Genomic DNA, 134,119 nt, shown 5'->3' on the forward strand with positions numbered 1-134,119 from the left:
AGGCTCTCACCACCCTCACACCGAAGAATTTCCTCCCAATGTCCAACCTCAATCTCCCTCTTCCACTTTTCATACATGCCCCTCATCCCATCCCTCCCTGCCCTTGTCCCAGGCCCCTCCCCAGCTTTCCTGGAGCCCCTTCAGGCACTGGAAGGTGCTCTCAGGTCTCCCTGGAGCCTTCTCTTCTCCAGGCTGAACACCCCAACTCTCCCAGCCTGGCTCCAGAGCAGAGCTGCTCCAGCCCTCCCATCATCTCCGTGGCCTCCTCTGGACTTTCCCCAACAGCTCCGTGTCCTTCCTGTGCTGGGGGCTCCAGAACTGGACCCAGTTCTGCACGAGAGCCAAGTAAAGTGGGACAATCTCCCCTTGACCTGCTGGCCGCGCTGACAGGGGCAGCGCTGAAAGGCCCGTCCCGCAGTCGCGGCTCTGGCCGCAGCCCTGGGCGCTGCCCCGGCGGGGCCCGCGGCTGCTCCGCGGTGGTTCTTGCCCGTTACTGGGTCAATCAGCTGCGGAACCCGGTCCTGCCGGGCTGGCGGGGCCGGTCCCTGCCCGGGCTGGGGCAGCGCGGGGGGATCCTCGGGCGGCCGTCACGTGCGCAGTGCTGACGTCACACACCCCCCCCCGGCTTTCAGCAGTCCCCGCACGCGGGGGGGGGGGGCTCCCGTCCCACGCCTGGCGCTGACGTCACAGGCCCGGCGCTGACGTCACAGCGGCGGGGGCGGTGCTTCCCTCAGACGCGCGGCGCTCGCGCTCAGGGGCGGGGCTGCCGGTGCGTTGGCTCCGCCCCCCTCCCCCTTCCCGCAGCCCCATGGCGGCGGCGCGCGCCGAGTCCCGCCCCGCCGAGGCCAGGAGGGGGCGGAACCGGGACCGGGGGGGCGGGGACTCCGCTCCCAGCTCCGCCTCCAGCTCCGCCTCCAGCTCCGCCTCCAGCGACTCCCTCCGCCCAGCCCCGCCCCCTTCGCCGCGCCGGCCGCGGGCGGCGCGGGGCGGGGCGGGGCGCGCGGCGCGGGGCGGGGCGGGGCGCGGCGCGGGGCGCAGGCGCGGGGCGGACCCGCCGCCACCGGCCCTGACGGTCATGGAGCGGAAAGGTGAGCGCCGGGACCCCCCGTCCCCTCATCCCTCCCGGCCCCCCAGCCCACCGCCCGGCCCCCCCCCCCCCGCCCGCCCCGCCGCCCCCTCAGCCCCTCTGTGCCTCTCTCTCCCGCAGTGCTGGCGCTGCAGGCCCGGAAGAAGCGGACCAAAGCCAAGAAGGACAAGGCCCAGAGGAAGTAAGTGCGGCCCCCCCCCCGGCTCCCCTCAGGCGGCCGCTCCCCCCGCCGGGCCCCGCCGCCCCTTTGTTACCCCCGGGGGGCAAGGGCGGAGGAGCGCGCGGAGCCCTCCGGCCGGGCGGGCTTTGCGCGCCGGTTCAGTTGCAGCCACGTTTGGCGGCTCGGGGCGGCGGGTTTTGCCGGGGCTGGGTTTGGGTGTTTCCTCAGGACTCCCCCGCCGGCCCCCGCCGCGCCTCGGGGCTGAGCAGCCTCTGCCCTCCCTGCTGCTCCCGGCCTGGCCGCCTCCATCCCTCGGGCCCGGGCTGCGCAGGCCTCGGGGGGGGGGGTTTCCAGCCTCCCTTCCCCTCTCTGGAGTCTCCCCTTTGACTCTCCCTCCCCCTGCTTTTTAAATTCCTTTTAGTATTTAACCCTCCCGTAAGGGCGCTGTGATGTGTCCTTGACTTCTTTCCCCAGCTGATGCTCTCCTGTGGCCTCCCTCCCACCCCAGGCCTTTCACAAGTTCTTTATATGTGGTGAACTCTTTTTTGGGTGCAGATGTAAAAAGTTAAAAAGATCTCGAGTAAACACTAAACAGGGACTCCCACCAGTGCTGCTCCTGGATCCCTTTCTAGTGAAGGGTGGTTGTGGGGAACAGTCCATCTTCTCTCCCCCCACACAAGACTAAACTGCACTTAGTGCTGTAAACCCCAGAGCTGGTTCTGTGTGCCTAGTAAAATGCTGCTTATTGGTGGAAAAAACCTGTGGTACCTCAGGAGGTTTTATACTTGCTGGTGCCTGGGGACTAAAGGTATTTAGTAAGCTAGGCTTTGGGGGTGGGAGTTGGAAGGGTTTTTCTTTAGGCCTAGAGTAGTGCTTTCTTAGCCATTTCCTCTGACAAATCATAGGGATTTTAAAAACCATTCTGGTTGCCTCTGACAACAATTCAGTTGTTTTGTGATGGGGCTTCTGAGGAGTGAAAAGCATTAATATGTATCTGAAGGGGCCACAGGAAAGCTGGGGAGGGGCTTGGGACAAGGGCTTGTAGCAATAAGACAAGGGGGAAGGGATTAAAACTGGGAGAGGGAGATTGAGGTTGGAGATGAGGAAGAAATTATGGGCTGTGAGGGGGGTGAGACCCTGGCCCAGGTTGCCCAGGGAAGCTGTGGCTGCCCCATCCCTGGCAGTGTTGAAGGGCAGGTTGGATGGGGCTTGGAGCAGCCTGGGCTGCTGGGAGGTGTCCCTGCCCATGCAGGGGGTTGGATCTAAATTATCTTTAAGTTCCCTTCCAACCCAAACCGTTCTATCTTTAATTAAACTGTTTGGGAGATATGCTTTATGTTTCCATTCTATCTTGTAGATGTGTCTGGTATTTCTTGATGGTGCCATTAGGACAACTTTTGGAGAGCTCTCCTCTTTCTGTCATACCATCTGCATCTTAATTTCTGCACGAATAATCACTTGTTTAATTCTCTATCTGCTGCTTTATTTCTTGTCCAGCTGCACACAAACAATACTGACTCTGCCCAGTAGAGTCCACAGTTGCAGTTGGAAGGACTGTTATTCTCTGTGTAAATCCTGGAGCTGCTGAATGGTAACTTTCAGTGCTGGTATGTCTTTTAAAAAATCCTTTATAACCATGTAGCTAGAACAGGCACTTAGCAGCACTACTGGTTAGCTCTTGATTTTTCTCACTAACCTTGATTTGAGTGGAAAACCATACTAATTTGTAAAATACTGTGTTTATTTTCTTAGACTACATGTTTTCTAGTACAGAAGTTTTATTAGATCCCACCTCAGGAATTTAAGAAACCTGCATGTGTTTTATGCTTTAAGTCATACAACAAAAAGAACCCAGGGTCATCCTCTAACCTCAGGTGCAGTTCCATGACATTTATGCTATTTAAATACAAAGCTGCTCTAGTTAAATCTTCTAAAATAAGCTTAACTGGGTTGTTGCAAGACTTCTATAAATTCTAAACCTGAAACCACACAAGAATGTCCTTTATAAAATCTAATGTTGCTTGGTAGTTGGTTAGATCCCACACATGTAATTTTGTCAATATGAAGGGCAGTAAAAAGTATGAAACAGTTGATTTTAAAAGGTTATGGATGGTTAGTATTAGGAATTATCTTATTATGGGTAAGTATAAAAATGCTAAGAATGTTCTGAAGGGATTTAAGCAGTTCAGAGTATCTTTCACTTCAGAAATGAACTACACCTGCTTTAAGTTTCACTATCAACTCAATGCTTTTAAAACCAGAAAAAAAAGCAACACTTTGAAAGGTTTAATTAATTAAAAATGGAGTACAAAACTGTGTAGTACAAAACTGAAAGGTTATATCTTTTTTTATCATTCAGTAGTTAAAATTGCTGCTATTTGGGTTCAGACAAGAGCAGCCTAAACTAGTTATTTCCAGAAATCCCTTGTAAATACTCATCACAGTTCTGTGTATGTGAATTTTTTTTTTTTTTATGGGAGGGTCACAAAGTTCTTAATTTTCCACAAATTCAGGGTGTTCCTATTTCTTGCCATTCTTTCCATCTTAAAAGTTTTATTTGTTTTCAGTGGAGCAGTGAGTGAGTGTCTTTACAAACTCCTCTGCAGAGAGAGAGCAGGCAAAGCTGCTTGGGAATACCAAGGTGAGGTCCATGTGACTTCCCACTCCAGTAAAACTACCCCAAATCTTCTGGTAATTTGGAAGAATCATTAAACCAGCTGTCTCAAAAATCCTTGCTTAGGAATTTTCTACTTCCATAGCCTGCTCATTGATCCCATCTCTGCCATTGTGGAGTTAGAGGATTCTGGTGGTTCTTTTAGCTTTGCCCAGCTCTTATTTCTGTGAGGATTGAGGAGGAGGAAGGACAAGGGAGGGTGACAGCTCAATGCCTTGGAGGGACAAGGAGCAAGCCTGGGGACAGTGATTGTGAGTTCTGATGTTGACTGCCTCTGGATTGCTTGTGGCCTTGAGGGGGAGCATTTCAATTTCTTCTTATCTCAGTCTTTTCCATCAAAAAGGCAAGGAATTAGAATGAAAATGGCTTTAAACTATATTCAGAAAATGAGAGCCAAGTTCCTGCTTGGCCTTGTCCTTAATATTAAGAATATGTCAGGAAACAGGCACGTTCAAAGCTTTAGTTGCTAATAAAGCACAGGGAGGTTGGTACAGAGGCTCCTCTGCAGTGTCTGGTGCTGCCAAAAGATAGCTTTGTATATGATGTATTAATTTTATCCTTTCGTGAGGTGTGAACATCTCAGGCACTGAGTCAGTTGATTCTCAAAGCCACTCAGAAGTGCCTGTCTTTATAAAACCAAACTTGTAGGTTCACAGGCTTTCTTATTTTCACTCAGACTTTTCATAACTTGGACTGTAATTAAGCCTTACAGACAGCTGGAACTTGGTGGGAGCATTCAAATAGTTGTTTTTGCCTGACTGTTGCAAATGGGGATGATCTTTGCTGTTTGTTTGAAGTGATCTTTGGAGTCTGGCACTGGTAGATTAGGATTAGGAATAACGTTTGCCCTGGTCCTTAGGAAGGTGGAGGAGCTGCACAGGGAAGGAGCTGCTCCCTCTAGGGAAACAGGATTTCTGTGTTCTGCTGTTTCCTGAGCTGTGGTGGGTGGAGATGTCTATGAACATAGGAGGTGGAAGGAATGATGGGTGTCCCAACAGCTCAACCCTTCATCGGCCACGAGGTGGCTGCTTCCTTCTTTGCAGGTCCTGGAGCACAGAGCAGCCACGTGTGGGCAGGCAGGTCCTGTCAGGAAGCAGCACAGGCAACTGAGAGGCTACAAACTTGATTTTTAAAGACCCCAGATGCTGTTTGGAGGGGAAGGTTGCTTTGAGTTAGCCCTGGTGTGGATAAAACATCCATTCCTGGCTGGAATGATGCTAGAACAGGCCATCTATGTGCTGTTGTTTGCAAGAGGTTAATTCCCATGCTGTGGGAATGAGGGAATGTTGTACTGTGAGCTTGTACGTGAGGAAGATGTGGTATATACTTCACAGCTAGGCTTCTGTGTAAAGATACAAGCTTGTGTTTGAACTCAAATACAAATACAGATGTACTTTTCCAATGGGTCTAATAATTTGTAATGGAATTGGACACTTTTGACTGTTAGACCATAATTGCCAGTAAAATATTGTGGCTTTTTTTTTCTGTCTATATTGTATGTTGCAAACCCTTAGAAGCTCAAACTGTTCCCTTTGTCCTAGGAAAAAAATTACTCTTCAAGTTACTATTGAGATTAAGGCCTCAAGTTTAAAAACTAAAAGTCCATTCAGATTCAAAGCAGCTAGAGAAACAGACAAGAAACTGAACAAATAGTTCTCTTACAGCACATTCTCTCTCTGTGAGGGGAGTTGAAGAGATTGTGCCTCAAAGCAGAACATTTTCTTTCTGCAACAGTTACAGCATGTGGCTTGTTCTGGAAAACGTACGTGATCTGAAGTCCTGTCTTCTAATTCTGTATTTAATCCTTTCTTACAGGCTTTACTGAGTGGGAGATATTTTTTCACAGGGCTTTCTGTAGTTCCTCTGGCTTCCTCTACTTCTGGAGGGAGAGCAGTGGCAGAGCTGGGTGGGTACAGTGCTGTTCTCTTGCTTCCTAAATACTCATGCAAGCAAAATTCCATATTTTCAAGAAGCTGGTTTACAATTATGTCAGTTTCTGGCCAGACTGTTGACTTGCACTGAAGCATCACTTATTTCTTCTTCCTCAGTAGAATTGGTATGAAGAGAGATGAGGAGGTTGGTAATTTTTCCATCTATGCACTTTGAGGAGCAGAAGATTCCTGAGAGAGTCTGATGCTTCCCAGTTTATTGCATGTCTTGCTTTTATCACTTTCCTGCTGTTTTGGGGAACCCTGGAGTTCTGACAGCCCTCTCAGCTTCTTGCTCAACTTCCTTATTCAAAACTTTGCCTGGGATCAGGATCTTGGTTTGTTTTCCTCACTTGTCTTTCATAATTAATACCAGGGCTACATCTTCTTTAAGTATTTGAATCTACGTTTAAGGTAGAGTCAGAATGCCTCACCCACAGGATTTTTATTTCACTCAAATATAGAAGTGATTTGTCAGACAATGACAGGACACAGCTGAAGATTTGCTGGTTTCCATGGAAGTCCCTTGGTTTGGAATAGCTGGAATAGCAGACAGTTCTACAAACAGCTTGTTAAGTGCTTGTGAGGGGGAGTGGGTATGGGGAGCAAGAAAGTTGATTGCCTGTGTTATCTGTGCTCTAGTACTGTCCTCATGTGAGATTCATTACTCTCTTCAAACTGTGCTCCACTGATCCATTAAAGACAAGTATGTTATGGTGCTTCTGAGCACATTTTCTCAAAACTAAATGTTAGGCCATCTCCAGTCCTCTGAAGTTCTCCACACTGGCATTCTGGTAGCTCTGGGATGGCTGCCCTGCAGCAGCAAGTATGGTGGATCTGCTGGCAGAAAGTGCCAGTTCTTTATGCAGAGAAACAGGGATGGAGGTGTGAATGAATTGCAATAATCACCAAATAATGTTGGATTATAAGCTTGTGAGTCCCCTACAATCTATGATTTATAATTCCCCCAAGTCCCCTGAACTACATAAACGTTTCTTGAGCTGAAAGGTAAAGTGTATATAAGCAGGAAAGTACTTGTGTATTTTCAGACTGAAATTCATCCTGAAAGTTTGAATCTGAACACTTGCTGTTTATTGCACACGAGGTTTGCCAGCAGATCTGCATGGAAGTGTGTTGGAGGCTGGCACGAGAAGCAGTCATTCCAACTAGATGTGCCTTAACATGATCTTGGAATTGGAGGCACTCTAAGGAGTAGTAATGAGATGCAGTCTGGCAAGCATACTTCCCTTAAAGAGACATTGTCTTGATGCACGGGTGTGAAAATAGGAGAGAGATTTTAAATCCTGGCTTTTCACCATGCCATATAGAGCTTTTTTTTTCCCCCCTCTTCCCCAAAAGAAAAAGAATCCTGGAGAGCACTTGCAGTGAGGTGTGTGGTGGGTGTACAGCCCTGGGAATTGCTGGCTAGATGGTGAAGGTGGAGAGCAACACTTCTTCAGCAAGTCTAGGGGTGTGTTACTGCCCTCTTATCTGCATCTCCTACTGTATGAGTTGGATTCGTCATGAGTGTTAGGAATTCTGTTTGGGGATGTTTCAGGGGTGTAATTTGAGCTCCCAAATAGGGAATGACAACATTTATAAGGATTGTGCTGCTGGCAGCTTAAAAGTCATTTAGGAAAGCAGTTGTCTTTGGTTTCCTACAGACGGGTGTCAGCTCTGCAAATAACAGGGGACTGGCAAGATGAGAGGAGGGGGAGGAAGGAGAGGATGGCTTTTGTTTGCACACATAGAAGGGTGATAGGTGGGACAAAAGGGGTTTGGATTAAGTGTATTCTACCTTCCTTGCTTGAGGGTGGAAGGGATCTGCTTTTGCGTCTGTTCAAAGCAGGTACACAGTAGCATGGACAGTATTTCTGCTGTTTTGGGGAAAAGTACTGATTTGCTGTACAAAACAGTTTTGAGGCAGTTGCAAATAGAAATGAACACCTCTCTTCAAGCCTTTTATGAGAGTTGTTGAGGTGGAGAAAGCAAGTTTTGAGTGTTGATAGTGAAGTTGCATGTGGAGACTTGGCTGCTGTGATGGCTCAACTAGTAATTGAGCAGCAAAGGAACCCAGTGCTGGTGCCACAGCACAAAGGTCTCTGCTGTTCTTTCCCACCCTCTGTGCTAACGGGCATGGCTCTGGCCTCCCATCCTCTCATCCTCCTGATCCTCTTGGATCTATCTCAGTGCAAATCTGTAAGAACACACATTGTGCCATCGAGCCTTCTTAATAATGTCATGCCTTATTTTTAGTGTGTGGACCAAACAAGTGACTCTGTGGGAAACTGGCAAGAGAATGCAGATGTTTGGTTTTTTTTCCAAACTCCTTGAACACCTTTGGCAGGAACAAGTGAGCAACTGAAATCTTGGTTCCTGCAGATCATTGCTACTGTCCCTGCTATGCATTGCAGAGGTGAGCAGAGTTGTCAGGTGATATGTTTAATGAACCTGGAGCAAAATCTTGTCTACAGTGGAAAACTTGGCATGTTGCTAGCACCTCTTCTCATATCAAGAGGTTTGGCAAAGCTGAACTGTTCAAAGTGAGCTTTGAAGGTGAAAACAATCTAGCTACACAATCACATTCACCCATCTGGGTTGAAAACTGGAAAGCTGGCTTCGTAGTGTCTCTCACTAATCAACAGAAAACAAACCCAATCTAACTCATTACTTGCTCTGTCACGTTGTTGCTGACTTGTTTCCCCTGTCACTTACATAAACCAGCAGGATAAACAGGCACAGGAAATGGCTGGTAATTTTTCTACATGGTTGGAGGAGGATGTTCAGTGCCTGCTGCTGTGAAAAATACTCAGTTCACCTTTTTAGGGAAGATTTGACTCTTCCTCCTGCTTTTTTTTTTGTTGTTGTTACTTTTGAGCAGAAAGGATAAGTTTTTCTTGCAACTCTGGATGGGGAGGCTTGGAATTACTTCAGAAAATTCATTTTTACTTTGAACTCCCTTTCTCTCCTGCTCTGGCATTTCTGTATCAAAAGGGTTGGACTTGCAGCAATTACCACGATCCTTGTCTTCACCCCAGCTTTGAATCCAGTGGCCGATTGAATAGGCAAATAAAACCGGCTTGTTCAGCGAGATGAAACAAAGTATCTGACTGAATTTCTAATTTCATTAGAGGGAAGCTTGTGAGAAGGGGGAACATCAAGAGAAGGAGATGAATCTGTTTGTGCTCAACCCCTACCAGGACTGAATTTGCAAGGGGAGCAGCCCCCAGCCTTGCTGCCAGGCCCTGTACCTGCAATGCAGTGCTGTGCAGTTGCAGCTAGGTGGTGGAGGCAAATCCCTCTTCTCCCTCACTCTTGCACAAAGCTTTGCTGCTTTCCAGAAGAACCAGCCCCTCCGATGTCCCCCTGCTTCCTCAGCACTCTGGCTTCTCATTTTTAATGGCTCTTTCGAAAACGATTGGGCTGCCTTCAGGAATTTCTTTTTCAATGGGAGGCCGTGCTTCATGCAGGTAGGATACCTTCTTTTTTATCTCATGAATTTGCAGTTCTTGAGGCATTCCTGAGAATTAGGACTTTTGGGAGGGTCTCTAGGTATGAATTCACATTAATTCCATAAAAGATCTAGCACTGCTGTTTCACAGAGTTTTCCTGAAGTGAAATATTGATGCATAGTTGTAGAGAGACCCTGTAAATCCAGTTAATTCTGGTGATTGATTAGCACATTGAGAGAGCAAAAGTGAAAGGTGATCAACGTGTTTTTAAGTAGCACAGAGGTAGCACAGAGGTGGCCATTAAAAAAGCACCCTAGAACACTTGATTTTTTAAAAATGTGTAAACTAGTAACCATTTTTCATAGGCTTTTAATATATTTTTATCTGCATTTTGCTGTATTGTTAACAGCTGTCATCTTTAAATACCTTCTGCTTTTGCAGCCTTTTGTGCCTTTTAGAGTACTGGTTGTGAGCAAAGCAGACAGATGAGGGTTGTGGTTTTGTGAAGCAGTTTTTCTTTGGTATTGGTACATTTTCTGCACTGATTAAGTCTGTCTTAATCCCTATCTGCAGCTGACATGGTCACTCTGGGGGCAGAAGGTGGTGGGATGTAATAACATCTGATGAATTTTCGCAGGAAGGCAAAAGAATAAGATGTGTTTTGGAGGTGATTTTGTCAAGGAAATAGCACAGTAGAAATGTCTGTGACATGAATACAGCTCTGTATCTGTATCATGGATGATAACATCCAAGTGAAGTGCTTTTAGTTCTTCCCCAGGACAGACTCAGCTGCAGACCACAGGGTGTGTCAGGTACGAGGTTGTCAGCAGCAGGATTCGTCAGCCCCTTCTTAGGAGGGGTGCAGAAAGCTCTCCAGATAATGGGCTTTAGTGCTTCCAGTGACTTCTTCCTTGATGCATGAAATTACTATTATTGAGAAGCAGTGGGGCTGCAGAATGGCATGATGTTTCTGTCTGCATCAGTGGTTCTTAAGATGAATTTTCTTTTGAATCTCTTCTAATCCCTTACATCTTTCTTGCACAGTTGCAAAAGTGAAATCTTGAAACAGCATTGGAGGGAATTACACTTCACTCTTTATACTATGGGTGTGGCTGCTGGCCTTAAATTCTCTTTTCTGTGCACAATTCTGTGTCCTGGTTCTCCATACCCTGTCTATAGGATTTGCTATGTATGAGCACCCAATCTCCCCTTGAGTCATTCTCTCCCCGGCCCTTTCTTGCCTTTGCTGCCTGCTCTAATTTGGGGTTAGTCTATGATTTGTAGCTCAGTTGTCCTCAGAGGAACGTACCATTTCTAAAGCAGCTTTTTGACCTCCAAGACTTCTTTTTCCCCTCCCAGTTTTCTTCCTACCCCCAACTTGTAATTCTGCAGCTCATGAGAGGGGGAGAAATCTAAATACTAAAGATCTTGGGGCTGGATCAAGGAACAGGGTTGTTAATAAATGTCTCATTAGCCTGGTAGCAGTGGAAGGGACTGTCTGGCAGCCTTGGTTTATGGTTTAAGACCACTAATATGTATTGCTTATCTGTTCCTGAATTAAAAAAACAGCAAAACTTACTAACTGTGACAACAGACTGAAAGTAAACGTCAGATGGTTTGGTTGTGCCTGGGGTGACCTTTGTAGCTTCTCTTTGCTTTAATGAACCTCAGTTCCCAATTATAAATGGCTGCAAGTTCAGTCATGATCAGATTGAAAGGGTGATTTCTTCCTTTTCACACCCCATAGGTATTTAAGATGGCTGTAGCTTTAATGTGTAGTCATGTATGTAATGTGTGAAGTCTCAGCAGAGTGTGTGTGGAGTAAGTAAATGCTGATAATTCATTCTGCTGTACAACTACTCAAAACAGAAATACAGAATTTGTCCCATGGATTAAGACTGGTTGGTATGACCATGATACGATGCAGGGGACCCCAGCTTGGTTCACAGCTATAAGAACTGCATCTGAAATCCCACATGTGTTGGCACAGCCAGTGGCTGTCTCAGCAGCTACTCCTCCTTTGAGCAAAATGAGTTGGATTTGGGATGGGGTGGTGGAGGCCTCAGTTTCATCTGCTGCTTCTCTGGAACAATAGTTGCAATCCAAAAAACTTCCGTTAATTCACACGGGCAGGGAAGCTCATTGGAAGGAATGTTATCTCGTGCCTGTACCTCAGTGCTGTAAATAAATTTGTTGCCCTCCTCTCTTTGGACAACTCCAGCTTTTTTAAATATCTTGTGCTTCTAAGAAAAGAGAGCTTAATGTTAACATCCTGCAGTTGTTTGCCATTAAATCTTGCCAGTGCAAATGGGGTATAGACAAATTCATGCTTTCTGCAAAAGGTTATTGAAGGTTAAACTCTGTAGACATTTAACCATTCTCTGTCATGCTTTTAAAGTAAAGAACTCACCTGTTTTTAAGGTTGTAATTTCCTGAGGTGTTTGGATGTAAGCAGCATGTTGCCCTGAAGGAGGAGTTGGGGCCCTGGGAAGATAGCAAAATGTTGAGCTCAGGGAATTCAAACAGAGCTGAAATCCATCAGAGCACTGAGGTGGCCTTTGCCAAGGTGATCTTCACCAGCTAGAACTTAGAGTAGCACATTTGGTGAAAAGTGAAACAGACAAAGTTCACGTTTTTATTTTTGAATGTGGGAGTGAAACAAAAATACCACCTTGGCATTTCAATGCCTCTGCAACCACCAGCTCTCAGAAGGGTTTACAGAACATCTGCTCTGTGTGCTCCCACTCTCCGTAGTTCAGACAACTAAGAAACTAGACCTTTGGTGGAGTGGCAAACTAGAACAGGAGAACCTAGGGCATTATTAGGAATTTTAGAGTTCTAAAATGTTAGAAGGATTGTTAAATGTTCATTTAATCTTGAAGGTGAAAGGGACAAAGGGCACATAACTGGTTTGATTTTTTTTCTAAAGGTGTAAGAATTCATGTTAGCTTTAAAAATAATATTCATCAACATTTAAATCTTCAGGTTTTATATCTTAAAATATAAATTAGCTTTAGAAAAGTCCTCACTGAATGAAAGGCTTGAAAAGGTGTTCAAAGGCACTGACATCTTTGTGGGATGACTAAGCTTTTAACTCACTGTCTTGTCTGGGCTTTCATTTGTTCCACCACAAAAGTGAATCTGGGGCATTACGTTTCTCAGTAGTGTATGAAAATGTGAGTCTATCTGCTCTTACACTAGCTTAGGAATAAAAGCATTTCAATATGGAAATCTTTTTTTCTGAAGGCTGAATGTTGCATCTCCTCCATGATGAGCAGTCCCTGGTGGGAAATGGAAGCTGCTGGGCTGGAGAGTAACATGTGTGAGACATGCAGTGTGTTCTCTTTCAGACCCGACAACCAGCACCGGGGCCCTGCTGCTCATTCAGAGAATGATCTTCCAGAGCAGGAGGAAGAAATCCTGGGATCAGATGATGATGAACAAGAGGATCCAAATGATTACTGCAAAGGTGAGATCTTGCCAGGTGCAAGGATTTTCAGTGTAATCCAATTCCTTCCATTCACCATCTGCTGTAGAGAATTAAAATAAACTCCATCTTACTTCAAGTATTATTTGGAACAGCAGGATGATAATAACATTTTTCAAACTAACCTGAAATGAAGAAACTATTCTCCAAGGTTCCCTCTGTTGTCAGTCAAGATTGGAGATAGAGAGCATGTGTTTAAAGCCAGAGGGCTTTAGAAATTGGTAAAACCAAGTAGGCATTTCATTTCTTTTTTGATTGTCATCAGAAAAAGGACACTTGCAAGTCCTTCAAATCAATTTCAATTTCTTCACTGTTTTCTTTTGAAGATCATCATCTTTGCATCCATTCTTCAGATAACTTAGTCTCTGTAAATATAGTCTTCCACTGTTTCTCTGAGTGGAAGCTAAACACAGAGGAAATGGAAGTACCACAGCATGTAATTGAATGTCAAAAGGGTCAGGCTGGTTTTTAATATAGCAAATATTTAAAAAAAAAAAAAAAAGGCAGAACATTGATCCTACTGATTGAATTGACAATTAGTTGAAGCTTGATTGTGTACCCTGAGGTCCAAGCAGTTTGTAAGACTGCTTCTCCAATACTATTTATTGTATATTTTGAATAAGACAGGGGAAAAGGCATCTAAGAAATGCCATCTAAGTGTATAAAAAGATGCTAAGTAGAAATAGCACAGGGAGCTTGAATTGCAGTGTTTCTTACACTTCAAGGCTTTGCTTCAAAGCATTTATGTGACTTTTAGCTTGTTACCCAAGTATTTGTGGGATTTAGTTTGTTGTAAAACAAGTGGGAAGAAGAAAACCATTGTGTGAACTAGTGATGGGTGCAGCTGTCACTGTTGGAGCTGGAATCTTGAAGGGAAGAAAAGGGATTTCAGCTGCTTTGAGCTACTGGAGTAACGGATGGCAATTCTGTGTCCTGTGTGTGAACCAGTCAGTCAAGAGAGATGGATCTTCCTGGCAGTGCATGCCTTCTCATTCCACGTAGCTGCCCTTCAGCACTTGTGTGATCTCTTGTTCCCCCTGTTTTTAGGTGGTTATCACCTGGTGAAGATAGGAGATCTCTTCAATGGACGATACCACGTCATTCGGAAGCTGGGATGGGGCCACTTCTCCACCGTGTGGCTGGCTTGGGACATCCAGTAAGTCCTTCTGTTCAAGCTGGTGTTCCTGGAGGGAATGCACAGCATTGCACAAACATGCTCAGAAAGCATCTTTAGTTTTAGATCAAAACACAAATCAAAGCTGTCTACCTCCTGACACAGAAGCTTCTGTTGGTATTTTACATGCCCAGTGTGTGGGAGGGAGTTAACAGGACAAGCCATGGATGTGGAAAGAGGGCTCTTGTGTTCAGCAATCTCTGACCTATTATGTCGTTTTGTGATTAATTACTAACATGAATATTTTATAAAAAGAGACCCAAAGACTTATCTTCACGAGTGATTAAACCTTTTCTTTTTATGATGCCTTCAATAAGTAGCTCTCATGTGCAGCAGAATTGGGCTAATCCTGGAGAATAAGTTCTTCATATGGCCGTTAACAGTCTCCAATTTACTTGTGTCTTCATAGAGGGAGGAGATTTGTGGCAATGAAGGTGGTGAAGAGTGCAGAGCACTACACAGAAACAGCACTGGATGAAATCAAGTTGTTAAAATCGGTGAGTGCCTGAGAGTAGAGTTCAATTTTTAATTCATTTTGGGGAGTTCACATTAGTCACGTGCTTGATATTCCTGGATCTGGAATTCTGATAGGAACCTAACAGTAGTGCAGTAGATCTGACTTCAGAATATGTTCCTGCCTGGTAATTAGTTCAAGGAACACAAAATGAATCCTCTTTTTCTCTGCAGGTCCGCAACAGCGATCCGAATGATCCAAGTAAAGAGAGAGTTGTTCAGTTATTAGATGACTTCAAGATTTCAGGAGTTAATGGTTCTCGTATCCTTTTGTGGAAGAGAGAGTGGTGGCAGTTCACTGGGTAGCTGTGAGAGATGCCCAGGTATCCCTCTCACTGCCCAAGGACACCAAGATGTAGAAACATCTGCCTCAAAACTGCCTGCAGAGCTTGGAGCTGGAATGGTCATTCAGCCTGACAGTGTCTGCAGTGGTGGAGGTGGCACTGCTGCTTCATGCAGGTGGCACTGCTGAGTCACTCATTCTTTTAGCAGGTCAAGTGGGGCTGGATGGTTTAGTGTCTGAGGTGGCTTTGTGGTAAGAGAGCCCATCTATTTCAACCCCTCAATCTTGCAAGCAGCCTGGTAATAACTTCTTATTTAAAGAAAACAGTACCAAGTGTTATCATTGGTAATTAAAAATAACAAAGACGTGTAGTGTGGAACTTGATAATAATCATAGAATGGTTTGGGTTGGAAGGGACCTTCAAGATCACCCAGTCCCAACCCCCTGCATGGGCAGGGACACCTCCCACCAGCCCAGGTTGCTCCAAGCCCCATCCAACCTGCCCTTCAACACTGCCAGGGATGGGGCAGCCACAGCTTCCCTGGGCAACCTGGGCCAGGCTCTCACCACCCTCACAGCAAATAATTTCTTCTTAATGTCTAAACAATAATAAGGTGGTTTTCTAGTTACAGAAGCATCTTACCTTGGACTTGGATCAGCATTGTCAGGTGGATTGCTCTGAAAATCCTCTGTAGTTCTGTGAACAATCTTTTAATAGGCAGTGATTTCTGGCAAGTCCTAGTCGTGCACCCTCAAAATTTGAAAATTGGACTTTAGTGCATGTTTCTGCTTTGTGGTACTTTGAATTTTATTTCAGTGAGAATTACTAGGCTGCTTGGAAAATCAAGCTGTAGGTTATAAATGTCCTAACACTTTTAGAAGTTAAAGGAAATATATTTATTACAGGGCTACTAACTTTTTTCTGGTACCTAGCACCTACTAAATGTTGACTTGACGTTGTATGTCTTTTCTCCTGTGAAACACTTGCATGCTTTCTGCCAGAGCAGAAGAAAAGCAGCCTAATGAAATCCTAGAAGTTTGGCTTCTACAGCAAGGGCACAATACAGAACATGCCACTGGAGTAACTACTGTTGGGATCTTACAGACAAAATCCAGATAATGTAAATATTTCTGAAGTCCAGACTTGTTAAAAGTTTGTTTTGCTGGTGAAGAGGCAAGGGAAGGTGGAAAAAGCAATGTAATTATTCTGAAGATGACTTATGAAATGGAAATTTCATTATCTTTTCAGGCAATGCTGGTACAGAGAGAACTGGCATTGAGTTTTGCCTGGGGCAAGAGCCTGTGCTGTTCCAAAATGTACATTGTTGGCTTGAAGCTGCCTCAGTAGTGGCAGGAAACACTAATCCATGTGCTTGTGTAATTGGCTTCCACCCAAACCTGGAGTCCATAGTCCCAACCATCCCTTTGTGGTTTAGGTTTTGGATAACAACCCTGGTGTGTAGGATAGGATGGTGCTGGTAAGGAAGGCAGGTTCTCTAAGCTGTGTCAAAAGGATGAGTTTTCTTGAACATAAAACTTAACTGGTGTGGATTTCTTTGGATCCTCAGTCCTGGGAATTCAGGGTTCCTTGGATTAGGAAGTCCCATCTTTTTCCTTGACTGAATCCCAGATATCTGTATGGTGTTTGAAGTTCTAGGACATCATCTCCTGAAGTGGATCATCAAGTCAAATTATCAAGGGCTTCCACTTCCTTGTGTCAAAAAGATCATCAAACAGGTAAGTTTGAGTGTCTCATGCAACAAAATCATTCTTGGGTTAATATTTCATTTCTCTACTGCAAGAACTTCCTGCTACAGATGCTTATTTTCTGACACAGCATGGTGGGAGGTTGGCTTTGCTTTTAACCTTCTTCTGCCCTGATATTCCTTGTAAGTTCAAGTGTTTCTTTTGTTAAACCTCTGCCACAGAAGTACAGTGCTTAATGATGGGAAGAGTGAGAGAACCTGTTCTTCCTACTGGATGGTTGCCTAAGCAGCAACATCTTTCTACATGTGAGGTGGAGGGGAGGAGGAAAGAATTATTGTAGAGTATTAAGATTAGTTTTTCAACTCTGGTAAGTTGGACTTGGTGATCTTGAAGGTGTTTTCCAACTAAAACAAGTCTGTCATTCTAAGGTAAGTTAGGAGGCTGAAGAATCATAAAATCATAGAGTGGTGAAGGTTGGAAGGGACCTTCAAGATCAGCAGGTTCCAACCTCCCTGCATGGGCAGGGACACCTCCCACCAGCCCAGGCTGCTCCAAGCCCCACCCAACCTGCCCTTCAACACTGCCAGGGATGGGGCAGCCACAGCTTCCCTGGGCAATCTGGGGCAGCACCTTAAGACCCTCATGGTGAAGAATTTCTTCCTGATGTCTAACCTAGATCTCCACTCTTTCAGTTGAAAACCATCAACCTTTGTCCTATCACTTTTAAATTCATAGCAAAAATCTTCATGGAAATCTGTATTTTCTGGAATGGAGCAGTATCCACTGACCACATGAGCTCTTACCAGCAATATTCTCACACACACAAGTCCTTTAGGCTCCTTGGTTGACCTAGGCAATTTTGCCTTTTCACTCCACCTTCAAATCTGCTCCTTCTTTGTTTTTTTTCTAAAGGTTGGTTTCCTTCTCTCCTGCCTGCAGGTTCTTCAGGGTCTGGATTATTTGCACACCAAGTGTCGAATCATTCATACAGATATTAAACCTGAGAACATTCTCCTGTGTGTCAATGACCAGTACATCCGCAGACTGGCTGCAGAAGCAACAGAGTGGCAGAGATCTGGGGCTCCCCCACCATCTGGCTCTGCAGGTGCTGTTTTGTTTTTTTTTTTCCCCTGAAAATTGGTGCTTTTTTTCCTCCCCACCCTCCTAAATCATAACTAATCTCACAAAGGAGAACTTCCTAGTTGAGTACGGTGGAACAATGATGCAAGGAAGCTCTGGAAAGCCAACTGTGAACTGAAGTTAGTCATAAGTTGTAACTCAAAGGTGATCAGGAGGCAGTTGTTTGTTTAAGAGAAATGGAGGGAGGGTACATGCATGTTGGCACCTGCTTCTCACCCAGCTCATCTGGCACAGATGAAGTGGTAGGGCAGTTAGACTTGTGGAGCACACCCTGAGTCAATACCAGTGCACTCAGAGTAGTGCTGGAGTGAAGATGTGATCAGGAACTTCTCACATTTTCCTCAAATTTTGATTTCCTCTCATTTTGTGATGCTGGAGATCCACTTCATGAAGGTTTCCACAAGATTATTTACCTGTTGTCAGTGGCAGAAGTCATCAAAACAGAAACAGCTTCATCTGAGAGCAAAGTTTCCCTGAGGAGCAATTCCTCCTTGAAATATCCATCTGTACCAGAGTGTAGTTTCCAAGAACTACTGCAGTATGTGTTGGAGCTCTCTGTCAGTCAGAATCTTACAACACCAACATTGAGCTGAGCCCATCCTAGTGTATCTTAGCTCAGGGAAGTTCCCATAACTGGTATTTTAATGTTTAGGTTTACATTTTCTTTTCAGCAAGATGCATAATACATGCAGTCAATGAAGCTGCATGACAGGAAGTGTGAGTCTTTTGATATCAGTCAGGCAAGTCTGGTATCCAGAATCTTAATTATGCATGTACTCATTTAATGTTTTTCTGTTTGTTTGGGTTTTAATTCTTGCTGCACTTTTGCAGAGAAATGAGCCTTCTAAATAACATTTGCTGATACCTTGAAAATGCTGTTACCAAACCACATAGGGAAAGTATTATCTTAAGATAAGAATGCAATTGCAGGTTTTGACTGTAAACATACTAATTTACTCCTCTTCCTTTCCCTTTCAGTGAGCACTGCACCACAGCCAAAACCAGTAAGTGTAATGGCTTTTGTGTCTAAATACCCATCTGCTTACAGTGTTTATTGTTTCATAATGCAGTCAGCATGAAGGGAAAGCAACCTTCTGTCAGAAGGAAAAGTGTGATTTGTTTGTCACAGGCACCAGATTCAGTGATGTCTGAGAGATGCAATTAGTATTAGCTCATTTATTACCAAACAAGCAGAGGTTTTGGTGGTCTCAAGGTGTGTTGTGAAGGTGACTGTGGAGTCTGAGATTCCTTATTTGGAGAATACTCGGGTCAGAAATGAGCCATAGACAACTGCTCCAAACCCCTTCATATCTGCTTTTGATTTGGGAGAACTGTCTCCAGAGTTCCCATCCCAGCAATAAAATGAAATAAAACTTGTCACATTTCAGATGTATCGAAATGCCAAGTCCAGTTTTTCTGCTTGCTTCTGTGTAGGCTGACAAAATGTCCAAGAATAAGAAAAAGAAGTTGAAAAAGAAGCAGAAACGTCAGGCTGAGCTGTTAGAGAAGAGAATGCAAGAGATAGAGGAGATGGAGAAGGAAGCCAGCCCTGGGCAGACACAGCCTGAAGAGGAGGAAGAAGCTCAGAACCCGCTGGAAATGCTCATCAAAGTTATTCCACCAGAGGAAAGTGTGATGAAAAAGACAGGTATGGACCTAAAATCTTGCTGAAGTAGCTCAGTGTTGTCCTTTCACTTGTGCTGGCATGAGTAGGGTGAGGACCCTTGGGAGAGGTGGCCATTGCCATTTAACCCACGTGCGTGGCAAGTGCTGGGAAACTTCCAGTTACAAACTGGATTCATGAATGATTGTGTTCATTTACATCCTGAGAATTCCCTCCTGAACGAGCTTCAGCTCTTCCTCCTTTAGACATGGTGCTGTTTTCTCCTCCCTCCAGCTGAAGCCGTCGTCCCAGAGCAATCCATCCTCATGGAGAGCAGCGTGGAAAAATGCGTCACGGAAATAAATCACAACGGGGTGATACAAATGACGGACTTCCCAGACTCCAGCAACCAAGGGTCTGTGAGACTCGAGGATGATCTCCACAATGCCAATGACTGTGGCCATCACCCTCACACGCAGACGAAGGAGAACTTCCATGGCTGTGGTTACAGCCAGCGCAACGGCGACTCGGAGAACGGGCCTCAGGAAGCCATGTCGGACTCGTTCGTGCCCTTAGTTTCAGAAGATTCCATGGTGTGTCAGCCCGTGTCCAACGAGGAGCAGCCATTCAGTGAGCAGGGGATCAACCATTTGCAGGAAAGCATCCGGACGGATACACCTTCAGAGGATGAGAATGAGAATAACAGCCCGTCAGACAACAAAGGTACAGGAGGAACCTCGTGGTTGAGGGCCCCTCACTTCAAGAAAGACGTTGGGTTGCTTGAGTAAGATCAGAGAAGGGCAACAACCAGGGGTGCTGGAGGACAAGTCCTGTGAGGAGAGGCTGAGGGAATTGGGAACTGTTTAGTTTTGAGGAGGCTGAGGGGAGATCTCCTTGTGCTCTTCAACTCCCTGAAAGGAGGTTGTAGGGAAGTGGGTGGTGGCCTCTGGGGTACATAACGATAAGACCAGGGGAAGTGGCCAGAAGTTGCACCAGGGGAGGTTTAGACTAGAGATGAGGAGAAATTTGTTTCCTGCAAGAGTAGTGAGGCCCTGGCCCAGGCTGCCCAGGCAGGTGGTGGAGTCAACATCCCTGGAGGGATTTACAGACTGTGTAGATGAGACACTTCAGGACTTGCTCTAGTGGGAGGGGTGGGGTGTGGTGAGGGTTGACAGTTGGACAGGGTGATCTTAGAGGTCTTCTCCAGCTGTGACAGTTCTGTGATGCTGTGAACCCTGTGAGAAAGGCTTCCTTTCTTCTTGTTCTGGGGGAGCTTGAGAGAATTAATAGAAACTTCAGTTTTGTAGGGTGAAGTGATCAGCACCACCTGTTTGAGCCTTTTCCTCCTGGGAGCAATGAACCTGACTGGCCCACTCAGAGGCATTTGCTGTTTGTAGCTTCCAGTTGTAGCTGCACCTTAGTTTTGGTTATTGAATGCATAAGTATTCCTACTTCTGAAAAGTACTTTTACATCTGTTTTTCAGTATAGGAACATTTCCTCCTTCCTGTCAGGTGTTCACTCTGTGGTTTTCATTTCTAGTTAGAAATGTAAGTCTACAAATTGTCCCTGACTGTTACATTATGGGATGAGAACTGCTCAGGATGTTCTGATAGCTTTGTTCTTACAGTTGCAGCACAGATAACTGCTCTCAGTTACTTGAGATAAATGTTTTCCCAGAACTGGAAACAAAGCTTATACAGCATAGGAAAAAAAAACACTCTTTAATGCTTTTGTTTAAATAGGATTTGTTTTAGGGGGTTGAAAATAAGCCTTGTGGGTTTAGGAGAACATTAGACACCCAATTGCATGCAGGAGTTTAAGCACATGCCAGGTGTGTGTATTTTTAAAACTTGAATACACTGATAAAACTGTCTTTTTTTGCATCTTGGAGTCAAGGTCAGGTGAAGGATATCTTCTGGAGAAGGAGAGAGAAATGAACATTTGTATTTCATTTAAAAAAAAAAAATCTGTAGCATTTTCTTGGCATTTGTGTGGCTGAGAAGTAACAAGTGAAATTTCAAGATTGTGAAACTTGAATTGCACTGAGTTGGATAACCCTGCTAGACTACTGGGTGTAACTGGCTTCTCTCAGCTCTCTCCCAAATGGCTTTAGAGCTCCAGCTGGATTTAATTTAGTGACTTCATGTTTTTGCTCTCCCCTGTGTCAATGGAGTTTGTCCCAATATATATTTCAGTCCTTGTCTGTGTTGCAGCAGGGAGTGATGGGTATGGCAAAAAGATGCTCTAATATGTAGACTGTCCTTCTTCAAAGATTTAGGAAGACTTAAGGGTTGAGAGGCTTGTTTTGTTTCTGACAGTGCCCTTATTTTAAAAGCCTGTCTAGATACAGACAGACTTCTAAAGGGTGTGCTGGGAAACAGTCCCTCTTGCATGTGCTTTTCCTTCTGCTTGGGTCCTCATGGTGGTAGTTCTGGTGTTCACTGATGTTGAACAGTTCTGATCCATAAACAAAACCCTTCCTGGGGAGGGAGAGGGCTGGAGGATTTGGATGGCAAATGGTGACACTGTCCATCCATGTAGCTTTAATCATCTGTTTTATGTGTTGCCTCTAGGAAAATCAGCTGCTGGGAATTTCCTTCTTAATCCTCTTGAGCCCAAGAATGCAGATAAGCTCAAAGTGAAGATTGCTGACCTAGGGAATGCCTGCTGGGTGGTAAGTTCACCATCTTCTCACATGGACACATATTTCAACCTGCTAATTCATTCACAGTATACCAAGATAGAAAAGAAGCTGTCAAATAGATTCTGTCTTAAACCTGCTTGTGTGGGGACAGTTTGAAAATGTTAAGGAAAAAAGGAGGGGGGAGCAGGGACACAAAGAAATGGTCTCCTAAGGTAGGATCTCAGCCTGCCTCTGTAGTCATGAGGTTGCTGTGAACAGTGTCACCTAGAATGTGTAGGAATCTGCATATGTGCAGCTTCTGAAGGAGTCTGCAGCTCTCCTGGAGAATGAGAGAGTTGCAAAGAATTGCTCTGATGTGCTGGTTCTGTGGTTTCTTGGCTTGTCAAACCGTTTTGGTGGATTCATGAGCAGATGAAAGAGACTCATAAATAGTTTTATTCTTTGATGGCTGCACTGTGCTGCTTTTGACATTTCAAATAGAAGAAAGGTCTATTTTACTTGGCTTCTGAGAAGGCAAAATACTTCAGATCTCTTCATACTCTTGTGGGAGAGAGTTACAAACTCAGAACTGCACATCAGGCTGCAGGGCCATCTCTTCCTTTGGTGTTTATCTGCTTCAAGGTGGCTGAATCCTTGGCTTGTCATGAAGGGGTAGGAGAGGTTGCAGCTTCAGAAACAGTCTTTCCTTATTCTATATGTGTGAGTTGCTTTCCCCTAAATTACTGGACTCTTTTTACTGGAGGAGTGTCTCATGTAGAGCATTTAAACAATACTTGTAGGGATTTAATAAACAATTCTTGTAGGAATTTAAGAAACTATTTAATAAGAATGTAAAATTCCAATGAAATGTAAAGGGAATGAGCTTTGATCTGCTCTGGCCTTTCAGGTTGTTGATTCTCCTCTTTTTAAAACAGTCTCCTCTTAACTGTTTAGTAAAACATTCCTTCTGTTTAGCACAAGCACTTCACTGAAGACATCCAGACCAGGCAGTACCGATCCCTGGAGGTGTTGATAGGCTCAGGGTACAACACCCCTGCTGACATCTGGAGCACAGCCTGTATGGTGAGTGGTGTCACCCATGGGGACTTCAGACTGTTCCTCTGGAGCAGTCGTGTGTGCTGTGCACTCTGAACTGCAGAGTCACTAGCCAGGCCTGGCAAAAAAAACCCCTCAGAGGTGTTCAGCCAACTTCCAGACTTGCTGAATACCATGTTTCCATACCAAAGGTGTTTATTTTTTTGCCATCTGTGGCTTTCCTTTGAAAAATGGGTTTTGTTGTCCAGCACCAACAGACCTCAAATCTTCTTGTACTTTGTCATCGTGCTGTGTCAGAAAGGAGACAAGTGTGCAATTCTGAAGGCACAGTCTTTATATAAAAAGCCTTTCTGCTGCATCCAGCCCTGTTTCACACACATCTTCAATATAAGTTGATAGTTTTAACACATGCATCCTCTGCATGTTTGGGATAATTTTATAATCCTGAGTAATGCTGAGAGGAGGCTGAAGCTTTTCCTCTAATAGCTGGCAAATGTAGAATATGCTGATTTAAAAATATAAAATCAGTCTAGTCAGTTACACCATGTGCCTCTTTGGTGTCTCAGTTCTGTGTTTTCTGCAAATCAAAGCTTGGGGGTTATTTTTTAGGCTCAGGAAGGAGTGAGTGAAGTCATTTTTGCTGTCTTGGAAAACAAGCTGAGATATTTTTTTTCATGAGTGTGGTAAACCAGACTGGAGCAGGGCCATGTTGTCTCTTAGAATGTGTGGACAAAACTATGTAGTGGTTCCTCTGAGTGCCTAATTTAATAGTGAGACTGCAGCAGTCCATAAAAACTAAAAATACAGAAGGTCAGAGGAGCTGTTTTGAGTAAAAGTGACTCCATGAAGGGTAGATGTGTCATGGGGTTTAGGAGTGGTGAGCTGAAATGAATGCAAATATTCTTCTCATTTAAAACATGTTTTTGTATCTACAGACTAATCTGCAGAGATGAACTGTTTGAAAAAATGTGGGTTTAATCACCTGAAATTTGGAGGGAGGGGAGAATTTTGGTGAAAGAAGAGGGAAGTGTGTGAAGTGCCTTGAATTTGTTCAGTTTCACATCCTGCTGCATTATGCTGTGATCCAGGACTCCTCATAGCTCTGCCTGTGACTTTTCTGTTTTTAATGAAGTCATCAAAATGTTGCAGAGTAATTGCACATCTCAAGATGCTAATGGCAGGCTAGAGCTTTACAGGTTCATTCTTCCTACCATTTAGCTTCTGGCCCATAGAGATATGCAGAGTCAACCCTGCAGCACATCTAGCAGGGTGTGAAGTGCATTAAAAGTGATTTAATGTCTTCATTTCTGTTTGTTTAGGCCTTTGAGTTAGCAACAGGAGACTATCTGTTTGAGCCTCATTCTGGAGAGGATTACTCACGAGATGAAGGTGTGTTTGAGTCTTTCCTTTTTAAAATGGGACATGAAATGCAATGGATGCTTCCTCAGAACAAGCCTTCCCTTAACAGTGCAAATGCTCCTTGCAAAAAGATGATTTCCCCAGCTCAGCACCAACTGTATTTGAGCCTCTGCACTAAAACACTGTGCAAAACAAGTCCATGTTCTTGTTCTGGTGTTCCCCATTCCTCTTACTGCTGGATTCTCAAACTGATCATGCTTTAAATTTCCCTTTCCCTCCCCCTTGGCCCTTACTCTAATCTCATTTAAGGCAGATCTCAATTTTTAACACAATGTCTTTGTTCTTATTGAGAACACAAGGGGAAATGGATTAAAACTGGAGGAGGGAAGATTTAGGTGAGACATGAGGAGGAAATTCTTGGCTGTGAGGGTGGTGAGACCCTGGCCCAGGTTGCCCAGGGAAGCTGTGGCTGCCCCATCCCTGGCAGTGTTGAAGGGCAGGTTGGATGGGGCTTGGAGCAGCCTGGGCTGGTGGGAGGTGTCCCTGCCCATGCAGAGGGGTTGAAACTGGATGATCTTGAAGATCTTGTGTGGATATGTCTCATTGGTGACTTTTTCCTTTTGAAATACTGCAGATCACATTGCATTGATCATAGAACTTCTGGGGAAAATCCCTCGCAAGCTCATTTTGGCAGGAAAATATTCCAAGGAGTTTTTCACCAAAAAAGGTAAAAGGCAACAAAGCAAGTGTCACTTTTCTCCTCATCCCCTGCTCCAAATGCACAAGAATGCCTTGCTGTAAATACCAATTAACAACAGATGCCAGCAGAGATGCCTCTCTTAAGTCTTCCCTTTGTTTTATGAAAGGCTTTCTCAGTAAAACTGCAGCTGGTTTTAGGGCTTTCTTGTCTAACTGCTAAAAGTATCTTACCCTAATACTTGACATCTTGGTGGAGATCAAATGCAGCAGGTAGAAAGACAGTGCTGTGGATACTTCTGGAGATGATGTGGCTTTATTTAGCTCCTCTTTGTCAACTTAGATGTGTTGACTCACCTTTTATGTCTTATCTAGACAACTTTGATCACTTTCTAGCATGCCAGTCACCTCAACACTGCCCTGTCTCCTGAGCCATGTTGTTCAGGACCCATTTTGCCATTATCATAAAGTACCCTGGCAATGTATTGAGTCTCAAGAAGGAGTTCTTGACCTAGTTTAATACTTTTTTTTTTTTTCTGTAGAACAAACCCTTTTCTGTTTAGTAGTGTATTTCTTTTTCAAACAGTGATGTCTGTGTTCCAAAGTCAACAGCACAGTGTTCATCTGTCATGTCAACTGGTACAAGTGGTGATTTAATGAAGCTAAATAATCTTTGCTGATATTGGATCAGAAATAGGAGGGGAAAAAAGAAGCCTTCTAGGAATGTACTTCCTAGAGCAGTCTTCAGAAGCAGATAAAGGAGGGATTTTAGTATCATTCATTTCTTCCCTCAGCACCCCCTACCATGTTGGACTCCATGTGCCCAACTCTTGGGAGCAGTTTGTGAATTCAGTTTGTCTTGTCAAATGGTTCAACCTATTTTATTCAGCTTTCCCACGTCTTGCACTCAAACCTTCCTGTCTTCTCTTTCCAGGTGATCTGAAGCACATCACCAAACTGAAGCCCTGGGGCCTTTTTGAAGTCTTGGTGGAAAAATACGAGTGGTCCCAAGATGAGGCAGCTGCATTCACAGACTTCTTGTTACCAATGTTGGAGCTGATCCCAGAGAAACGAGCCACAGCAGCAGAGTGTCTCAGGCACCCCTGGCTTAACTCCTAGAGCCTTCAACCCAAGGCCACAGCACGACCCTCTGGTTTACAGCTACATGCTGCCCCTTCCCAGACCCATTATTTTTCCCCCCACCCCCACCTTCTTCATTTCCAATGTGAAGTTCTTCCTTCAAGGCTTCCAAGATTTTAGATAAATCTAACCTGTTCTGCTGAGTTTGCTTGTGTGACTTGATGGGGCCTCTCCTCAGCCAGTGGGTGTCATCTGTGTTCTTGCCTTGATTTGGGCTTCACCAAAGACTGACTAGAAAATGAAGCTTATTTTCTGAGTCTCCTCACTGTTAATCACCGTGTGCTACAGATATCAGCTCAGCTGGGCTCAGATAATGCTCCCTTAGCTAAATTTCAGCTCTCTTTTCTTCATGAGGGGGGTGTGAAGATCCAAATGCCTCCTTATCTCACTGACTCAGGAGTCAGATTCCCACTGTTCTTCCAATGGGCTGAGAAGTAACGTGGCACCAAGGTGGTGTTAGTTCCTTGTAGAGCAAAGCCTTCCAGATCCTCCATCCTTTTCTAGGTGTCTACTGTATTCTTTGCTTTCCAGTCACATAACTTTAGTTCTAGCTGCTTAAATCCTTTCAGAAAAAGCTATTTAAAGCTAGGTTTTAGTCTCCTTGATTTCTTCCTCCAAAGTGCCCTTTCCCTTTTTCCTCCCTCTGCCCAGGTAGAATAGTTTCTGACCTCGGGGACGTTTTCTACTCCGATGCCTGTGACTTAAAAGGTGACAAAATAAGCAAAAGCTGGCACAGACTCAAGGCCCACCCTTCAGCACACAGATGGGTGCACCCTCAGGCTGCAGCCTTGTTGAAGGCAACTCTATGTCCTTCCTAGTGAGCTGTGTAAGGTGGGTTTTTAGCTTCTCATCCCTTACCAGCCCTTTTTTTTTTTGGCCTTGCCAGAGGCAGTTGCTGTATCCAGCAGAGATTTGCTTTCATGGATGCAGCCCACCCTGCCTCTTCATTTTTTGACCACTTTTTTCCCAAGAAAAGGGTGGCAGCCTCTGTGTCACAGCCATGCTATGGCCCTTCACTTTCAGAATCAACACTTGAAGGCCCAGTGGAAAGCTTGTTTTTTTCTTCCCTTTACCTTGCTTCAGGTGCTGACTTTCAGAAGTAACTTCCCAGGATGGGGCTGCCTTTTCTTTTCTGGGCTATTAGCACAAGGAGAGCTAGAAAAGTGGGAGAGAACTGACTTTTCCACATAGATACTGGATTAGAAGCAGTTTCTAGAGTTACCCCAAGTAAAAATGTTCTGTGAGGTTTCTATATAAATGTCTTGGAGGGAGTTGGATAGAAGGAATAAATGGGTTGGTTAATTTTAATTAAAAATTAAATCACTGTGGAGTTGGGTAGTTTTATGATGGCTTCTTCTAGACTTGCCTGGTACAGATTCAGTGTATCCTACTCTGCTCTACAGCAAGATTTTGGCAGCATTGAGACTTCAGAGGCACTTCCTTACCCTGGACCAAAACAGGCCTTTGGATTCATGGTGGCTCTCAGAGGATAGAACTTGCTGGAGGCCACAGAGATGCTAATTATTTTGCTAAAGCTGCCAAGACCACAGTTGTGTGTCACTTCTGTATGTGTGTTTGGAAATCCTGGTCCATAAGGATCCTTCATTCAGAAACCTTGGTGTCATTTAATCCACTTGACTAAGAGTTTCTCCAGCCCAGTGCCTGGTTGGGCTGATGAATGCAAGTCATGCTGCATGTTGTGTAGGGGTAGATCAGGTTCTCTATGCATATAGTCTGAAATGAGAGGAAGGTAACATACCAAAAAGAGTTTAAAACTGCTGATTTGACTTTTTCCCTCCCCCTTTCACATGGAGTTTTCCAGTGACCTGTCACTTTCATATCTGTTCCAGGACATCAGGTAGGGTTCCAAAATACCTGCTGTCAACATACTGTGAAGATAACACCTGCAGGGCAAACATTTCTCTTGTCTTGAGAGCTCCCCTGGTCCTGTGCACTTGAGACTGGCTGATGAAAGAACTTAAGGGGTCTGTGCACTTCTGACAGCTCCTCCCCATCCTTCCCTCTGCCACCCTTGCCTGGAGGAGGTTTATTTTGCCCTGCCAGCCAAGGCTGGAGCAGCTTGTGAGTTGAAGGTCCCCAGAAGGAGCTGTCAGGATTCAGTCTTGTCCCGTCTGCTCGTTCACTTGGGGTTTGTTAAATTTCCACATTGCTGTAAAGTGCTCACACTAAAGGATTTGTACTTGCTGTGTCAGTCTGAAACCTGAAGGAAAATACATTTTTATTCTTTCTACTTGGGGTGCTTTGTCTTTTTTTTCTCCTGTGAAAGCAACACAATAAACAGATTCTTTAATAACTGAGCCCTATTCCTCATATGTTCCCTCTTGAAGTCTGTTCTTTGAGCTAGTGACCCAGTGATTGAGTTTTCTTGGCTAGTGGGCACTTAAGTTTTGTTTTCCAGAATGAGACAAAGGTAGATGGTGCAGGTGGAGATTTTATTGCTGGTTTTGTGATCATCTTTAAAAGGGAGAGAAGAGTAGTCAAGAGCAGGACAGCTCTGCTGGAGTTTTTCCTTTATAAAATGTTCTTCCTCCACAAATCTGACACCATCCCTGAATGTGTTTAAAAGTCCTAGTGGTGCCTGGGGATATGGAGGAGGGGTGAACATGGTAGAGTAGGGTTAAAGGTTGGGCTGGATGATCTTACCATCTTCTGGCAAACCTTGAAGGGAGGTGGAACTCACCACCAGTGAAGAGACTTTTGCCTCCAGTTCCTTTTTTCTTGGGAAGTTGAATTTTCCAAAATCAGCTTTTTTTTCCTTCCCCATAATTATTCTTTCTACCACTTCCTTTTGATGGGGCCTGTTTTCCCTGAGTAGAACTCAAGGCTTCAATTTCTTCTGCCTTTTCTCAGTTGATTTTCTTTTGCATATGAATCAAAAGTTTCTAATGACACATTTTGATCTTTCATAGGATCATGGAACGGTTTGGGTTGGAAGGGACCTTAAAGAATATCAAGTCTCAACCCCCCTGCATGGCAGGGACACCTCCCACCAGCCCAGGCTGCTCCAAGCCCCATCCAACCTGCCCTTCAACACTGCCAGGGATGGGGCAGCCACAGCTTCCCTGGGCAACCTGGGCCAGGCTCTCACCACCCTCACACCAAAGAATTTCCTCCTCATGTCCAACCTCAACCTCCCTCTTCCAGTTTTCATCCATCCCCCTTATTCCATCCCTCCCTGCCCTTGTCCCAAGCCCCTCCCCAGCTTTCCTGGAGCCCCTTCAGGCCCTGGAAGGTGCTCTAAGGTCTCCCTGGAGCCTTCTCTTCTCCAGGCTGAACACCCCAACTCTATCAGCCTATCTTCTTTAGGAGCTTCTCTACCATTATCTGCTGCTAAGCCTCATTTTCCTCTTAAGAGGAATGTAATCAGGTGTGTGTGATGCCAGAGCAGGTTCCTTCCTTCAACCCCTTCCTAATGGCTTCTTGTGATCACAAAATGATAAAGTTCTCAATTCTTAGAGAAGGAGGAGGGGTAGAACTGCCACCTTGGACTTCCAGAGGGCAAGCTTTAACTTGTTCAGTAGCCTGATTGTCACAATCCCTTGGGAATTGCTTCTGAAGGGCACAGGAGTCCAGGAAGGTTGGATGCTCTTCAGGAAGGTGCAGGAGCAGGTCATCCCTGTGAGCTGCAAGGGGAGCTGGTGGCACAGGAGACCAGCCTGGTTGAACAGGGAGCTTTGGGTGGCACTAGGGGAGAAAAAGAGAATCTGTGGCTTTGGAGGAAGGGGCAGGCCATTCCCAACAAGATGATTCCATCCCATATATGTCCTTTTCAGTATAAATTCAGGGATCACAGAGTCAACTGTCTTCCCTTCTCTTCCCTCCATGACCAGCATCCAGGGATGACTCCCATCTATCCCTGTCCCTTGAACCCTAGACCCATGAGTTCCTCACCCTTGTATCTCTCCCCTCAGCTCCTGTCTGCTCTGCTGACAATCCAGGACCCTTTTGGGATTGCCCTGGCTCAGGGAGTACACTGGGAGCTGCTGGGGGTGGGAGGAGGTGATGGAGGAGAACAGGTCTTATGAGGAGAGGCTGAAGGAGCTGGGGCTGTTCAGCCTGGAGAAGAGGAGGCTGAGGGGAGACCTCATTGCTCTCTCCAACTACCTGAAAGGAGGTTGTGGTGAGGTGGGTGTTGGTATCTCCTCCTCAGTGACCAGCGATGGGACAAGAGGAAAGGGTGTCAAGTTGCACCAGGGGAGGTTCAGATTGGATGTTGGGAACAATTTCATCACTGAAGAGTGGTGAGGCCTTGGAACAGGCTGCTCAGGGAGTTGGTGGAGGCACCATCCCTGGAGGTGTTAAATAAACAGGTTGATGTGGTGCTGCAAGAGATGGCTTAGTGGTCCCAGGGGTGTAGGGTTGACAGCTGGGACTTGAGGATCTTGAAGACCTTTTCCAACCTAGATGATTCTATGATCTCTCTGCTGTCTGCCCTAGCAAAGAGTCTTAAAACCTTCCCAAAGACTTTTTGTAGTAGGAGGCATGAAACAGGAAGGTGCTTGTTGGAACTGAAGTGAATTGGCTGCTCCAGGAACCAATGAATCACAACAAGGACAAATGGAAATGGTCAAACAGGCTCATTTGGGGTTCTGAGCAGGTTAAGAGCTGGGGGGGCTGATGTGCTGCTTTGTCCTCTGCAGAAACAGACTGTGCTGGAGCTGCTGCAGGTGGGAGTTGGATGTGATGAGAAATGATGGCTAAACTGGGTTCATTATGGGGTGCAGGGAGCTGATGCTGACTGGCACTGTCCCCTGCAGCTGGTGGGTGCTGTCACAGGCCTGCAGGTGGGTTCCTCCCCCCCCCCCCCCCCCACCTAGAAAAGTGCCCTTTTGCAAAGGTTGGGTTTGGTTCTTGCTGCCCTGAGTGGGAAGCTGATCCATGGCTCTGCTAGGAATTGGCTGTGTCATTTCTTCATGTACAAGGGCAACCTGGGACATGGCAGAGGACTTCCCCTGCCACAAGGAGACCAGCACAGGATCCAACCCCCTGTTTTTTAGGATTATTCAGAAGGAATTTCCATAAAAGATGGTGTACAAACCCCAAGAAGCAGCAAAATCCCATCCCTCCCCTCATCCACAGCTTTGCTGATGGACTGGAAAAAAACCCAACCAACCCAACCTATGTCCAGTTGGAGCTCTTCCCATAAATCAACTCCATCAGAGCTGAGAGCCACTAGTGGCCCCATAGGTGAGAAGAACAGTTGTAGAAAATCCACAGATGGTGGTAAGTTTAAAGCTTCTGGAAAAGTCACTTTCAAGAAAAGTGCTGATGGAAGAAGAGTTCCAGGTGCCCCTGGAAAGAGAAAGAAAAGGTCAGTTGCTGCCAAATGGAGCATGACTTCAGATTTGAAGGTGTATTTTTAGTCACTCAGCAAGGATTGATGTTCTCCTGGTTTACAGGAGGCAAAGCAAAGACTCTTTCCCATTTAACCACAATTAAAACCAAATCTATAGCATCAAAATCTCCCTGGTTATCATCAGCCCTTTAGTAATCCTCAAAATACACCAGCAGAATTCTGTCTGCTGGGAGGAAATGGTGAAAATGGTGTAGGCCTCTCTTACCTGGTGGTCAGCTCTGTCAGTCACCCTCTTCTGTGAAATGAAAAAGATAATTACTGTGTTAATGAAGTGTAGGAATAGCAAGGAAGGTGCAGGTGAGACCACACCTGCAGCAGGTGCTGTGGCAGCTCTGTTGCTTCCCAGTGAAGGAAACCACCATCCTCCCAAGTAGTCACAGAATCCCAGACTGGTCTGGATTGGAAGGGACCTTAAAGCTCATGTAGTTCCAACCCCCTGCATGGGCAGGGACACCTCCCACCAGCCCAGGCTGCTCCAAGCCCCATCCAACCTGCCCTTCAACACTGCCAGGGATGGGGCAGCCACAGCTTCCCTGGGCAACCTGGGCCAGGGTCTCACCACCCTCACAGCACAGAATTCCCTCCTCATCTCCAACCTCAGTCTCCCAATTCATTATATATAATGACACCATATATAATTACAGAAGAGCAGCAATCATTTTTCACCCTGGAAAGGCTCTGCAGCAGGACAGGGGCTTGGAGCTCAGCCCCAGCCACCTTTACCTTTACTTTCTGCTTTAAAATCGGAGGGGAGGAGGTTGTCCTGCCGGTTCCCCAGCACGAAGGCCAGGAAGGAGAGGATGAGGGCGTCGAGGATGCCGATGATGCAGAGGATGTACGCCCAGCGCACGGTGCAGGCCCCCAGGGTGTACTTGTCCGTCTTGTCCCCGCACAGACGCCTCACCTCGCCCGAGTCCCAGCCGTCGGGGTAGATGAGGCAGCCGATCATCAGCCCGGTGGCTGCGGGGAGAGGGGAGAGGGGCCGGGAGGTCGGGGCTGCCCCTGCAGGAGCGGGGCAGCGCTGCACCCACCGCGGGCAGAGAGACACGGAGGGACAAGCTCAGCAGGGTTCAGTGCTCACCTGCCCTGCGGTCACCCAGAGAATCCCAGAATGGTTTGTGTTGGAGGGACCTTCAAGATCATCCAGTCCCAAACCCCCTGCACGGGCAGGGACACCTCCCAGCAGCCCAGGCTGCTCCAAGCCCCATCCAACCTGCCCTTCAACACTGCCAGGGATGGGGCAGACACAGCTTCCCTGGGCAGCCTGGGCCAGGGTCTCCCCACCCTCACAGCCCAGAATTCCCAATATCTCAATCTCCCTTTTCCAGTTTTCATCCATCCCCCCTTGTCCCACCCCTCCCAAGCCCCTCTCCAGCTTTCCTGCACGGGTCCTGCTGCAGCCACCCCCCTGCAGCCAGGGAGCAGCAGGATCCAGCAGGTTGCTCCCACCAAGGACACGCTGCAGCAGCAGCTCCATCCCCACGTTGCCCAGGCAACGTCTCTCCTGCCTCTCCACACATCCCTGCTGCAAAGAAATATTTTCTCTGCATGAAACCAGGGTGGGTTTAGCCTGCGTGAGGTGGAGGACCTTGTCCCTGCCTGGTGTGCAGCAGCTCTGCTTGAGCAGCTGTGGTGGTTCCACCTCTTTGCCTGGCCCCAGCACATGGACCATCTCCTGCAGGGCCCTCAGCCTGTTGTCCTTCTGGCTTTGCCATGGGAGGTGCAACAAACCCAGCACCAGCTGCTGGAGGGACAGTTTCTGCCAAGCTCCTCATATTCCAAAAGCTCAGAACTGCTTTTTTTTTTTTTTTTCCCCCCCCACCTGCCCAGAGAAATGGTTGAATTTGCTGGATGAGGGTGAGGGAGTTGGGGAGGGAGAAGAGCTGAGCTCATCTGCAAAGCTTTGGGATGAGATGAATGGAGACTCTGCATCCTCCACTGTTATCCTGGTGCAAAGCATGGAAGTAAATGGTCCTTGATTTCTTTTTGTGCAGCTGTGAGGCCCCCCCCCAGGCTCCTCTCATGCCATGGGGGGAGCTCTGGACAAGCAGAACTTCACCCTCGTGGATGTCCTTCTGCAGCAGTGAGATATTCCTGCCCCATACTGCTGCTTTTTCTCTGTCACTGGGTGCTCAATAAGCCAGAAAACATTTTTTGGGGTGGTTGCCTCCCACTTTGCTGATGGTTTTTTTAACCTTGGTTTGAGGACAGGAGAGCAGCCAGGCCTGGGTCTGCAGAGAGCATTTCTCTTCATTAAGAAGCAGCTGGTGTCTCCTGTATTTAATTACTCTTCTGTGTAGCTCACAGAGAGGAGGGGCAGAGAGAAACTGGGGAAGCTGGAAGGAAATCGATTCTCCTGCGAAAACGCACCTGGTGAGGAGCAAAGGTCAGAGAATGGACCTGTTTGTGCCTGCCCCCTTTTTTTTAAATAACTCCCAGAAATGCAGCAGCACCTGCTTGAAAGCTCCCGTGAGCCTGGGCTCTGTCTGGGGAAGAGGAACTGGGCTGTCAGGGATAAATTGGGCTTGTCCGTGTGGCTGGAGCTGCCTGTGTTGACTTTCTCTCCCCATCCAGGGCAAAAATGTCCATCAAAAGCCCCAAATAGGACAGCAAAGCCTTGCCCTGCCCCTCAGGAGGCTGAGCGGCCCCAAGCCTCTTATCTAAAGCTTTGCTGCTTTAGCCAGGAACTGAAGCAACCCTGGTGCCATCCTCCCACGGGGTGTCAGCCCGGGTGTCCCTGTCGTGGGGGCACCCAGGGACAGGGGGGTGGGTGGGGGGGGGCTGTGGCTGGTCCTGGTATGAATGATTCAGGAGCTGCAAAGGGGCTGGGTTGGGTTTCAGCTGGGGCTGGGAAGGCAGGAGCTGGGTTACCCGGTGTCTCGGGTGTCTGGTTGCCCTGGGGGAGGGATGGGGAAGGATGAAGATCCACAGGGATGAGCGGAAGGATGTGAGGATGAGCAGAAAAGTAGGGAAACGTAGGTGATGGTACCAAGTCAGTGCCCTCCTCCTGCTCCCCCTCCCTGGTACGTCTCCCCCCCAGGCTCCAGGTGGTGCCGTGGGCACCAAATAACCCGGCAAACCTCAGCATCTCCCTGCTGAATTCCCACGGGATCCTTGCACAGCAGGGACGGATGCTCTGAAGCCAGGACCTCACTGCTCCGTGGGGCAGAGCAGGAGCCACCCTGCTGGGTGATGGCCAGAGGGGATTCCCTCAGGTAAGTGGGGACAGACTGGTTTGTTGGGGATTTAGCAGCAGCACAAGGAGAGGAGCATCAACCACGTGCAATGAGTCTGCTGGGCCTCAGCTGCTCTGACATTGACTGCCAATTCCCCACTGGTAACCAGTAAGGAGGAGCAAATGGAGCATGGAGGTTATGCTGGGGTCATTTTCCTGCCCAGCACCCCCACTGGCAGAGTCAAGGTGGGGACAGGGAGAGAAAAGCAGCTCTGCCTTGGACCATCAGAAGCCCCCAGTCCCCCCCCCCGAGCATCACCTGCTGCCAGCTGCATCCAGGCACAGACTTTATAGACGGTGGCTGCGTTGCAGAAGAAGAAGAGGCTGAAGCAGAGGATGGTGCCGATGATGAGGAAGGTGGAGATGCCGACGAAGAACATGGCCGTTTTGAAGGCGCTGGAGGGGATGGTGCCGAAGTCGAGGGGGCTGCCCTTGCAGATGAGCTCTCCCGTCAGGGCGTTGCCGATGCAGTAGGAGAAGAGGCCGAAGTAGCCAGCCTGGGGGGTGTCGATGCTGTCCCCGATCCAGTAAGGCTGGATGAAGGTCACCACCATCAGGATGGAGAAGCAGAGGGTGAAAAGGGCCCAGAGCACCCCCATGGCCCGAGCGTTCCTCACGTAGTTGGTGTGATAGATCCGGGCCGCCTCTTGCGCCGGCAGCAGCTTGGTCATGGTGGGGGCAGCGGGACAGACACCGGGACCGGCACAGACACCGGGACCGGCACAGACACCGGCACCGCCACCGGGACCGGCACAGACACCGGCACCGCCACCGGCCCCCCCGGCGCCGCCCGCCCCGCCCCGCGGGAGGCTCCGGCAGCGGCTGCACCGCCCCGGGGGGCGGCGGCGCGACCACCCGCCCCTTCCCCCGCTCCGAGGAGCCGGGGAGGACCCGGGAGGAGCCCGAGAGACCCTCCCCGCCCCCAGCCGGGTGGGTCGGCAGGAGCCGGGCGGCAGGTCGGGGGGTGCGGCGTGGGTGAGACTTGAGACCCCGAGATGGGATCCAGGGATGGGGGTCCCAGAACGTGCCCTGTGTCCCCAGGATCTTCACTCGGGATGAGCCCTGGGATCCCGAGATGATAGCCCGGGATCAGCCCTCTGTCCGCGGGCTGCGGCCGCAGAACGCACCCTGGAATCCCGGGCTGAGCTCCCGGGATGAGCCCTTAGGATGAGCTCCTGGGACGTGCCCTGCAGGACCCTGCACCTGGAGGGTGTGCCCTGTGTCCCTGGGAAATGCCCCTGGCGTCACCCCATGCCCCCGGGATGCACTCTGTATCCCCAGGATGTGCCCTGGGGTGTCCCCCATATCCCCGGGATGCTGTGTGCCCATCCTTTGGGTCTCGGGATGTGCCGTGCATCCCTGGATGTGTCTCAGGATGTGCCACATGCCCCAGGATGGTTGTTGGGATGCTCCCCAGGATGTCTCTTGCCCCCCTCAGTGTGTTTCCCAGGATCGATCCAGGCTCTGCTGTTTGCTCCAGGACATGTCCCAAACGCTGTGTCCCCTCTGCTGCTTCCCTCTGCCCTCCCAGCTGGTGTCACCAGGGTCTTCCCTCCCTGGAGGAGGGTGTATGGGGTGCTGCATCATTGGGGTGGGGGGCTGCAGGTCCCTCGACCCCCCCTGTCAGCTCCAGGGGTAGCTGAGGCTGCAGGCAGGGAGGGGACTGTCCCCTCAGCCCCACAACAGGAAGGGCAAGGGCTCCTGTGGCAGGGCCCGGTCTTTGCCCAGCTCTCATGTCCTGCTGACCATGGAGCCTGCCCCGATGTGCTGCAGGCACTGCCATCCACCTCGGGACCTTTCTCCAGGAGCCACATCTGCCTCACATCCCGAGGGACAGCAGCATGCTGCTCAGCTCCCACCGCAGGGCCCAGATGCCACATGCCAGCCTGACAACCACCCCAGGGGCCACCAAAGGCCAGGGCTGCCCTGGTGTTAATCATTGCCCAGAGCAGCAGGGCCAAGACGGGCCTGAAAAGCTGCTCCATTCCCAGGGCTGTTTTCCTTTCATCCTACACAACCCCCAAGCAGCAAAACACGGAGCAAACACCCGTCAGGCTGCAGTGGGTGGCCCACAATGGGGACCTTGGTGGCCTCTGGAGCACCAAGCGAGGCTGGCAGGGGGGTGGGCTCAGTCCTGCCACACTTTGGGCTTTCTTGAGCAGGTTTCTTGGTGTCTGTGATCATAACGTTGGAGCGATGGAGGATCTGGGCGTGGGCACCTCAGGGGTGGGCACCTTCCTACAGAGCAGAGCTCCTGCCGTGGTTTGCCCATGAACCCATCAACAGCACCAGCAAGGAGAGAGTCCTGGAGAGCCCCAGCTCCTGGGAAGTCAGGGTGCAGGAGAGGAGAGAGGGCTGGCAATCCCTCCCCAGGGAACTGCCATGACTTTGGGATTGCTTCGCCCAAAGGAGCTGCCAAGGGGCAGGTTGGCATCGCCGGGGCCGGATGGTCGCCCGGGGACAGGGTCAGATGTCCCTGTCGTGGCATCACCTGGCAGCATGGATGTCACCTGTGCCATGGGTACAGCTGTCGCAGGCCCTGCCCCAGTGCCACGGGTTGGGGTGTGATAGGAGCAGCTGCATCAGCTGATGGAGACGCTGGCTATAAAGCACCTCCTGGGCCCGCAGCACAGCCCCTAACCAGCCCACCATGGCCACCATCCTGCCCCTCCGCCTGCTCCTGGCCCTGCTGCTGCTGCTGCCCCCGGCCCTGCCCGCGCCCCACGAGCGAGGGCTCATCTTCAACTTGGTGAGAGGGACAGGGGACGCTGAGCCTGTCCCCAAACACGGCCAGGGGACACCTCGATGGGGTGTGCAGGGGAGGTTGGAGGGGTCTGTGGTGCATGGGGGACCCCCAGGGTGAGGGAGGCAGCCACAGAGAGCAAAACTCATTGTGGGTGGGGAAACTGAGGCGGGTGGGGAGGGTGTGCTGGGTTTTTCAGGGTTGTGAGGGATCTCAGAGTCCAGCACTCGGAAGCACACGGAAGCCTGTAAGTGGGATTGCAGCTCTCAGCTGCCTGTGCTGGTGAGGACCCTCTTCCTGGGGGGCTCACAGGGAGGGGGGACACTCCCCCTGCAGTGTCTCAGCCACGCTCCCCTGTGCCCAGCAGAAACCAGCACTTCAGGGGCTCCTATTTTGGGTCAGACCAAGGAAACGCTGCGGGGTGGGAGGCTCAAGCTGAGCCCCGGCTGAAAGGGGCTGGCTGGCACCCACCCAAACCCTCCCAGCCCGTGGCTGGGGGGAATGTGAAGGGGGGGACAGAGATGGCCCTGGTGCTGACGCCCTCCCTGGTGCTGCAGGACATCGGGGAGCTGTGCCTGCAGAGCGCCCAGTGCAAGAGCGGGTGCTGCCACCGCAACAGCGGCCTCAGCCTGGCCCGCTGCGCGCCCAGGGCAGCCGAGTTCCAGGAGTGCTCCCCAAAGGTAAGGGTTCCCCTCTGCCTGGGGACACACACACACACACACACACAGGGTCATGTCCCCCACACTGCAGTGTGCCTTGGTCCCCCCCAGAGCCTCTATGGGGTTTACTACAAGTGTCCCTGCGAGAACGGCTTGACCTGCGACGCCGATAAGAGCATCGTGGGCTCCATCACCAACAGCAACTTCGGCCTCTGCAAGGATCCCCTGAGCTCAGACAAGTCCCGGTGAAGGAAGAGATCCCCCCCAAGACCTCCATCCTACCCCTGCCACCCTCTTTTCCCCCTCCCCAGGGATGCCCAGACCTGCCCACGCTGCCCTGGCTGCAGGGGGGAAGGTCTGAGTAAAGAGCATCTCCTGTCAAGCTGATGCTTCCACTCGACGTGTCCCTCTGGTCAAAAAGCTGTGGGGACACGGTGGCTTCACCGAAAAGTGCACATGGTATGGAATTGTCTAAGAGGGGTGAGCTCTGCTCAGGGGGAGCATCAGCAGGGGGGGGTGCAGGGAGGGGAAGATGCAGCAGCCCCCAGAGCTGCAGGAGCTGCTTGGCTCGTGTCCCACTCGGGTCATTTCCCTCTGTGGTTGCTCTGGGTGGAAATGTCCCCCAGGAAAGGTTTGTGGTTGGAGAGGTGGGACTGGAAGTGGTGGGTGCTGGAGGTTGAGTCTGCACTGATGCTCTGGATGACCCTGACCTGCTGCTCCTCCTCAGAGTGGGTGGACACGGCTGGGAGGTGGTCGGTGGGGTGGGGACCCTCCCCAGAAAGGACCTCGAAGGGGCAGTGGTTGTCCTCGAGCTGTGGGGACCTCTCATCTGGCACCTCCAGCTCGTAGAGCAGCTTCTCCAGCTGTGAGGTGTGCTGGAGCTTCGGGAACTCGCCAGCGGGGGAGGACCCTGGAGAGGCTGGCACCACCCCAGGACACGGACTGGGGATACTGGGAGCTCACCCGGGGCTTTGCATCCTTGCCATGGGCAGGACGCGGCCACCACCCGGGCTCCCACCGTGCCGGGACCAGCAGAGGGCACCCGCCGCGTTCCCGCCGCCTGGGACCCCCCCCCTCCCCAGCTCTAGGGACCCCCCCTCCCAGCAGGGACCCCCCAACCCCAGGGGCAGCTCAGCCTTGGGGGGGGGGAGGGTAGAACTCTGAAATGCACCCAGCCCTGACACCCCTTGAGCTCAGCTTTGGGGGGGGTCACCCTCTGTGTGGAGTGGGGGAGGACACACTAATGGGGGACACACACACACACAGCGTGGGCCAACCCTTGGTGCATAGAATGAGGATTTCGGGGTGTCCCACTTTTGGGGGTAACCCCCATTTTTGGGTTGTCCCCATGTCGGCAGGAGCAGAGTGTGGCAGTGGAGAGGTGGGAAGGGGGGGGATGATTGTGCTGGGGGGAGGGAAACACACATACATACATGAACAAACACCCCCCCCCCGCCCCCCCCCGCATCTCAGCCCTATATTTCCTGGTGCAGCAGAGGCTTTATTTTGGCAGCCCCCGGGGCTGGTAAATATTGGCTTAAACCGAAAACCAGACGCTTGACTCACGGCGTCTTAACAAACACAGGAAGGGGCCCCCGGTGTCTGCGGGGTGCTGCCTGCCCTGGGCCCCCCCCCCACCCCCGGCCCCCCCCTCCAGGGTTGGGGGGCACCCCGAGCTGGGTTGTGGGTGGGTGAGTACGAACAGGGCATCCTTGTGGGGTAAATTTTGCTGCAATGAGATCCCTGACCCGGGGGGGTGCAGCCCCTCGTGTGTCCCCCCCGCACCAGCTCCAAAGGACCCCCCCCTCCTTCCCCCCCTTGTTGGGGACCTTCACGCTGGGTGATGTTGCGGTGCAAGCATTGTGGTGGGGGTCACCCCAACTCCCCCCGCCCCCCAGTCTCACCCCATCACTTTGCACAGCAGCTCTGCAACCCTGGTGTGTGTGTGTCCCTCCCCCCCCGCCTTGGAGCTGGGGGGAGGACACACACACACGGGGATTTACCCACCCCCCCCCACCTCGAGACCTCAATTCACCTTATGGTGCAAATATTAGGGTGCCCCTTCCTCCCCTCCCCGGCTTTGCACAGGGTGCCCCCCCCCCGTCTAAAAACCAACCAGCAGCACGAAACCAAAAGAACACCGCAAGACGGGGCGGGGGGGGGAGCACACCCCAATCTCACCCTCCTCCCCCCATCACCAGCCTCACCCCTCACTTTTTACCCCCATCCCCACCTGCTCACCCACGGGGGGTGCTCCCAGGGCCCCCCCGCTTTGCCCTGGGGGGGCTGTGTGGAAGGTTTTTCCGCCCCCCCCGCTGTGTCCCCCCCCCCCTGCAGGGGCTGTTTTTACCAGGAGGGTACAGCGTGTCCTCGCACAGCCGCGCTCCCTCTCCCCAACCCCCCCGCTCCCTCCCTCTCTCTCTCCCCCCCCCTTTCCGCCAACCCTCGGCCTTCACCTCTTCTCCTCCCGCTGCTTTTAACCCTTTTTTTAAACAAACGGCGCCTTTTTTTTTGCTCCTTTTTTGTTGTTGTTGTTTCCCTTCTCAATCTTTCTGCGAAGATGCTGCTGAAGCTCCTCTGTCCATCCCGGGGGGGGGTCTTTGCATCCCCACTTTACTCCCCCCCCACACCCCCCAAATGCCATCATGAGCTGCGGCTGCAAAGGTGTGTGTGTGGGGGGGGGTCTCCAGGGGGGTGCCCACCCCATGCGCATCCTGACAGACCACCCCCCCCCCCCCAGCAAAGACCCCCACCCCACAAACTGGGAGCACCCCCACCTCCCCTCAGCTCTGCAAAAAAAACTCCCAGGAAAAGTGGGGGGCCAGGATTGGGGGGTGGGGGGGGGTTGATCCTGCAGCTTTTGCCCTGTGGGCACGGGGGGGCTGTCAGCCCCGAGGTGGGGGGGATCAAATGCTTCTTTGGGGGGACTGAGTTGCCCCCGACCCCCGTGGAGGCGGCAGCCCTTTAGCACCCTGAGGGTGGTGACATTTGGGGGCCCCCTGTACCCCAGGCACAGAATGACACCAACCCCCCCTCATTAGCTACAGAGTGGGGTCATGCAGGGGCCCGATCCTGCGGGGGGGGGGTTGTCAGGGGGTCTCATGAGGTCTGGGTTCAGGGGTGCTGGGGATGTGTGAGCTTGGCAGGGAGGCTTGTGCCATGGGGTGTTTAGGGGGTGCCCCAGAGGTGTTTTGGGGTGCTCGTGCAATTGGGGGGGGGGGGGGGGTCGAGCAGTGGTCCCATCTCGGGGTGCCTCTCAGCCAGGGTGGGTTGTGGCTGGAGGTGGCCCCAGTGTTTGCCAAGCAGGAGCCCCAGGGATGCAGCCCAGCCCGGAGGGGGGGGGGGGGTTCCACAGCCCGGCAGGGGTGGGGGGACCCCAAATCCCTGGGGAAGATGCCCCACTGTGCCCCCACTACCCTGTGCCGACGTGGGACACCTCAACCTGCACCCACGGCAGGTTCAAGCCGTGGGGCACAAGGGGGTGCAGGACCCCCCTCCACCCCCCACCCCCTTTCTCCTGCAACCCCCAGGTGGGTTTTCCTAAATCCGGGCCGGGTTTGCACCACCCTGGGGTGATGGTTCGGGGATGGAGCCGGCGAGGAACCGCCCTGAGGGCTCTGGCTGGTGGAGAAGAACCTTTCTAGCAACCACCCAAAAAAACCCAACAAAAATCAACATTAAAAAAAAAAAATCAAAACCCGAATTCATGGAAAGCTCCGGTTTGTCTCCTCTTGCCAAAACCAATTGTTGCAGATTTTTCCCCGGCCTCTCCGGCTCTGCCACCGCATGGGAGGGAGGGATCAATGTCGGACGCATCTCCTGCTTTCCCCCCCCCAAATTTTCCCCCGGGAGTTGGATGAGGTGAAGGACCCGGTGAGAGGGCAGGGACCAGCTCCAAGGAGCCCCAAAAGCTGGCGTGGGGGTCCCCGTCCCCCCTCTGCCTCTTTGGGGCTGGGAGCAAGGCCAGGGATGGGGTCCCTTGAGGATGCTCCCCCAGCCCAGAGCAACCCAGGGCTGAGGACTGGGCAGCTCAGGACAGTAGTGGAGGATACGATGGGGGCACGGGGATGCAAAGGTGGCTCTGGGGGACATCCAGGCACCCCGTGCACCTCCATGAACCCCCCCTGATGTTTCCCAGCAGGACGTGAGTGGAAAAATCCCCTGGCTGAATTTTTGCTACTGGAGGAATTGATTATGGGGGGTGGGGAGGGCAAGGAGGGGCTCGGGGCTGGGTGCTTGGGGGGGGGGGGGGGGGTGTCTCCCCCCAGCTGCGATCCCCCTCACTGGGTATTTTTAGCATTAAATTCCCCAAAATGCTGGTGAATGGTCTGGGGCATCACGGGGTGGAGGGGGTGAAGGCGGGGAAGATATTAGAGGGAAGATATTGAGGGGTGCTGGGGGTTTTGGGGGGGGCATGGGCAGGATGCTGGGAAGATTATGGTGGGAACGCTGGGGGGGGAAGGGAAATAAGGGGGGATGCTGGGGACCAGGCTGGGGGTTGATGCCAGGGGCTGATGCTGGGGGGGGGGACGACATTAGGGAGGGGGTGACACCGGTGGCCACGCCATCCAGCAGGGACCAAGCTGTGGGGGGGGACGGGGAGCATCCGCTCCGAGGGTCTTACCAGCGGCAAGGAGGGGGGGTCCCGGAGGCAGAGGGCTCCCCCCCAATCCACAGACAGCACCCCCAGGCAGCCACCAGCCCCTGCCTCAGGTAGCCCCCCCCAGGTAATCCCCACACATGTAGCCCCCCCCCCCCCAGGTAACCCCCCTGGTAATCCCCACCCAGGCAGTCCCCCCAGGTAACCCCCCCTAGTAATCCCCACCCAGGTAGCTCACCCAGGTAACCCCCACCCAGGCAATCCCCCCAGGTACCCTCCCCCAGGTAATACCAACCCAGGTAACCCCCCCAGGCAATCCCCCCAGGTACCCTCCCCCAGGTAACTCCCCCTCAGGTAGCCCACCCAGGTAACCCCCCGCCTGGCAATCCCCCCCCCTCCCAGGTAATACCAACCCAGGTAACCCCTCCAGGTAACCCCTCCAGGTAATCCCCACCCAGGTAACCCCCCAGATACCCCACCCCCCAGCCTTGTCCGTTCCCCCCCCCCAGCCCCCGGGCCCCCCTCCCGCCCCCCCCCCTCCCGGTGCTGAGTCAGGCTGTTCCCGGCGCTCCCGCTGCCGGGACATCGCGTCCCCAACGCCGGGCGCCTGGCACCGCGCCCGCCGCCCGCCCCGGCCGGCCCCCCCGGCCACGGCAGAGTTTGGGGGGTTGGATATGGGGGGGGGGGGGGGGGAAGGTTGGTGGTGCCAAGCCCCGCCAGCTGCAGGGGGAGGGTATTTTTGAGGGGCGAAGGATTTGGGGGGGGATACGCAAGAGTCGTTGGAGTTGAGAGTCACCCTTGTGCGATGTCCCCGCCCGGTGCGATGATGTCCCCTGCCGGGTGTCCCCCCCCAACCCCACTGCTCCCCAGACACCCCACCACACTCGTCCACCTTGGATCTGCCCAGGGTGGTGGTTTTGGGTTTTTTTTTTTTGGGGGGGGGATGCAGATCCCCTCCAGCAGGAGCATCCCCTCCTGGCTGAGCATCCCTGGGGGTGCTTCACCCTTCCACACACACCCCCCCCCCCCCCCCAAACTCAGCCTGACACCCCATCCCGGTGGGGCTGGCGGGGAGCCCCGGCCGCCCCCGGCAGAGGTTGGTACAGTTCGTTACGTCCAGACCGGAATGTACTTTGTGTTAGAAGTGGCCTCAGGCCAGGACGGCAAAGCCCGGACTTTATTTATCCTCCTCACTCCGGCCTCGCTGCATCCTGCGGGGCTGGGGGGGCTTCAGACCCTGCCCACCTCTCCCCCCAACCCCCCCCCACCCCCCCCATTGCTCACCTCCAATTTTTTTTCGGGGGGGGGCAGGGATTTTTTTTTTTTCTTTTTCTCCCCCTTTTCCCTCTGTGGGAGGGGAAATAATCCGGAAAATAAAGAATAATATTTGTGTCCTTCCAGCCGGTGGAAGGTTTCCGGGTGTCTGGGAGGGAGATGGGGACTCAGGAAGGGATCCAGGAGCCCCCGGCTGGGGGTGCCCCCACCTGGGTACAGGAGGGGAGGGTTGTTTGGGTTTGTTGGGTTTTTTTTTTCCAGTGGAGACTGGTGTTTGGATTGCAACCTGGAAATGTATGGATTGGGAATGCACGGGGGGAAAGGGCCAAGCCTGGACACGCTGGTGGGGACAGGGCAGGATCAGGTCTGTGATGGAGCTGGGGCTCCCCTGGGGTGCCCCCCCTCTCTGTGTGCTGGGGGTGCCTCACCCCCCTGTGCCGGTAAAAATCCATTGCAGGAGCTGTCAGTGCAAGGAAGGTGGGGGGGGGGGTCACAGCTAGAGGGGGAGATCCCCCCGGGCTGGATCTGACCACTTGCCACCAGCCAAGCCCGTGAGGACACCCCACACCCCTCCACTGGGAAGATTATTTGGGGGGGGGGTGTGTTTCAGGCAGAAAGCAGCTCGAGGGCTTCTTTGCACCCCCAGGATCAGGCAGCTCCACACCGAGTGGGGGTGGTCTTGCCCTGCTGCCACCCCCCTCTATGTGTCGTCCCCCCCCCCTTGGTGTGTCCCCCCCCCAGTGTCCCCTTGTCCCCACAGCCCGTCCCTGCCGGCGCAGCTGCACCTTGGGCAGCGAGGACGCCGTGTCCTCCTGCGCTGCCTGTTGTGCAACACCCGGGGCCTCCCGTAAACACCCGGCACCGGGTGACAAAACCAGGCCCCGGAGGGGCTCACGTGCCCCCGGGGGTGGAGGCCACAGCATGGCCGGGATGCAAAGAAAGCCACTTTGCTCCCCCAAAACTGAAGCCGTGGAGGGAAGGATGGATTCGCTTCCCTCGGGAGGTGGGAGCATCTCACACGGGTCCCGGGGGGATGGGTTGACACCCATGGATTGACACCCATGGATTGACACCCCTATCCTGACACCCGGAGCCATCGATTTGTGCCACCAACAGGTGGAAGGAAACAGGCAGAAAACCCATTTCCTTGGCTCTCCAACACCCTGGAGAGATTCGCTGATGTGGCTTTGAGATGTGAAGCCAGGGCAGGGGGTGGGCTCTCCTCCCCGTGCTCTTGGGGCAGATTAATGCTGGTTATTTTTAGCAGAAGACAAGGATGAATAAAAATATCCCCTCTTTTAGTTTAATTTTTTCTTTCTTCCTTTTTTTTTTTTTTTTTCTTTTAATTCTTTTTTTTATTTTTACTCAGGAACTGCTGCTTTCTCATCACTCCAGGTGCCCAGGGGTCAGTGTGAGGGAGGACAGCACCAGGGGAGGGTCTCCTCGGTTCCAATTGGGGGTTCCCCCCTCCACACACGCACACACAGACACCCCATCTTTTTGGGGCCACAAGGTGGGACACATGCAACCAGCTGGATGGTGACAGGGAACAAGCAGTGCCCCTGGCAGCAGCCCTGAAGCCAAGCAGGATTATTTCTGGAGCAGATTTCCTCCAGGTTGTGTTACAGGGATGGGGGGGATGGGGCAGACCCCAGCACCGGGGGCAGGGGGGGTAAGGGGAGGGGGTCAGACATCCCCCCACCCAAGAAAGTGGAGCAAGCTGGGGGTTCTGGTGCTGGTATCGTGGTGGTTTGGAAAGTGTCTTTTTAAAAACCAAACCAAACCTCCAAGTGCTTTCTTCCCATCTATTTTCCTTTTATTTTTCTATGAAAAACAACCCAAATCTACAATATTTGTGGTGCAAAGGCAAAGCAGGCTGGACCCTCCCCCGCTGCTGCCACTGTCCCCAGGGGATTTTTCAGGGGGTTATCTAAGGGGCCTGCACAAAATGAAGCTGCTGGGTTTCCTGATACTGGAAACCCTCAATATTTCTTTGTTAAACAGAAATTTAAAGCTCTCAGAGGCCGGGCAGGAAACATTTAAAACCAAAATGCGAGAAATCACTCGGGTTATTTTAGAGAGGGGAAAAATAAAAAAGGTGGTGAAAATAAACCTTTTGTTTGCTTTTTTGTCTAAAATGGGCTGTCATTTTTAAATTCTGGGGTCCCAATGAGTGCCATGGGTGGCTCAATTACAGCTGGGATAATCCACCCGGGCATCAAACCTGTGAGTAATCAGCACCCATCAGGGCAGCCCTGCCTCCCACCCAGCCCTGGGGGGGGTTTACTGGGAATTGGGGTGCAGGCTGGGAGCAGCAACACCAACCTGGGGAAAACAAAGGCTTGATAGCAAAATATTGGGAGACACCACATTTTAAATCTGCCCCGTTATCCAACCTCCTCCTCCCCCCCCCCCCCCAACTTCTTTTTTTGCCCTGTGACTGGCTGAAGGTGCAGGAGCAGTAATCAGGTGTTTAATTGCAAATGTGTGTTATTTCTCATCTCGGGGAGCCGGGGCGGGGGGGGGGCAGTGTGTGTATTTTGAGACAGCTCTTAACAAAAAATCTTTCCTCTTTTGTACAGAACGGGAACGTTTCTCGTGTCCCAGGGGCCGGCGTGTCCTCCAAACCCCGTCCCCGGCTGCGGGAGGTTGTTACTCGCTTTCTAGTGTGATGTTTCTCTTAAAAAAAACCCCGAGGAGGCGGCACGGGGTTGGGGGGTACCCATGGGGGGGGGGGGGGTTGTTATACAGGGTTGGGGGTACGCGTGGGGTATTGCATGGGGTTGGGGACCCCCCCACAGAGCATTGGGCGGGGGGTACCCATGGGGTGTTGCAAAGGGGTGGGGCACCTCCGGGACATGGCATTTGGGGCTGGTTGGTCCCCTGGGGCTGGGGTGGCCTTGGAGGGGGTGGAGGAAAGTGGGCCCCCCCCCCCCCAATTGCTCAGGGCTGGGGGAACCTTGAGAGCGCTGCGTGGGGCCGAGGTGACCTTGGAGCACCGCGTGGAGCTGACCCTCGCCCCCCCCCCCACCCGGGGGCGTTGTTACAGGGCGGGGAGCTCCCTCTGGGGCATTGCACGGGGCTGAGGACCACCCGGACCACCCCCCGGGGCACTGTGCGGAGCCAGGGACTCCCCCAGGGAGCTGAACGGGGCTGGGGAGCACACCCCCCCCCTCCCGAGAGTTGAAGGGGTCCAGGAGCCCCCCGGGAGATGGCAGGAGGCTGCGGAGCCCCCCGGGACCCCCCGGCTCCCGCCCGGCTTGGTTGCCCCCGGCAAGTGCGCGGGGTGGGCGGGGCCTGCCGGCAGGGGGCGGGGGAAGAGGGCGCTGATTTGCATACCGCGGCCACTCTAACCAATGAAAAGGCGTCTCGGGGGCGCTTCGGCGAGACGGGCAGGCGGAAGAGCCAATGGGGAGCGAGCGGGAGGGCGGGGCGTAGGTGGCCGGGGGGGGGGACTCTGCCGGCGCGGGAGCGCGGAGCCACTCGGAGGCGGGCGGCGGCGGAGCGCGGGCAGGTGGGACCTGGGGGGGCACGGGGGGCCCTCGGGGGAACAGGGGGGCCCTGGGAGGAACAGGAGAAGCCTGGGGGAGCCGGGGGGCGGGAGGGACCCTGGCGGGGCCAGGGGGGGCAGGAGGGTCCCTGGGTGAGTGGGGAGGGGGGGGGTCCCTGGGGCACGGGACCCCTGCGTGGGGCGGTTCTGTGTGGGGTTTGAGGGTGGGGGTCCCTGTGTGGGACTGGGGTGTCCCTGTGTGGGACTGGGGTGTCCCTGTGTGGGACTGGAGGGTGCTGGAGGGCCCTGCGTGGGTTGGGGGACCCTGCGTGGAGGTGGGAGGCCTCTGCGTGGGGCTGGGGGTGTCTGCGTGGGGCTGGGGGCCTGGGGTGCCCTGCGTGGTTCTGTGAGCAGTTTGTGTGGGGCTGGAGGCGGGGGGGGGTGGGGGTGTGTCTGTGTGAGGCCGGAGAAGTACCGTTCATCTGGGGGGGGGGGGGGATAACGTGGGGCAGTGCGGGGTTGGGGAGGGGGCGCGCGTGGGGCTGGTGGACCCTGCGTGGGGTGGGGGGGGTGGGGAGGGGCCTTGGGGTCCTGCGTGGGGCTGGGGAGTCGTGGGGAAGGGAGATGGTGCCCCTGCTGCTGCTGCGAGGAAAGGGTGGGGGTCCCTACCCTACAGACCCCCCCCCCCCAGTGCAGGGGATGTCCGGGAAGAGTCAATTCAGCTGCGTCCCAGCGCTGGGAGGTGGGAACAGGGGCCGAGGTGGCTTCGGTAGGACGAGGTGACACTATTTGTGCCAGCGGGGACGCTGCTGGAGGGAGGGGTTTTTCCTTTTTCCCCACTTTCCCTCCCAAAAACGAGCTCCTGGGCTCAGCTATAACGTTTCCTCTGATGCCACCTACCAACCAACCAGCCAACCATCCCCTCTAGGGTGTGTGCACAAACAGTTTTATCGGCAGGAGCTGGAAGGGGTTGCATAAGGTAAATGTGAATTTGGATTTATTTTTAAAAAAAAAAAAAAAAGCTTCAGCTATTTTTCCTTCTTCTCTGAGCCCAAAAGCTCTTCCAGACTTCCAGTTTTTTCCAGTGCCCGTTGGGGTGAGCTTGCTTTTGTTGGGAAAGATTATTTTCTGTGATGAGGTGTGAGAGCTTGTGGGGGTGATGAACGTCCTCGGTGGTTTCCAGCTAAGGTTCCAAAGCTGCAGCTGTGTTTTTATCCTGGAAAATAAACCCCACACAACACACCAAAAAAACCCCACAACAAAACCTTAAAAAAAAAAAAAAGAAAAAAAAAAAAGAAAAAAAAACACCCAACCCCCAGGAGCTGCTAGTTGAGGGTTTAAAAGTTGGAATTGAAATGATGTCTCTTCATCGTGAGTTATTAAACTGTTTGAAGGTGGATTTGGGATGTTGGTGGGGGCATCGAAGCCAGCCTGGAAACTGGGATGAAAATTGGAAAAGGAAAAGTTGAAAGCACAAGTTGCTGTTTCCTTTCAAATGCAGGGAAGCTGCACATCTCCCATGTCCCTCCTGCCTCCTTCCCTGTCCCACAAAGGGCTGGGGGGCAAGGAAATCCTTAAATCCATCCTGCCAAGCCTATATCAGGCTTTTTTGGGGCTGTTTTCCTGGAGGTGGGATGGGTGTGGGTTGGGTGGTGACTCTGTGCTTGGAGATGTTCAGGTTTTATTCCCAACCTGTTACCTCAGAGATGGGACAAACTGCTGGGGGAGGACACAGAAATGTCACTGGGGGGGTTAAGCAGGAATGTGGGGCTGGGAAGGACGAACTTTCCAGTGGGGCTGGGAGTTTTGTAACCCAGAAGTGGGATGCTGGGGTCCTTTGTCTGGGGGCTGGTGTCCTCGTTGGGATGTTGGGGTCCCTCAGCTGGGTGCTGGGGTCCCTCCAATGGGATGCTGGGTGTCCTTGGTGTGGATGCTGGGGTTCCTTGGTGGGGTCCTGGGGTCCTTTGGCTGAATCCTGGGGTCCCTCAGTAGGACACTGGTGTCCCTTGGTGAGATGCTGGTCCTTGTCCCCAGATGGGTGGTGACAACAACCTGTGCTCATTTGAGGGGGGGGGGGACAGGACATGCTGGTGGAGCAAGGGGTTGCCAGAGACTTCTTGGGAGGGTTTGGGGTGATGAATCAGGAGGGGCTCGTGCTGGACAAAGTCTGTGATGGGAAGAACCCCCTATTTCTGTGGGGTTGGTGGAGATGTTACAGATTCTGCTGAAACTGGCCAGGAGGGGTGTGATGGCTCCTGGGCTCTCTGGTGGTTCTGGGCTTGGAAAATGGAGCAGGGCCAGTGCTGGGGGCAGCTCGTGCAGTTATTTTTCTTAATTAAAACCCAGAAACAAGCACAAGCAAATCATCCCAGCTTCCCCAGGCTGTGTTTGCTCAGCACGCTCCTGGATTATGTTGAGGTCCTTTTCCCAGCACTGTTAGAAACAAGCCAGAAAATAAGGGCAGTTCCTGAGTGGAAACCAAGCTGTGTCCTTCAGGAACATCACTGCTGGGTAATTAGGTGGGTTTTAATTACTGGTTTGCAGAAGAAGGAAGTTTGCTGTAAGGCTGGAGGTGCTCAGGACAGGACCCCCCAGCTCTGTCTGTGTTGGCTCAGTGGGAAAAGTATTTTATAAAGTATTTGGAGAATTTTCACTCGTATTTTTTTGTACCATTTTCTATTTGATTTTATGTTCACACTTGGTTACATATATTTATATAAGGCTGTTGCAGCCCCTTGTTTCAGTTATTTATGTTTTTATACTGTTTTATATTTGATTTTATATTCACACTCAGTTAAATATATTTATACAAAGTTATTACCAGCCCCTTCATTCAGTTATTTTTACTTTTATACTATTTTATATTTGATTTTATGCTCACACTCAACTCTATATATTTATAGAGTTGTTATCAGCCCCTTGATTCAGTTATTTACATTTTTATACTATTTTTTATTTTATATTCACACTCAGTTATATGTATTTATACCAAGCTCTTATCAGCCCCTGGATTCAGTTGTTTATATTATTTATGCTATTTCATATTTAATTTTATATTCACACTCAACTATATATATTTATACAAGACTGTTGCAGCCCCTTGGTTCTCTTTATTTACATTTTTATACTATTTCATATTTAATTTTATAGTCACACTCAACTTTATATATTTATATAAAATTCTTACCAGCCCCTTGATTCAGTTATTTACATTTTTATACTATTTTGTATTTGATTTTATATTCACACTCAACTATATATATTTATACAAAGCTGTTGCAGCCCCTTGATTCAGTTATTTATGTTATTTATGCTATTTTATATTTAATTTTATCTTCACACTCAACTATATACATTTATATAAAGCTCTTGCAGCCCCTTGGTGCAGTTATTTATATTTTTATGGTATTTTATATTGGATTTTATCTTCACACTCCACGATATCTGTTGATATCAAGTTCTTGCAGCCCCTGGAGGGAGCTGCAGAGTTCCCCCTGCTCCCGTGCATATCCCAGGGGAATGAAAAATCACCCAGCAAAGGTGGTTTTATTTCCATGCTGTTCATTATTGGGAGTTAAAAAAAAAAAAGCAGCCACGAGTGCCCCAGTGTATGAGTTGTTGGTGTAACTTGTGTGTCGTGGAGCCAACGAGATTGTTCTGTCATCTGTAACTGGTGGGAAGAAGGATTTGGGATTTTGGGGGGAAAAATGAGGAAAACAGGAAGGAAAAAAAAGCAAGGGTCGGCAGTTGGGGGGGTTGTGGAAGATGAAGGGGTTCAATGAAATCATCATCTGCAGCCACATCCCCTGGTCAGGAGTAGAAACGTCGCTCTTAGAAATTCAGCCTCTTAGAAAAAGCTCTGCTCCAAGAAATCCCAGTTTGGCCCGGGAACAGACTGGTGTTTCACAACATGCCGGGAAACTGCCGTTTGCCCTGGATTATTTGGCATTTATGGAGCATCAGGGCACACGTGGCTGCGAAACAAGACAAAAAACAAACCCAGAAAGGTCTTGGGTGTCGGGTTATTTCTCGGCGCGCGGCAGCGGAGGAAGCCAAGGAGGGGATCCCCCCCCCAAGCCCCTCCCTTGGAATTTGGCACCCGGGGCACTCAAGATGCTGCCAAAAGGGAATAAAGGTTTAAAATCCAACATTTCCACTCCTGGAGCTGGAATTGAGGGTCACCAAGGCTGGGAGTTTATTGGCAAAACCCCTTGATCTAAAAGCCATGAGAGGCTTTTAGAAATGAAAAAAAAAAAAAAAGAATAATCAGAAATGCAGTAAATCAATGTTTAATTGTAGGGTTTACGCTGGAGAAAAGGCTAAATTAGAACAGAATTGGCAAACGAGGCATTTCTTGTTTATTCCTATTTTGTATTTATTTTAGTTCCCCCCAGTCTGTCTCTTAAAATTGAATTTTCTCTGCGTTGGCTTCACCGCTGCCCAGGAAGATGATGTTCCTGGCTGCCTGTGGTGGGGTCAAACTTCACCAGGATGTTCTGGACAGGGAGTAGAACCTCACGCTGAATAATCAGAGGTGGAATATTTCCTTCCAGTGTCCCAAAAATCCCTGGCTGGGTTTGTTCTGGGTTGTTTTCACCCAGGGAAAAGACACGAGGAAAGGCGCCTGCTCATTTTCGATGGCAAAAAAAACCAGCCCCAACTAACCCAGTTAGAGGGAGCCAAGGAGTGGGCAGTGGGATGTCAAGTATTTCTTGCTTGTTAAAGATGGTTTATATAACCTGTTTGGTTATAGTATTGTGGGTTGCTGGGTGTTGTTGTGTTTTTTTTTTTTGTCCCCTTTTTCAGTTACATAATCCTGATTTATGAAAGCATTAGGAAATTGTGTTCCCTGCTGGTGGGTGAGCAGCTCTAGGGAACAGCCTCGGAACCTGTGGGGATGCTGCACTCAGCCCCTCTGCCAGCTGCCTCCTGAGAAGCTCAGGAAGGTGTGGAGCAGCTATTTGTAGACATTGTTGTTATTATTTTTAAATTATTATACTATCACATACATATATATTATATCACGTATTTTTGCCATCACCCAAGGCCCCTCCGGCAGCAGGATGGGTGCAGGCTGGTACCTCTCCCTGCCATTGGAAAGCAGATTATTTCACTGCTGGCTCCAACATTCCTGTTTTTTCCAGGATTTTTGGGATGTGTAGCTTGTGGCAGAGGCTCATGGTGATTTTTGTGGTGGGAGCAGCTGAAATCCTTGCTGGGCTGGGGATGGTTTTGGAGCCAGGTGGGATAGGAGCCACAGAGCATCGTTGTGTAAAGCCCTCACCCACATCCCTGGCATCTTCTCCCCTTGGAAGAGCCACAGTCCATAAATGTTTATGGGCTTTTCCTCCTCTGGTGTCTTTTGGAATAAAGAAGGGGAAAAAAAGAATATATTGCTTGGGTTTTCTTTGCCCATTACACATGAAACTGGAGGGCAAGTACCCACAAAGGAGGGGATGGACCACAGGCTGCCAGTGGGATGTTCACAAGAGGGTCAAGTCCAAAGAATTTCTTATCCTTTGGAGTAGGAATTTGGAAGAAATCCCTTCTTTTCTCTTTTATCCTTTCTTTTAATCTTGTTTTGAAGCAACCTGGAAGAAACACCAAGCAAGCAGAGCCTCACTGGTGCCTGGCTAGATAACCAGGGAAAGAACCAGATGACTTTTAATGGGTTGATGTTGTAAATGGAGGGGAAAAAAAAAAAAACAACCAACACAAAACAAACAACTTTCTGAAAGTCTTTTGGCTGTTGCTGCTGAGGGTGCCCTCTTCCAGCTCCCGAGGGATGCAGACAGGCTGAACCCATCTTGTTTTCTGTTGAAATATTTATTCTGGCAGGGAGCAGCCAGCCATCCTGCTCACTTGCTCCTCTCTCTCTGCAGCTGAAACTTGAGGGCAGCCTCTTCTTCAACGTAGATTAATTCAAATAAAATTAAAATAAAAATGAGTTTTGATTTGGATCTCAGCTCCAACCACTTCAGAAGCTTAAAAATATTAGCTAGGCAAAAGGATGAAGCAAGTGTGACTGAGGACATTCTGTTTTATTTAACTTAGCCACATGCACTAGTTTCCTTTTCTGCCTTTGTTGTTCTCTTAATTGCTTAAAAACCTCCTTTTGCTGCTGTAACACCAAGATCCTCCAGTCCTTGGAGGTGGCTTGATGATCTGGACTTGGTGATCTCAAAGGTCTTTTCCAGCCTTGGTGATTCTGTAATTGGGATAAAGGTGTTGGCATCACTCTGTCCCCTGCTGGGAAGGGGTGTGAGGCTGTGGGGTGGATGGCACCAGGATGCTCAGGAGGATGCTGAGGATGAGCAGGAGGATGCAGAGAGTGCTTGGGATCCTTAGGAGAACTCAGGGGGATGCTGAGGATACTTGGGATCCTCAGGGGGATGCTGAGCATGAGCAAGAGGATGCAGGGGATGCTCAGGGAGATGCAGAGGATGCAGGGGATACTCAGGAGGATGCAGGGGATACTGGGGGGGATGCTGAGGATGAGCAGGAGGATGCAGGGGATGATCGTGGGGTTGCAGGGAATGCTTGGCAGATACTGGGGATGCTCAGGGAGATGCAGGAGTTGATCAGGGAGATTCAGGGAATGCTCAAGGGATGCAGAGTATGCTCTGGGGGATGAAGGGAATACCTGGGATGCTCAGGGGGACACAGGGAATGTTCAGGGGGATGCAGGGGATACTCAGGTGATGCTCAGGGGTACCAGGCTCTGCATGGACAGAAGGGGTTAAGCCTGGAGCTGTGACCAGCATGGATAAAGGAGCCCAGGGAGTTGGCTTCAGTTCCCAGGGGGTCCCAGTTCACCCTGGGTGTGATGGAGGCTCCTCAGGGTGGTTAGAGCAGCTCTGGTTGCATTTTGGTTTGAATAAAAGTTGCCATAACTGGCCCCCCAGGCTGTCAGCTGCTTGCACAACCTGCACTCCAGGATGTAAATCAGTCTGTCTGAGTTTCTTTCAGTTAGTGATAAATTTATGACTTCCCCGTTTATTTTCATGGGGGGTGGTGGGGGTGGTGGTGGAAAGTCAAGTAGCCAGAATTAAAAAACAAAACAAACAACCCAAAAAGGTACTTCTAAATTCAAGCTGAGTGTGTGAAATGACACTCACTGTTTGGGTGCATCCTGATGTGTTGGGTTGGAGCTGAGGATTATGTGGAGCTGCCTTCTTGGGTTTAAGAAGGTTGGTTTATATTCAAAATTCCAATTTTAATTTACTGTCTACTCAGATGGTGTCTCTCTGCTCCTCAGGCTGGTGCTGCAGGTGGCTTAAAACAACCTTGTCCAGGGAAAACTGCCACTCTGGTTCTTCCCTCCCCTGCTGCCTGGTTGGGTGTTGGCTCCATAAGGTGTTTTACTAGGAAAAAGAAGTTGTTGTGATCCAGGGGGAAGTGAAACCACAGTGGGATGGTGGAGAGAGCCCAGCTGCTGTGCTAATTGGGGTGTTCTTCGTTAGCTGTTGGCATGTGCTGGGGATGGAGCTGTATCCCTGTCCCTGCTGCTGCCCAGCTCGAGGGGCTGGGGCTTGGGGGTGATATATGGGGGGATGCCAGTTGGGATTTGGGGTGATGCTCATCAGAGTTTGGGGTAATACTGGCCCAAGATTGGTGTGATGCTCATCAGGATTTGGGGTGATGCTCATCAGGATTTGGGGTGATGCTCACCAGGGTTTGGGGTGATGCTGGCTAGGATTTGGGGTGATGTTCACCAGGATTTGGAGTGATACTGGCCAGGATTTGGGCCCCACGTACCACCCACCCCTTCCGTGCATTTAGATTCCTGGTTTTTCAGCCTGACCTTTGCATTTCAAAGCAACTCCCTCGTGTTGCAATCCCAGGCTTTTTAGGGCTGTTGTTGCGTGGAAGTGAAAGCTCTTTGTGTTAAGTGGGTCTTAAAAAAACAAAGCCCAAAGCAGTCAGCTCTTTTTTTTTTTTTTTACCATCCTGTTCATTTTCATCCTGACTTTCAGCAAGGGTCAATACAAAAGTTGGACAGAATATAACCCTTTTTTTTTTTTTCTTCACACAACCCCCTTTTTATTTCTTAAGTGGGCAGTGAGATGCTGACTGCAACTTCATGGAAACAGGGAGTCAAAGCATCTTCCTGGGGCTTGCAGGGAGGTTTTTTTGTCCCTTTCTTGACCACAGTGGAGCGTGGTCTGAGGCTTAAAAGCACCATCTCAGTTCTCCCTTCTTAAATCCTGCTTTACAATAAAGCACATGTGGGTTGTTGTGTTGTTTTTTTTTTTAATGTTATTGGTTTATTTTACTTTTGTTTTCCTCTTCTTACCAGGTATTTGTGTGAAATCCCCATCGTGTCTCTGGGTGGAGAGAGACCAAGGATCCCTCCCTGGACCTTCAGACCTTCTCCACTGCTCGCATGGTGACAAGGTGGGACCCCTCAAACCCTCCTCCCAGCCTTTTTTATCCCCCCTCCCTCCCCCCCTGCCCTTTTTCCCTTCCCGTGAGCCTCTGGGAGGGATCTGCCACGTGAAGTTTCCATTTGGAACTGGCAAATTCCTGGTATGCTGATTTCTAGGAAAAGCAGCTCGAGATCGTGGGCTTGGTGAAACCCAAGCATGTGTGATACCTGTCTGGCCTCAGCTGGGCTTGGACATCTGCAGCCTTGTTCTCTGCTGGGAATTTTCTCCTAATTTCTCCAGGCTGGAAGACAGTAACATCTGTATGGAGAGGGGGGATTGTAAAATAACTGGTTAAGGTTTCTGGTGTGGATTTCTATGCAGCCTGTGCTGGTGGTGTGTGGTGTGGGTCCTCCTGCAGCAGGTGTCTTGTTGTTGGGAAGGGGTTTGCAGAGGGGAACAGGTGTTAAGACCCCATGGCATTTCTACAGGTGCCCATGTGGTGGTTTTCATGGAGCCAGCCAGGTTGGATGGGGCTTGGAGCAGCCTGGGCTGGTGGGAGGTGTCCCTGCCCATGCAGGGGGGTGGATCTAGATGAGCTTTAAGGTCCCTTCCAACTCAAACCAGTCTGGGATTCTGGGATGCACCGACCTGCAGTGTTAAGCTTGTGGGTAAGAGCAACAGGAGAACAGCTCAGAAACACCCAGAGGCTTTGGCACCAGGTAATTAATTGATCCCTTCCCCATATCTGGGCTAATGAATTAATCCCTTCCCCGTGCCCAGAGCCTGCACGAAGATTCAGGCTCGGACACCAACAAGCTCACCCAGCTCTTGGCACCACCCCCTGGGATTTAAATCTCAGAGAGTAGCAGATTTATTTTTGAATTAATTTCTTTTTTTTTTTTTTTCCCCCTCTTACAACTGTTTTGTTTCAAATGAATTGGGATTTTGGAGCCAGGCCAGGCCCCTTCTGCTGCTCCCAGCCAGAGATAAGCAGGAGTGTGACCGTCTTTTCCCTAACCCAGTTGGAGCCATTTTCACTGGCTGGAGGAGTCTGGGGCTGGTTCCTACCGTGGACCACATCCCAGTGTGGACCACATCCCAGTGTGGACCACATCCCAACGTGGACCACATCCCAACGTGGACCACATCCCAACGGCCAGTCCTTCAGGCTCCAAGCCCTCCCACTGTGGCTGACGCAGAGCCTGTCCCCTCCCGCTCGCCTTGGCTGGCTTCCCTGGATGACTCCACTAATTGCTTACGTAGGAAAACTAATGAGAAGGATGCAGGGGATGTATTTTTAGATGTCTTTTGGTGGGATTTAGCAACCAGTGAGCTGGAGCCAGCACCTCCCCATCCGGCTTCGGCATCCCGGTCCTGGCTGTTCAGTGGACGTCGGGGAGGTCCTGCTCCAGGAAGTGGCATTTCTGTTGGAAGATGTTTTTTGGGTTCCTCCTTTATTGTACAGGAATGGATTATGGATTTGTGGATTCATGGGTGCTGGGACAGGATCTGTGTTGGGATGCCCTGAGCTGGAGTACTGTGCTTGGCAAGGTGCCCATGTCCTGGTGGGCATCACCACCTCCTTGCTTGTCTCCAAGAGGGTGGCCACGGTGATGGCAGGGCAGCTTGGAGACCATCTCAGTGCCCAAATCATGGAATAGTTGGGTTTGAAAGAGACCTTTAAAGGTTATCTAGTCCAGCCCCTATGCAGCAAGCAGGGTCTTCAATTAGCCCAGTTTGCTCAGAGCTCCATCCAACCTGGCCTTGAATGGTTCCAGGGATGGGGCATCTACCACCTCTCAGGCCAGTGTTTCACCAGCCTCAGCATAAACAATTTCTTCTGCAGTCACCAAGGGTGTGTTTTCCAATGTGTAAATACCCAGATGATGAGTCTTCCCCCCTCCCCAAGTTCCTTTTTTCCCTGTTTTTCAGGTGTTCCCACCTAAAACCTCAGCAGAGCAGGGGGAAAGGAAGCAGCCACGAAACCTCATTACCCCAAAACCTCCCATAATCGAGCACTGCAGCAAGTAGTTCCCTTATTTTTCTCTTTCCTTCTTCCATTGTGGAGCTCTTTGTGTCTGGGTGGCTTCCTGTGCAGGGGGAGGAACCCAGGCTCCAGCTCTTCCCTTCCCACCCGGGTGTGAGGAACATAATTCTCTTTTCCAACACGACTTAATCTGCCCTCCGAGCTGAAAACATCCTTTCTTTCCCTTTTTCTTTGGTTTTTTCATCCCCTGACTGACTGATTTCTCCTGCTGGTTAACATCAGCTTCCACACCAAAGGCTGTGGGAAAGTGTTGCAATTCAAGTGACTTCCATAGATCTGGTTTCTGTCTTCAAAAACCTCATCTCTTTCTAAGTCTCCATCACATGTTTCCTTGATTACGTCTCGCCCAGCAGTGCTGCTCCCAAAATAGCCTCAGGGCCTGAAGGAAATCATCAGGAAATCTGTCTTGGTTTTGTTGTTTTTATTTCACCAGTTGGAAAAAAAATAATCATAATTGTGTTGGCCAAAAAAGAGGAGAAAAAAAAAAAAAGTGGCTTCTCTGGCATCTCGGGGAAACTTGGTGCTCCAAAAAACCCTCATTTCTTGGAGCCTTGCTGTGAATTTTGTCTTTATCCACCCAAATGGTTGGGATTCTTTTGGTGTTGGGTTTGCTTGAGTTGTTGGAGGAGATGGTTGCTGTGCTCTGCAGCTCTTTCCATGCAGGGTGGTGTTTTGCTTCCTTGAGATTTGGATCCTGCTTTTTGGGGTCTTCTTGGTGGGCAGGAGAAGGTGAGGTTTGCCTGGGGTTGAGTTGCTGCTTTCTGAGTCTGAAATACAGGTGATTTCTTGTGGAAAATCATCTTAGGCTCTATAAAATAACTCAAGAGGTGAATGGGTTGGATGGGGCTTGGAGCAACCTGGTCTAGTGGGAGGTGTCCCTGCCTGTGCAGGGGATTGGATCTAGATGATCTTTATGATCCCTTCCAATCCAAACCATTCCATTATTCCGTAAGATCCCTGTGGTCTGCGTGCAGTTCCCTGAGGTGAGTCTCCACCTTTGGCTGAGTGTGGGAGCATTTTTGGGTACAACTCTTGCTGAAGGAACCTCCTGGGGCAATGCCAGGGGTGTGCCACTGACCTCAGCAGGACGAAGATGAGGGTTGGGGACTTCCATAAACATCCCTGACGAGGCTGTTGAGCTGTCCTCTGTCCCCAGGTGATGAGGATGGATGGTGAGACCCTGGCCCAGGTTGCCCAGGGAAGCTGTGGCTGCCCCATCCCTGGCAGTGTTGAAGGGCAGGTTGGATGGGGCTTGGAGCAACCTGGGCTGGTGGGAGGTGTCCCTGCCCATGCAGGGGGGTTGGAACTGGATGATCTTGAAGGTCTTTTCTAACCCAAACCTATGATATGATTCTAGAGGGGTTTCCATCTCTGTGGTTCAGCTGAGCCTGGATGGACCCTGGGAAAGGATTTTGAGATGTGCCAGGAGGTTCCTGCCCCAGGGATGGTCTTTAACCCTTTCCTATGCCTCCACCTCCCGTGGTCTTGAGGGGACACATCCCATCTCTCCCTAGGTCCAGAGCTTATGCAAGGACACCATGACCACTGATGAGGCCACCAAGAGCGAAGGGGAGGTGCAGGCGGCGGCTCTGGCCGAGCGCGGGGAGGACATCACACCAGCTCAGGACCGGGGGGTCCTGAAGGTGAGGAGGGGCTTCCTGCCTTTCTTTCTGCAGTCTGGGGTGCACGGGCAGGTTGTTGGGCTGCGTCCCCAACCCTCGGGGTCACGTAGGGCTGGAGGACAGATGCTTTCTGTTTGTTGGCAAGGAGCTGAGCGTCGCGGGGCGGAGGGAGCGGTGGTGGAGCCTGATGGATCCAGGCTGCTTGATGGATTTCCCTGCTCTTGTGGCCCTGACCAGATGATTAGCTGTAAATCCACCAAAACATGTCTGTGGGTGACCCAGTTAGAAAGAGGAGATGGGTGAGGTCAGCCAGGCTGCTCCACCAACCCCTTCTGCCACATTCAAGGCTGTTTTCGGGATGGTTCTGCTCCTCAGCACTTGCTCTTCTCCAGGGGAACAGGACCTTCCCTCTAAGAATAGCATCCTCCCCTGCTCCATCCCTGGATCCAGAACTGCCTGTTCCAGGCTGCAGTGTTCAAATAAAACCACCATCATAAAATAAAATAATAAATAGTGTTGAGAAGAAGAGGGGAGCCTGAGGGTGACGTGCCCGGGGTGGTGCTGGAGCCACCAGGTCCAGACCCCTCCACGAAGGCCCAGCAGGTCCCTGCCCTGTGGCTCCACTTTGGGGGGGCTTGTTTCTGGGGGCTGAGGGAAGGAGGAGTGGAACAACCCCCCTGAACCTTTGGTTTACAGCAGCACGGGGCTCTATGTGCATCTTATGTATATCTATTTTATAGATATATATTATATATTATATATATATTTATATTTTATATGATATATATTATATAATATATAGAAATATACAATATAAAAATATATCTACATACTCATATATTCATGTATGTTCATATATATGTATACATATACATAACACAATATCTAATGTATATCTACATAGATTTTTATATATATCTAAACAGATGTATTATATATAATAATACATATAATACATTTATATTTAAATGTATATTGTATATATTATACGTATTTATATATAGATTTTTCTATATGCTTGCATGTGTAAATTTTTTATATATCTGCATGTATCTCCTGTCTATGCATGTATATATTATATATATTGTATATGTGTATATATATTTATATATGTATTTATTTCTTTTCAATACTATTTTTATTTATATATGTATATATATGCATACATGTGTATAGATTTTTATATATCTACGTGCATATTTATACATATATATAAAATATATATACCTATATTTTATATATACATATACATATATAAATATATATACCTTTATTTTATATATACATATACATATATAAATATATACCTTTATTTTATATATACATATACATATACAAATATATATACCTATATTTTATATATACATATACCTATATTTTATATATACATATACATACATATATATACACACATATACAATATACACATATACAATATATACATGTACATTATATATAAATATACATATATAAATATATGTACCTGTATTTTATATATACATATACATACATATATAAATATATGCCTATATTTTATATATACATATACAAATATATATACACCTATATTTTATATATACATATATATGAAAAAATATATATTATATATACATATATAAAATATATACATATATTTTATATGTGCATGTATGTATTTATATTTTTTGTCTATATGCATGTGGCTTCTTTATATATTCAAATGCATATATATCTATTTATATACTTGTGTGTGTATATTTTATATATATAAATGTGTCTGGGGGTAGTTAAGTATATATAAATATATCAAATAAATATGTATTGATTAATGAATATAAATATATATCAGTAAATAAATATATCAATGTATTTAAATATATATCTATCAATATCTTTAAAGATATATCTATAAATAAATATGTATCAATGTATTTAAATATATATATCAATATCTTTATGGATATATCTATAAATAAATAAGTATCAATATATTTATATATATATCTATCAATATTTTACAGATATATCTATAAATAAATATATAACGATATATTTTTATATATATCTATCATTATCTTTAAGGATATATCTATAAAGAAATCTAGATCAATATATTTATATATCTATCAATACCTTTACAGATATATCTCTAAATGTTTATCTGTCCATATCTTGACGTACACACCTACAAATCGATAGATCCATCAGTATCAGTCAGTCCCATCCCAGCCCCATCCCCCCCGTGCCCCCCGGGCTCCCCTCTCCCTCACGGGCGGTTCCTCCGCAGCTGCTGAAGCGCCCGGGCCGCGCGGAGGAGTCGCCGATGATCGGGGACAAGGTCAGCGTGCACTACCGGGGCCGCCTGGCCAGCGGCAAGAAGTTCGACTCCAGCCGCGACCGCAACGAGCCCTTCGTCTTCAGCCTGGGCAAGGGTGAGCTGGCCTGGGGAGGGAGGGGGGGTCTGTTGGGTGGGGTGGTCCCTGGGGGTGCTGGGGTGGTCTTAAGGGGTGGTGGGATGGCCCCTGGGGGTGATGGGATGGTCCCTCTGGAGGTGGGATGGTCTTAAGGGGTGGTGGGATGGTCCTTGGGGAGGTGGGATGATCCTTGGGGAGGTGGGATGGTCCCTCTGGAGGTGGGATGGTCCCTGGGGGTCATGGGATGGCTCCTGGGGAGGTGGGATGGTCTTAAGGGGTGGTGGGATGGTCCCTCTGGGAGTGGTGAGATGGTCCCTGGGGGTCATGGGATGGCTCCTGGGGAGGTGGGATGATCCTTGGGGAGGTGAGATGGTCCGTCTGGAGATGGGATGGTCTTAAGGGGTGGTGGGATGGTCCCTCTGGAGGTGGGATGGTCCTTGGGGAGGTGGGATGGTCCCTCTGGGAGTGGTGAGATGGTCCCTGAGGAGGTGGGATGGTCCCTGGGGTCATGGGATGGCTCCTGGGGAGATGGGATGATCCTTGGGGAGGTGGGGTGGTCCCTCTGGAGGTGGGATGGTCCTTGAGGTGGGATGGTCCCTCTGGGAGTGGTGAGATGGTCCCTGGGGGTCATGGGATGGCTCCTGGGGAGATGGGATGACCCTTGGGGAGGTGAGATGGTCACTGGGGGTGGTGGGATGATGCTGGGGGTGGTGGGATGATCCTGGGGAGGGGTGTGATGATCCCAGGGGGCAGGTGGGATGATCCCGGGGAGGTGGGACCCTGTTGCAGGACAGATGGACAGTGTCAGCATCACGTTAGTGACACCTGAGGGTGTGTTTTTGGGGTGTTTTTGGGGGTGCCATCCTCGCTGCACCCACCCAGCCTGGTCGTTTTTTTTTCCTCCAGGCTTCCAGTCACTTCCCCCCACACCTGCCTGACATCTTCCCTGTCTCCTAGGCCAGGTCATCAAGGCGTGGGACATCGGGGTGGCCACCATGAAGAAAGGAGAGATCTGCTACTTGCTCTGCAAACCCGAGTACGCCTATGGCTCTGCTGGCAGCACCCCCAAGATCCCCCCCAATGCCACCCTCTTTTTTGAGGCAAGTTGTCCTGGCTTTGGGGATCAGCTCCCTCCTTCCCCTCCTGCCCTGCCAGCCAGCTCAGAAAAGGGGTGGGGAAGAAAAAAACCCCACAAACCCAACCCCCCCCAAAAAAACCAACCCCAAAAAAAAACCAACCCCAAAATTTAATAAATAAATAAGAAGAAGAAGAAGAAGGAAAAAATCCAGCTTGGATTCCTGAAACGTGTCCCTCTGCTCCAGGAACCAGTGCCAGGGTTTTCTCAGAAATGTGTCTGAGCTGGGAAGCTGGGACTGAAATTCCAGCTGGGGAAGAGTCCCAGTGCCCAGAGTTTTGGATTCCTGGTTTCCAGATGTCCCAAGGGAAGGAGATAAAGGGTTGGGAAGTGCCTCCGGGTGTTCCAGTCTGGTGGTGGGGATGCTGGGGGGGGGGTTTGGCTGGGCAGGATTTGTGGGGAGGGGGAATTGGGGTCTCCCCAAAATGCAGGCTCAGCCCTTCCAAGTCCAGCAGGTCCCGTTGGAGAGCGAAGAAGGAGCTCCTGGTCCTGGGTGGCCTCCACAGCACCTTCCAGCACCACATCCTGCCCTTCAGAAATGAATTTTTTTTTTTTTTTTTGCTGTTAACTTCGTGTTACTCTTCAGGTTCTGGATGTGTCCCCGTTTCCAAGAAATTGGGTGGATTATTCTGGGGCTGGGAGCTGGCAATTATGGGCAACTTCTGCTCCTCAGCTGCGTGGAGAATGAGCTGGCTTGGCTCTCCAGCCGAGGATGAACTGCTGCTTTGTGGCTTTTCCCTTGGCTGTGTTTTCCCCCTCTCCTTCCCAACCTCCCCCAGCTCTGCCCACGTTTCCTTATTCCTCTTAATTATTATTTGTTTAATTTTTTAGGTGGAACTGCTGGACTTCAAAGGGGAGGACTTGTTTGAGGATGGAGGGATAATCCGGAGGATCAAGAGGAAAGGAGAAGGTTATTCCAACCCTAACGAAGGTGCTACGGTGGAAAGTGAGCGTGGGAATGAGCAGCCACTCCTTCCCTCAGGAGCTGCTGGCATGGGGGTGGGATGCAGGGACGTCCATCAGGAGGTTGGGGGGATGGAGAGGGGCTGGGAGAGCAGTGGGGAGGCTGCTCTGGGCTCTCCTTGGCTGGGAGGAATGGTTGGAAAACCTCGAGCTGTGGGAGCGGGTGTTGAAGGAGCCGCCCCAGTGTGACCTCATCATCAGTCCTGTTGGCAAACATGTCCCCAGGGGCAAACCCCCCTGAGGCTGCAGGGCTCTGCCATCTCCTCCCACCCTTTTTACATCCATTGGGTTCTCCAAGATGCTCCAGCTGCTGCAACTCCAGCTCTGCTGTGCCTGGAAAGCGTTGGTAGCCGGGATGTCCTCCCTCCAGGGCAGCTCTTGCTGAGTGTTTTGGAGTCAGCAGCTTCTCTGGCCACCTTCTTCCAGCCCTGATGGGTGTTTTGGTGGCTTTTATCCTATCTGCTGCCAAATGGAGCGGTTTCTTTTCCTTCCCTGCAGCCAAAGTGTTGCTGGGGAGGGCAGGAAATCAATACTGAGGGTTTGCCAAGGTTAGGGTGGTCTCCTGATGCCAGAAGATGAGGAGCTCAGATCCCATTGGACTTTCCCCATCCTGGTCCCATTTCTGGAGCAGCTATTCCTTGGAGCTAGACAGGGAACCAGGCTAATTTTTTGAGGCTAATTTTTGATCTTTTTCTTTTCCTTCCCAAGAAAAATTCCCACTCCCTACGGCAGGCACTGACTTTCTCTTCTCCCTTGCAGGGCTCCTGTGTGCAAAGTTGAGTTCCCTTCAGAGAGGCAGGAGTTGGCTCTGAGCTGTGACAGCTCATAAAGCTCCTTGAGCAGCTGGTTCTTCTAAAGCAGCTTTTCTTTTATTTTTAAGGAAAAATGAGTTTTTGACTCAGACTCCACTGTCTGTCTCTCTCACCAGGAGCATCATCATAGCTGGGGAGCAGCTGTGAGTCCAGCTTCAAGCTGGCCCTGCTACCCCAAAGGTTAAACTAAAAGACTAAATATCATAGAAATAATCCCAGCTCCAGGGTTTCTCTTAATTTTTCTTGGATCTGAGGGTGTTCTGGGCAGGGCTGTGTCTCATGTGCAGGACAGGGAGTGCTTTGGTTCCTCTGTGCTTGTTCCCTTTGCAGCTCCAGGTTTTTGAGGCTGGGACCCAGGACAGCAGGGGTGGTTTTGTTATCTTTTATGATTTATTTGCTCTCTACAACTGCCTGAGGGAAGGTTGGAGTGAGAGGGGGTTGGTCTCTCCTCACAAGGAACAAATGATAGAACAAAAGGAAGTGGCCTTAAGTTGCCCCAGGGGAGGTTTAGATTGGAACTTGGGAATAATTCCTTCCTGGAAAGGGTTGTCAGGCCCTGGCCCAGGCTGCCCAGGACAGGTGGAGTCCCCATCCCTGGAGGGGTTTCCAAGCCCTGGAGATGGTGCTGAGGGACATGGGGCAGAGGTGGCCTTGGCAGGGCTGGGGGAAGGGTTGGACTGGAGGATCTGAAAGTTCTTTGCCATCCAAAACATGTTGATGATTCTGTGATCTCAGCCCTGGATTTGGGAGGTGTGTCACCACTGGCATTAGGTTGGAAGAAACCACCGTTCCAGGAGCAAGAAATCTCCAGGCTGGAATTTCAAAAGCATTTTGATAACTTTTGAAGTTTTCCAGACCCTAAACCCCGCAGTTCCAGTCCCTACAACCTGTCCTGTAGTGGAAATCTGCCGGTTCAGCTTTTGTTACAACCTTTCCCCTTCCCTCCCCACCCCCTCCTCCACCCTCCTCCTCCTCCTCCTCCGTTTTTAATCTGAGTACAAATTGCTGTCAGCACATCAAGTTCGTGTGCCAGCCACACTCGGTACACTCTGTTCTCAGCTCTTCAAAAACAAAATCGCTGCAGGCACCGAGAGAACAATAAGTCAGAGCTGCAACTGGAGTGATGTTCCTTTTTTTGTTGGTGTGTGTTGGGTTTTTTTTTTCCCCCCCCTGTAATCCAAGAGTGACTGCAGCCAGCTGATCTGCTCCTGGAAACCCAAGCAGAGATTTTTTTTGCCCTTCCCCCCCCACTCACACTCCTTTGCCTGGTGTATTTTATGTGTAATTAACCTAAAGCAAGACTGGCCTCCAAGGGAAGGGCTGCAGCATCATCCTGTGGGTCCTGTTTGAAAGTGGGATCTTTGGGTTCCTGCTGTTATCCCGTGGAGAGATGTTGTGCTGCTTTTGGAACCAGGGATCCAGCCAGGGATGGGGCTTGGAGCAACCTGGTCTAGTAGGAGGTGTCCCTGCCTGTGCAGGGGTTGGAACTGGATGATCTTTTAAGGTCCCTTCCAACCCAAACCATTCCATGATTCTAGGATCTGTACTTGCTGGGAACACCTGGGGGATGTGCTGTGGGCTTGCTGGGTTACTTGGATTTTAGGCTGAATTTTCCACTTTTCAGTGCTTTAAAAAAAATAGCCAGCATGGTTTTGGGTGGTGCCAAAGCAGGGATTGGCTCTGGATGAGCTGGATTTGCCTTTTGTCCCTGTCCTGAGCGGGGTGGTCTCAGTGTGGGGTGCAGGTTGTGTCCCGGGGCACTGGCAGCACCTGAGCATCCTCTGCTGCCCTGGAGCCCCAGCCCGGGAGGGTGGTGAGAAGGCAGAGCTTGGTGTCCTGTCCCCATGGTGGGGAGAGCATTCTCAGTGAGGTCTGATGCCTGAGGGCTGAACGTGACTTTGTGGTCTGGTTTAGTCCTGGTGGCTCGTCCAGGACCTTTCCATAGATCCTGGGATAGGGAAGTGTCCATGGGGCAGAGATGGGCAAGTTTCCTTCAGCCCAGGCTGCAGCTCCTGTGCAGAGCCTGGACCCTCTTGGCTGTGTCCAGCTTGGTGTCTCCTTGGACTTGGGATGCTCGGTGTCCCATGGGAGCTTGGGTCACATCCTGCAGCTCCATCTGGTGCTGGAGGGGCTCCAGGAGCAGCCCCCAGGCCTGGATTCTTCCCGAGCATCTATCCCTCTTCTCCCCACTCCAGCAGCCCTTACACAGACAGTGGCTCCTCTCTCTGCTCATGTCCTTCCAGGCTGCAAAGTCCAGCACCACTTGAGACACTGACCATGAATTTTTCCTCTTCAAACCTTTTTTTTTGGGGATTTATTTTGGCTGGGTTTTTTTTTTTAACAGCCTGTAGGAATTCTTGATGAAACTGCTTTTCCTTTATACCCTCCCGTGTGTGTGTGTGTGTGTGTCCCTGTGCCCTGCAAGCAGAGGGCAGGGAACAGAAAACTGTCCCCAAAGCCTCCTTCAGGATTGAATAAATAATAATCTTGCTGTGGAAACCCAGCCAGGAGGACCAGGTGGTGAACGTGCCAGGTACCTGGTGTCCACTGGGCCTGGAACAGTGTGGTTATTGGTTGAAGATTAAAAATCTTTTTTTCCCCCCTCTTTTTTAAAATAAATAAATAAATGAATAATAAATAAATACACCGTTTATCTTGTACTTGGAGTTCTTGGAGGCAGGAGAACACAGGCTTGTTTGGGAGGTGGAAGGCAGGGCTGGATGGAGCTGTATGGGAGGTTTGTAATCGCCCTGATGATAAACTCCACGTGGCAACATGCCAGGAGCAATATCCAGTTCCAGTAAGACTTGACTCGTGCAGTTGAGTACGAGGGGAAAATATTAGTCATGATGTTTATCTGTTGTCTGGTCCTTGGTGAGATGAGATATTCCTGCCCTGCTTTTCAGCCATGCTTTCAAGGCCTCCCCCAGCCTTCTCTGCTCACCAAGGGGCTCCTCTGGCTGCCCCCAGCCTGGGTCTTCCTCCCTTCCCTGGGTGGAGGCTTTGCTGGGTTTTGGGAGACATCCTTTCTGAGATGGTGGGTGTTGGTCTCTTCTCCCAGGTTAGGGGTGATAGAATAAGAGGAAATGGCCTCAAGTTGTGCCAGGAGAGGTTTAGATTGGATGTTAGGAACTATTTCTTCGTGGAAAGGGGTGTCAGGCCCTGGCTCAGGGCAGGTGGAGTCCCCATCCCTGGAGGGATTTCCAAGCCCTGAGGGACATGGGGCAGTGGTGGCCTCGGCAGGACTGGGGGAAGGGTTGGACCGGGTGAACTTTTCCCATCAAAACTTCTTGATGATGCTTTCTTTGGAGCCCACCTGGCCTTGGGTTGGGTGGCTCTAGTGTACAATCCCACCTTGTCCCTCTCTGCAGTTCACCTGGAGGGCTTCTGTGGTGGCACCAGGTTCGACTGCAAAGATGTGAAGTTCGTGGTGGGCGAAGGGGAGGACCACGACATCCCCATCGGCATCGACAAAGCCCTGGAGAAGATGCAGAGGGGAGAACATTGTGTCCTCTACCTCGGGCCCAGGTAAGGACCATCCCCACTGAGGTGCCATCTAGTTTTAAGCTTCCAGCATCTGAGGTCCTTTTTAGCACTGGTGGATGATGGTGATTCCCAAAAATTGGAATGGTTAGCAGGGACAGCGAGACCAGCAGGAATCTCGAGGTGGTTTAAAAAATCAGGTAGAAGGGGTTCATCCAAGTCCTGTGGCTAAATGGAAAAATATCTCCCTGGAATTTGCCAGGGCTGGGTCCTTAATCTGGAGAGAAACCACTGTAAAAATGTGGATTTGATGCAGCTGGAGAGGATGATTCCAGGGTACAATGTGGTGTATATCCCAGATACCTTTGCTCCTGGAGAATGATATCATCCTGGCCCCAGAACGTTAGGAAGCTGCAGCCTGGAGCTGGGGCTGAAGCCAGGATGGGCTGGGTCCGTGTTCATGGCCAAAAACATCCAGGATGGAGATTCCCTCCCACCCTGACAGCTCCTCTCTGCCCCCCAGGTACGGCTTTGGGGAGGCAGGGAAGCCCAAGTACGGGATCCCGGGGAACGCGGAGCTGGTGTATGAGGTGACGCTGAAGAGCTTTGAGAAGGTGAGGGCAGGAGTGTGTCCATCCCCCCTGGGCAGGGGACACTGCTCCCTCCCCAAGCCAGGGACACTGGTTCCCTCCCAGCTCCCACCCTTTGTCCCTGGGGTGACAGCAGCCTGGCCAGGCTGGGCTGGGAACATCCCCAGGGATCGAGTTGTTCCACGGTCGTTCTTCTCTCTTGGTTTGGTTTCTCTTCCTGGCTGAGGTCCAAGGCTGGTTCTAGCACTTGTTCCTACCTTTGTTCTTCTTGTACTTTCTATTTTTTTCCATTTCTATTTTTCTCCTTTTTCTGTTTTTTTTCTCTTTTCTGTTTTTTTCTCCTTTTCTGTTTTTTTCCTTTTTTTTTTCCTTTTCTGTTTTTTTCCTTTTATTTTTTTCCTTTTCTATTTTCCTTTTCTTAACTTGTATATTTTCTTTTCTTTTTTCCTTTTTTTTTTCCATTTTTTTCTCTTGGGTTTTTTTTCCCCCTTGTTTTTTTTGTTTTCCCTTGGGTTTGGGGGGGTTTTTTGTGTTCCTCCCCCCTTGCTTTTTGTTTCCCTTTTTTCCCCATCTTGTTTTCCTTTCTTCCCACCCTCTGCCCTGATAAACAACCCCCATCAGGGAGCAATCCCAGGAAGCCCAGTGGTCCCACCTGAGCACTGGTTTGTTGGGATTTGCTGGGATTCCTCCAAACCTTTCTTGGCAGGCCAAGGAGTCATGGGAGATGGACACCAAGGAGAAGCTGGAGCAGGCTGCTGTTGTCAAGGAGAAAGGCACCATGTACTTCAAGGTGTGTGAACTTTGGGATGGTGGAGGTGGAGCAAAGGAGCTGGGAATGAGTTTGGGATGACAGTGGGATACAAGATGTGGCACCATCTGTGTCCCCTGAGGCAGTGCTGGGCAAGGAGGGTCCTGCCCTTCTGCTGCTGTCTTCTTACCCTGAAATTCCTCCCTGGAGTGGGCAGTGCTGGGTTAATGGATGGACTAGATGATCTTCAAGGTTTTTCCCAATAAAAATGATTCTGTGATCCTATGATCCTCTTTTCCCAGCTTTGCTCTGCTTCTGGTGGAGCGGGACAGCAGGTCCGACTCGTCACAGAGATGGATGTGGCTGGGGCTAACCATGGAGTCATGGGATGGTTTGGGTTGGAAAAGACCTTAAAGCTCATCTAGATCCAACCCTGCATGGGCGGGGACACCTCCCACCAGCCCAGGTTGCTCCAAGCCCCATCCAACCTGCCCTTCAACACTGCCAGGGATGGGGCAGCCACAGCTTCCCTGGGCAACCTGGGCCAGGCTCTCACCACCCACACAGCAAAGAATTCCCTCCTCATATCCCATCTACATCTTCCCTCTTCCAGTTTTCATCCATCCCCCTTATTCCATCCCTCCCTGCCCGTGTCCCAAGTCCCTCCCCAGCTTTCCTGGAGCCCCTTCAGGCACTGGAAGGTGCTCTCAGGTCTCCCTGGAGCCTTCTCTTCTCCAGGCGAAAGAAAGCCAAGGAGCTTTGCAGTTCTCCTTCCTAAGCTGAAGCATCCTGATGGCCATGGAGGAGGAATAGAAGCTCCCACCTGACTTTTCCCAGGAGCTCCACAGCAGCAGCTCCAGGCCCTGCTGTGTCTGTAGGGATTCAGCATCCTTCTCCCTTTGCTTCTTCTTCCAACACACTCCAATAACCCCAGAACCTCAGGATGGTTCGGGAGCAGACCTGGCGTTGCCGGTGCTGGTTCTTCAAACCTCTTCTTCTTCCCTCCATCCCAGGAAGGCAAATACCTGCAGGCAGTGATTCAGTACGGGAAGATCGTCTCCTGGTTGGAAATGGAGTATGGCTTGTCTGAGAAAGAGTCTAAAGCCTCTGACTCCTTCCTCCTGGCTGCCTTCCTCAACCTGGCCATGTGCTACCTGAAGCTACGAGAGTACACCAAGGCCGTGGAGTGCTGTGATAAGGTGCATGGGGCTTGGAGCATCCCCTCCTCTGGCATGTTTTCCCTGGGGTTTGGGGGCTTTTGGAGTTTCTTCTGAGTATGAGGAGGAATTTCCGAAGGGTGGCATCCCACTGGAGAGGGGCCTTTTACAAGGGTGTGTGGCCATAGGATGAGGGGGAATGGTTTTAATCTGAAAGAGGGGAGATCGAGGTTGGAGATGAGGAGGAAATTCTTTGGTGTGAGGGTGGTGAGACCCTGGCCCAGGTTGCCCAGGGAAGCTGTGGCTGCCCCATCCCTGGCAGTGTTGAAGGGCAGGTTGGATGGGGCTTGGAGCAACCTGGGCTGGTGGGAGGTGTCCCTGCCCATGCAGGGGGTTGGATCTAGATGAGCTTGAAGGTCCCTTCTAACCCAAACCATTCCATGTGTCTGTGATCCCTTTTGCACCCCAGGATCTCCACAGATGCTGGGTTCTCAGAGGCTGCAGGAGCAAAAGGGCTTTTTGGAGGTCAAAATCCACCTGGGCATGTTCTTACAGCAGCTGAACTATATTAATTAATGATATTAACAACTGCTGATGGAGACGAGACAATAGTTTTGTTGAGCAAGGTGCAAGTGCTCTGGGGACTTGACATTTTCTTCTCCTAATTTTGGCAGATTTCATGAGGTTTAGACCATAAAAGGGGAACTCTGGGGAATCTCCCCCAGTTGCTAACTGGGACTTGTGTGCTTCCAGGCACTGGGACTGGACCAGGACAACGAGAAGGGTTTGTACCGACGGGGCGAGGCCAGGTTGTTGATGAACGAGTTTGAGTTGGCAAAATGTGACTTTCAAAAAGTGCTGGAAGTGAATCCACAGAACAAAGCAGCCAAATCCCAGATTTCTGTTTGCCAGAAGAAAACGAAGGAGCACAACGAGCGGGACCGGAGGATCTACGCCAACATGTTCACCAAGTTTGCAGAGAGGGATGCCAAGGTGGGTGTTGGTCTCGTTTTCGGCCGCTTTGTGCTGAAGGATGTTGGGCAGGTTTGTGATGAGAAGAGATGGGTCAGAACCAAGTCCTTTGTGGATGAAGTTGAGGGTGGAGGGATGGATTCTGCTGTGAGGGGGAGAAGTTCCCAGTTGGTGATTGCTCTGGTTGCTGGGGAAATGAAATGTCATCCCATCTCTGGCAAGGCCAAGGGTATTTTGAGACATGATAGTGTGGATTTCCTGAGCCTGGTGAGGTGATCACCGCCCGCTCCGTGTGTGCGGGGGGATCGTGTGTCCCGGTGGGATGTCATCCAGAATTCCTCCCAACAAGACCTGGTGTTCTGTAACCAGAGAGGACACAGCTCTGCGGGCCAGTGACACGGGTCGTGTTGAGTGTCATCTCTTCTGCACCAGGGCTGGGAGGTTGAGGCTGTGGAGCAAGGGGCTGGTGCAGACCCTAGGGAGTCACATGCTGGGGTGGGAGTGGGTGACCCCCCAGATTGGGGCAGGGAAAAGAGGCATCTCCACTGGCTGGTGCCACCACAGTGCTGGGGATGGTGCCGTGGCTGAGAAGGGAGAGATGTGGAGGGTTTGCTGTGTTGTGGGACACCTATGGCTGGACATATGGGCTGTGCCTATGGACACTGGATGGGCTGTACCATGGACAGTCCATGGCCCAGTCTTGTATCTCCACCCCACTGCTCCTGCCTCATCTCCCCATCACTCCCCTCCTCCCCTTCATCCAACCAGGCTTACCCTGTGCCCATGCCCTGCTCCCACAAAGGCAGGTCCCATCATTCCCAGGAGATCCCATAAGGGGATCCTGTACCTTCCCAAATGCAGGCTGAGCCAATGAGGTTTCACCTCCACCAGCCACTGAGCCAAGACAACTGGAGCCTTGGGCACAAGATGCCATGATCCATAAGAAGAGAGGAGCCAGGGGGGATTTTTGCCAGCCCTGTGCCCATCACAACATCACCATCACCCACCTGCTGCTTGCTTCTGTTTCCCACTCCACATGCTTTATTTTCTGGGGTTTTTTTCCAGGAAGCAGCCAGCAAAACTGGGGTTGAGAAAACAGTGGAGAAAGCAGCGTGTGAAAAGGGACCGAAAGCTGAAGGTGAAGAGGCTGAAGGACACGTATGATGGAGGGAGAAGGGGAAGGGAGAACCTCTTGCCCTTGGCCCGCCAAGAAATAGGTTGCTGCCAGATCTTGGGACTTGCCAGTGTTTTCTTGTAAAGCTTGTTACAGTTTGTGTGATCGTGGAAGCAAAAAGCACCTTGCAAAGGGGGGAAAAAAAACCAACGCACTTGTCCCCGGGCGCCGAGCGGGAGCGGTGGGGACACTGTGGGACCACTGCCCAGGGAGCAAATGGCTTTTGAAGGGAGAGATAGAGGGGAAAAAACCAACCTACAGAAAAGCCCACCAAAAGAAAACAACAAAACAAAAGAAAAAATAAAGGAAAATTGAAACTCTTGGCTCTTGGGAGGTTTCCGTAGGCAGCTCGCCCTGGTTCCCATGGGCTGTCGGTGCAGCGTCCCTGCTCCTCCAGGATGAGGTGGGATGTGGGAGATGCTCTTGGTGCTGCTGCCTGTGGTTGCATCAGGCACATCATGGTGCTGTGATGTCTCTGTCAGCCCCAGGGGGGAGTGCAGGAGCCCGGGGCTGGCTCCTGGGGACCCTGCAGCTCGCTCACCCAGGGGTGCTCACGGGGTCGGGGTTGGAAATTATTTCCTCCTGTTTTCTGAAGCAGAGCTGAGCAGGAGGGTGAGAACCCCTATCCCCTCCACCTCACCCCTGCATGCAGGGGTGTCATTGCCTTTAAAGCACTATTTCAGAGTGTGTGGGGGGGTGGATTTTCTCTTTTGAAGAAGCTGGTTTTCATTTCCTTGGAGGGCAGTAGCTGCTCCCAGGCTTCAATCCGCAGCTCCCATCTTAAAATGGGGATGGAATCATTTTTGGGGGGTCTGTACAGGGGAATAAAACCAAAAAAGCAGGTTAACATGGTTCAAGACTGGGGCTGAGCTGGTACCCCCAGGTTTCCAGCTCCTCAGGGAGCAGCTTTCCTGGGGGAAAAGGGGGGTACCCCAGTGTGTCCCCCACACCTCGGCCATCGTCCCCTTCCATCCCAAAGGGACACTTTGTCACTGCCATGTGGGAGCAGCTTTCTGGTTGTTATTTTTCCTGTCTGTTCTTTGTAATACCCCTGCTGGAGCTTGAAAATAAACAACTGAAAGAAAACAAACAAACAAACCAAACAAAAAACCGAAACCAAAACAATGAAGGTAAAAGTGCTTTTTCTCTGCTCAGTGAAGGGGGTGGCCATGGGGAGGACAAAATGCTCTTCCCCCCTGGGTGGGGACATCCTGGTTCCAAAGGGACTCCTTAAGGAATTACTGGTGTCCTTAAGGAATTACTGGTGGCCCTGAGGATCAATCCTGCCCCTTTTTACCAGCTCCATCATTCCCTGGAGATCTGGGGGAGGGTCAGCACGCTGGGCTTTGGAGAGGCTGGGCTGGGGGATGTTGCTGGGAGGGGTCTCAGGTCTTTTTCCAGCTTAGGGAGGGTTTATCCTGATGTTTTATTTATTCTTTCTGTTTGTACTTTTGGGAGGGGGCACCCAGGTAGTGCAAGGAGGTGGTTGTGCCCCTTGGCTGAGGGTGTAGATGGAGCAGAGTGGGAATTGTGGGGCCCACCCCTCTCTTCTCTACCCCCCAACATGATCTTGGGATAATAAACCAGATGTGGTTTCAGTTCCTCCTTTCTAGTCCATCAAGTGTTACCTGAAGCATGATTTCTCAAGCCTGGCTGTTTTCCCACCTGCACAGGGATATTCCCAGAACATGTGGCTGCTCTTCCACGTCTCCAGTTTTCCAACATTGCCGGGTGGGGGGGGTTTGTAGCCAGCAGAGCATTGGCTGCAGTTGGACTTGAGGATCTTACAGGTCTTTTCCAACCAAAATGATTCTGCCATCCCGGTGGGTGTTGCTGGGGTGGGGGGAAGGAGGCAGTGAGACCCAGGGGCTCTGCAAAAAACTGGCTTTTTCTTTTTTTTCTTGCGGGCAGAGCAAAAATAAAGTCATTTAAGGGCAGCTCAAGCCACATTTTCCATAAGAATCAGTCCTCGACAGAAAAAAAAACAACTCACCAATTTGCTTTGCAGTTTTGGAGCTTTTCCTCTATTTTTAAGCAGATTTTTTGCTCGGTTTGGTGTTTTGTTTTTGGTGTTTTTTTTTCTGGAAAGGAGAAATGAAAAGAGAAAAGAAGATGAAAGGGAAAAAGGGGGAGGATTTTGGAAAACCTCGGCGGTGCTGGTGGGTCCCGGTGTCTGATGTTCAAATGCCACCTAGTGGCGTTCCCATGGGGTGGGAAAAAGGGGGTGATTATGATGGGGGGGAAGAGTTTGGGGTGTCTGTGATGGGTTTGGGCAAGGCCGAGGGGTCGGTGGGGTCCCTGGGAGCACTTGGGTCACCGGGTGTGGGGTTGGGTGGGGGTAATTAACAGCTAAATGCTGTTAATGATGAGGTGAGGTGGGAGTGGGGATGTGTGGAACCCGTCAGGGTTTGGGGACGTGGGACAAAACCTGTCACCCCGAGGGACCTGGGGACATGGGATGGGGCTCAGGGCACCGCGGTGATCCATAGGGATGCCCTTGGCCTGACCCAGGGATCCTGCTGCCCCCAGCACCTCCTCCCCATGCTTTTCTGTCACTGAGGTGATATTTTCACATGGAAAAAAAACCACTCATCCAAGTGGAAAATGGTGAATCCAGGAGGGATAACCCTGAGCGAGGTCGGGCAGCACCCCTCTGCCTAGGTCAGGGTCCCCACCATGCGGGGGGGGGACGGTGCTGTGCACCCCCAAAAGCTGCCCAGAGCCCACCTGACCCCCTGTGCCCCCCTCCCAAGCCCCCTTTTCCCGGGATTACCGCCCTGCCAGCTGCTCTCCCGGCGGGTCTGGCCGGCAGCCCCTGAAATCCTATTACCGAGTTGCAGGAGAAATAAAAAGTTAATCATCTCCTTCAGCTGCTCTTCCTCCTCCTCCTCCGGCTGCTGCCTCACGGAGGCGGCCGAACCGATGTTACTTGGTTCCTCGGTTTGTTGTCACGGCGGGTGAGGGGCTGGAGCGCCGGGGGGAGCAGCGGCCGGTGCCGGGGAGCAGGGCAGGAGCAGGGCAGGAGCAGGGCAGGAGGTCGGGGCAGGGCTGGGAACCATGCCCCTGCAGACAGAGATCCTGCGGGAGGTCTGGACCGCCGAGAGGTGAGTGTGGGTGGGCAGGATGTCACACCCCCCCCCCCATCTCCCTCCCCGAGGTGGGCGATCTGCTGGGTGTACCCACCGGGTTCCCAACTCCCCCAGTGTCTTTTTTTCTCCTGTTTTCAGTTTTATTGTGATTTTGTGAGATGTTTTATCAGGTTTTTGGGTTGTTTTGGTTTGGTTTTTTGCTTGGGGGGTGGGTGGGAAGGTGCTCGTTGGTTTACAGAGAGGAAAAGTGTTCATCGGGAAGGGGGGGGGGGGGGGTGTGTCCCCCTAATTAACCTTATTGCTGTCACCCTTGGCCATGGCAGAGCCTGTCCAGGGCTCCCCTCTGGGAAGGATGCTGTTGGCTGAGGTCGATGTGAGGGAGTTGCTTTGGGTCTGAGCTTCCCTCCACACCCCTGAAAACTGAGGTTATGCTCATCCAGAGGGTCTGGATGAGGGCTGGAAGCCCCTCACCCCTTTCCTTCCTGTCCTCCACAGCCCTAGCGAGGAGCCAGGCAGCCCCCAGCACAAGCCCAAGCAGGTGAGAAAAAAAGTCCTTCCCCCCCCCCCCTTTCCATGCCCAGTGTCACCATCCCCTGCTTCAGGCTGTCCTCCAGGGCTGGGGACATCAGAGACCCCCAGACCCTGGCCCTAGACCGAGATCTTCAGTGCTGCTCATAGGGGTGCTGGAGCCCCAGGGGTCCATGAGCTTTTGGGGACCAGAGCAGGTGGGTAGAGGAAGGCCCATTGCCCCCTCCCTGCTCCTTTGTGCATCCTTCCAAACCCCCTCTTCCATCACTTCAAATTACCTCCTGATGTGGCCTCTCAGTTCCTAATTAATGCTTTAATTAAGCCTCTCTGTTAAGCCCTCAGCCGTGACTCACTTTCCCCGGGCTCTGACCCCCAAAGGCTGGATCCCCCCCTCCCTGCTTTGCGGCACAGCCCTGGGGTGCCAGCCCACCTCAGAGGGGTCTTACCAGGAATTTCATCGACCACCCAATTTAATGAGCAGCCCCCCTCCTCGAAGGGCCTCGTTAAGTAACAAAACGAGCAGTTGTTTTTACCCTCCCCAGCTGCTTAAGGGATTAAAGGAGGTGAAGGAGCTTTTGCAGTGTGAGCTGATGACATGGAAGGAACCGGCTGGTTCCCAGCTCTGCTGTGGGACCCCCTGTTGCTCCCCCCTCCCCAAACCCACAGCGCTGGGAACCCCCTGGAATCCAGCTGGATCCCCCCTTTTGCAAAACACCTCAGCCCAGCTGGCTGGGGGATCTGGGAGGGATGAAACCGTCACAAGAGGGAAGGTGCCTTGTTGGGTGATGGGTGCCCTGATGCAACTGGATTTACTGACATAACTTTCTGAGAGCCCCAAGATGACCCCCACTCCCCAAATATCTCCTGCCGGGAGCCAAGTGATGTCCCACATGCTCCCTATGTGGTAAATCGGGGTTATTTATAGCCCCAGCTCACCGGGATTAGGTGTGTTGTGCCTAATCCCCCCCTCCCCGGCCCTGCTGACCTTCATCCCGGCTGGCTCCTCAGCTCCCTCCCTTCCACCGGAGCCTTTTGTGGGGACGAGAGGAGATGGAGGTGCGGAGCCAGGCTGCTGCCCGTCCCCGTGCCACCTGTCCCAGCTCAGATCCCCTGGATGCCCGTCGGGAGAGGAGCGGGTGCCCGGGGTGTTTCCCGGCCCGGGTCCCTCCGGCGCGGCTCGTCCCCAGCGCGGTCCATGGTCTCGGGGCAGGGCCAGCATCATGTCCCTTGTCCCTGGGGCTGGCATGTGGCTGGTTGTCCCTGCCCTGATGCTCTCCGGTCTGTCCACTAACGACCTTTTCTGTTTCCCTCTCTCTGCCTTTCCCGGGGGGGCTGCCCCATGGTAAGTCACCCGTGTCCCTGTCCCCGGGGCAGGTTCCTGCTCCCAGGCAGGACCAGGGAACAGCCCGGCTGTGCTTCGGCACCGGAGCTGGTGCTGGAGGAGCAAGAAAAGGGGGTTCAGGCCTGCACCTTCTCCACAGCATCATCCTTGGGGGCAGAAGGTGAAGAAGAAGCGGCAGGAGCCGGAATCCGAGGCCAAGCCCCGACGGCCGCGGGTGAAGAAGCCGGATGAGGGGGGGGCTGCGGAGGAGCCCCGCGCCCCAGCGCAGGGTGAGCACCGACACCCCCCCCCAGCTCCCGTGGAAATGGGGGGGGACACGCTGGTCCCCTTCACCACCCCACCCGGCACCCTCGGTTCTCCCCATCACGGGCATTTATTGAAATATGCAGGGGTGAAGAAGCTGAAGAAGAAGAAGGAGGAGAAGGGGGAGGAGGAGAGCGACAAGGATCCCCACCCCAAATCCACCAAGGAGCCTCGGAAGAAGAAGGAGAGCCCGGCTCCCCGCTCCCGTTTGGCAAAAGGACCCAAGAAGCAGCAAGGTGTGTGGGGGCAGCACCCACCCCTCTGTGGGCACCCACTCGTGTCCCCTCGTGTCCCCCCGTACCGTGTCCCACCCGTGCCACCAATGCTCCTGGCGTCTGCAGGGGCTCCGTACATCCCTGGGTGGGGGGGGCTTTTTGGCCAAAACCCAGTTTAGGCAACCCGGGGGGAAAGGGGATGTGGCAGGGGACCTGCATGTGTGGTGTTGGCTGGAGAATCGGGACCGAGGGGGAGATGCTCGGCAGGGGGGAGCTGGCTGGTGCCACCAGCTCGCTGGGCAACTTCCCAGAGCAAAGAAAAAAAGATGGGGTGGGCAATAAGATGGGGCTCGACCATCTTTTGAGGGCTTCATCGCTCGTCACGGCGGGGCTGCAGCCACGAGATGGCGATGTGACCTCACCGCTGTGTCCAGCCCCGGGCACTTCCGACGTGCCGCTGGTCACCCGCAGCCCCAGCACCCTGGCCGCGGTGGGATGGGTGCCCACTCAAGCTGGTGCTGCCGAGGGAAGTTCCCTGCTCACAAATCATGAGGCTGCAGGTCCCCGATGCACCAGGCCATGGCGTTGCTGACCCCTCTGCTGTCCCCTCTGGGTAGAACCAGCGGAGGACTCGGAGGATGAGGAGGAAGAGGAGGAGGTGGAGACTAAGGACCCACCAAAAAAGCTCAAGAAGAAGCTACCTAAAGAGGCCCCTTCAGACGAGAGCCGGGAGAAGAAGCTGAAGCCCAAGGGTGAGTGGCCAGGGGATGGGGACCTCTTGTACCCTGTGCCACTGGCATCCATCCTTGGTGGGACAAGGGGATCATCCACATCCTGTCCCCACCACTGTCTAGGGAGGCTCAGGGGACTGTGGGGCAATCACCTCCTCCCCATGCAAACTCCCCCTGGCTCACCCCTTCCCACTGGCACCTCCCTGTCCCCTGTCCCTTTGCCCGGCCACTCATCAGTTCCTCCACCCCACCAGGGGACAAAAGCAACCCTGATGGCAAAGCCAAATCTGCCAAAAGCACCAAGAAGGAGCCAATGTCCGTGTTCCAGGTGAACGGGGAGAAGAAGGAGAAGAAAAGCAAGAAGAAAGGTATGGGGTGAGCAGAGTGGGGGGTGGCAGCCAGTCCTGCTGCCCCACAGCATCACCCTGAGCCAACAGCACCCCTGCTGTGTGACAGTGTCCCCTGTGTCCCCTCCCAGCTGTCAGCAGCAGTGATGAGGAGGATGATTCTGACTCCAGCACCAAGCCCATCAGATCAGAGAAGAAGAAGAACCCAGCATCCCTCTTCCAAACTGGTGGGGACCCCCCCAAGGAGAAGAAATCCAAAAAGAAAGGTGACAGCCTGGCTCTGGGGATCTGATGGAGGGTGGTGGGTGCTGGAGGGGCTCCTGGGGGTGTGGGTGAGCCTGGCCGTGGAGTGGGGTGGTTATCATCAATGGTGGTGGTGTGGATCTATGCTGAGATGGGTTTTGGGGTTCAGTGGAGTCAGGGTCTTCATGCTCCCCCCCCATGCCCCTAACTGCTCCTTCCTGCAGCTCCTCCCAAAGCAGATGAGAGTGAGGAGGAGACTCCAGAGAAAAACTCCAACAAGAAAGGGAAAGGGAAGAAATCAAAGAAGGTACAAAAAACCCCAAACAACTCCTCAGAGGGTGGGGGTACCCTCAGAATGGGGGAGGGCAGGTCAGGGGGCTGGAGTATGCCTTGGGGACACCTGCTGCAGCCCTGTCCCCAAAGCCACTGGGTGCTGAGCCACAGCCTGGGGGGGTTTGGGGGCAAGGAGCAACTCACTGGGAAAGGAGAGGAGCTTTTTGGGGTCACCTCTCCCTCTCATGCTTCAGACAAAGGAGGAGAGGCCCCCGTCACCTGTCATTGAGGTGGACAACCTGGAGGAGTTTGTGCTGCGACCAGCACCCCAAGGGGTGACCATCAAGTGCCGGGTGACACGGGACAAGAAGGGGATGGACAGGGGGCTGTACCCCACCTACTACGTCCACCTGGATAACGACAAGAAGGTGGGCAGGGGTGGGGGTTTGGCTCTGCACCCACCCCTGGAAGCACCATCAGGACTTTGGGGGGATGTCTGTCTGCATCCCACTGTTGTGGTGGGTCCTGGGTGGGCCTGCTCCCCTCCCCTGCAGTTCCTCCTGGGAAATGCCCCGTGTTGATGGTACTTGGGATGATGAACAAGTGGCATCTGCAGAGTCAAGGCAACAGCAGGCTGGGCTCAGACCCTCCTGCCCCTCAGCTTAGCTGGTATTTTAGGGATTTTCTTCACTCCATGACTTGCCTAAGGTGGCAGTGACCTGCACAGAGGGCACGGGGGGGGGGGGGGTGGTGAGTTGGGGACAGCAATGGCCATGGCAATGCCCTGTCCCCACCACAGCCCCATCCCCCTCCCAGGTGTTCCTCCTCGCTGGGAGGAAGCGTAAGAAGAGCAAAACCTCCAACTACCTCATCTCCATAGACCCCACTGACCTGTCGAGGGGGGGAAACAACTTCATTGGGAAGCTGAGGTAAGAGCAGAGGTGACACCCCATTCCTGCAGCACCCCATTCCTGCAGCACCCTGCTCCTTGGGTTGCCAGCTGCCCAGAGTAGGAGGTCAAGCAGGAGACTAAGTTCAGCATTCCCCACTGCTGGGTCTGACCCGAGGAGTGTCGGGGGGCCAGGAGGGGAAAACAGGCTCTCCTGGTTCCTCCTGGCAGACAGGTCAGGGCTAGAAATGGCACCCAGCAAATCCTGGCCTGCTGCAGCACCAGCAGGAACCAGATGTGTGTGGGGGGGTGGGGGTCCCCGAGGCAGCACCCTGTGACACCCCAATTTAGAGTTGCCCTGAACCCCAGAAAAACAGCTACAAGGGGTGGGGATGGATGGCATTGGGCCATGTGGGGTTTGCAGCTGGAGGAGGCGGGGCAGGGAGGGTCGGAGGGGGATTTAGTGACAGTGGCCACGGCCACCTCCTGCCCTCGGCTGCAGATCCAACCTGATGGGAACCAAGTTCACGGTGTTCGACAACGGCGCCAACCCCGACCGGGCCAACGCCGACTGGTCCAACGTGCGGCAGGAGCTCTCGGCCGTGGTCTATGTAAGCAGCAGCACAGGGAAACCCCCCGGGACACTTCCCCACCTCGGACAGGTCCCAGCCTGCAACCCTTTCCCTGGGCCACCACCTCAGGGGGGGCTGTAGAGAAGTGGGATGGGCTGGATCCACCCCCGAGCGCTTCCTGCTTCAGCCACCTGCGGGGAGCTGCAGCCCACCGCCCCTGTGGTGGGGATGGGGTTTCTCTTGTAGGAAACCAACGTCTTGGGGTTCAAAGGCCCCCGGAAGATGACCGTCCTCATCCCTGGGATGAACTCTGACAACGAGAGGGTGCCCATCCGGCCCCGAAACGTAAGTCAGGGGCCAGGCTGGGAAGTGTCTCTTGGGGGCTGGATTTGTTGGGGTTCACCTTGAGTTTTGCCAGTTTGGGGGCATGGAAAGGCTTTCAGGTGCCCCTGAAATTCAAGGCACCTCCCTGGGAGGTGGGAGGTGTGCTGTCTGTATTTTTTTTTTCCTCTGTGCTGGATCCCATCTCCCAGCTGGATCCTGCTGTGGAGCATCCCCCTGGGCAAGCCACGGTGTGGGTGGTCACCCCAGCTCTGCTCTCCCCAGGATAACGACGGCCTCCTGATGCGATGGCAGAACAGAAACATGGACAACATCATCGAGCTGCACAACAAAGCACCAGTGTGGAATGATGAGACCCAATCCTACGTCCTCAACTTCCACGGCCGGGTCACCCACGCCTCTGTCAAAAACTTCCAGATCGTGCACAGCAGCGACAGTAAGATGGGGAGGGGACAGGACGGGAAGGGGAGTAGGGGTGGCGTTGCTATCAGCCCCAGCACCTCTTTTTTTTTTGCTGAGGTTTGGGGTTTTTTTCCATGTTTTGGGGATGGAGCCACCGCTCGGATCCCGGGGGCCGGCAGAGGGAGCGCGCGGGTCACCTGTTGCCAGGCAGATTAGGGCAAGGAGCAATCCTGTGGGGTGCTGAGCCCACCACCCACCCCACCCCCCCACCCCCACCCCACAGCATCACCCCCAGCATCACCCCCTCATTGCCAGCGGGCTCACCCCCCCGGGGCTACGTCGAGCCTCGGGGACAGTCCGGCGGGGGTGGCGGTGGCTCTGTCCCCCCGGACGGGGCGGTTTGTCACCTGTCCGGTGCAGTCAGAAACCCTCGGCCTCCGGGGTGTTGGGTTACGGGACAGAAAAAAACCTCTCGGGGGCCCCTGGTTATTTTTACCGATTTCCTGTCACCCGCCCGCGGGTAGCAGCGGTCCCACGGTGGGGGGGGGGGGGTGGGGGGGGTGGGCAGGGTGAGTGGGGTCCCTGTCCCTGGGGGGAGGGGGGGGCAGGGTGAGTGGGGTCCCTGTCCCTGGGGGGGTGGGGTCAGGGTGAGTGGGGTCCCTGTCCCTGGGGGGAGGGGGTCAGGGTGAGTGGGGTCCCTGTCCCTGGGGGCGCGGGGGGCTGTGGCTCCTGGGGAAAGGTGGGGTTGGGGGGGAGCTGAAGGGTGCGGTGCCCTGGGGGGGTTTTGTGTCACACGCTGCTGCGGGGAGAGGGATGGGGAGCGGGGGGGACGAATTGGGGGTGCTGCTGGGAAGGGTCCCCTGGGAAGAGGGGGACGCACCAGGACACCCCAGCCCCACTCCTCCCCTCTCCTGCAGCCGACTACATCGTGATGCAGTTCGGGCGCGTGGCCGACGACGCCTTCACCATGGACTACAACTACCCGCTCTGCGCGGTACAGGCCTTCGCCATCGCCCTCTCCAGCTTCGACGGGAAGCTGGCCTGCGAGTAGGACCTGCTCCAGGGCCACCAGAGCCACCAGGGCCACCAGGGCCACCAGGGCCAGGTGCTGGTGCCCGGAGGATGCTCCCGCATCCCTGCCCTGCTCCACCGCCTCCGTTCTCCACCTTCTGCCTGGTGAATGTTCCCGGTTACAGCCGCTCCTGGGATGGCTCGAGGGACACTGTGCCCGCCATGGGACACTCATCTGGCCACTGCCACCCTCACTGGGCACACTGGGACAGATCAGTGCTCTGGGGCAGATGGCAGAGTCAAGCCCAGGGTATATTTAGCAGATGAGGCTGACTGTGATCCCGATCTTATCCCTTTGAGACATTTCTTGGACTCGAATCCTGGAAGCTCATTCCGCCCCCCCTTTTCTTTTTTTTTTTTTTAGGTTCTGGTTTGTATTTTGTAGCTCAGTCTCTCAGCCAGAATGGGGTTGGTGCTCTCCTTGGGTGATGTTTGCTCATCCCCCTGAGTGTGCAGAGCCCTCATGCATAGCTGGGCTCTGCCCAGACTCCTGGCTTGGGAACCCCTGCCCAGCTCAGTGCCCACTGGGCACCAAATCCCTCTTTTGCTCCCTTTTTCCCGGGCACAAGCAGCCGTGCAGGGCCCACGTTGTCTTTATTCACCCCAGGCTCTCCCTCCACTGGGTCTAACCCTGCTTCCTTTGGGGGATTTGGGTCCCCAAGGAGCATCCTGGCACCCTGAGCACCCGTGGCACGTGGGCAGGTGCCGAGGGCGGCGGGTGCCGGGGGTGGAAGGCGGGACAGCCACGTGAGGCTGGGCTGGTGCCACCGGGGAGGGACCTGGAAGGGAAAACTCTGGGTGCACCAGGAAGCACCTGGGGTGACTCACAAGGTGGGGCGTGGTGCTGAGTCATGCTCAGCACCCAGATGGGCTCTGCTGAGCCCCCCGAGCTCCCCCCAAAATCCGCTGTGCTCCTGCTCCTTGCCACACCAGAGCTCCGTGGCATCCCTGTGGACCCCACCAGCTTGGTGGTCCCAAACACCACCACACACCCCAGGGGTCCCCACGGCCAGGACTGATCCCACCAGTGCTCCGAGGTCAAGGGGAGGTGGAGGATGGGAGGTGCCACCCATGGCACACACCTCTGGGGTGTCCAGTGGGGCTGTGAGGAGTCACTGGGAAGGAGAGTGCTCCCCAGTAATGCTTCTCTCACCTGCTCAGCTCATGCATTGACCCCAGGGAGGGCTGAGACAATTTGGGGTCCCTTTACAGATCTTTCCCCCATTCTGGGGGTGCTCTGAGCCCCCCCAAGTTAACAATGTGAGAGGTAGCCAGGGCAGAAAGGCTGGGGAGCAGGAAATGGATGAGACAGATGCAAGAGGGATGCTCATCCTCAGGGGCAGTGACATGGTGCCACTAAGGCCCAAACCTGTCCCTGCATGGGGCTGGGGACAGTGACAGTGGGGACCCTGAGCTGCAGCTGGACCACGGGTGAGAATCTGCCCTGGCAGCTTTGCAGACAGAGCCCACCAGCTGCACAAATCCAGGCTCCATGATTCATCAGCAGATGCTCACAGCGGGGGCAGACAGAGGTGGACAGCTCAGGGACAACAGGCCAGAGGGGGACATTGTGCCTTACCCGGGTGGTGAGATCAGAGACCTTCTTGTGAGCTAAAGGGAGAACCAGCCACCGCAGCTCCGGGCCAGCAGCCCCTGCCTAGGTACAGCCAGCAAATGTGGGGAAAGCTGGAGCTTTCTGCCCAAATCCAGCCATCAGCCCAACATCTGTTTGGAATCGGGAAGAGCTCAGCTAACGGTTGAGCAAACACTTGTCCCCATTTCCTCTGGTGAAAGGAGAAAAGCTGATGTGGGGTGAAAGGAAAAGGGTTTGAGCTCCCCAAGCTCTCGCTGGAGCACGAGCTGCCTTGTCCCAGCTGCTTCCCACCAGGTTTCTCCCTCCCCTCACCCCAAAAGTCTCCGTGTTGCTTGCAAAGCCCTCGGGATTCCCATCTTCTAGCCCAAGAGGAGCAAAAAATAAACCCACCAAAGGCATCCCAAGCAATGTCACCCCATCCCAGAACACGCTCACTGCATCGGCCGCCCACCCCAAATCACTTGCACAAACCCTCTAACCCAAACCAACTGTGGCATCAGAAACAAATGAAAACAATTTAATAGGGAGATGGATCTTCGGGCCTTTTGTTTGCGCTGGCTGTTAACACCAGAGGAGAGGAGGGATGGAAGCAGTTGAAATGTGGATCGACGGAAAGTGTGACGGATGCACCGGCAGGCCAATGGCTGAGGGTGCTGGGGTGTGCGTGGGTGTGAAAGGAATGCTTGCTGAGAGAAAAGATAAAAAAAAAAAAGAGAGAGAAGGAGCCTTATCAACAGCATTGGAGCCCAAACTGTGTGTCTCCCTTGGAGGAAGGGGCTGCTCCATCCCCTGGGATGGTGTTTTGAGCTTCGAGGCTTCTGGTGCTTCATTTGAGGGGGCTGGTGTTAGGCTGGTGGGTGCAGAGATGGGTTCAACCCCGTGAAATGCTCACTCAGGGGCATGGCCAGAGGGAACTGTTGGCAGCTCCTCAAGGGAACCTCCTGGGAAATGCGTTTTAGCTTTGCCAAGATGGTTCTAAGGCAAAGGGGAGGGGAAAAAAAAAAAACAACCAACCACAAGGTCCTGCCTGGATGATGAGTGCTGCATCCTGGTTGGGACCAACATCACTGGTGGCTCTGGCAGGAGGTGGGTGCTGGCATCCCCATCCCGAGTGGGAAGATGCTGATCTGGAGCAGAGCAGGAGGATGGAAGCAGGGGGCTCCTCTTGGACCACTCACTTCTCCCTCTGCACCAGGTCCCCAGGGCTTGGGAGGGCTCCACATACCCAGCCTTGGGTACTGCTCCCACACTCCTGGAGGGGCTGTGGGGTATTTCCGTAGGGCTCCAAAAGGCAAATGGCCTCTCAGCTGGCCTGGCTGCATCCCAGCAGGTCCAGAAGGGGAGGCTGGAGCAGGAATACTCCACACCCAGAAATGGAAGGGTCAGAGCTGTTTGGTTCCCAGCTGCCCTGCCCAGCAGAGAAGCATCGCCTCGGCCTCGGGGGCTCTCGCTCCACGCTTTGAGGTGGTGATACATTAATTAATTAAAGAAGTGATCATGACGGGGCGTTTTTCTTCTCCCCTTCCCCTCCCGGAGTAGGTGGCATTTCTGGAGAGGGAGAGGCAGAGTCGTGGCTGGTAAGCTGGACTGTGGGATGCAGGATGGGCTGTTCCTCGGCGCAGGGAAAGCCAATATTTTTCAACTGCTTTTAAAAAAGGAATAATTTTTTAATTAGTGAATCCATTCTGGAGAAGTGTTGGAGTTTTACAATGTTGTAGCTGTTCTTGGTGTCTTGCCTAGACTTGGATGTTTTGGCCATAAGAAAATATTATTTATGGTGTTGCTGCTTGCAGCTCTTTTATATTATAATTTGGGAAAGGAAGTTGCTGTTCCCACCAGTGGACGAAGAATAGCAGAAAAGAGGATTATGGACTTCTGAAGGAGGGGGAAAAAATACAAAAAATTAAGAGGCAGGACTGAAACAAAACCACTGAGCTGGGCTGGATTCTCCACACTCCAGAACAAGCTCATCCTGGCCTTGCCAGTGGTGGGGTCGGATGCTGTAACGGAGCCGTCACCCCCTCGGAACTCCCCTGCACAGTGTTCCATGTGCTCCTAAACATTTGCAGATCAGGCTTTTATTCATGGGCTAATGCTCACTTGTTTGCTCATGCCTTACTCAGCCTAAGCTCCTATTGAACTCAATTAAGGCTGTCATCTCCAGGAGCACTCAATGTCATTTTTGCCCAAGTAAGGGATGAGTAACGAGTGCTCCGAAGGGCCCTTGGAGAATAGCAGCCATTTCGTTGCAGTTTTTGGTCCAGATTTCTTACAAGTTAGCACCAGGCCAAGGGTAGAAGAATGTGATAGGGTTTTATTAATCACACACGATGCCTGAATGAGCTGGATGCTCCGGAGACTGTCGCTTCATGGGCTGTGGTGTTGGCTTGTCTTGTCCTGAAATGCTTGAACACAACCAAGCTTGGCAGGAAAATTAGAAAAATGTGTTTCTAGAAGGGATGGGATGCAACCAGCATCCCTGCCCTGAGCTGGGAAGATCCCACTCCCCAGTTTACCCCTGTGGGTCTTGAGTACCACGGCAGAGGTCCTCAGTGTGTGCCAGACCCCCTGGCTGGGGTTTTTAATAGAAAAAACAGGGGGGTTTGCCAGTTTTTGCCCATATCAGGGCCACAATTGCTGACAGTCAGGCTGAGTCGGGGCCAGGGAGTCGCTTGCAATCAGTTGGCTGTGGCTTAGCACATTACCACCCCTTGGCTGGCTCCAAGGAAATGACCATGGCCTGGCTCCTGGCTGGGTTCCCCTGGGAAATCACCACGGCATGGGCAGAGATCCCTGTCCTGGGCATTGCAGAGCGGGCTGGAGATCTGGGAGAGATGGGGAATCTGCATGGTGGTGGGGAGGGGGGTGGTGAGGAGGGAGGGTGAAGGTGTTTGGAGAGGATGAGGGTGTGAGGGTGTGGCTGAGGAGGGTGATGAAGGTGCTTAAAGAGGATGAGGGTGGGCATGATGAGGGGGATTAAAGTGTTTGGAGAAGATGAGGGTGGGAGGACGGGGCTGAGGAAGGGGTTAAAGGTGTGTGGCAGGGCCCGAGGGCCTGTGGGAGACAGTGAAGGTGTGTGGAAGGGGGTGACGGTGAGCACAGGGATGAAGGTGAGCACAGAGGGGTGAGGATGTGCAGAAGAGGACGAACGGGGGATCCTGGCTTTGCTGCTGACGGGTCGGGACGGCAGCACCCTCATGCCCCGGGGTCGCATCACGGGGAGGAGGAAGAGGAGGAGGAGAGAGAGGAAGGCTCCTAGCGGGCTCTCCCAGAGTCCGGGCCGGGCTCCAGGGCTGCCCTTTCCCAAAACCCCTCCCGGCGCGGGGGAAGCCCCGCGTCCTCCGCTCCCGGTGCCCGTCGGGGAGCGCGGCCGCCCCGGGGAGGGTCGGCGGGTGGAGAAAGGGAAAGAAGGAGGGAAGGAAAGAGGGAGGGCCGAGAGGAGGGAGGAGGGAAGAGGATCGGCCCGGCCCCGCCGCCTCCTGATTGACTCCCAACTTTCTGCTCCTCCCTTGCATAAACTTTCCCGTCCCTGCGCCTGGCTCCGTGCGCGGACCCGGGAGCCCGCCGCGCTCCCCGCATTCCTGCCGCCCTCCCCGGCCCGGCCCCGGCTCCGGTCCGGTCCCGGTCCGGTCCCGGTCCCGGCACCCGCGGCCGGCCCAGCCCCTCCGGAGCACGGAGCAGGTAAGAGCTCGCCGGGAAGAGACTCCCAACCCCCCTTCCTCCTCCTCCTCCTTCTCCACCTCCTCCTCCTCCTCCTCCTCCTTCCTCCCGGCCCTCAGCCCTTACCGAGCCCCGGCGGATGGTGGGGGGCGGCGGGGTCGCACCCCCCCGTTACCTCCCCTCCCTCGGGGCTCCCCCATCGACGCTCCCCCCCTCCCCATGGGGTGTATGTGTGGGGCACAGCCGGGGTGTCCCCAAGTTGTCCTTAATCCTTCCCCAGGTCCCCAAGCTCCCGCCCCGTCGGGGCTGAGCTGCCCCCCCCCCCCCCTACACACACACACACACACACACACACAACCCTCCGGCGCATCCCCGGGCTATAGGGTTACAAAGGGCCCTTGTGTAGAGGGTATGGCCCATACGTCGGGAGCGGGGAGTGCTCCAGGCGCTATAGAAAAGCGATAAACCGGCCCAGCCACCTCCCGGCCCCGGCTAAAACACCCCCCGGGAAAACGGCGCAAGGAGGAAAAGGGGGTCCTGGGTGGTGGGGGGGGGGGGTGGGGGGGAGGGGGGGGTGAGAGCCACACGCGTGTCACATTACATGTGTGTCACACGCATGTAGGGGATGACCATCCACTGACTGTATGCGAACCACTTTGTGCCTCGTCATAAGGGAGCATTGCTAACGAGGGGGCAATTAGGTGGATAATTTTCAGCGGTGTGTCATCTTTTATTATTATTGTTATTATTTTATTTTTACACCCTCCTTCTGTTTGGGGTTGTTTTGTTTCCCCCCCCTCCCCTTAACCCCCTTGGAAAGGAAAATAAGGCCAAGCCTTCGCCGTGTCGCCCGCTTCCGCCCCCCAAAACCACGCAGGCCCTGGGAGCACGTTCGGCCTGTACCAGCTGAGGAAACAAAATCCCCATATTTTAGGGAAAAACCAGCTGGAAATGGTACTGGAGGCCTTGCAGCCCCCATCGTTGTTGGGTGGTTGGCATGGGGAGAAGGCGAGGGGCAGAGGTTTGGGGGTTTCTTTGGTGTTTTGGGGGGGGTTTTGGTGTTGTGTGGGGAGCTGGGGTGAGCTGGGCCGGGCGAGCGTCCCACCAGAGAAGCGCTAATCTCCGGTGTCAGGCGCGCCGGGGTATTTTGGGCTCCAACGTCCTCTCTCCCCTCCTATCGCTTTACCCCGCGCGGGTACGTGCACGCCGTGAGTCAGGGCTTTGGCACTGCCCGGCCACCCTGGGGGGCCCTGCTGGCAGGGCTGCCATCCCTCACCCTGGTTTTTGGGGTGCTCAGGTGGAGATTTGGGGGTCTGCCAGGTCGGTGATCCCCTCCCATGCACCCGCCAGCCCTGGGCTGGCCTCAGAGCCCGTCCCCTCGTCCGGCTCTTGGGGTGGGTTGTTGGAGTGGGTTGTTTTCCCCGTGGGATGGAGGGAAGAGGGTCCCCAAAGTGGGTGAGGGGCGAGAGTTTGTCAAGGTCACCCAATGGCAACGCTGGTGGAGAAATGGGTGGGGGGTGGTAGGGCTGAGACCCCACTGGTGAGACAGGTGACAGTCACGGTGGCGCTGCCCAAGCAACGCTCCTGGCACTTCCCCACCAGAGAGGATGGACACGAGTGTCCCGTTGATAGAAGGCACTGGATTTGGTCCTGTTTGGGCTTTCAAGGCTGGCATTCCCATGGGAAGGGGCCGCAGATCTGTGTGGGGCGAGCAGCTGCCCCCTTCCAGCTGGGTGACATGGCAGGGGGAGACATCGCCGTCCCCAAGGGACCTCGGGCACCCAGCTCCCTCCCTGGGCAGGCACACAGCTGGCACCACACTGGCTTTTCCAACAAAAATAACCCTTCGGAAGTGGTAGGATCCGTGGCAGGCTCCTGTATTTTGAGGACCCCTGTCCTGACTGGGGTGACTGTGGTACCAGGGCTCAGCTCAGAGCGGGGAGACGCGCCAGCTGGGGCATTTTGTGGGGCGAAGGGACTCAGAGATGAACCCTCCAGCAGCCATCCCACCTCTAACACCCCCCTCCTGTGAAGCAAAGCCCCCTCCAGCCTCACGTTGGTCAACAGAAGGGACTCGCATCCATTTCCCGTGACATACAGTCGCTATTGATCGCGATACCAGAAAGAGCATCTCCTTTTAAATTGCCATTCAATCCCCATCTTGCCACCACTGAGTGGCCTGGGAGGTGAGTCGCCATGGCCCTGGTGCTGCGTGAGCAGGTCGTGGCTCTGGGGAGGTGGGGGTGGCCGTGGTAATCAGCTGTAATTAATGTATTAAAAAGCGAGTAACCGCGCAACTCCCGTCAAAACACGCAGCGAGCACGAGGCTGGTGGCAGGTGAGCTCAGTGGTGGGAGTGGTGTGGCCGTGCAGTGGTTGGAACGGGAGGAAATGGGCAATTTTGGGCTGTTCACAGGGAAAAAAATGTTTTCGTGCCTTAGTACCTCTTCTCCTGTTTGTGGGAGCAGAGGATGGAGGAGAAGAGCACAGAACGGGGCTGCAAACCAAGGGTGCTGCCAGGGTTTGTGTGGCAAGACCCATCCCAGGGCTTTTGTGGGGTTGGGATCCATCAATGGATGGATGGATGCTGTCCAAAAAATGTCCCATGGCTAGGAGCTTCTCTCTCTCTCTTGATGGCAATAACAAAGGGCTGGTGGGGCCGCCGTGGTCTTTGCACCACCTTGGGAACTGCTGGTGGGTGGGACATAAACAGATACCTTTGATTTTGGGAGCTCCCATCCCTGTGGGATTTTCTGGGGAGCCAGGCCATGCTCTGAGCTTCTCAGCTGCCCATCCAAGGTGTTATTTGGGGTCAGTGACCAGGCCAGGGGCTGGGGACATGCCGGGGCCACGGCGGCCGAGCCCGGGCACCTGAGTGTTGCGGTCGGAGCGGGGACCTGAAGCGCGTGGGCGTTCGCTGTTGCCACCGTCACGTGGCAGCTTATGAAATGTTTTTTTGGAGGGAGGGAGGGGAGGTAATGATGGGGTGAGCCGGCGGGACACGCAGCAGGAGCCGTTTCCCCCCCTCCTCGATAACGCGCGGCCGGATCCCGCGGCGGGTCCGGACACGCCGCTACAACTCCCGGTGCTTCGGTTTTCCCCGCCTGTGAAATGGGAGCGAGGGGCCCCGGTTAAAGCTCCTCGTGGTGCCAGATAGGGGGGTCCTGTGGTGCTGGGCGCCATTTCGGGCTCCCTATGTGGGGTGTTGTGGTGACCAGGTGTGGCTGAGCCCTTCAAGGTGACAGGCCTTGAACCCCATGGTTTCATCCCCAGAGGTGGCAGCTGGTGGCCCTGCAGGGATGGTGTTCACACAGGGCTCTGCATTGGCACAGCTGATGGGATCCTATAGGTGAAGGGTCTGGAGAAACACAAATGCTGGGTTGCACAAAACACATCCCATCCTGGCAGTGCGAGCCCCACCGGAGTGTGTCCCCTCACCTGGTCCCGAACAGATGCAGCTCTCCAGTGTCCCCAGTGTCCCGCGTTACATGCCATGAGAGGGCAGTGGCACCAAAACCCACCACACGTGCCTCTGCCATCCAGCTGGGCACCTGGTGTGTCACCAGATGCGCCAGGTCTCAGCTGGCTAAAGCCAACCTGGAGCTCATCCTCAGCCAGAGGCACCAAAGGCGACTCCAGGGCTGTGCTTCACCCTGTCAGAAATTCAAGGCCAGGAAATGTTTGTTTGCAGGTGACTTGTGGCTGGCGAGCGAGATGAGAGCGACGGAGGGGGCTGGTTTATCCCCTTCCCCCTCTCTGCCGGGGGGATCGGTGCGGACCCGGAGCGTGTGTTGGCAGAGCTCCCCCGGCTGCAGGGGGTGGCCAGGGATGGGACAGTGGAGCTGGAGCTAATTTTAGGAGGTGGGCAGAGCCTCTCCAGGAGCAGCCGGCTGGAGGGATGGGTTGCGCTGTGGTGCCCATGAACACTGGGAGTGTGCGCCAGCGTCCCCGGGACATGGGTTGGGGAGGTGGCCCTGCCTTGGCAGCCTGGCTTTCCACCACAGGGACAAGCCATGCCACCCCTGGCTGCTGGAGGGGGCAACGGGTCTGGAGACGCACGTGGTGATGATGCCCCAGACTCCTGGTTTGCATTACCCAGGTTGAGCCCCGCGCCGCTCCGTGCCTCAGTTTCCCCGTCTCGCCGGCGCTGATCCCCGGCGGGGTGCGGTGGAGGCAGGAGGGCTGGCCGGGCTGGGGGATCCTCGCCTGGGAGCGCCAAGCCTTATTATTTCCCCACGACTGTCTCCTCCTCGCTCCTCGTAAAATTAGATCCAGCTGTTCACAATAGCCACTAACTTCTCTCCGGAAGATGTTCAAAGTTTACAGACGCGGAGCGGCGCGGCGTGCGTGGAGGATGGGCTGACGTTCCCATGCCAGCTCCTCGCCGCCCGCCCTTCCCCCAGAGGCAGCCAGCTCCTGCCTTTCCCCCCCCTCAGCTCCCCCCCCCGGCTTAGGCAATTCGGGTTTGGGAAGGAGCACACCGAGCGCAGGCACGCGAGCCCCCGTCCCGAGCGAGCGTCGGGTTTTTATTAGCAGGAAAATCCGGGTGTTTCTCAGCATGGGAGTAAAGACCCGGTGCAAGACCCCACTCTCCTCCTGCCCAGCTTCTTGCCCACGTGTTTGGCAGATGAGTCAGGCAGGGGGCTCCCTTGGTGCTCCCTTGGTGCTCCCTTGGTGCTCACCAGTCCCTGTGCTCATCTCTGGCGTGGATCTGGACTCCCGCTCTTCTCTGGAGTGGCCACCGTGCCCCGCCACAGCCTTGCCCAGGTGGCATCATAAATTGGAGGGTCAGGGTCCAGCTCTGATGTCAGGGCATGGGGCAGGGGGCTCGGGCACCGTGCCAGGCTCTCTGGCGCTCTTTTCTTTCACCAAGAATCCTGCCTTCGTGTATTTTTAGCAACTTTCCTCCCCGAGGATTCCAGAGCAATTTTTCAATCCGCGGGAGCTGCTTGTGCCCGTTTCCAGCTCTGGGCTCGGGTGGCACTGAGAGGTGCTGGGAGGAGGTGATGCCCTGCCACCAGTACCGAGCTCCTGGCACGTTCCAGGGTTTGCTCACCCGGGTGATTCCGTGCAGGAAAATGGTGCTAAGCCAAAATATCCCTTTCTGAGAGCAGCTTGTCCATGCGGTTTGTGGGGGGTGGCACCGGTGTCCCCGCTGTCCCGAGCTTCCTGAGAGAGTGGTCACCTTGCCCTGTCACGTTTTCGCCCTGCTCTCTGGCAGCCAGGGATGTCTCCAGGACACCTGGTGCCCCCTTCGCCGGGTGCCTGGTGGGGGGGTCAGCTCTCACACCCCCCGTCCTGCCGGGTTCCTCCCGCTGGCCCCGGTGGTGCCGTGGCACGGGCAGCAGGAGCAGCTGCTCCCTGGGCAGGGTTGGGTTTCGCGGGGGTGGAGGCAGCCGGGGGTGGGTGTGAAATGCACTGCAGCCTTCCTCCTCCTGTCCTGGCAGCCGGTGTTCCCCCGAAAGAGGTTTTCCATGGCCCTGCTGCAATGACTCAAAATGGGTCAGCAGCACCCGAAACTCCTCCGTGGAAGGATTTCTCCTTTCAGGAGTGGGTCCAAGGGCTGGCAGGGTCTTTCTGATACCTGGTCCTGGGCTCCCTCAGGGCTTCCTTGACCCTGGGGACCCTTGGCTTCCCCTTGGGATAAGTGGGAGTCCCCAGGGACTGGGGACGTGGTGGTCACACCTCGTGTGCAGGAGCTGGTCCTGGGATGGGTGTATTTTGACGGGGGAGAAAAGCAAACTCAGCAGTCCCCAGGGTGCTGTGCCCTGGCACTGGCTGTGACACAGGCCACCGAGGCTGGAGGTGTCACGGGGTGGCCATGGCAGTGGCCCATCCCCAGCAGGTGACTCCAACCCTGTTGTTTCCATCCAACTCGTTTCATAACGCAGAGAGCAATTAATGCTGCAAAAAAGCTTTCTATTTATGCGCTGCTGGGTGAAACGCCCCGTCCTGCCTGGGCAGGGCGGCCGTAATTGGGCCAGGGAGGGAGGGAAGCTGGGTTCCCGTGTCCCTCTGTCCCCTGCCCTCAGGTCTTGGGACCTGGAGGCTTAAGCAAAACCGGCTCAGGTTCTCCAGCAGCCGAAACCCAGCTCTGCCACCCTGCTGGGGCTGGAGGGAGAGAAGGGAGGAGATGGAGGGGTTGGTTTGCTCTGCTGTTAGGAGGGAGCATCTTGGGCTGTGCCCTGGGTTCTGCTCGGTCCCTTTCCTCCTTCTTCCTGCCCAAATTTTATCTGGAAATCAAATCACTCAAGTTCTCCTCTCATTTGCCTATGGTCCTTTGGGATGGGGTGCTGAGCTCCTCTGGGCTTTGCACCACATGGAGGGATAGGATGAGAGGGAATAGTTTTAAGCTGAAAGAAAGGTTGCCCAGAGAAGCTGTGGCTGCCCCATCCCTGGCAGTGTTGAAGGGCAGGTTGGATGGGGCTTGGAGCAGCCTGGGCTGGTGGGAGGTGTCCCTGCCCATGCAGGAGGTTGGATCTAGATGATCTTTAAGGTCCTTTCCAACCCAAACCAGTCTGGGATTCTATGATTCTATGACCAGCTGTATCCCTGCCTGGGGGCTCAGGTCTTTGCTGAGAGCTGGGGGGACCCTTTGGCTGTGGGGGTCCAGCTGGAGCAGGGGGGCAGATGCTCAGGGTGGCCCTGGCAGTGCTGCAGACCCTGGTGGGATGCTGCCACGTGGCCTCCCGTGGTTTCCCTGCTCCGATTGCTTCCTGAGCTGCCCGCCAAGCCGGAAGGGACAGGAAGCGATAGAGGGGAGGAAATTAGTCGGGCTGTCTCTTGGGGAGCCGGGCAGGCACACGGGGGGCTCTGCCACTGCCCAGGTCCCTAGCCCGTGCCAGGGGTGCCTTCAGGGTGGAGATGCAAACCTGGGTGGGAGGGAAAAGGGCGGCAGGGAACAGGGCGGCCGCCCATCCCTTCCCTTCCCAAGCCGGGGAATCCCTCACCACAGCCCAGAGAGCTGTTTGGAAGAGGAGCACGATGTAAACAAACCTCCTTCCACCACCCTCCCTGCCAAGCCCGGTCTTGCTGGGCTGCTGCTGCCTGCCCCGATGGGAGCTGGCTGTCCCCAGGACGGCCACGTGCCAGCCAGGATGGTGTCCCTTGTGGGATCAGGGCAGGACATGGGGCAGGGTGGTCCCAAAGGGTCCCTGGGTGAGCTGCCAGGGCTGTGGGGCTCCTGTGAGAGCCACTTGGCCATTGCAAGGGCAGCCTGTCATGCCAGGCTGAGCTGAGAGCATCAGGGCTCGGTGCAGGGTGCTGGGGACATTGGTAGATGGGGCAGCATCTTCCCTCGTGTGTTGTGGCCTTGCTGGGGTCCCCTGTGATCTTTGAAGAGCCATTTCATTTGAAGGGCTCTCTAGACCTGTGCCCATGTCCATGGTGTGGGCAGCCTTCCCCCTGGCCCCATTCCCAGCCATGTGATGGGGTGGGCAGAGGTGGCAGTGGGGACACTGCACCCTGCCAGTGCTCCCCTGCCTGAAACAAGCAGCCTGTTAATGACCCCTACCTGAAATACTGAGCATGTTAACCAAGGCCTCTGCCTGCATATAAACTGCTGCCTGTCTTGGACCCCCAACTGAGCTCTCACTGAGCCCCCATGTGCCAGGAGGGGCTCAGGGGGGGAGTGGGGGTACCCTTGAGCACCAGCTTTGGGGTTTGCTCATTTGGGTGCCTGCCTGGTGGAGCTGCCCCTCTCGGCATCCCCAGGGACCTCCTCCTGCAGTGGGGCAGGATGGGGGCTTCTTCCCCCACGCTGGGGTGCAGGTGCCACTGGTGGTGGTGATGGGGAGAGGGGGTGAGGGTGGCCTCACACGTGCCCCCGCTGGGGCTGTGCCAGCACAGGGCTGAGCACCGCGCTGCGCCGCGCCTGCCCGGGCTTGTCAGTGAACTTTTCTCCTTTCGCCGGGGGGTCCGGGTGCAGGGGGAGAGGGAGGGATGCAGGGAGGGAGGGAGAAGGGTTGGATCACCCGTGGCCCCCTGAATGGGAAGGCAGGATGGAGCTGAGATGGAGCCAGACCTCCCCTTCGCAGGGTCTGCTCATTTCCCTCCTCAGTGTCCCACACTCTGCCGGGGATTGTCCCACTGTGGGTCAGGGAAGTCCTGGATAAGGAAGAGACCTTGGGGTCTCTCTGCCCCACACCTTGTCCCCTTGGATGGTATTGGCTTGGGGACGTGCTCCAGGCCCCCTTGTGCAGCAGGTGCTGGTGATTGGATGTGCACCTCGTGTGTTTTTGGGGGGATGCTGTGGCAATAGCCACCCCTCTCCCATTTTGCAAAGGGTGAGAGAGCAGCAGCCTGGGGGCTGTCCCCAGGGACAGGTGACACCACCACTGACCATGGGACCAGCCAGGTTGGTGGCCAGGGCCAGTAAGGAGCACAGTGAGAGACATAGGTCCCCATGCTGTGAAACTGGACAAGGCAGGGCTGACTGGTGTAGAGTGGTGCCTGGGGGGGACATACTGCTTTGGGCAGACCCTCATTCTTGGCTGTGCATCCCAGTGCAGCTGGGACATGGGGGTTTGGCCCAGTACGGGTTGGGGACGAGGTGCCACCCTGTGCCTGGGGGCTTCGTGGGGGTGACAGGTATCTCTGCCCACATAGTGGCCCTGTAGCCCTGGGCTCCAAGCAGTGATGTCCCTGTGCTCCCAGGCCTCTCCTCTGCACACCCTCAGTCTGATCACTATCGCTGCTGGTTGTACTGGTCCCAGCAGCACCCTGCTCCTGACCTCAGCACCCGCTCCTGGCCCCAGCTGGGTGCCCACTGCAGCGTCCCGAGCACAGCTGCTGCCTCCAAAATATTTCCTTCTCCCCCTTCCCTAGAAAACACCCATCTCCCAAGCACCCCTCCCTCCGTGCAGCCCTCCACTTTGCTTTTGTGGGGTTTCAAGAGGCTTCTTGTTGCTTTTCCAGGCTTTCCAGCCCCAAGCAGCTCTTTGCTGCCTGCACCAGCCCCAGGGCTGCCCCCTGCTCCTGGCACACGGTGCTGAGCCCGTGGGAACACCGTGCCTGGCACAGCCTTGGCCTTGCAGGGAGATAATAGCTGTCCCAGCAGCATCCTCCCCTGCCCACTGCAGGCTCCCATCCCGCACCCACTGGGGACTTCCCATGGGTGCAGCCCCCCCTCCAGCACCCTCTGAAGCCTTGGGGTGGTGCGTGGCACCCTGCTAAGGCAGAGGGATGCAGGGCTCCCTCCTGGCATGGGTGCCAGTGAGTATCATCCCCATGGAGGACGAGCATCCCAACGGCGTGGGAGCATCCCCATGGAGGATGAGTTTCCCAATGGGGGGAGCATCCCCACCGTGGTCTGGGCTCCCCAAGACCTACAGAGATGCCTGCTCCACGGGGAAGGGGCTTCTCCCCCCAGCCCGGGGAGCAGCTGGGAGGCAGCAGCCAGTGCCATGTTTTCTGGCAGGTCCAGTCCCCTCCCTGCCCGGAGCAGGTCTGGCGGGCGGTGGGTCCGCAGGCTGTCCAGCCCTGCCGGTTCCCTAATTGCTCGTGTTGTTGGTGTTTTGTAAGGCCTGGGTGGAGCACGGAGCTCGGCCCTGCCTTGCGTCAGCCTTGCACCCTCCCTCCAGGAAATCCAGTGTCTCGGGCTGGCCAAAAGCAGGTTCGGTGGAGGAGGAGGAGGAGGAGCTGCTTCCTCACCTTGGCCGGAGCCCCGGCATCACCCTCCCTCCTCTCCCGGCTTCCCCAGAAAGGCTGGGCTGGGGTTTCCCTGCAGGGGGGGCAGTGGTGTGGGAGGGGGCTTGGGTTGTAGAGCCCAGCACCGTGACAGTGACCCGGGACACTGGTCACGCTGCTTGTTCCAGGATCCTACCAGCCCTATAGCTTTGCTGTCAACCCTGTGGCTTCAGCCTTGGCTCCAAAGCTTCGCCTGTGGCCCCAAAAGCACCCATCAGTCAGGGCAGGGAGGAGCAGGGGATCCAGTGGGTCCCTACAAAGTCACCCCCGCCCCAGCACCAGCTCCTTGGGCTTTTCCTTCTCAGGGTGAGCTGATGGCAGCCCCGGGGGTCCTGGGATGGTGCAGGGGGTCCCAGGCCACTGCAGGGTCTTGAGGATGGGGTCCCTTGAGCTGCTGCAGTGCAGCTGGGGGCTGTAGGGTTCCAGGGGTTTGGGGACTGGGGGGAGTCAGGCTGCTGTGGTGCAGGAACTCTCTGGTTCCTCCATATCAGGGAGGTCCTGGGGCTGCCATGGTGCAGCCGGGGCTCAGCACCCAGCTGGGGCAGCCACAGACCCGGTTGTTGGTGCCATGTTAGGTCAGAGCTCTGCTAGGCTTGCTGGGCTGGGGGCAGCAGAGGGTCCCCACAGAGCCACCCCTCTGGGGGGGCTGCCCCATGGAGCACCCCAGCAGCAGGCTCTGATGCCATGGGACTTGGGGTGCCGTGGGACTCAAGATGGCATGGGATTTGGGATACCACAGAACTTGGGATGCTATGAGACTCGGGGTGCCACGGGACTCGGGGTGTGGTGGGACTTGAGGTGCTGTGAGAACTGGGGTGCCGTGGGACTCGGGGTGCCATGGGGCTCGGGGTGCCATGGGATTTGTGATGCCACCGAACTTGGGATGCTGTGAGACTCGGGGTGTTGTGGGACTCGGGGTGCTGCGAGAATTGGGGTGCCATGGGACTTGGGGTGTTGTGGGACTTGAGGTGCGGTGAGAATTGGGGTCCGGTGAGACTCGGGGTGCCGTGGGACTTGGGGTGCCGCGGGGCCTGTCCAGCACCCTCTGCCGCCATCCCTCCCTTGGCCGGCTGGCTCGATCCTAGAATCCAGTTCTCCTTATTTGGCCACAGCGCTCGGCGAAGAGGGGGAGCGACGGGGAGGGGGGGTAGGACGGCGGGCAGGGGCGGGCGGTGGGGACCGGAGGGGCTGACATCACATCACGGCGAGGGAGAGAAGAGATGGGGACGGGGAGCGGGGCTGGGGGAGGCGGGCGGGGTGGGGAAGGGGAGGAGGGAGGGAGGGGGGGGAGTTTCTTTTTTTATAAAAGGAAAATAAAACAAAACAAAACGCTACAAAAAAAAAAAAAACAACAAAACCCAAGCAGGCCTCAGCAGTGTGCTGTGAGCCAGCAGCGAGCTGCTCTGCTGCAGTTCCTTTAAAAGGAGATGTCTGCTCCGGAGACCTTTGTACACTCCCAGCCCGTCCGGGAAACGCGGCGCAGGAGACACCTCAACGCTCCCACCGCCGGCAGCTGCCGCCAAACATGTTATTGCAAAACACTGAGCCCGGGAGCCGGGTGAAGGGAGGAGGAGGAGGAGGAGGGTTGAAGGCTCCTCGGTATCATCCACTGGCCGGGGAGCACCCGAGGGCCCCCACCGAGCATCCTCGGGGCCTCTCGCAGTGCCAGGGGTAGGGCTGCTGGAGGGATCTGGCTGCCTGGTTCCCGTTTGTGGGGTCTGGTTTGGAGCCACCCGGCGTGTCCCTTCAAATCCCAGCTCTGCCTTTGCCAGACGTGGGAATTTTTGGGTTGGGGTTGGTTTCAGTGCAGGGATCACGGGCTGCTGCCACCCCGTCTCGAGGTGTCACCTGTGGGCACTATGAGCTCCTGGTAGGGATAAATGCAGCACATCCAGGTTCTTTCCTTCCCCAGCTTTACTTGGGTGGACCCTGGGTGCTCACCTGTGGTTTGGATTTGGGGATACTCCTGGAAACCTTGGCTTTGTCCCCAAAGAAAGCCTTCCTGTGTGTGATGCCTCACGCCAGGATGCTGCTCCCGGCCCTGGATGTGAGCGGGGACAGCGCCAGCACTCGGGACAGACCCGGGATCATTCTGTCACCCCCATACCACCCAGCCAGGTCGTCTGGGTGTAACGAGTGTCCCTGGTGTCCTGGCAGGTTGTCGTGTGTCCGTGGGGGCTCGGGGTCGGAGCCCAGAGCAGCCAGCACCATAGCGTCCAACAGCTGGAACGCCAGCGGCAGCCCCGGGGAGGGGCGGGAAGATGGCCAGGACGGCATGGACAAGAGCCTGGACAATGATGCCGAGGGCGTGTGGAGTCCGGACATCGAGCAGAGCTTCCAGGAGGCTCTGGCAATCTACCCCCCCTGCGGCCGGCGGAAAATCATCCTCTCGGATGAGGGCAAGATGTACGGTGAGTGATGGGGGAAGGATGGAGGCAGCTTCTTTTCTAAGGGCAGGGAGGGATGGGGTGAGGGGGAATGGGCTTTAAGCTGGAAGAGGGAGATGGAGGTTGGAGATGAGGAGGAAATTCTTTGGTGTGAGGGTGGTGAGACCCTGGCCCAGGTTGCCCAGGGAAGCTGTGGCTGCCCCATCCCTGGCAGTGTTGAAGGGCAGGTTGGATGGGGCTTGGAGCAGCCTGGGCTGGTGGGAAGTGTCCCTGCCCATGCAGGGGGTTGGAACTGGATGAGCTTTAAAGTCCCTTCCAACACAAACTATTCCGGGATTCTCTGATCCCGGACCGGGGAGGTGGCAGTGACCCATGTCCCCTCCCTCTGTGCTGGCTGTCCCTCCCGCTCCCTCCCTCTCTTGGCCCTGCTGGACCAACTGGTTTGGTGAACCCGTCAGGCAGGGAGCGGGTGCGGGCAGGGAGCGGGAGCACAGGGGCAGCTCCAGCCCTCCCGCTCCCCTTCACCTCCACGTCGCTCCCCAGACCTTCCCCAGCAGGACCCAGTGGCAGGAGCACCTGCTGGGGACAGCCACCCACCCCGAGCCACCAGCCCCAGCTTGGCTTTTGGTGACTTTGTTGGTAGCAGCAGAGCTGGTTGGACCCACTGGTGCAATGAGTTTGGGAGGGGTCTCAGCCTGTCTCCCCAGATGACTCTGTCTTGGTGGCTCTGCAACAGGGAGGATGAGGATGGACGATGCAGACAGGGCGTGATGCTGGCACAGGGCACATGGTGCCACCAAAGAGTGGTGGAAGGTGCCATGGTATGCCCCCCATCCCTGATGGGGTAGAGGCTGGACCCTCCTCCCCTCCATCTCCCATGATGTCACCCCCAGGGCTAGTGACTTCCAAGCCGGGGTTGCCACATTACTGTGAGGGACCAGGGCCAGCAGCCTTCATCCCCAGCCTCCAAAACACACCTGCCCAGGATGCTGCTGTCACTGTCACCATCACTGTCACAGGCAATGCCTCACCCGCAGAGAGGGCCGAAGAGGCTTTGCAGCCAGCACGTTGCCACTGTCCCCATCCCCACTCTGGCTCCCCGTGCCACCCCACTTGCCAGAGTCCCCATCCCGGGGTGTCAGGGCTGGCAGCTGGGGCAGGGTGGGGGGGAGCACAGGGCTTTCCAAGCGGGTGCATTTTTCGGATTTCTCCCGGAATAGCTGAAGTGCCGCCGGGAGCCGGGCCCTGCGCAGCCTGCCGAGCCCCGACCGGTTTTTCCAGCCTTTCAGAGACATCTGGCAGCTGCTTAAAGAGGCAGCAGGCCCCGCCAGCCGCCTTTCATCTCCCCCCACCCTCCCCAGTATCTCCCACCCAGGACCCCTGGCCAGCAGTGCTGGGCCTGCTGGGACCCCCAGGACCACTGGCAGCACGAGGTGATGCCAGCATCCAACACAGAGGCGTACAGGTGCTCTCCACACCCCCACCACCTATTTTTTTTGGGGGGTGGGGGTGACCCATGGGATGCCCACGGCCACACCAACCCGTGCCCCACTGGTGCCAGCGCTGCGGGGGTGACCAAGGGGCCAGACCAAGGGACGTGTGTCCCCGCAGCAGGTGGGAGCAGGGACAGGCACGTTGTGTATGTGTGTGTGTCCCCCCCAGCTCTTGCTCGCTGCCCGCCGGGTTATTTTTAACCCAGCCCGTCCAACTGGTTCACGTGGTGGTGTCAGGGGAGAGGAATTTGGGGAATGCGGTAATTTGGAGGAGGACGTGCCCTCTCGGAGGGATTGGCACGGTCCTGGGTGAATCACAGGGGACAGGGACACAGGGATGGCCGTGAGGGTGCAGCCTGGGGTGGTGGCCGGGATGTGGGGCAAGGTGGGATGGGTGCAGGAGGTGCTGAGCTGGCTCTGCCCCACCAGGGTGCACAGAGGCACCCACAGTTGTTCCCCATATTTGTTCCCCATATTCGTTTCCCAAGTTTGTTTCCCCGTATTTGTTTCCCAAGGGCTGACTATGGGGAGGGAGAGGATGGGATTCGGGAGCAGGGTGTGGGAAGGGGGATGCTGCAGTGCTGCACCCCCCACAAGCCAGGGCTTGGCTCCCTGGTCCCCTCTGCCCACACTCCTTGGCAGCACCCTGTTGTGAGCATCACCTCACCTGGCCTTAAGGAACACCCATGGCAACCTGGCCCTCGTTAGGTGCTAACGAGGCCGGCAGTGGCAGGAGGGATGGGAACCTTGCTGTTTTGGTAGTGCACCCCATTTCCAGGGGTGCAGGGACCCACGGCAGCCCGGCCATCAACCCACCCACTCATGCCCAACACGGGCACCCCAAGACACAACCATCCCCGTGCACCACCTGGCCCTGTCTGTCCCCATGTGTGTGTGTGTGTGTGTGTCCCCGGGAGCACCCAGTTGCTCCAAGGCTGGAAAGGGGGGGAATATATATATATATTTTTAAGAGGGTTAGTTGTTGGGTTTTTTTAAAGCCGAAACCCTCTCCAAGGGCATTTCGACAAGTTCCAACCACGACCATCTGGTCCATTAAAATAAATCTGGCGTGCCTGGCCGCCCCCGTGCATGGGGGGGGGGGACACACAGCAGCGGGGGGGCCCGGGGCTGGGGCTGGGAGAAGAAAGCTCCCAGCTGCTCTGACGTTTGAAGGGAGATTGGCCACAGCTGGCCCCGAAAATGTGGCGCAAAAGCAACTTCTGCTTTGAATTAAACCCAGGACGTTAGGAAATACTGGTGGAAAGGCCAGCACGGCTTGTAGGGGGGAGCAGGGGGGCTGGGGAGGGGGGCAAAGACCCCCCCGTGGGAAAGGTTATGGAGGGTGGGTGGGTTCCCTCGTGGGTGCTCTGGCTGGGATGGCTTTGTTTTTTGGGGGGTGCCTGTTGTTGCCCATGTTTGGGGACACCGCTGTTAAGTGGGGGTCCTGGGTGGCTGCCACCCCTGACGGGGTGGGGGTCACAAGGTGGGTCCCGGTGGCGGAGGGGGGGCCGGTCACCCCCGTGTCCCCTCGGGCCCCCCCCGATGTCCCCTCGGGCCGCACAAGCCGTCCTGACAGCGCCACCTCCCGGTAGTGCCCGCCTCATTAAGGACCCGCCTCATTAAGGACCGGCCTCATTAAGGACCGGCCTCGTCAGGCTGGGCTGGGCTGGGGGCTGGAGGTGCCTCCCGGAGGCGCTGCCCCCCCCCCCGATCCCCCCCTTTTCCCGGGGCTGACCCCCTGGCTCTGCCCGCAGGTCGGAACGAACTGATCGCCCGGTACATCAAGCTGCGGACGGGGAAGACGCGGACGAGGAAGCAGGTGAGGCTGTTGCTCTGGTTTTCCTCTTGGGAGGGCTCTGGGGGGGGTGGGAGGGGGGTGCCAGGTAAGCCCGGGAGGGACTGGGGGGCTGGCATCCTCTGCGTCCCCTCCTGGAGTCACCAGCATCAGTGAGGGCCCCTCTCCTGGGTGAGGAGCTTCGTCGGCAGCACAAACGTTCTCAGGGATGGCTGATCTGGGGACGCCTGAAATTCGGGGTGCAGAAGCAGGCAGCAGCCAGCCCCCACCCCCCCCACCTGCCTGGGGTCACCCCACGGGTGGCAGGAGCCCTTGAAATCTCCACCCAAGCAGCGTGTGCATCTCCCTGCATCTCTCTTTGCTGCTCTACCTGGATACTGAGCGTTCCCGCCTCGGCCCCACGCCGAGCTTCACACCACTCGTGCTGTGGTGAAGGTCCCCCAAAGCTGAGAGAAAGCTGTCCCTCTTGCCAGGGACAGTGCTGGTCCTGGAGGGGCTGGTGGTCCTGCAGAACCCTCGCCCTGACCTCGGCACCCTGCAACCTTGGCTGCTGGGGCAGGCAGGGATGCAGGCAGTGGCCCCCCTGTGTCTGCACAGTGTGTGGGCAGTGTCACATCCACCCCAGCTCTGAGCAGAGACCAAACCTGTCCAAAGACCAAACTGCTGCAGCTCTTGATGTCACACGTCCCTTTGTCACACATCCTGTGGCCCTTCCCTCCACAGTGCCACCTGTCCTTGCAGAGCTGGTGGCCCAGGACACTGGAGGGTGGGTGCTTGCCCCACTACAGGGTGACTGATGATTTTGGGGCACGGAGGCACTTACGTTGGCACTACCCTCTTGGTCCCCAGGCACTGGTGAGGGTGACATCCCTCCAGGACTGATGCTGAAGGGAGAGGGACCAGGGTTTGGCCACTGTCCTTGTGTTTAGACCAGTGCTCAATGGGGCTTTAAAGCCTTAACTGGACCCCTCCTTCATGGGAGGAAGGATGTGTCCCTGGGTGAAAGGGATGCTCCAGGGAGGACTCAGGAAAGGCACAGGGGAAGTGCATGTGGCATTGTCCCCTTTGTGCAGTCGTGTCCTGGGCAGTCTGGGGTCCCTTCTTGGACAGCCTGGCACTGGTGGGAGAAGGAACTTGCCAAAATCAGCCTCTGTGGGTGCAGGGACCCCCACACTGCCTGCTGGGACCTCCCACCCCAGCCACACAACACCTTTCCTGCCCGTGCATCAGCACCTTTTCTTTGGATCCTGCTCCTACAGGGGTCTGGATTCACACACAAAAAATCTTTTCTCACTTTTCCCACCTGCAAAATCAGAAGGAGCCCTCGGGGGGGAGGTGAGCTGGTCCCTGCTGGATCTCCCTGGGAGCCAGCAGTCCCACTGCAGCCCCCTCTGGACTAACCAGGGACCCCCAAAATCCTCTAAGCTGTATCCTCAGTGCTGTGTGCAGGCAGCAGCTCGTTGTGCTGGCAGGGGCTGGGGGATCTGTCTGTCTGTCTGGGAAGCCCCAGGAGAGGGTAAACACAGACAGAGGCTCCACAGAATCCTTCTGATTGGGAAGGACCTTTAAGATCATCCAGTCCAACCCTCAACCCAACTCTACCAAGTCCACCACTAAACCGTGTCCCTCAGCACCACATCTCCACGGCTTTGAAACACCTCCAGGGATGGGGGTTCAACCACCTCCCTCCTTCACCCCAATGGAGGGGGAGGCACTAAACCAACACCAACCAGCCCAGCATCAGGGGCTGCCCCCCCACCCCAATTTTCCTCTCTCCAGCTCACAGCGGGCGCAGGATCCTCAGCATCTCCAGGAGCATCACCCCAAACGCTCCCTTCCCCGGGGGAGGGGAACAACATCCCACCCTGCTAGGTGGGGAGGTGGAAAAAACCCTATCTTCACTCTCTCTGTATTTTCCTTTCCGAACGGCGTGGCGGGCACCAGGTGTCCAGCCACATCCAGGTTCTAGCTCGGAAGAAGGTGCGGGAGTACCAGGTTGGCATCAAGGTACGTTTTTGGGGCCCTCGCCCAGGTGTCCGCGGCGGTGTCTCTGTGAGCATGGGCAGCCCCTCTTCTTCCTCCTCCTTTCCTCTGGTTGACGGCTCTGCTGTTCCCCCTCTCCTTCTGCTCTCTCTCTGCAGGTCTCTAGCCACTTGCAGGTTCTTGCCCGGCGGAAATCTCGTGAGATTCAGTCCAAGCTGAAGGTACGCGTGTCCCCTCCCTGGTGTCCCCCCCAACACCCCTGCCTGCTGACCACTAACGCCCTCAGCTCTGCAGTGTGCTGCTTGCTTTCCTTTATTACCTCTCTTTGTTTGGTTTTTTTTTTTGGTGTTGGTTTATTTTTTTTCCTTCCCCCTCCCTCGGCTCCTGGGACCAGACAGTTTTTAATGGCATCACTGGGCGATGCCCCGAGAGGATGCCCAGAGGGGTTCCAGCTAGGTGGGGACACCAGAGCCTGTCCCTTTCCCCCACAGGAGGGTGGATTTGGGTGCCAGATCCCCTCCTTTCACCCAGGCGAGGATTCCTCTGGGGGGAAATAGGGGTTTAAACCCTCCTCCTGTGATGCACAAGGGCTGCCCCTTTTTTTGGGGATCATCAGGGCTTCACCCAGCAAGGGAAGGACCCCCCTGAGCAGCCAGTGAGGCAAAGTGAGGTTCATGCAAGGGGTGCAAAGGGGTCCCCATCAAAGCCCAGGTGATTGCAAGCCTGCCTCCCAGCTGAGACCTGGCCCCACTTGTGATGGGGGCTGCAGGGATGTGGGCAGAAGCAGGAGGGTCCCGGGGGTCCCTGCAGGCTGCCAGCCTGGCAGCTTCTGATGCACCAGGGTCCTGGTATGGCCCAGGTGGCACCTCAGAGATATGGGTGGTAGCAAGTCCAGATGGGGCCGAGCTGCTGGGAGGGGACACACTGGTCCCAGGGAGGGGACATGGTAGCACCAGGGTAGTCTGTGGTTCCAGGGGCCAAGGGAGCCGGGCGAGGAAAAACTGGATCATCCTCTCTTCTCTGGTTGGCTTCTCTTTCCTTCCTTCTTCCAAACTGGAGCCCGACTAACCCTTCCATAACTGCTCCCCCCGAGCTCTGTGGTGGTGGGGGAGGGAGGATGATGATGGGGGGGGGCACGGACAGGAGTGGGGGCATCTCCAAAGGACTGAGCCCTGCTCGGGTTTGAGCCCTGCTCAGGTTGGACCCACACGGTGCAAGGTGGGGAACAGAGTGGTCCCCACTGGGGACAGACAGGTCCCAGCTGGGCTGCACAGCCCGGGATGCTCCTGGGTCAGCCCTTGCACTGTCACGCTGGGAAGCATCTCCACGGGCAGATCCATGGGGGGCTGGCTCCCTGCCAAAGGTGTGGGAACCCGGAAGACCCCTCTGCTGTGACCTCCAAGGTCCCAAAAGCATTGCCAGCTCCTTGTGTCACCCATCCTGGGTGCTATGTCCAAGCCTCCAGCACTGAGACTGGCAGCAGGGGACACTGTCAAGGCTGGCCACAGGTGCCATCAGAGCTGGTGCTGCATTTTGGCCCCCAAAGCTTTGAGGAGCTCTGGCTTATGCTGCCCAGGAGCCCACCAAGCTGTGCCCTCCAGAGCCCTTCAGCAGAGACCCCGGTGCCCCATGAGCAGGGTGCCAGGAAGGTGCTGGGAGAAACCAGGAGAGGGCACCCAAACTATTTTGGGAAGCTCCTGAAGGCTTGGACATCTTAAACCCAGCTCCCAACCCAGAGAGGTGCAGCCAGGGATGGTGGGTGCAGCAACAGCAGAAGCCTTTGCACACACACAAAAATATAATGAAATTAAATTAAGAAAAGGCTTCTTTGTGGGTTGGGCAGGAGAGATGAGGCAGGAATGATCCCAAGGGTCTGGGAATGGAGACCAGTGTCCATGGCTGTGCTCCCCATCTCCAGCTAAGCTGCCAGCAGGAATATGGCAGGGAACAGAGATCCCCCTGCACCATCCTGGCCTGGAAAATTCCTTTCCAGGAGCAATATATGTATTTTTAAGCTTTGATCACATGCAAGTCAGGGCTCCCTGTGCATCCCTGGGCTCCCCTTCCTGCCCTGGGTGAAAATAAAGGGAGTGATTGATCCCTGAGGAAGGGAAAATGGAAGGACCAGCACGTGTCCTGACCTGGGGCAGGACCTGGAGCACCCCCAGCTCCTGCTGTGACCTCCAGAGCAAAAGGGAGAAGGAAAAATAATTGGTTTCCTGTAGAAGGCACATGGAAAGGGGTGTGCCAGGGTCTTCCTGGTGGTGCCCATAGGGGAGTTGGTGCAGATGTCCCAGGGAGCTGGGATCAGGGCAGGAGCTGGTGGCTCGTGCTCACCGTGCCCTGGCTACAAGTGTTGGGGGTGCTGAGGAGGTTGTAAAGGCTCTGAAGGATGTTAAAGGCTGCAGAAGACATGAAAAAGCCAACAAAGGCTCCATGCAGCCACCCCCTGAAATAGTGGGAGGCTTTGGCATTCTCTTCCCAGCGGGATTAAGCCCAGGCATTGGTGCCCACCATGCGGATCCTCCAGTGACCAGCTGGGTCAAGGGGTTTGCTCCCCAAATCTGGCTGTGGTGACAAGCTGGGGTGGGGGCAGCACAGCTCTGGGGGGTGCACACAGTGTCCACGGGCTCCCACAACACTCTAACCTTTTTCTTTTTCCCTTTTTTTTTTGCGGACAGGCCATGAACTTGGTAAGTTGAGCTTGTGTTTGTGATGCTTTAATTCCCCGTTGCCTTTCACACCTTCCTACAGAGGGGTTAAACCCTTTGTGTCCCGGGGGGGGAGGAGTGGGGACACCTTCCAGCTCCTGCCTAGGGGACATTTGTGAGGATAAAGCCTTAATTAAAACGGGTGCTTTTGGTGGAGGTGGGAGGCACCCACACCCTGGCCCTTTGGCCGGGATCCAGGACCAGCTCCAAGCTTTGCAAAACCTGCCGAGCAGACTCAGATTGGAGAGGCGGGGGGGGTCTCAGTCTAACCCCCGTGTAACCCCCCCCTCTCCCTCCTGTATCCCCCTCTCTCTCCAGGACCAGGTCTCAAAGGATAAGGCTCTGCAGAGCATGGCATCCATGTCCTCCGCACAGATCGTGTCGGCCAGCGTCCTGCAGAACAAGCTCAGCCCCCCCCCTCCTCTTCCTCAGGCCGTCTTCTCTGCTGCCCCCAGGGTGAGGACAGCCCCCCACCCCCCCTGTCCAGCTGGGGACACCATGCACACACCAGGGACACACCACACTGGGGTGTGGGGGGGTGGTGACACACGCAGGATCCCCCTGCCCGAGCTGCACGTGGGGTGGATGTTCTTGAGGGCTTTGGGGGCTCCCTGAAGTTTGCAGCAGGTGGGGAGGGGGATTTATTGTTTTAGGGGTGGGGGTGGTCAGAAGCCGCTAACTCTTCCCTGTGCTCTTCCCTTTAGTTTTGGAGTGGGCCTATCCCAGGACAGCCTGGACCCTCTCAGGAGTAAGTATGAGACCCCCTGAGCAGTGCAGGGCAGGACCCTCCCCCCCCGCCCCAACCTTGGTGAGGGGCTGGGATCACCTGAGCCTCGTTAATCTAACGATGCTCTTTGCTTTCCAGCATTAAACCGTTTGCACAACCAGCTTACCCCATCCAGCCATCCATGCCTCCGTCACTAGCCAGTAAGTGCTGCGGGGGCTCCCTCCTCCCCCCTGAGGTCCTGTTTGTCCCCTGTCCCGTCCCACCCACCTGCAGACCCCTCCCCAACCCCCAAACCTGGGTTTAAACCCACCCAAGAGCCCCACAGAGAGTGGGATCCCTCTGTGTGTGTTCCCCCCCCCCATCCCTTTCCACCCTTGAGAGGGACCCCACGCTTTGGCCACCCCATGGGAAAACCTCAGTGCTGGGAGGCACGGAATAGGGAAGGGATGTGGTGAGGACAGCGGGGCGGGGGCTCACCTGGGCTCATGGATGTCCCCACCCTGCCTGCCCCCTCCCCAGGTTACGAGCCCCTGGCTCCGCTCCCGCCAGCCGCCTCGGCCGTGCCGGTCTGGCAGGACCGCACCATCGCCTCCGCCAAGCTGCGGCTCCTCGAGTATTCCGCCTTCATGGAAGTGCCGCGGGACGCCGAAACGGTAACGGTCCCCTCCCTGTCCCCGCTGCCTGGCTGGGATGGGGCCCGTCGTGATGCTTGGTGGTACCTTGCCTTCCTGGAGAGAGTCCAGAGGAGGCCGTGGAGATGATGGGAGGGCTGGAGCAGCTCTGGAGCCAGGCTGGGAGAGTTGGGGTGTTCAGCCTGGAGAAGAGAAGGCTCCAGGGAGACCTTAGAGCACCTTCCAGTGCCTGAAGGGGCTCCAGGAAAGCTGGGGAGGGGCTTGGGACAAGGGCATATACCAAGGGATGAGGGGGATGGATGAAAAGTGGAAGAGGGAGATTGAGGTTGGACATGAGGAGGAAATTCTTGGCTGTGAGGGTGGTGAGACCCTGGCCCAGGTTGCCCAGGGAAGCTGTGGCTGCCCCATCCCTGGCAGTGTTGAAGGGCAGGTTGGATGGGGCTTGGAGCAGCCTGGGCTGGTGGGAGGTGCCCCTGCCCATGCAGGGGGTTGGAACTGGGTAATATTTAAGGTCACTTCCAGCCCGTAAACCATTCCATGATTCTATGACTCACCTGACCTCTCGTGTTAATGTCCCCTCCCCGGTCCTTACAGTACAGCAAACACCTCTTTGTGCACATCGGCCAGACGAACCCCTCGTACAGTGACCCCCTGCTGGAGGCCGTGGACATCCGCCAGATCTACGACAAGTTCCCCGAGAAGAAAGGTGGCCTCAAGGAGCTCTATGAGCGTGGGCCCCAGAACTCCTTCTTCCTCGTCAAATTTTGGGTACGATGCTGGGAAGGGGGAGGATGGGGAGGGTTGTCCTCGAGCCATGGGCTTGTTGCAGGTTACATACCCCACCAGGAGAGCAGGAGCATCCTGAGCAGCTCCATAAGCTGGTGTCCCCTGTCTCCATTGAGAGCTGGGTATGATGGCACCTAATGGGACCATCTCCCTGCTCTCATCCAGGCGGATCTGAACAGCACGATCCAGGACGGGCCGGGCACTTTCTACGGTGTCAGCAGCCAGTACAGCAGTGCAGAGAACATGACCATCACGGTCTCCACCAAGGTGTGCTCCTTTGGGAAGCAGGTCGTGGAGAAAGTGGAGGTGAGTCCCACACCCCGCTACATCGGGAAGGGGTGGGAATTGGGATGGGGAAAGCCCCAGAGCTGGACGTATGATGTGGATGGAGAAGAGAGAACATCTCAACCATGTCCCAGCTGGCCACCACACCCCCGTGGCCGTGTCCCTGGGGTGTTTTGTCCCCCGTGGGGTGGCTGCTCACTCGCTGTGCCTCGCAGACAGAGTACGCGCGGCTGGAGAACGGCCGGTTCGTCTACCGCATCCACCGCTCCCCCATGTGCGAGTACATGATCAACTTCATCCACAAACTCAAGCACCTCCCGGAGAAGTACATGATGAACAGTGTCCTGGAGAATTTCACCATCCTGCAGGTAGCTCCCTTTCTTTCCCAGGGAACGTCCCACATGGCCTGTGGTGCCTTGACCCCCTCCTGTGCCTGAACCCACCCAACGCCCCCAACATTGGGAAGCAGAATAGGTGGGGGTGTTTTTTTTTGGGGGGGGTTGGTGCAAATAAGGTGGCTGTGCCTGAGGTCCACGCAATAATTGGTAGCAATTCTTTGGTGGTGTAATTAAAATGTCCTTAGGTTTGGTGGTGGCTCTGTCTGGGCCCAGGCCACCTCCCAAAAATTGGGTGGGAAGTTTTTGATGGTGCAATTGGTCGTGTCTGAGCAAACCCCCTGAAATTGGGGATTCAGTTTTTGGTGGTGTAAATACAAAGTGTCTGTGCCTGAGCCTGTGCAAACCCCCTGAATTCATTACAGGGAACCAATGCTGATGGTGCAAATGAAGTGGCCGTGCCTGAGCCTGCTCAACCCTACCTAAAAAAAAAAGGGTAGGAAGTTTTTGGTGGGGCAAATGCAGTGCCTGAGCCTGTGCAAGCCCCCCAAAAATGGGTGGCAGATTTTTGGGGATGTAATTAAATCGTCTGTGCCTGAGCCCGTGCAACCCCAAAGAAATGGGTGGCAGATTTTTGGTGGCACAAATAAAGTGGCTGTGCCTGAGCCTGTGCAACCCCTCCCAGGTGACAGGTAGCAAATGTTTCATGGTGCAATTAGAGAGGTTGTGCCCGAGCCCTTGTAAGTCACCCCCCAAAACTGGGTAGGAGATTTTTGGTGGTGCAGTTCAAGTGCTGGTGCTGGAGCCCACAAAAACTCCCTGACTTACAGGGAGCAAATCAAGTGGGTGTGCAAATCTCCCAAATAATGGGTAGCAAATTGTTGGTAGTTCAACTGAAGGACGACTCTACCTGATCCCCAGGAACTGGGTAGCACGTTCTTCATGCTGCAACTCAAGTGGCTGTGCCTGAACCTGTACAACCTCAACAACATCAGCATCTCCCTGTGAGCCCAGTTCCCTCCTGACTCTGTCTTCTCTGCCACAGGTTGTTACCAACAGGGATACCCAGGAAACCTTGCTCTGCATCGCCTTCGTTTTCGAGGTCTCCACCAGCGAGCACGGCGCCCAGCACCACGTCTACAAGTTGGTCAAGGACTAGGGGCCCTTGGGGACAGGCAGGGGCCCCGGGGGGCACACGGGGGGAGGGAGGGGGCCGTGCAGAAAAGCCACCTGTGGCCTGGTGAGAGAGAAGTCATTTGAAGAGAGGAGGAGGAGGAGGAGGAAGAAAAACAATAGCCAAAAAAGACTGACTTGCGATCGCAGATGTTTTCTACTTAGGAAGAGTTTCTTTTTTTTTTTTTTTTTTCCTAAATAAATAAAAAAGAAAAAAAAAAAAGAAAAAGAATGAGAAAGGAAGAGTAGGGAGAAAGGAAACCCATCCTGCAGCGGGACGTGCTAGGGGAGATCCCTCCTTCCCCATCGCTCGGGAGCGACGTTGCGGGGGCTGGTCCGAATCCCATCGGCGTGGGAGCAGCTGCGGGGCTGCCCGGCGGGTCCCGCACGGCAGGTGGCAGCAGCAGGGACGTGGGGACAGGCTGCCAAGGTGGCAGCAGGGTGACAAACCTGGGGGGATGCTGCCAGCTCCCCCCAGGACCAGCCCCCGGGCTGCTCCTCCGTGCCCAGCCGGGGCTGAAGGTGGGAGGGCATCGACGATGCAAACCATCTTTTTTATGGCTTTTCTTTTTTCCTTTTTTTGGTGTTTTTTTTTTTGGTGTTGTTTTTTTTTTAAATTAAAGTGCTTTTTAATTCTTTTTAAAAAGACACCGTGCTTGTCATCAGGGTTCTGTCCCTCTGGGGTGACTCGTTCCCCTCCCACCCTCTGGTCCCGGTGCCCGGAGGAGGATGCAGCTGAGTTTGGGTTGGAGCCTCGCAGAACAGGGGGAGCTGGCTGGGGTAGGGAAGGTTTGGGGGTGTCCCCATCACTCTGGGGTCACTCCAGAGCAGAAGCCAGTTTTTCCATCGCAGTTGGATCCCCTAACTCCGTGGCTGCTCCAGGGGTTGCACTTGGGGGTGGCCCAGCCTAAATCTACCCCCCCCCCATGGTTGCTTGGGTGAGGAGAGAGCGGTGAGGGTGGATTTGCCTGATTTACTTTGCATATGGATGTTTTCCATCTTCTTTTTCACCTTTTTGGCCTTTTTTTCTGTGTTGACTGTTCTGGTTTTTGCTGCTTCCCCGCAGCCACTCGGGCCAGGTTGCCTGTATCCCATGGGAAGCAGCCAGGAAGGTGGCTGGTCCAGGGAGAAGCACATTGTGCAATGCAGGGCCAGGCTGCCAGCAGGGAAGGGCTTGGGACAGAGAGGACAGAGGACAGGAGGGACACCAGGACAGGGGACTGGGTCTGCTTGGAGGTATTTTTGTGGCTGCAGCCCAAAATAAGCCAGGGTAGCGTGTGTGGTCTTGAGGCAGAGCATCCCCAAGGTGCAAGAGGGGACAGAGGTTGGGTTTGGCAGTGGTGGCACAGAGCAGGGTGATGGAGGGGGTGGCAGGGGGATGGGAAGCCCATGGTGGGCAGGTTTGGACTGGTTTTCTGTGCTGGTGGGGGAGTGAAGGCAGCAGGAGGAGCAGAGGGCAGGAGTGGTTTGAGGGGTGCTGGAGCCTGGGATGGGGGGAGCAGGGAGGGTCAGGTTGGGTGCTGAGGAGCAGGGACAGCCCTAGAGCTCAGGGAAGGGTCTTGGCTGCCATCATAATGCCACGTGTCCCACCAAGCATGGGGACTTTGACCTCTTGGTGATGGGAAAAGCCACCCATTCCCTTGGGACAGGGCAGAGCCACCCTGGTCCTGCACCTGGGGAGGGGATGGATGGGTGGATGGGATGGTTGGATGTGGCCATGGGGATGGTGGAGGTGGCTGCAGGGATGGATGGAGGTGGCTGTGAGGGTGGATGGAGGTGGCCCTGGCAAGCAGGAGGTCGCTGGAGCAGGGGGAAAAAGAGAGAGGGAAGAATCCAGGGAAAGGCCCCAGCATCCCACCCCAGGGCCAAGTTCTCATATGTAGCACGTTCGTTCTGTTCTTCCGTGGTTCTTTTTTTTTTTTGCTTCCTTTCGTTTCTCTCCCTGATCCCAAACTCTGGGAAATGAAAACCCAAAACTTCCCCACCACAAACTGCAGCTGTTCCCTGCTCCTGGCCCCGCCGGGGGAACGAAACTCTTCATTAACTGGACTGGTTGGTGCCTCCATTCCCTCCTTCCATCCCTCTGTCCCACCTGCACCGAGCCCCGGGGCGCCCACCCGCACCCCACGCACACCCGGTGCCCCCCAGCTGGGGCCACAATCCCAGAGACACTTTCTCAACCCTACCCCCCCCAAAAAGAAAAACCACCCCAGCCCCTCCTTTCTCCTCCAGTGTATTTATGAATTTCACATGAAGTACTGTTTTATTTTTTTAAAGACTTTGTAAAGCTTACCAGGGTTACAATCACCATTTTTAGAGCTGTGTCAGTCCACAATGTTAAAAAAAAAAAAAAAAATCCCATTTTTTTATGTATTATATTTTTTTGTGTATTTTTTTTTTTTAATCCAGCTGTGATGGGTTGTATCATATATTTGTTGTGTTTACTGTATCTTGTCCAACTTCAAAGAGAGGAGACTGTGGAGCTCCACGAAACTACGGTCTGAAAAAGAAAGAAACAAACAAAAAAAACCAACAAAAAAAAGAAAACCATTAAAATTATTTGTTCATGGGTTGGCTCAAGTGGTTCTGAAGTTTATATGGAATTTATATTTTAGAATTCTGGAGGTTTGCTGGGACAGCCAGGGCTTTAACCCCTGGGCTGGGTTCTCTCAGGACCTAGTTGGATGCCACAGCCAAGCAGTGGTTTTGCTGTGGTTTCTGTCACTGGGGGTGGGTTTGCTTGGGAAAGGTGCCTGTTGGGTTCACTGTCCCCATGGCAAACCCTTCCCCACAGCATCACTGGGTGCAGGGACACATATTTTAGGGGGTCACATCCTTCACCATCAGGTAAAGGGATTGCTGAGTCTGTCCTACCAGTAAGAAACACTTGCCTTGGCTTGTCAATACACCCCACCCCATCCCAGAGCCAGGGGACAGGGTGACATTTTTAACATCAGCCACTTTTCTACTTTCTTCAAGCCAAATCATGGGATTTAGGTGCCTGTTCCCATTGCCCCAGGTCAGGGCCTGGCAGCCAGCCCCTCCTGAACCCTGCTGCTATCCTGGCCAGTGGGTTTGCACATCTGGAGTCCCCAACCCAAGAAGGACATGGGTCCTGTTGGATCGTGGCCATTAAAATGATCTGAGGGCTGGAGCACCTGCCTTATGAAGACAGGCTGGGGGAGTTGGGGTGGTTCAGCCTGGAGAAGAGAGAAGACCCTGGGGGGACCTTAGAGCACCTTCCAGTGCCTGAAGGGGCCTGTAGGGAGGCTGGGGAAGAGCTGCTCACAAGGACATGCAATGATAGGACAAGGGGTGATGGTTTTAAGCTAGAAAAGGGTAGATTGAGGTTGGACAGTAGGGAAAAGTTCTTTCATATGAGGGTGGTGGATCAGTGGAACAGGCTGCCTAGAGAGGTGGTGGGGACCTCATCCTGGAGACATTCAGGGTGAGGCTTGATGGGGCTCTGAGCAAGGTGGTCTGGTTGGAGATGTCCCTGCTTATTGTAGGGGGGCTGGACTAGAGGAGCTTTAGAGGTCCCTTCCAACCCAAGACATTCCATGATTCTATGATCCCAAACACCTCTAGGCTGATACCCAAATGCTGGCAAACCACTGCCCTGCTGCTGTCTCTCTAGACTAGATGTCCCCGAAGGAGGTGGGGGGACCCAGAGCCCCCTCCTCCCGCTGCCACCCCCTCCCCTGCTCTGTGCCATGGGTAGGTGGGGGGGTCCTGCAGAGAATCCCAGACTGGTTTGGGCTGGAGTGGGTTATCAGGGAAGATCCTACAGGCCTCTGAAGAGATGGAAGGAGGGAGCCTGAACAGGGAAAAGCAGTCGGAGCTGCTCTGGGGAGGTGCTGAGCAGGGCAGGACCCCGCGCCATGTGCAGATGCATCCCAGGGGAAGGGCTGTGCCGAGCCCCCCTGACCCCGGCATCCCCCACCCCGTGCACCCCCAGCTCCAATGCACCCCGTGACACCGCACCCCGCGCCTGTCCCGTCGCTCCCGGTCCCGCACCCGCCCCGCACCCCGCCCCGCTCCGCCCCCGGCCCGGCCGCCCCGGCCCCTTCCCTTTCCCTTCCCTCCCTTTCCGCACCGCTGCCTGCCGGGACGCGTAGTCCCGGGGCTCCGCGCCGTTCCCGGCCCGATCCAGGTCCGTTCCCGCTCCCTGTCCCGCTCCCGCTCCCATTCCCGGCTCCTCCTGTTGCCCCGCGGTCCCGTCCCGGCTCCTCCCGTCGCTCCGATCCCCCTTTTCCTCCCTCCTCGCCCCGTTCCCGTTCCGCCAGCCCCGCCTGTTGCTCCGCGGTCCCGTCCCGGCTCCGCTCGCCGTTCCCGGGGGATATGACGGGGGGGGCTGCGCTGCCCGCGAGGGGGGCGGGAGCGGCGGGGGGGGCAGCCCTGGCGGGGGACACCGGGGTGAGCGCGGGGCAGGAGGGACCAGCCCCTCGGCAATCCCGGCGGGAGCAGGCAGAGCCCGGCTGCCTGTGCCTGCTGCCTGTGCCTGCTGCCTGTTCCTGGCTGCCTGTACCTGCTGCCTGTGCCTGCTGCCTGTGCCTGCTGCCTGTACCTGCTGCCTGTTCCTGCTGCCTGTACCTGCTGCCTGTGCCTGCTGCCTGTTCCTGGCTGCCTGTACCTGCTGCCTGTGCCTGCTGCCTGTGCCTGCTGCCTGTACCTGCTGCCTGTGCCTGCTGCCTGTACCTGGCTGCCTGCTGCCTGTGCCTGCTGCCTGTACCTGCTGCCTGTGCCTGCTGCCTGTACCTGCTGCCTGTTCCTGGCTGCCTGTACCTGCTGCCTGTGCCTGCTGCCTGTGCCTGCTGCCTGTACCTGCTGCCTGTGCCTGCTGCCTGTTCCTGGCTGCCTGTACCTGCTGCCTGTTCCTGGCTGCCTGTACCTGCTGCCTGTGCCTGCTGCCTGTGCCTGCTGCCTGTACCTGCTGCCTGTGCCTGCTGCCTGTGCCTGCTGCCTGTTCCTGGCTGCCTGTACCTGCTGCCTGTGCCTGCTGCCTGTGCCTGCTGCCTGTACCTGCTGCCTGTGCCTGCTGCCTGTGCCTGCTGCCTGTTCCTGGCTGCCTGTACCTGCTGCCTGTGCCTGCTGCCTGTGCCTGCTGCCTGTACCTGCTGCCTGTGCCTGCTGCCTGTGCCTGCTGCCTGTACCTGCTGCCTGTTCCTGGCTGCCTGTGCCTGCTGCCTGTTCCTGGCTGCCTGTACCTGCTGCCTGTGCCTGCTGCCTGTGCCCCGCTACCCCTTCCCCAGCAACCCGGATTTGCTCTTTTGGGGTAAATCTTAGCACAGACAGAGGGGCCCGAGGCTTGGGAGAAGGGGCGCTGGCAGAGCTGGGTCCCCCCGGGATTTGGGGTCTACACAAGTAGCTTCCCAGAGGGGGGGTGGGTGCTGGGGTGTCCTGTGCCGGTGCCTCCCAGCACCGCTTGGAACCCCTGTTTAAAGTCCAGCCTGGAAGGTGACACGCTGCAGGACAAGGGCTTGGAGACTTGTTCCCCACCCCGTGCCTACTGGTGTCCCCACCCGCGGGATGGAGGGGTCACCTGTGGGGTTTTGGGGTGCATGGGTCCCTGTTTGGGGACAAGTTGGGGTTTGGGATGGATGGGCTTTGCAGGTGGGAGAGGAGGGGGTGGCTTGCTGGGTCTGTCCTGTGCCCTTCACGGCTGCCAGGAGCTGTCACCCCAACCTGGACCCCACAGGACCCCCCCAGCCCAGTGTTGTCCCAGAGAAGCCCTGGTGAGCGATGGCAGGAGAACCCCCCCTGCAGCTCCGCGTCTTCGACCTCAACTGCTGGTGAGTCCAGGGTTTGTCAGAGCTGTGCAGGTGGGGACAGGGGGACCCACACCAGGTGAAGGGTACCCCCCCTTGGGGTCACCATGTCCCCTTCCTTTTGGAGTCACACCACTCTCCCAGCCCCACAGGGTCAAGAGAGTCCCAATGTCCCCCCGTGGCCCTTTTCTTCTACTCTCCCATCCTCCCCAGTCTGCACCCTGCCCAGACCACCCCCCCCTCCCCCATTCTGGACCCATCACTGTGTCCCCCCACCCTGTGACATCCCACCCCCCCCCGGCAGGGCCATCCGCTACCTGAGCAAGCGGCGGCAGGAGCGTGTCCAGCTCATCGGGGACAAGCTGCGCCGGGAGGGCTTCGACCTGGCGCTGCTGCAGGAGGTGAGGGCAGCCTGTGAGATGAGTGCGTCTGTTCTCAGCCCATGAGATGAGTATGTCTGTTCTCAGCCCATGAGATGAGTATGTCTGTTCTCAGCCCATGAAATGAGTGTATCTGTTCTCAGCCCATGAGATGAGTGTGTCTGTTCTCAGCCCATGAGATGAGTGCGTCTGTTCTCAGCCCATGAAATGAGTGTGTCTGTTCTCAGCCCATGAGATGAGTGTGTCTGTTCTCAGCCCATGAAATGAGTGTGTCTGTTCTCAGCCCATGAGATGAGTGTGTCTGTTCTCAGCCCATGAAATGAGTGTGTCTGTTCTCAGCCCATGAGATGAGTGTGTCTGTTCTCAGCCCATGAAATGAGTGCACCTGTTCTCAGCCCATCCCACTGTCCTCCAGGTGTGGAGTGAGCAGGACTACAAAGACCTGAAGGCGAAGCTGGCAGGCTGCTACCCCTTCTCCCATTATTTCCAGAGGTGAGAGGGGCCAGGCCACCCCCCTCCCCGGGGCTGTCCCTGGGCCGGTGGCAGGGCTGTGCCATGTCCTTGGTGTTTGCCACCTGGAGAGACGGGTGCAGGTGCTGTAGGTCACCTCTGTCTCCATGCCTGGAATGTGGGATGGCCGTGGGAGCACAATGGGATCCAGGCATCCAGGGAGCCCCCTTGGCTTGGGGCTCAGGGGGGTGGCAGCAGGAGGGGGGACCCCACTTCCTGACTGTGCTTTTTTCCCCTCCTGCAGCGGGGTGATTGGCAGTGGCCTCTGCGTCTTCTCCAGGTTCCCCATCCTGGACACCTTCCTGTACCAGTACTCATTGAACGGGTACCCCTACATGGTGAGGAGGGTGGGGGGCACTTGGTGCCCAGTGCCTGGCCCCACAGAGCCTCACTGGCCCCCCACCCCCTTCCCTTCCCCTCCACAGCTCCAGCACGGGGACTGGTTCTGTGGCAAGTCCGTCGGCCTCGTCATCATTAAGATCTCTGGGATCATCTTCAATGTCTATGTCACCCACGTGAGCACCCCGGGAAAGGACCTGGCATGGGGTGGGGACAATGGGGAGGAGGGGGACAAGTGGCCCTACCCCTCCTTTGCTGTCCCTTTGCTTTAACCACTGCTCAGCACTATCTGTCCTGGGGCCATACACGGATTTAAGGAAATATTTCTCGGGGAGGGGATGGTGACCCCCCCAACTTGGCTGTCCCCAGGGGGATGGGATGAAGGCAGGGGTCAGACAGACCCCAAAGGGACCATCTAGAGGGGCTGGGGGGGGGTGTTGCAGGGAGCCTGGGAGCAGGACAGGTGCCAGCATGGGGGTGATGGCTGCTTTGCCCCCCACCTCTCCAGCTGCACGCCGAGTACTGCCGAGAGAAGGACGCCTACCTGCCCCACCGCCTGGTGCAGGCCTGGGAGCTGGCACAGTTCATCCGGTGAGCAGGCGTGGGGTGAGAGCAGGGCTTCCCAGTAATCCCAGCCTGGCCTGGGGAAGGGGATCAGCCATCCCGTGTCCCCTCAGTCACACCTCGAAGGCAGCTGATGTGGTGCTGCTGGGAGGGGACCTGAACATGCACCCCGAGGACGTGGGCATCCGGCTGCTGCGGGGCTGGACGGGGCTGCGGGACGCCTTCGCCGAGGCCACACGCTTTGAGGTGAGTGGCCACGGGTGAGTGGGGTCCTGGGGTACACCCAGAGCCCCCCACCCACCTGGGTGTTTGCTCCCAGGGCTGTGAGGACGGCTGCACCCTCGTCCCCAGCAACTGCTTCACTGTCAAGGCTGAGCTGCTGCCCTTCCCGCTGGGCATCCGCATCGACTACATCCTCTACAAGGTAACAGGGGGACCCTCAGCCACTGGCTGTGGGTGACAGGGGGGGTGACACTGGCATGACCCCCCCCCCCCCCGTCCCCTCGCCCAGGCCATCTCCAGCTTCACAGTGAAGTGTGAAGAACTGAAGACCACCAAGGGGACAGCCCCAGGTGTGGACATCCCCCTCTCCGACCACGAAGCCGTGATGGCAACACTGCACATCGAGAGGCAGGGACAGGCTGTGGGTGCCCCCCTCAGCAGCACTGGTAAGTTGGGGGGGGGAAACACTGCCAGAGCCCCCCACGTACCGGGTGTTGGGCTCTTGGATGGACTGACTGGAGTGGGGTGGAGTTTTGGGGGATGTTTCCTTTTTCTTCGGGCATCTCTTGGGGCGCAAGTGCACCCTCACCGAGAGGTGCACGGGGGAGAAAAGAGGGGCGCAAGGCGGGGAGGATGTCACCCCCCCTGAGCCAGCCCTGTCCCCCGCAGAGCCGAGGCTGGTGGACGTGGTGACAGAGGCCCGGACAGAGGTGGAGCTGGGGCTGCGGGCGGCGCGGCGGCAGCGGTACTCCTCGGGCAGGATGGCCGTGCTGGCCCTGCTGCTCCTGCTGCTGCAGGCGGCGGCCGTGCTGGGCACGCTGGTGGGGCTGGGGGCTGGGCAGCCCTTCCCCAAGCTCTCCTTCTCCCTCCTGGCCTTCCTGGCCATCGGCATCCTCCTCCTGGCCGCCGGCCTCCACGTCTTCCACACCATGGAGGTGAAGATGCTGCAGGGCACCGAGCAGCAGATGCGGATGGTGCTGCGGGCGCTGCAGGAGCAGCCCAGCCATGGCTGAGAGGGGGCCCTGGGAGGGGTCCCAGCCCTGGGGGGGGGTCCCACCCTGTGTGTCCCCTCATCCCCAGCCCCATCCTGGCCCCTTTTTTTAGCCCATGTGTTTTTAGCTGAGCAGCGCTGCGGCCGGCTCGGTAGCGCGAGTTCGACAGCTGCCTCCTTGGGGGGGGGTGGGGGAAGAGGGGACATTAAGATTTTTTTTGGGGGGGTAGATTTGTCACATTGGCCCCCGCAGGAACCAGAGGAGGTGGTTTTTAATTGCTGGTTTTTTAATATACACTTTCTAACCAGAGGGACCCACTGGTGTGGCCGGGAGGCTCGAGGGGCTCAGCACCCCCTCCCCCCTCACCTGGGGAACCTCAGGGGCTCCTGGTGGGAACCTGGTGACTGGTCTGGCAACTGGATTGGACTTGGGTAGAAAATAAAGGTGGTGTTTTAGCCCTTGGCACCAGTCAGGGAGGCTTTATTCGAGGGCAGGGGGGAATTGCAGCAGGAGAGTAGGGCTGGTACAAACCAAAGGCAGGCAGGAGGGTGTGGGGAAGCACAGGATGAGGGCTGAGCATGGGGGGGGACCCATGCCCAGGACCTACCCCCCCCCCACTCCATGCCCATCACAGCACCATTTGGCATGGAGCTCACCCCACAACAACTGGGGACTCCAGAAAGGTCTGAGAGGTCTGTGCAAAGGCCACTGTGGCATCGTCAAGCAGGAGAAACCCCAAAGGGGCAAGGACATGGCCACCAGTGTCCCTTGTCACACAATGCCAGCCCTGGGCAATCCCCTTGGGGAGCTACTGGACCAAAAAAAAACCTTCTGTGGTCCTGAGGCCTTTCAGGGGGGCTTCTGTCCCTGGTTTCTGCAGTACATGTGGCACCCAACAGCAGCTATGCAGAGTGGTGGGAGCAGCCCAGGCTGTCACTGGCCCCACTTGTAGAACCAGATATCCCTGGCTGGGATCGATGTCCCTGGAAGAGATGGATGTTCCAGGCTGGGATGGATGTCTTGGGTTCAGATGGATATCCCAGGCTGGGATGAATGTCCTGTGTTAGGATGGATGTCCTCATCTGGAATGGATGTCCCAGGCTAGGATGGATGTCCTCAGCTGGGAAGGATGTCTCAGGGTGACTTCCAAGGGTTACTCCCTCCATGTCTGGCATCTGCACTGTCACCTGCCTTTGGTGACCATGGTCACATCCTTGCTGCAGGGAGTGAAGCCCTTCAGTGTCAGTGGCACAGGGCTGGGTGTTGATGGAGCCACCTCCCCTCGGCACCAGGTGCTGCCAGAGCCTGTCCTGAGGCTCAGCCCGAGCACGGGGGTCTCAGCCAGACAAGGCCCTTCCGATGCAGTGGCCAGATCTCCAGGCAGTGTCCCCTGAGAGTGGTGACAGCTGTGGGACCTCCTGCACGGGGCAAGACCCCCATTTTCCCAGGGGGCTTCCTCCTTTAGCAGCCCCAGGCAGAGTCACCACAACCCTCGTGTTTTGTAGCCCCCCAACCCCAAATCTTGTTTTCAAGCAAGCACAAGGCAAAGGCAGTCCAGCCAAGCGCGGGGACCCCCCTCTCTGCACCCCAAAACCGGGGGGGGGGAGGGGCTGCTCCTCCATGTCTCCCCACACAGCGGGTCCAGCCCCTGCATGGCAAGCGGGGACCTGGATTTGCTGCAGCAGCTGCCCACGGGCAGCTCAGGCATCACCACCTTCAGGAGCAGCTCAGGGTGATGCTCAGCTGGGTGGGTGGGGGTGCTGCTTGTCCCCCCCCCACCCCAGGGAGGAATCAGCAGGTGCTGGGGCTGCACGGATCAGGCCTGGAGCTCGCTGAGCCTCTTCTCCTCCTGGAGGTGGATGAGGACGTTGCGCTTGTTCACCACCTCCAGCAGCTGCCCCAGGATCTCCTGCTCGGCTGCGCGGTCCTCGGGTGTCTTCAGGGATTCTGTGGGGACAGGGGGCTGGAGCAGGGCTGGGCTGGGGGGCACAGCCCCTGGCTCTGCTCCCCTCACCATGCACAGGGAACCCCCATGTGCTGGCAACTCACCCTCCTTGTTCATGTAGCCCCGGAGCTTGTGGTCGAGCTGCCACTGCTGCTCCTCCAGCTTCAGCTCCTGCACCCTGTGGGGAGGGAAGTGGGGGGCTGGGCTCGAGGGGAGGGCCTGGGGGGGGAGCCGAGCCCCCACACCCAGCCAGGGAGCAGCCCCCCTTACGCAATCATGAGGTCTGACTCCTCAGACACCAGATAGTTCTTCTTCTGGACCAGGTAGAGCAGCTGGTTCATCCACTGTGTCTTCTTGTCGGCTGGGGTGTCTGTTTGGGGGGGGGATTGGCATGAGCAGGGCACAGACCCCTTGGCTGGGTGTGGGGGGGGGTGGGGTCACAGTGTCCTCTCCACCCTGATCTTACCACCTTCATCCCGGAGTAACTTCTCCAGTTTGATTCCCTGCTGCTCCAGGTCCCGGTAGGTCACGTCGATCTCCTCCAGCCTCCTCTGGATGGACTGCAAGGGAAGGGCAGTGCTTGCCCACAGGCTGGCACCTCCCTGCACGGGGCCACCAGCAGAGGGATGGAGGGGACAGGGACCTGGCTCTGCCCCATGGGGTTACCTGGGCTTTGCAGAACCGCTTCATCTGGGCTTCCCTGGCCCGGCGGGTCAGTGTGCGCTTCCAGGTGGGATATTTCTCCTCCTCTCCTGGCTCCAGGCACTGCGAAGGGACCGTGGCACAGGCAGGAGGTCAGTCCCTCTGCTGGGAACCTCCTGCCCCCAGCACAGCAGGACCCAGTGCTTTGGTGACAGGAGACACCACCAAGAGCCCCAGTGACCCCCCCCAAGGCTGGTGGGAGCTGCTGCTCCTCAGGGAAACCACCCACCAACTCTGCCATGATGCCAAGGTCTGTGCCTTCCTCCTCCTCCTCCTCCTCTTCCTCACTGTCACTCTCCTCCAAAGCTGCCGCAAGAAAAGAGCCATTTTGAGCCATTGCCTCACAAGCAAGACCTGGGGCACTGCAGGGTACCAGAGGGAGCTCTGGCTTGCAGCCACCTACCTTCCTCCACCATCTCCTCCCCCTCCTCCTCCTCCCAGGAGCCCTGTCTCTGCCATGGGGCAGGGAGGGCCTCGAATGCTGCTTGGAGCCGCAGACGTGCTGGCTTTGGTGGTGGCTCAAGCTCTGCTTCACCAGTGAGGTTCAGCGTGGACAGCTTGAGCTTCTCCAGGGGTGTGAGGACGATCTTCCTCCTGCCCCCGCTCTCCTCACCCTCCTCCACCACCTCCTGGGGCTCTGCTTTCGGACCCTCCTCTTCCTCCCTTGCATCCTCCCCGGGCTGTGCCAGCAGCTCCTGCTCCTCCACGTCTCCAGCACCTGCAGCATCCTCTGGCTCTGCCTCCAGCTGTGGGGCTGGTGGTGGAGACTTCGGGGGGCTGGGTGCTCCCTCTTTGGGGGACACAGACAGGCTCCCGGCGGCTGAAGCTGGGTGGGCAGCACCCTATGGCAGAGCCAGTGGCAGAGGGTGGGGGGGATGCAGCATGGGGCTGTGCCCAAGCACACACACACACACACACACACACACACCCTTTCCCCACCTCCTCCTTCTGCCTCTCCCCATCACCCGTGGGGACCCACGGCGACTCACCCCCTCGGGCAGCTGATCCATGCTGGGCGGATTGGGGCCGTGAAGCGAGCAGTAAAAATGACCTGGAGAGAACCCAAAACCCCCCGTCTGAGAACCCAAACCCCGCCCCCCGTGTCTGATGCACCTGCGAGCTGCTGCCTCCAGCCCTTCCCCACCCCTCTCCCCAGCGCCCTCCTCTCACCGTCCTCCTGCTGGAAGGTGTAGTCCCCCAGGCGCAGGGTGGTCCCGCACTGCCAGCACTGGAAGCAGCCGCGGTGGAAGAAGCGTCCCTGGGCGCTGGATCGCTCCAGGATGTAGACGCGGCGGCCACAGAAGTAGCAGGCGTCGCTGCTGTCCCCACGGCACGTTGGCTGCAGGGGGCAGAGGACAGGTCGGGGGTGGCACCAGGGTGTTGGCACCCACCCTGCCCCCCGGGGGGTGTTCCGAGAGGGGTGGGGGGGTGCTTTGCCTCTCTTGCAGGGGTGGGTCTGGGGTGCTGGAGACAGGGTTGCTGGCACGGGGGAGGGAGCGGCAAGTCTTGGCTCCGGAAAACCAGTTGGGTCAGGAAACAGGCAGGGAGGAGTCGGGAGCCCGTGGGCGTTCACTTGCACAGCCCAAGTCCCAGCCCTTGGCTTGGCCCCACCGGTGCCCCCCGTCCCCCCCCCCCCCCCCCAGGCACCCACCTGCCCTGGGTCCGTGGTGGCAGTTTGTGGCGGCTCGTGGGAACCATCTGGAGTGTCTCCATCCAGCCCTGTGTCCAGCTACGAGCAACCCGAGGTCAGCCCCCCTGCTCTCCCACCCCAACTGCCCCCTGCAGAGCATCCCTGGAGACCCCCGGGGCAGTCCCACCTCAGGGTCCCTGCGGATCCTCTTGGCTTCAGCATCCTTCTGGGCCTCATCCTACCAATGCAAAGGTTAGGATGGGGGGGGGGGGGACACGACACGTGGTTTTTGGGGTGTCGGGAGGGTCTGGGTGGAGGGAAACCCCTCACCTGGGCACGTTTGTGGGTCAGGGTCCGGCTCTTCTGCAGTTTGCTGAGGAAGAGGATGGCCCCTCGTGTGCCCCGGGGAGACAGTGGCTTCTTGCTGACCTCCTCCACATCTGCACAGAGGGGACATGGCCATGCTGGTGGCATCCACCTTGCAAGGGGAGGCAGGGGGGGGCACCCAGCCAGCCCTGGTGAGGCTCAGGGTGGGCTAAAACCTCCCCAAAATCTCCTACCTGGAGAGGTCTTGAAAGCTTCATAGAACTGGCTGAGGTAGGTGATGAGGCCCAGGCGGTCGGGCTCTGCCATGGTGGCCATCTCAGTGCTGGAGAGCACTGGTTGGATGCCCAGCTCCTGCTCTGCCACGTCCAGCACCATCTGGTGGGTCCGGATGGGATCCTGGGGGTCCACGGAATCAAAGTCCCTGTAGGGAGACATGGGTGCTATCTGGGTTGGCCTGGCAGTGGGGTGGAGGTCCCGGGGAGGGGGGTGGAGGTCCCAGGGAGGGGGGGGGTCCCGGGCACTCACAGCAGGTTGGGGTGGAAGCGGTGGATGAGGGCACAGAGGGCCAGGCCACTGGTCCAGGAGGTGGTGAAGTCGGTCACGGCCACGCCGCGGTACCCGGCCGTGCTGGCCTGGCACCAGCTCAGCAGCTCTTCGTAGGCATCTCCAGAGACAGCTGGGGGAGGTGACACGTGTCCTCAGCCCAAAGAGGCAGGGGACACCCCTCCAGCCTGCTCCCACCCCCCAAGCATCAGTGCTTTGGTGAGGAAGGGGTCCCATGGGAGTGACACAACCACCCACACCCCCCTTCCAAGGGCTCAATAAATGAGTTGATAAAAGTATCCCTCGATATTTCACGGGGTGAACAGTTTGGGTCAGAAGCAAAGGCAGCTGGGGAGGCCGTGTCCCCCCGGGGGGTGTGGGCAGAGGGAAGGGAAACCAGCGGTGCCACCAAGATAGGAACACAGCTGCTGCAGGGAGGAGCTTGGTGGCCAGCTGGACACCGGCCAGAGCTGGAGAAAAGAAGGATGAGGAGGAAAATCAGGGCAGGAGCTGCCCTGGCACGGGCTGCTGGGAGGAAAAGGGGGTCCTGGAGCCTGTGGGGCAGGACTGGCTGCTCCTACCAGTGCTGAGCCGGTTGTCGCTCTTCCTCTTGTGATCCACCTCCACCATGCCCACCAGGTAGAGGTCCCGGACCTGCCAGTGGGGACACAGTGGTGGCAGGTCACCACCTGCACAAAGCCAGCAGCACCATGCAGGGAGTTGGGACCCCTGGACGCCCCCCCACACCTCCCCAGAATCACCACAGGTGATGCATTAAATCCCCTGGGGACCAACAGCTTCAACCTGGCAGCCTCTGGGGACAGGGGACCATAGAAATTGGTGTCACCCTGATGCCTGGGGACCTGGGTCAGGTACCTGGTGGGCTTTGATGGCCTGCAGGTTGATGTTGGGGTAGCGCGTGGCCGGGTCGATGCTGTACTGGCTGATGTTCTTGTTGGTGTTGTCCGGGGAGGTCTGCGAGAGGTGCTGGTAGATGCTCTCCCTGGATGCAAGGGACAGGGCTGGACTCAGTGCCACCATCCTCACCCACTCCAGCACCAGCAGGATGGGGAGGGGGACACATACTCACCGCTCAGCCAGCACCTCCAGCGGGGGGGTCCCGGCCGCCCAGCGCCGCACCATCCATGCGGCGTCGAAGGCAGCAAGGAAACCCCTGGCCACGCCGGTGCCCAAGGGCCAGAAGGGCTGTGGAGGGAAAGGTGGAGAGAGGTGGAGATGGAGCTGGAGCTACATGGCCAGTCAGGGCAGCTGGGAGGAGGCCAGGAGCTGCCAGGCTTGGCCAGGGATGAAAGCAGGGAGCGGCGGCGGGACAGGGAGATGTCACCTCCCCGGCTGGTATGGCCGCGTCTGGGGAGGAGCTGGGCTGCTCCTCCACCCCAAACCCATCTCAGATCTCCAGGGAAAGGGAGAACCCCAACCCATCCCAGATCTCCAGGGAAAGGGAGAACCCCACTGAAGCATCCCACTACTGGGAACTGGGGAGCCTGTCCCCTGGGATTGGGTGCACGGGGCAGTCAGGATGAGAAGAGCTCAGGGAATATCCTGTAACCAAAGCAGCTTGCAGGGCGAGGGGAAACTGAGGCACAGAGGGTGCTGCAAGGGGACCCTCACCTCCACCAAGCAGTCTCCCACCAGCCCGAGGAGCAGGCGGGCCCCGTTGTGCTCCCGCACCAGCGCCGCGTTCTCCGAGCGTGTCATGCAGGTGAAGTCGAACATGTCGACGTCCGGCTGGTCCCGGTGGTTGAGGGCAAAGTCCAGCTGGGGCAGGCAGTAGTGGGTAGAGAAGTTGGCAGCTTCTTTGGCGTAGCTGAGGAGGGCGTCCCGGTTCACATTCTCCGGGGACAGGAGGCTCTCGATGTTTGCCTTGTCCTGCAGGGATGGGATGGAGCCCGATGGATGCAGAAGGTGTTTCATGGAATCCCAGAATCCCAGACTGGTTTGGGTTGGAAGGGACCTTCAAGATCACCCAGTCCCAACCCCCTGCATGGGAAGGTGCTCTAAGGTCTCCCTGGAGCCTTCTCTTCTCCAGGCTGAACACCCCAGCTCTCCCAGCCTGTCTCCAGAGCAGAGCTGCTCCAGCCCTCGGATCATCTTGGTCCCGCCTGTATTGGGGGCTCCAGAACTGGATGCAGTACTCCAGGTGGGGTCTCACAGGAGCAGACTAGAGGAGAACCACCTCCCTTCACCCGTGTTTGCTCCCCCAGCTCTGGGTGTAGCTGTGCTGCTCAGCTTGGTGCTGTCAGCCCTCCAAAAGGAGATTTTCCCCTGGCATGAGACACTGCTCTGCTGAAGCCATCACCCCCCCAGGGGTGCACCGCCAAACCAGCACCCAGGATTTGCATCCCACCCTCCAGGATCCTGCCCCCCTCACCTGGAGGATGACCCCTTTGTTGAGCAGGCTCTGCTTCTTGGCCGTCATCACAAAATAGTGAGTGTCATCCTTGTAGTAGACGATGTTTTCCAGGTCAATGCCTGGTGATGGGGAAGGGGCTGAGTTGAGCCATGGGGAAGAGCCAGGACCATGGGGAAGAGCCAGGACCATGGGGAACCCCCACACCAGGCTCAGCCACCAAATGTCCCCTTCAATGGGGTACCACGGGGTGGGGGGGGGAAGGAGACATGCATCCCATCACACAAGGGGCATCCCAGGGCTGAGCCTCCGGTTGCACCAGGATGGGACGGGGACCCCTCAGCACCCCTGGGGCCACCGACCTGTTTTGTTGTAGAGGTTTTGGAAGAACTTCTGGTTGTAGATTCTGGCCACGCCGCTGATCTCGGCCACCTCCACCTCGGCCCGGCTGTGGCGGTTGATGAAGTTGGTGGTGATGCCAATGGCCAGTTTCCCCCGCGTCTCCTTCCGCTTGAACCCTGCCGGGATAGAGAGGGGTGAGCCCCCACCCAGCCCCCCCATACCAGTTCAGGGGCGCAGGGACCCGCCGCTGTCACCTTCAGGGACAAATTTGCCGCCACCAGCTGAGATGAGGACATCGAACTCGTAGTTGCTGAGGGGAGAGGAGCTGGGCTGCAGCACCGCCCGCCAGCCGCCTGCAGGGAGAGGGACGGTCACGAGCGTGCTGGTTCTCAGCTGGGACCTGCTCCAGGGTGGGAACAGTGTTGCATCTCATCCCCTCCCAAAAAGCCATGCCCCGGGCGAGCAGAGGGACTGGGGGAGGGCTCAGAGTGGCCACCTGCATCCCTGTCCTTGTCCCCAGGGATGCCACCCACGGCGATGCCTTACCCTGTCCATTTGCCTTGTCCCCGGGGGGGACAAGGCCCTTGAACTGCACATTGATGTGCACCTCCACCCCCAGGAGCAAAGCCACCTTCAGCAGGATCAGCTGGAGCTGCCGGATACCTGGGAAGGGAGAGGGACCACTCAGGGCTGCACCCTCTGTCCCTGGTCCCCAACCCCGGCGGTGCAGATCTTGGTTCCCCATCCCCTCAAAAAACCCCAGCAAACCCAAACCAACTCACTGATGTGGTCCAGCGTCCCGGTGCAGAAGCGCCCATAAAACTTCTTGGCACCCAGAGCCCGCAGGTCGTGGATGGTGAAGGGCCAGAGGTGCAGGACGTTGTTGCGGGAGAAGGTGTCCCTCTTCTCCAGCAGCACCACGCGGGCGCCCAGCAGGGCCAGCTCGATGGCCACCCTTAGCCCACAGGGACCAGCCCCCACCACCAGGCACTGCCGAGGGGACAAGGGGACAGTCACCCCCCAAGAGTTGGGGTTTGGGGATGGGGTAATTCCCCAGGGTGCTCAGCAGCATCTCCCCCTTTCCCGTGGTCGGGATCTGGCCCTCCCCGCTATCCCCTCTTTCCCCCTGGCTGGAAGCACCAAGTTTCCCTGCAAAGTGGGGGGCCCTGTGGGGTGTAAGGCTGCCTGAACCTTGGCTTGGCCCAGGGCAATAGCAGCAATCAAAGCTCTCGGGGAGATAAGGCAGGCACGTGTGTCACCTCCAGCAGCCCAGGAATGGGGACATTTCACCAGCAACAGGGTCAAAACCAGGGCTTTGATCTGCACAGGGCTGGGGGCACAACGAGGCACCAGAGATGGAGACAAAAGTCACCAGTCCCAGGACAGGGGAGCAGAAATAGGGACCTCCAGGGGAAAATCCTACCCCTGCATGTTCCTGCCCCCCTGGGAAGGGCTCAGCAGGTCCCTCTGCCCCTTTCCAGCCCCCCATGGGGTGACCCCTGTGAGGAGCAGCCAGGAGGAAGGACACTGCTGGCTGGGTGACACTAGTGTGACACCATCTCATGGGGAGGGAAGAGGTGCTAATTAACATCCTGCCCCATTAAGCCCCATCAACCCCCTGCCAGGCTCATCCCACATCTTCCCTGGGGTGGGGACCAAGATGCTTTCACCAGTTTCACCCTGGGGACAAGGACAGGGCAAGGAGAGACCCCCATGTCCCCAGTACCTTGGTGCTGGCACAGGCTGTGCCCTGGTCATAATCCTTGTGCCCAGCTTTTTTATCCAGCTTGCTCCAGAGGGCCTTGGCACTCCAGTAGTTGAGGGCAGCCTTGAGGCTGTGGTAGAGCTGGAGCCCATTGCCCTGCAGCCCCAGGTGCTGGCACAGCTCCCCAAAACAGCCCAGCACCTCCCGGCACTGCCCAGCGCGCAGGAACCTCTCGAACACGGCGTGGGCCGGGTTGCCCGGCTCGTCGGCTGCCACACTCATCCCTCCTCACCCAGCAGCCTGGCAAGAGGTGGCAGAGATAAGGGTGGAGGGACCCTCCTGGACCTCCCCCACCCTCAAGCCCACCCGATACCAGACCTGGTGCCTCGGCGCAAGGTTTCCCAGCTGAGGGGTGTCGTTGGGTGACGGAAAAAGCGGGGTCCTTTTCCAGGAGTGGCTGGAGGAGCCTCCCCCCCACCACGGGTGCTGCACCCGGAGAGCCACCGTGTCACCCTGCGGTGGTGACGTCAGGGGAGGGGACGGCTGCGGTGGCACCAAGTGGCTTCCTCCATACAGTGTGTACCTGCAGCAGCAGAGCAGAGTGAGGTGCTTTGGAGCAGAGAGGCCACTTCCTTCCTCTTCACCCCTGGCCTCGCTGAGGGAGGGACAGGGAGAGGGGGGGTTCCCAGCTGTGGTGGGTAAACTCCAGCTGGCCCAAAACCCAGTAAAACCCAGCCCTGGGGCAGGAGGGAGCAGGATTGGACCCATCCCACCAGCCTGGCTTCTGCAAGCAGAGCGGGGCGACTTCCCGACCCCAACTCCGCCTCTGCCACCCCCGGAGCGGGGCGGAAGCAGATTAACACAGAGGAAACGCCAGTGGGGAAAACAAAAAACAGCCAAACCACCAAAGAAATGACCCCATCACACCAGGATACCCACAGGAGGAGGGGTGCAGTGCATCCCCCCCCCACGGGCACCCCAAACCCCCCCCTTGTCGCCGGCATCTCACAGGGGACCAGCACTCCTTGCATCCCCCTCCTGCTCCCGGCACCATCTGATGCCCATCTCCACCTTGCCACCCCCAAACCCAAAGCTGATTCCTTTCTAGCCGTAGTCACCAACCCCCAGAGCTGGAAAATCTCCCCCAGCCCAGCAAAGCAGCCAGTAGAGACGTGGAGCTGCCAAGGAGGAACCGGTGGAGGAAGCCAGAGTGCTCCTACCTTTGAACCATCGCTCTTTGCCCTCTCCTGCTCGGCGTTACGGGCAGGCAGTGGCACCCCGAAGCCACCACAGGATGCCAGAGAGGGAAGGACACCGAGTCCAAGCCACACTGCCCTCCATGGGGCAGGGGAAAGCGGGCGTTGAAGCCTGAGCTTAAATTTCGTCCAGAAAGCCCAAATTCCGGGTGGGTTTCAAGTTCGGTCTCGCTCCAGCAGCTTCTGACACGGCACTTTGCAAGGCCAGCTGGAGCCACCGGGGATGCAAAGCAGTTCTGGAGGTCACCTTCCCTCCCCAGCATCACCGGCAGGAAATCCCGACAATTTAACCTCTTCCTTCCTGGGCAGACACAGCCATAAAGCATCCAGTCGGGCCGGAGTGGGAACTGTCACCGACCGGTCCCCAGAGGGGACAGAGGACGCGACCGACGCATTCTGAGACCGGGGGACTGATTTCTGCTCCTCCCCCGAACGCTGCCAGCGGGATGGAATGAGCCTGGGGAAACTGAGGCAGCACAGCACTGCAAACCTTACCGGAGAGTGCCTGCCCTCCTGCGGGAAGCTGCCCGGGAGGCTGCCCTGGCTGGCCGGGCTCCAGTGTCCTGCTCCAGTCCAGCAGGACGGGTTTTCCCCCGGGAGCTCAGGGGTTTTTCCCCCCTCTCGAGAGCTCACGGGTTTTTTTTCCCACCCCCGGGAGCTCACGTTCCTGCGCTGGCGCCTGCCAAGGCCACCAGGCAGCAGCCCCAGGGCGATGGGGCAGCAGAGCAGCCTCCTGGCAGCACCCGCTCCAGCATCACCAGCCCCTGGCTCCGAAAAAAAACCACCAAACCACATCTCAAGGCTTCAATTCCTACTGGATACGATGCCGGCGTGGAAAGGGGGGAGCACAGCGCCCGGGAAAGCTTTCAAGCCCCGGTGCTTTGGCAGGGAGGCTTGGAAGAGGCAGAACAACAAGCCTTGTGTTACAAGTTGCCTACAGAAACGATGCTCGTGCCGACACCGAGTCCCATTCGGCAGGAATCCCCCTCCACAACTGCAAGCAAGGACAGAACCCCCTCCGGGCTACTCACTTCCTGAAGCAAACAAACAGTTTTCAGCCCACAAAAGCCAGTGCCAGTGAGGAGGGGCACGGTGCTGGGTCAGGCTACCTCTGGTTCTGCTTTCCCCACGTTTTCCTTTTGCACTTATTCCTTTAAAACCACTCCCGCGAGCCGGGGGGAAGGGGGGGGCGGGCGTTGCAGCCAGTCCTGACTGGGCTCTCGTTAGGGTGGCTCCAGACATGCCAATGGGGACATCTCCCAGGGCTGGTACATGTGGAGCATCCCTGGAGCAGGGACACCCCCATCCCACTTTGCAATTCGAGGGTTCCACCCCCCTGCCCTCGCAGCCCCTTGGGGATTGGGGGTGGGGGAACCGCCCCAGGGGTGCTGGGCTGCTGGTGAGCTCATGTCTCCCAAGCACGTGGAAAATGGGGTGGGAAAGGACACGGCTCCATACGGAGCTAATGAAAGCTGGGAAGATCTCCAGCAGCAGCAGATCCCTCTCCAGCCGAGCCTCTCGCCGAGCCAGCCATGGATCAGGCTGCTCCACGTTTGGGATCCAGCCTGGAGAAACCTTGGGCTGGGCCCTGGGAAAAGTCGTTCCAGCAATTTTGGGGATGGCCCCACGGCCAGTGGGCAGGATGGAGGGTTTCTTCTGGCAGTCCAAGTCCAAAGGCTTTGACAAAGCTCCTGCTTTCCACCACTAGCCGAGCTGGGCCAGTGCCGGGAAGAGGGAAAGGCAGTGGGTGCTGCTATTCCGAGAGCTCAGGAAAAACATCCTAGGCTTGGGAATGGGCAGGGACATCACCACAGCCGACCCCATGGAAACCTGCCCTAATTTGTCTGGCTTTTAATCCTTGGAGGGAGGAGAAAAATCCCTGACGGCTGCTCTGGGTTGAGCTGGGAATGTGGGTGCAGGGCCACACCCCGGCTGAGCCCCCCTCTTGGCACGGGGCTGCAGGGAGAAGAAGGGCTGAAGAGAGGGGACAAACCTGCCACCA

At 55.0% G+C, this 134,119-nt stretch overlaps 8 protein-coding genes across 17 annotated transcripts in view; 6 read left to right on the forward strand and 2 right to left on the reverse strand.

Annotated features, from left to right (window-relative positions):
* Positions 1-1,008: 1,008 nt before the first annotated feature.
* On the forward strand, positions 1,009-28,334 carry SRPK1 (SRSF protein kinase 1). 2 transcript variants are annotated; one of them, XM_051639193.1, is made up of 16 exons: positions 1,009-1,088; positions 1,208-1,268; positions 12,652-12,770; positions 13,836-13,944; positions 14,372-14,459; positions 14,650-14,737; positions 16,389-16,495; positions 17,405-17,570; positions 18,584-18,609; positions 19,040-19,253; positions 19,503-19,931; positions 21,783-21,883; positions 22,808-22,915; positions 24,208-24,277; positions 24,882-24,974; positions 25,878-28,334. In XM_051639193.1, the coding sequence occupies exons 1-16, from the start codon at positions 1,076-1,078 to the stop codon at positions 26,060-26,062; spliced, it is 1,977 nt and encodes a 658-aa protein (XP_051495153.1). In that variant the 5' UTR covers positions 1,009-1,075; the 3' UTR covers positions 26,063-28,334. The 2 variants fall into 2 exon arrangements, with proteins under 2 accessions (XP_051495153.1, XP_051495154.1); XM_051639194.1 differs by lacking the exons at positions 1,009-1,088; positions 1,208-1,268 and adding an exon at positions 8,737-9,319.
* A 2,645-nt stretch (positions 28,335-30,979) lies between these two features.
* Positions 30,980-35,489, reverse strand: LHFPL5 (LHFPL tetraspan subfamily member 5). The gene is made up of 4 exons (XM_051639295.1): positions 34,955-35,489; positions 32,184-32,420; positions 31,666-31,695; positions 30,980-31,396 (listed from the first exon to the last, which is right to left on the reverse strand). The coding sequence occupies exons 1-3, from the start codon at positions 35,364-35,366 to the stop codon at positions 31,682-31,684; spliced, it is 663 nt and encodes a 220-aa protein (XP_051495255.1). The 5' UTR covers positions 35,367-35,489; the 3' UTR covers positions 30,980-31,396; positions 31,666-31,681.
* A 1,856-nt stretch (positions 35,490-37,345) lies between these two features.
* Positions 37,346-38,479, forward strand: CLPS (colipase). Its single transcript, XM_051639310.1, has 3 exons — positions 37,346-37,444; positions 37,996-38,118; positions 38,209-38,479. The coding sequence occupies exons 1-3, from the start codon at positions 37,346-37,348 to the stop codon at positions 38,344-38,346; spliced, it is 360 nt and encodes a 119-aa protein (XP_051495270.1). The 3' UTR covers positions 38,347-38,479.
* An 8,971-nt stretch (positions 38,480-47,450) lies between these two features.
* Positions 47,451-73,247, forward strand: FKBP5 (FKBP prolyl isomerase 5). 4 transcript variants are annotated; one of them, XM_051639235.1, is made up of 13 exons: positions 48,113-48,441; positions 55,762-55,859; positions 57,764-57,858; positions 59,393-59,521; positions 61,767-61,911; positions 62,851-62,993; positions 63,860-63,974; positions 68,175-68,331; positions 68,810-68,900; positions 69,583-69,666; positions 70,638-70,823; positions 71,535-71,774; positions 72,819-73,247. In XM_051639235.1, exons 4-13 carry the CDS (start codon positions 59,417-59,419, stop codon positions 72,915-72,917), a joined length of 1,365 nt encoding a protein of 454 aa, XP_051495195.1. In that variant the 5' UTR covers positions 48,113-48,441; positions 55,762-55,859; positions 57,764-57,858; positions 59,393-59,416; the 3' UTR covers positions 72,918-73,247. The 4 variants fall into 4 exon arrangements, with proteins under 4 accessions (XP_051495197.1, XP_051495195.1, XP_051495196.1 ...); XM_051639236.1 differs by having other exon boundaries at positions 57,764-57,854; XM_051639237.1 differs by lacking the exons at positions 48,113-48,441; positions 57,764-57,858 and adding an exon at positions 47,451-47,486.
* A 5,161-nt stretch (positions 73,248-78,408) lies between these two features.
* Positions 78,409-83,288, forward strand: TULP1 (TUB like protein 1). The gene is made up of 11 exons (XM_051639294.1): positions 78,409-78,425; positions 79,022-79,156; positions 79,390-79,503; positions 79,614-79,748; positions 79,950-80,032; positions 80,253-80,426; positions 80,815-80,927; positions 81,390-81,498; positions 81,706-81,804; positions 82,066-82,237; positions 83,121-83,288. Exons 3-11 carry the CDS (start codon positions 79,449-79,451, stop codon positions 83,252-83,254), a joined length of 1,074 nt encoding a protein of 357 aa, XP_051495254.1. The 5' UTR covers positions 78,409-78,425; positions 79,022-79,156; positions 79,390-79,448; the 3' UTR covers positions 83,255-83,288.
* Positions 83,289-88,403: 5,115 nt separating this feature from the next.
* On the forward strand, positions 88,404-113,895 carry TEAD3 (TEA domain transcription factor 3). Of its 2 annotated transcripts, XM_051639278.1 has the most exons (14): positions 88,404-88,549; positions 100,372-100,625; positions 103,849-103,913; positions 105,834-105,896; positions 106,031-106,093; positions 108,554-108,565; positions 108,902-109,039; positions 109,288-109,331; positions 109,449-109,510; positions 109,830-109,963; positions 110,537-110,710; positions 110,894-111,034; positions 111,229-111,381; positions 112,394-113,895. In XM_051639278.1, exons 2-14 carry the CDS (start codon positions 100,490-100,492, stop codon positions 112,505-112,507), a joined length of 1,299 nt encoding a protein of 432 aa, XP_051495238.1. In that variant the 5' UTR covers positions 88,404-88,549; positions 100,372-100,489; the 3' UTR covers positions 112,508-113,895. The 2 variants fall into 2 exon arrangements, with proteins under 2 accessions (XP_051495238.1, XP_051495240.1); XM_051639280.1 differs by lacking the exon at positions 105,834-105,896.
* Positions 113,896-116,616: 2,721 nt separating this feature from the next.
* SMPD2 (sphingomyelin phosphodiesterase 2) lies at positions 116,617-121,467 on the forward strand. Its single transcript, XM_051639256.1, has 11 exons — positions 116,617-116,674; positions 118,220-118,313; positions 118,594-118,690; positions 119,085-119,161; positions 119,424-119,517; positions 119,605-119,694; positions 120,027-120,109; positions 120,196-120,328; positions 120,402-120,506; positions 120,594-120,750; positions 120,974-121,467. Exons 2-11 carry the CDS (start codon positions 118,264-118,266, stop codon positions 121,315-121,317), a joined length of 1,230 nt encoding a protein of 409 aa, XP_051495216.1. The 5' UTR covers positions 116,617-116,674; positions 118,220-118,263; the 3' UTR covers positions 121,318-121,467.
* Positions 121,468-121,728: 261 nt separating this feature from the next.
* The window catches only part of MICAL1 (microtubule associated monooxygenase, calponin and LIM domain containing 1), a 14,142-nt gene continuing 1,751 nt past the window's right edge, over positions 121,729-134,119 (reverse strand). For 2 of the 5 annotated variants that reach the window (XM_051639167.1, XM_051639165.1), the window contains exons 2-26: positions 131,240-131,444; positions 130,883-131,161; positions 129,939-130,146; positions 129,703-129,819; positions 129,411-129,509; positions 129,177-129,332; positions 128,836-128,936; positions 128,076-128,333; positions 127,534-127,649; positions 127,320-127,446; positions 127,025-127,097; positions 126,426-126,576; positions 126,134-126,321; positions 125,904-126,013; positions 125,761-125,811; positions 125,595-125,672; positions 125,114-125,282; positions 124,933-124,994; positions 124,347-124,785; positions 124,173-124,249; positions 123,908-124,006; positions 123,708-123,801; positions 123,512-123,611; positions 123,346-123,419; positions 121,729-123,243 (exon numbers count right to left, since the gene is read on the reverse strand). In XM_051639167.1, the coding sequence (XP_051495127.1) occupies positions 123,113-123,243; positions 123,346-123,419; positions 123,512-123,611; positions 123,708-123,801; positions 123,908-124,006; positions 124,173-124,249; positions 124,347-124,785; positions 124,933-124,994; positions 125,114-125,282; positions 125,595-125,672; positions 125,761-125,811; positions 125,904-126,013; positions 126,134-126,321; positions 126,426-126,576; positions 127,025-127,097; positions 127,320-127,446; positions 127,534-127,649; positions 128,076-128,333; positions 128,836-128,936; positions 129,177-129,332; positions 129,411-129,509; positions 129,703-129,819; positions 129,939-130,146; positions 130,883-131,143 (3,339 nt within the window). In that variant the 5' untranslated portion in view covers positions 131,144-131,161; positions 131,240-131,444 and the 3' untranslated portion in view covers positions 121,729-123,112. Of the gene's footprint in view, positions 123,244-123,345; positions 123,420-123,511; positions 123,612-123,707; positions 123,802-123,907; positions 124,007-124,172; positions 124,250-124,346; positions 124,786-124,932; positions 124,995-125,113; positions 125,283-125,594; positions 125,673-125,760; positions 125,812-125,903; positions 126,014-126,133; positions 126,322-126,425; positions 126,577-127,024; positions 127,098-127,319; positions 127,447-127,533; positions 127,650-128,075; positions 128,334-128,835; positions 128,937-129,176; positions 129,333-129,410; positions 129,510-129,702; positions 129,820-129,938; positions 130,147-130,882; positions 131,162-131,239; positions 131,445-132,081; positions 132,153-134,119 lie in introns of those variants that run through there. The other 3 variants (XM_051639166.1, XM_051639169.1, XM_051639170.1) reach the window with 3 other exon arrangements.

Source organism: Apus apus, chromosome 23 (genome assembly GCF_020740795.1).
Source record: "Apus apus isolate bApuApu2 chromosome 23, bApuApu2.pri.cur, whole genome shotgun sequence".
Taxonomy (NCBI): domain Eukaryota; kingdom Metazoa; phylum Chordata; class Aves; order Apodiformes; family Apodidae; genus Apus; species Apus apus.

Bases quoted from the DNA above. Each gene is read 5' to 3' on its own strand.
- SRPK1 (XM_051639193.1), top strand. The intron at 12,771-13,835 runs GTGAGATCTTGC...CCCTGTTTTTAG, and splicing joins TCCAAATGATTACTGCAAAG to GTGGTTATCACCTGGTGAAG. The intron at 21,884-22,807 runs GTAAGTTCACCA...CCTTCTGTTTAG, and splicing joins TAGGGAATGCCTGCTGGGTG to CACAAGCACTTCACTGAAGA.
- LHFPL5 (XM_051639295.1), bottom strand. From the start codon at position 35,366: ATGACCAAGCTGCTGCCGGCGCAAGAGGCGGCCCGGATCTATCACACC. The intron at 32,421-34,954 runs GTGATGCTCGGG...CTCTCCCCGCAG, and splicing joins CTGGATGCAGCTGGCAGCAG to CCACCGGGCTGATGATCGGC.
- CLPS (XM_051639310.1), top strand. From the start codon at position 37,346: ATGGCCACCATCCTGCCCCTCCGCCTGCTCCTGGCCCTGCTGCTGCTG. The intron at 37,445-37,995 runs GTGAGAGGGACA...CTGGTGCTGCAG, and splicing joins GAGGGCTCATCTTCAACTTG to GACATCGGGGAGCTGTGCCT. The intron at 38,119-38,208 runs GTAAGGGTTCCC...GGTCCCCCCCAG, and splicing joins TCCAGGAGTGCTCCCCAAAG to AGCCTCTATGGGGTTTACTA.
- FKBP5 (XM_051639237.1), top strand. From the start codon at position 59,417: ATGACCACTGATGAGGCCACCAAGAGCGAAGGGGAGGTGCAGGCGGCG. The intron at 68,901-69,582 runs GTGAGGGCAGGA...CTTTCTTGGCAG, and splicing joins CGCTGAAGAGCTTTGAGAAG to GCCAAGGAGTCATGGGAGAT. The intron at 69,667-70,637 runs GTGTGTGAACTT...CCTCCATCCCAG, and splicing joins AAGGCACCATGTACTTCAAG to GAAGGCAAATACCTGCAGGC.
- TULP1 (XM_051639294.1), top strand. From the start codon at position 79,449: ATGTCCGTGTTCCAGGTGAACGGGGAGAAGAAGGAGAAGAAAAGCAAG. The intron at 80,928-81,389 runs GTAAGAGCAGAG...CCTCGGCTGCAG, and splicing joins AACTTCATTGGGAAGCTGAG to ATCCAACCTGATGGGAACCA. The intron at 82,238-83,120 runs GTAAGATGGGGA...CCTCTCCTGCAG, and splicing joins GATCGTGCACAGCAGCGACA to CCGACTACATCGTGATGCAG.
- TEAD3 (XM_051639278.1), top strand. From the start codon at position 100,490: ATGGACAAGAGCCTGGACAATGATGCCGAGGGCGTGTGGAGTCCGGAC. The intron at 105,897-106,030 runs GTACGTTTTTGG...CTCTCTCTGCAG, and splicing joins AGTACCAGGTTGGCATCAAG to GTCTCTAGCCACTTGCAGGT. The intron at 111,382-112,393 runs GTAGCTCCCTTT...TCTCTGCCACAG, and splicing joins AGAATTTCACCATCCTGCAG to GTTGTTACCAACAGGGATAC.
- SMPD2 (XM_051639256.1), top strand. From the start codon at position 118,264: ATGGCAGGAGAACCCCCCCTGCAGCTCCGCGTCTTCGACCTCAACTGC. The intron at 118,314-118,593 runs GTGAGTCCAGGG...CCCCCCCGGCAG, and splicing joins GTCTTCGACCTCAACTGCTG to GGCCATCCGCTACCTGAGCA. The intron at 118,691-119,084 runs GTGAGGGCAGCC...ACTGTCCTCCAG, and splicing joins ACCTGGCGCTGCTGCAGGAG to GTGTGGAGTGAGCAGGACTA.